At 38.7% G+C, this 131,948-nt stretch overlaps 4 protein-coding genes across 4 annotated transcripts in view; 3 read left to right on the top strand and 1 right to left on the bottom strand.

Annotated features, from left to right (window-relative positions):
• The first annotated feature begins 12,585 nt into the window (after positions 1 to 12,585).
• On the top strand, positions 12,586 to 72,606 carry myo3a (myosin IIIA). The gene is made up of 36 exons (XM_079447606.1): positions 12,586 to 12,811; positions 16,045 to 16,228; positions 18,578 to 18,712; positions 31,103 to 31,207; positions 31,305 to 31,404; positions 38,380 to 38,456; positions 39,814 to 39,959; positions 44,646 to 44,711; positions 44,983 to 45,138; positions 46,067 to 46,105; positions 46,739 to 46,838; positions 49,172 to 49,288; positions 49,910 to 50,014; positions 50,417 to 50,500; positions 52,246 to 52,448; positions 52,988 to 53,086; positions 53,191 to 53,305; positions 55,619 to 55,745; positions 55,881 to 56,091; positions 56,187 to 56,334; positions 57,610 to 57,763; positions 57,865 to 57,953; positions 58,071 to 58,200; positions 58,995 to 59,080; positions 59,337 to 59,378; positions 60,868 to 60,945; positions 61,032 to 61,237; positions 61,657 to 61,768; positions 62,439 to 62,601; positions 62,765 to 62,888; positions 63,623 to 64,664; positions 65,477 to 65,615; positions 67,653 to 67,744; positions 67,846 to 67,886; positions 71,150 to 71,329; positions 71,554 to 72,606. Exons 2-36 carry the CDS (start codon positions 16,061 to 16,063, stop codon positions 71,666 to 71,668), a joined length of 5,094 nt encoding a protein of 1,697 aa, XP_079303732.1. The 5' UTR covers positions 12,586 to 12,811; positions 16,045 to 16,060; the 3' UTR covers positions 71,669 to 72,606.
• Positions 72,607 to 73,336: 730 nt separating this feature from the next.
• On the top strand, positions 73,337 to 93,697 carry gad2 (glutamate decarboxylase 2). The gene is made up of 16 exons (XM_079447633.1): positions 73,337 to 74,000; positions 74,254 to 74,316; positions 74,464 to 74,607; positions 75,107 to 75,340; positions 75,821 to 75,911; positions 76,456 to 76,568; positions 76,831 to 76,946; positions 77,881 to 77,960; positions 78,070 to 78,124; positions 78,246 to 78,362; positions 85,474 to 85,538; positions 85,721 to 85,799; positions 86,052 to 86,201; positions 86,732 to 86,839; positions 89,312 to 89,401; positions 92,915 to 93,697. Exons 1-16 carry the CDS (start codon positions 73,928 to 73,930, stop codon positions 93,086 to 93,088), a joined length of 1,752 nt encoding a protein of 583 aa, XP_079303759.1. The 5' UTR covers positions 73,337 to 73,927; the 3' UTR covers positions 93,089 to 93,697.
• Positions 93,698 to 111,072: 17,375 nt separating this feature from the next.
• nell3 (NELL (neural EGFL like) family member 3) lies at positions 111,073 to 117,595 on the bottom strand. Its single transcript, XM_079487684.1, has 5 exons — positions 117,523 to 117,595; positions 116,699 to 117,291; positions 113,508 to 114,061; positions 113,328 to 113,394; positions 111,073 to 113,241 (listed from the first exon to the last, which is right to left on the bottom strand). The coding sequence occupies exons 2-5, from the start codon at positions 117,270 to 117,272 to the stop codon at positions 111,716 to 111,718; spliced, it is 2,721 nt and encodes a 906-aa protein (XP_079343810.1). The 5' UTR covers positions 117,273 to 117,291; positions 117,523 to 117,595; the 3' UTR covers positions 111,073 to 111,715.
• Positions 117,596 to 122,798: 5,203 nt separating this feature from the next.
• apbb1ip (amyloid beta (A4) precursor protein-binding, family B, member 1 interacting protein) overlaps positions 122,799 to 131,948 on the top strand; it is a 14,152-nt gene continuing 5,002 nt past the window's right edge. Inside the window, exons 1-6 of the mRNA XM_079447547.1 lie at positions 122,799 to 123,083; positions 127,644 to 127,703; positions 128,039 to 128,138; positions 128,925 to 129,175; positions 129,848 to 129,925; positions 130,730 to 130,889. Coding sequence (XP_079303673.1) covers positions 127,644 to 127,703; positions 128,039 to 128,138; positions 128,925 to 129,175; positions 129,848 to 129,925; positions 130,730 to 130,889 — 649 coding nt within the window. The 5' untranslated portion in view covers positions 122,799 to 123,083. The remainder of the gene's footprint in view (positions 123,084 to 127,643; positions 127,704 to 128,038; positions 128,139 to 128,924; positions 129,176 to 129,847; positions 129,926 to 130,729; positions 130,890 to 131,948) is intronic.

Genomic DNA, 131,948 nt, shown 5'->3' with positions numbered 1-131,948 from the left:
CTAAGCAGATCTTTGCTTTCTATGTTCTTGGTTTGACCCTCAGTTTGATAACCCTGGTTAATGATGCATTTCTAAGCTCACCTGTTCAGCCACAACGGAAACGTTTCAGAACACGTTCAATGCGATGAGCGTCTGTGCTATTTGAACCAAGGTAGAGAAAGGTTGTGTGTGACACTTGCTTGTGGAAAACTCACCACCATGATGTTAGGATGTTAGGCTGTGTTTTGTGGTTGCTAAGGTTTCGTCGTGTATTTCTGTGTGGTAACTAGGGTGTTGCTAGGTGGTTGGTAGGATGTTCTGCGTGTAGTGTAGTGGGTGTAGTGAAATGTAGTAAAAACCAATCTGGCTGGCTGCTGGTGGTGCTCAGGCGAGGTGACGCAGGCTGAAGGCTGGATGAGACGACTGGAAAATCCTCCCTCGGGCCTGGTGGGGTGCGAGAAGCAACCGACCGCACGATACACACATTTATAACATCTGCTGCTTTTTTCATATACTTACATCAGTAGTAGACACATGACTGACGTGTCGTTGTCAATGTCCGGCTTATTAAAACTGCAATCGTAACTTTTGCTTCTCTATCGCCATTTCTATTTGAAATGAAATTGAAGGTCGATTTATGTATGTCTCTTTATGTGTGCTTAAGTCAAATGACGTCAAACTGACATTTGCTTATGTATATGTAGCCTACACACATTTGGTGTTTGTCATATTGCGGTATTCTGTATACCGATATGTACAGCGTTACGCAACTCTAAAGGCTGGAGGGGTCTTCATGCTCCCTGTCAAGGGCCACTTGGTGGCACATTACACACAACTCCAGCTATCTGCTAAGAGGTGTTGGAAATGCAAGGTTATGAAAGCAGACACAATGCGAAAAAGTACTTGTGGAGAATGAAATGTGTTGCATGGCTTTCCTTTAAGAGGTTCATTTTAGAATGTGTCATTGCGATTATACAGCAAAAGCAAAGCAGACGTAGGCATGGAAATTTTATTTTGTATCGCATAAGCTGTATATTTATTAACATAAAATATATTTATGGGTTATAAAGGTTTAATCAAGTCATTAAAGAAACGATGAACCGTTTCCGGTGGAAATTAAAGTTCGCTTCATATGCAGATGAAATGTGGAATTTAATTTGTTCATCAAAGACGTTTATAAATATAGATTGAATGAAGACGAAGAGTAATGACTTCAAACAAACCACATCAAATGCAGTAAATTCAGCACCTCATGTTAACCAGCCTCACAAATGAGGAGATCACATGTCACTGGTGGGGTTGGGATTCACATCAAAATGGGTTTGTTAGCTTCGGCAGAATTGTGCAGGGTTAGTTTTGTTGTCACATCACTAGTTTGAAGAAACATGGTGTTTTGAACAACACTACAGTAAGAAAAAGTCCTAACTGTAATTATTACAGTGCAGGTTGCGCCACTACATGAAATTTTATCCTATATTATTTCCTAATGAATCAGAGGATACCAAAAGCACATTTTATTTGCAGCCCACATCATGTACCTTCCAGAAGACTACAGTAGACTATAGACTATACAGAAGACGACAATATTGAGCTTGATTCTCACACTGTAAAAAACGTAAAAACAACGTGACAAAATGGAAATTTACCTTAAAATATATTTTTCATGTAAAATGACATTGAAAATACAAATTTACAAGAACAAAGTTTTTTTTCTGTATTTCAAAAATATATTAAAAGCTGTAAAAAACTGTAAAATTATTTTTGTACATTATATGTGGAAAAACGGTAGTTTTTTCTTTAAAATTTTACTGTAAAATTCTGTAAAACTACACCTTTTTACGGTGTGATAAATAAATTACATTTATGTATAAAGAAATGTCATCTTTTCACATAATTGTACAGCCAACATGTTGTCAGTTCCGACAGGGTAAATGTAATAAACACACGAGAATACAATACTAAACAGAGACAGGTCAACAATGGGGCAAACAGTGTGAGTTTTTACACCAGAAGCGACGCAAAGTGACGCAACAAAAGAAAATCAGACGCTTTAGAACCCATTATAATTTAAAATGGTAACATTTTTGTAAACACAGTGTTATAGTGTCCGGGTTATGAGGGGATCGCTGGCAGGTGCGGGGATTACACACGAGGGACAGGTGTGGTCGGTGAAGGATGATGGGTGACGTAATCCAATGGGAAAACCTGACGAACAAGCAGACAAACAGAAGAGACTGTGACATGAACATTTGTAGTCTTTTTTGTGTAATTTGGTTTCGGATTCGTATTATAGATATAATTGTCTATTTTTGCAAAGTCAATACAAATGATAAATGTAGCATCTATTTAGAAAAATGAGGTCAGTGAACCCTAAAATCTATTAGAAATGTCAACAAGAAATTTAAGGGAACACAGTAATCTGAAAGTAAGTGTGATATGGTGAGGTGGTGGTAAGATTGCGTGAGGATCTTTTAAAGCTGTGCATCTGCTATATCTCATGCAGTGGCAGCAGCCGGGGGGAGTCATGCTTCAGTTCCCCCTCACAATAGTGAAAAGCTTTAGTGGCGCTCCTGCAGGAACACATGCATCTCACGTCTCACCGTGTGACAATGGCAACATTTCTCTCACACACAATTGATAACCTATCGATCCACCCATCCACCCATTCATTGTATCTACAGTATATGTCATTCTAAAGCTTACAGTCCTGTATAGTTAAATCACAGTAAACAGGACGGTAAGATTATACCAGTTCTGGCTACCCAAGGGGCGACCATTCTCTTTACAGTAAACCCGCCGATCTGACATTTTATGATGGAGTTGATTTGAATGATGGTTATTATGATGATTATCTGGTCTAGTGTGTGGGCTAAGAAGCTTTCACCCACTGAAGCCACTTCACTTTCAATGAGATCATTGTAATAAAAACACAGCCTCACACATTACGATCGCACAGTACAGGAGTACCAGAACTTTCCGACCATGTCTGGAGACAGCTGCAATCCCTTGTGGTAGGACTTCAACTCTATTTCATTTGCAGGAATCCATCATTAAAACGTCAAACATTGTTTATTCAAGGAAGAGTGTTTCGATAACTGATACACGTTGGAACAGCAGGTGTGCGGGGGCGATGTATCTGTTAAAAATGTGTGTGTACATTTTATAGACAATAGTTGGCCTACAGTGAGAGATAAGAGCCATAAAATAATGGTGGATAGCTCAAATTAGGTCAAGGAAGAATGAAATATTTCGTTGAATCGATATCTTACTCCCTCAGCACATTCGTTTCTGGGGTCCCATTTGAGAAGTAGGAGAGAAAAGCAAACATTTCTTTTTTGTTATCATGTAATTATACAGTATGTTTCATTCATTCTGCTGTTTCTGCCATGTATTCTCCTCTGATGTGCATATTTATTTAAACAGTTGTCAACTGATTTTGCTATCGACATATCTGTTCTTTTCTAGTACATCTGTAACAGAACTGCACTCTCATTTGACATGAGTTTATATTTCTTTCCATCCACATTATGTGAACATTCCACATTTTGTGTGTTTTCAGGACGTCGAGAGGTTAATTATTAGACTTGAGAATGATTGAAATGGCTAGGGGGAATGAAATGCTAATTGTAGTGTTGTTTTCCATGTTTTTCCTTTTAAAAGACTGTTAGTGAGCCACGGACATCAGGCCAGCCTCTCTGCAGCTGTATTCAATGCAATAAGCAATTATCGTCATCATGCAAAATGTGCATTCCTCATGCACACACTGAAAGAACAGAGCATTTCGCTTTATACCTGACATAGACACTATGTTTAGAAGTTAAGGGGTTACTTGTTTGATGATCTTTAAAACCTGCACATTTCATGTTTCAAAATAGTTTTGTGGGGGAAGATTTCATTATGCCAGATTTCTTTCATTGCAGAGAAAAAAAGTCTCTGGTTGCATTTTGTCAGTATGTATACACAGGTGCTTAAAAGGTTCTGCACAGTGATGCCATAGAAGGACCAAAAAAAAGATCCTTTAAAAAACCTCTTTCAAACCATTTTATAATCTAAAGAACCATTTTCATCACAAAGAAAAACGAGACAGTAAGGTTCTTCAGGGAGAATTAGAAATGCTTTTCTCAAACAAAGTGAGTCAACACAAAATAACACCATCAACTGAACACTAAACATCAACACCAGCAATTGTTCAGTCCACTATACTGCAAAACTATAAACCAGCCTGTTTCTTTTCATCCTTTATTTGTTAAGACTTGGCCAGGTTATGTGGGCATTAGAAGCAATTGGCTGTGTGATGTCGTCAAAGTCAACTGTCAAAGCAGGTTTTAAAGATGAATCTGTTATTAGACTGAGGACTGATGATACGGGCATGTCTTTCATTCATAACATAATTTGCTCACACATTAAATATCACGCACGCACACACACAGTGAGAGACATAGACAGAAGAACCAGTTCTCCTCTGGCACTACTGCTGCACCTCTACAAGCTCAACAGTGCTTGCACAACTAGGCTAAATAAACAAACACAAAAAAGAAATAAAAGAGGTAGATGGTAGATTTTATATTATCTTAACATTGTAATAGCTAGTTTCAGTTGCAATTTTGTTGTGTATTGAGGATGTGTCAGGTCGCCGCCTCCCTCTTTCAGCTCCACCATCTAGTCTGGTTACAGACCTCGGAACGATGAGAAAAGACAACTGAGAGCAGAATACCGTTCTACAAGTGCATCAGTTGTTATAGGAAGTGTTCCTGGTCCCGGTTGATCTAAATAATGCAGGGATTTGTATTATAGAAGTGTTGTGTATGCAAGGTTGAAGAGTTTTGAGTACCTTTAGGGGCGGTTTGCCAGACAGAGATTAAGTCAGGACTATGCCTTAGTTACATTAGGATATGAAGGAGTTTTTACAAACATACCTTACAAAAAACATTACTGTGTGCATTTTGAGACAAAACAATGGCACTGATGTATTTTAAGACATGTCAGAGAAGACTGTTTTCAGTTTAGACAGCTCAAACATTTATTTTAGTCTTAATCCCTGTACAGGTGAAGGTTTGGTGTATTTACACAGGCGTCATGATTGTTTCCATACACACTTGAATCGGCGCTATACTGAGGCAGGGGTTGATTCAAATGGCTTTGTCAAATGGACAAGCATGCAAAATCGATCAAATCCCCCAGCACCGATGGGCCAGTTAAGGTTAATTTACTCGTCAAAACTCCATATTGTATTATTTTTTCCAATGTCAGATTTTAAACAGTTTTAAAGATTTTTTTTGATTTCTTTACGAAATAGATTCATTCGAGGGATAAAATAAAAAAAATGAAAGCCCTTCACTTATTGAGTGAAATCTTGTGAAGTCAATTGGGTGTTATTCATTAGAAGCCAAAAGACTTATCATTGAACACACCAAGCCTGTCGGCGCCAAAAGGGCGTAACTGTATTGCGGAGAAAAGCTTGTGGATAGAAAATGATTAAAAATGGCTGAAACATTGCTGCCAAAAAGGCACGTGTGACATTTTTTATTAAATGTTTTCTTCTGAACAAACGTTTAAATACTATTAAAAAAAGTATAGTGTCATCCATGTGTTTAACATCTTTATTATAAAAGATTGAAATCAATACACAAAGTCAGATGAAACTATGGTGTTGGTTTTGTTGTTGTATGTGTTTGTCTTGTTTTTGCTATTATGTACAATTGATGTAATGTCACTTACACATTTACATTTACATTTAGCAGACGCTTTTATCCAAAGCGACTTACAGCGACTTACACCCCTCTGGTTCTCACCCCTCACGTTGCACTTTCCTCAATATTCAATAAAAACTGAAAAATATAATTTTGCTCATATTTTTCATCTGTCCTGCAATTCATTGTTTGATATCACAGAAAATTAACAGCACTCTGTTCCTCAACAAGCTGTATAATTTCAAGCATCATTGAAATAAAAATATTCATTCCGAAGTGTAAAACTAAAGATTTCGATTTTTCATTGAATGATGGTCATGAAGCCAAAAGTTAAGGGGTGGCTTTGTTGTTAACACTGTTCTTTACTGAAATATGCATTTTCACTCTTTATTTATGGGTCTACAACAACAGTGTTATAAAAAAGCAAGGCTGTGACATACCGCTACATGTGGGGACATACAGTGGAACGAAATGTTGTGCATCACAGGACCACAGTGCTACATAAATATAGACATACAACAGTGGGGTCGAACAAGAATAAACCTATACATAACTAACCTACTCAAACTAACCTAGTAATTTACTGAGATACAAATATACAATATATGCTTATACTACAAATAACAAATGTACATAACTACAGTATGACGTACCATCCATACAGATGACATGTTTCACACCTGCTACTTTGTGTAAAAGAATGCATGTGTGCGCAAAGCAACCACAGCTATTTAAAAAAAGGCAGCGGCTATTTGCAAGTGTAAATTTCTTTCTAGCGATATGCTATTTACACTAACCAAAAATAGCTGTATTTTCTTTGTCTTAGGTGTGGTACTAAGAAATAGGGGCAGATAGCGTTTCTATTGGCACCTCACTTAATGCAAGAACCTCAGAGTGTAAATATCTATATTTAAATTTTTTATGGCAACTCATTGAGATTTTAAAGCAATACACCCACCCCTAACCTTACCCTTAACTTTATGAATAAAAGGAATTTTAAGTCTTATTTTTATTATTTTTATTTTAAGTCCAATTTTATTGAAACCAAATGCTTTTATGATCTACAAGTGACGGAAAAAGGTAAAAGAGCGTTTTCAGTAAGAGATGACAGACTTCATACCATAGACCACTGGAGTCACTGTTTCAAATGGCGTCGTTCTTACACATTCTCTATTCCAATCACATATTGTTGGGCGGAGCTAGCAAATAGTCTGTACTCAGTGTAAATAGACACTCCATTAAAAATTATCTTACAACACCTTATCAAATACATGAAATGCTCTGCCAATCACCCGCAAAACCCAAGAGTTGTACTGTGGCCAGCAGGACGGACATTTAAGAGGCTGTACCAGTATGTTTTGATTTGGAGCCCAGTTCAGGTAATCTGTCTGTCTGCTTCATTGTCTGCATTTGGGGGCAGATCTGGGGGAGAGTGAGAGAGACACAGTCCAAGTAGGTTGTGGGCTCAATGCCCACACTAATCATGGGGTCATTACAGACTCTGCTGTGTCCCCGCCCGAGGGATGGCCCGCACCATTTGTAATCCAACAGAGCAGCAAATGAGGCACTTTAGCTGTGGTAACCCAAGCCTGGGAGATCCAGTTGAGGGAACACCATTTAAGTAGGCCGATCAAATTGGACCCGTTTAGAAATGAAGGCCGTCAGAGGCCAGAGACAACCGGAGGGGGTGGAGAGGTGTCAGGGTGATGCATGACAAGGGGGTTCCTCATGGGCCGGGACGTGGACGACTTCATACACTGAGTTATTGATTGCCTATGGTCCTCCCATCAGCCGTAATTGATGGCCCTCTTTCTGGAGGCTGAAATATCAGTTCTGGCTTCTCCTCACTAATTCCAATGATGATGTTTGGCTGGACTAGACATACTATAGAAAACGCTAAAGAAAAAGAGGAAAAAGGGAAGAAAGACAAAAGAAGTGTTGAAAAAACGAAGGGAGTCTTTGGATGCATCGGGCAAGTTAGCAGCATGGCATCTGGCGACCAACCTGACAAAACAGAGAAGAGAGGCAGCTATGAATATTTCAGCTTTCTGCAGCTTTTCAGGTATAACATACCATCTCTGCAGGCCACACAGATAAACACATGGATAAAGTTTGGACAGCAGCCACCAGTCAACCGTGAAAGGCTGAAGTTGATTGACAGTACAAGACGGCTGTCTGACTTTAGCCATTAATTGCAGGATATAATAGGGGTTGAATGCTGTACCTTACTGGACATCCAGTCAAGCAAACAGAGAATGGAAGTTTATGAAGCAAAGTAAGTCGGTTTTGATCAATGTAGGGAAGAGCTGAAAGGATGAATTGCTCTTATGGCAAATCTATAGCATCGCAGCAAAGAACCCACTTCTTTTTTGGTATTGACTGTACCGTATAGATTGGCATGGTTCTTTGTCCCTTATTCAGTCGGCATTGTAACTACTGTTATTGTCTGCTACTGAATCTTATCATCTTTACATTCACCTACATATCTGTATGTGTGGATTGTCTGAATGCAACGGTCCTGACCTGCACTCGGAGTTTGGTCAAAAGCACTGTAAAGCGTGCAAAGGAACTAAATAAACTAAACTGAACACGGGTCATCAGCTGAAAGTCTGATGCACACGAAATTGAAATAAACATATGAAGTCATTCTGATTGATTTAATTCTTCAGGGAGAGTGTGTGTTCCATTGTTTCATGACTCACCTGGAAATGAAGTAAAAATTCGATTAGTTGTTTTCATGTCAGTCAGACAGGCTTTGGGTGGTCTTTGGTCAATGAATGGAGTTCAGACCTTGTCTGGCCATGTGAGACTAAACTAAACTCAATTTATTTTCTTATACCTTAATTGTAAAGGAAGTGAACCGCAACATTTTTATTTAAATGTATTTCTATGTAGTGTTTTTTTTACAGTTTATTAAAGCAGTTGCACAGAAAATGTTTAAACAAACATATAAATATATAAAGTTTATCTTATATATTAGTCAAACTTTAATCTTAAAGAAATAAATCACCAAAAAATGTCATTCTACGCTGTAAAAAAAGTACTGCAAGCAAATTAAATTTGCTGACTGAAATAAACTGTAAATGTTTCCTATAAAATCGTGTTTTCCCCGTTGTTCTTGTAATTTTGCTGTCTTTTTCTGTAATTTGACAGTTTTTGACCCTTTTTACTAAAATAAACTGGAACAAAAAAATACTGCGAAAAAGAAAAATATCCGGCAGCTGGTGCACCTGCAATAAACCCTAAAATAAAAATTTCCCTTATAAAACGACATGTTTTTTTTGTTTTTGTTTGACTATATTTAAAAAAATACATGACAAATCTGGGAATTACATTCAATAATGTAGTTCTTCTAAGCTTTGCCATTGAATGAGGTCCATGTTTATGAAGCTCTAAAAAGCACATACATCGTAAAAGTCCACAGGATTCCTAGTAAAACATAAAAGGTTTTGAGCTTATTTAGCGATCGTTATGTTGCACGTTATGTTGCACGTTTAAGAACTCCTCTCAACTCCCGTGTTCCTCCACTGTAGACAGAAACACTATCACACGAATGTGTCTGCAGTCATAACCTGTGACACCTATTACAGTAGCGGTGTCCAAACATTTGCCTGTTCTGCCATCTGTCATGAGCAGTGATATTCAATAACTCCTTTCACGCCTGACCTCCGCCCTGCAACAACATCGGGACAGCATTACAGAAACGGTCAGGAGCCAAGCATGCTGCCATATTGCCCAATATTGTGTTACTTTTTGTCGATGAATAATACATTAAACAGAGAGATGCAGTAATCCGACTGTAGGTAAGCAGCAGAGTTTCCTTCCTCTACAACAGGAGGATTCGACTGATTGATACCCGAGTATGCAGAGGAGTTTGCAATGTGTAAGTTCGCTTGCATGTTAGTCGCATGTGGTTTGACATGTTGGATCTTAAAACAGGTGTTCCTGGGGTTCTACTGGATACTTAGTACAGTTAATAACATTGTGCCTATAAGCAAATAGAAATAAATATGGTATGTTTTCCCAAAAGTGACAATTTAGAGAATTAGTGTTTTTTGGAAAAGTGGGTTTGTGATATTTGGAAGGTATGTGGAATTTATTTCTTGGATGGCAGTAAGTCAGTAAGGGCTGGGTAAGATAACCAAATTTGGTGATTTGCTTACTTCCAGGTGTGGTTTGGGTTGTGTGTGTGTGTGTCTGCGGTTTGATAGGGTATACATGGTGTGATACGTGTAGCCACAATGAAACATCATAGGGATGAGGTTTTAATTTGTATCTCCTGTAATACGTCAAGTCAAGTGACAGGTTAGTAAATTACATTTTCATGAGGGACTGGTTGTTGATAGGGGTTGGATGTTTTTGATGGTTAAATCAGGTGAAATATTCGACTACATTGTGAGAAACATGCAAAACCGATTTCCTTGGATATGTGATGTTGATTGTTCAAAAGGGTTTACAAATTCACAAAAGAATGATTTTCTTTTCAGATGGCACTGTTGAATTTAATGCCACAATCCTTGGGTGAAGTTACCCAAACATGAACATTTCTGTCATTTGAACATTCATACAATAAAAGTAAATGAGGACTAAAGTTGTAACCTCACCTCACGGGTGCCAGCAGGTTCCCACGGAGGGGCAGTTTGCCTGAAAATAAATGTGTTTCATCATTTACTCAACCTATGTCATCTCAAACCTGCATGAATTTCATTCTTCTGCAGAAACCAAAAGAAAATATTTTGAAAAACGTTGGAAACCAAAGAACACAAAACCACGGACATTTCTCAAAATATCTTCTTTTGTGTTCCTCAGAAGAAAGAGCCACATACAGGTTTTGAATGACATGAATAAATGATGACAGAATTTTCGTTAGATTGTTATAAGAATCGTTTGTTGTCATTGTAGCATTGTAGTTTTCTTTGCCCCACAAAGTTTAAGCTGAAACCCCAACCTGCTCGCAGCCTCTTAAATTATCTCAGGTCTCCTTTCCTTCCCCGGCGGTCTTGGCTCCTGTTTCTTTGTGCTCCTCAAGTTGCTTGCACTTTTGTTCTTTTAAAGGTGACATAAGGAGACAAGCCTCACCGTAGTGCAAAACGTGTTAACTCAAAATGTATGGGAACGCTGAGAACTTTGATGAAATTGCTTTCTGGACTTAAAGGCGGCCGAGATGACATCCGCCCAAAACAGGTAATGTGTGTACAGTATAATGTTGCAGTTATAGCAGCTATAATGTTCAGTTGAAAGGACTGAATCTATTCTTAAGCATCAGTAATGGCAACAGTTATTGAATATATAAATCTTCAAAGTGTGCGTCTGCTCTTTGCACACGACATACTGTAGGAAATAAGAGTGTTGTGTGCCCCTGCAACAGCCATGTGAAGTTGCCAGGGCATTGCCAAGAGGTCACGTACTGACCAATAACACACGTTTCTTCAGAAATATGATTTAAAGTATTTTCACGCATTTCAACAGCCTCATATGTTACGTCAGAACGTCTTTACAAGTTACTTGCATTTAAATGATATTAACTGACTTAGAAATCAAGTCACATAACAAGCTAAACTAATTTAAACTTCATAATATTCTGTAATTCAGTTTAAAGGAGTAGTACACCTTCAAAATTAAAAGTCTGTCATAATTTTCTTGCCCTCTTGTCATTTCAAACCTGTATGACTTTCTCCCACTGAACACAAAAGAAGTTATTTTAAAGAATTTTGTTAATAGGCACCCATTCACTTGCATTGGTTATGATAGAAGTGTATGGGGGGCTGTGCTGTTCTGTTACCAACATTTTGCAGAAGAAAGATGACAGAATTTTCATTTTCAAATTGAACTACTCCTTTAATGTTGTTTATATTCGAGATGATTTGAACTACAGTGTAGCATAGTTAACGTGGGGTGACGTACACACTAAAATAGTAATCATAACAAAGCCTTAAAGGGTAAATGCATACTCTAATGCATCTCATATCATCTACTGTAAGGACCACAGGTGGGGTTATGTTACCTGCTCTTGTATCCAGTGTCTTGCAGTTTTTGAGTGGTAATGTGGGCTAGATGGATTTTCAATTTCTCCCGTGTCTTTGTTTCAGAGACTTTCCTAATGTATGGAAGCTTAATTTATTATTAAACACATCTGGAGGTTTCTCGGGTCATTTATATTGGGCTAGACAAAAGTTCATTTAAGTGCCTTGTGGCCTCGCTGTTTAAAAGGCTAATCACTTAGCTTAACTTAAGTAATGATAATGTTCTTTAATGCTATTGTCAGATGGTATGTTTTATTTAGTCCAACATACTAAACACAAACCATACAAAAACAGATGCTGTATATTGTTCCCAGAGCTGCTTACGTTTCAAACAGTTTCAAATGGTAGGAGTGTTGTCCTTAAAAATGTCTTATTTTAGCTTAAATCTAAGTATTGCATACAGTACCTTCCAGAAAACACAATCCCAGTTTTTGCAACAACCTCGGTGAAAAGATGAGAATGGAGAAACGATGGTCTCCAAAACTGGTTACCATCTTTAATGTAGAACACTTACATGTTTCTTGGAAAACGATGTTAGAACACTGTTGGGTTTTGTCAGTGTGGCCTGTTGTGGTTTTAAAGGGATTTTCATGCATTTACCAGTTCGTCTGGATCTAGGCAGATTAGCAGATAACTTCAGACATTTCTGGGTTCCATGAAGTTGTGTCTGGTATAGATCCTCTAACATAGGATAAAGGTTTTTATCTCTAAGCTACTCTGTCTTGTTGCTGTATTTGAGTTAAGGAGGTAGTCCCCCAGCGTCACTTTCTTAGTTACTCTAACTAACTTTGGCATCCGTATCAATGAGCATCTAAATAAGGAAAGGCTCAGGGCGTAGCCTTGACTAATTCTTTTTAATCTCAACATATCTGCTACAGATTAGCATTGTTCCTGGTGCCAGGCATGGCTTGCTGAGATTAGCTTTAGCTGTGGTTGCTTCATCTACGTGTTCCCACACAACGACTGCCACAAAATGCTCAATGTGGACTGCAAACTACTCATCCGACATTTAAGAAAAGAATGTGAGTGAAATGTCGCACTAGTCAGTTTTCATCTTGGCTGAGGCTTTGTACACCAAGAAGGAGGAGGTTGAGCTTTCATTATGTAATGTCACATATGGTAAGTAGATCTGCAGATCGAAGAAGTCATTACTAATAGTAGGTACAAAGTGTTGGAATTGCTTAACCTCAGTTTATATGTAGTTAAAATATATTTTTAAACTATTCGTACCTTTTTTTCCCATATTGAGCCATTACTATTTGGTTTATTAAACCCAAGTGCTGGGCTTAAGCATTAATAACAGAATGCTTTAAGCAGACGTTTGTGACAAAACTACAGCAGAAACCTATGCCAGTCTTACTGAATGTACTGAATTTTTCAATTCTGGTGTATCCACAAACTTTACACCCTTTAAAGTACATCATTCTCAAAGGTAGATGGAACATCACTGTATATGCTAGCTCAAGTGGTATGCTGGCACAAATGGTTTGTCACATCCAGAGAACAAAGAGGAGATCATAAAAGCTACTTCAAGCAGGGCTTCTATAATTCACTCACATTAAAGACGCCTGCTTCTCGTTCTCCATCACAATAATATGAGACTCTTATGGAGCACTTTAACCGCAGGGTGCAGAGGTTTTGTGAGGACTGTTTAACTGCTGATCACATGAGAACAACTGTAGCTTACTCTTTTGGGCTTAATGGGTTATTATTGATTACTATGACAAAGAAAATCATTTAAAAGAAACACACCAACTGATGTTCCACAACTTGGGTTTGCTATTTCTTTGCTAAGTAATGGCACAATATTATCAATCGCAGCCATTACACATACAAAGAAATCCTGAGAGACTTCCATTAGAAGAGGGGCACAAGTTATATTTTGACATCAGAATGTGAAATTTGGTTGTAGACTAGTATGGAAGCAACTTTCTCCCATCAACGGCATACTAACTGCATAGCCTCACAGTAAAAATAATTCTAAATACCTTACATATGCTGTTGGGCTCTTTTGGCCATGGCAAGTTAGCAACCATGTAGCAACGTGTTGCTGTGAAAGAACATTTAGAAAACTTTGGCAACCTGGCATCGGGAGTTATGCACTGTACAAAATATCTGATATAAAATATCTAGGTTTTAGTTCTTACTATAGTGGATATTTCTGTTCTGATATTTCTGTTTGTACTTCACCAGCAATAGTTGTTTTTTGCACAAAGTCCAAAGGCTTTGGTAAATTGGGTATCCTAAGATATGTCGACCTTTCATCACATATTTTTTTGTTTATTTATGCCATTGTGTTTCTGAAAAGACATCCACATACTATGACTTAAGCCGTTCAAGACATGAAAGATTTTCTCAGTCAAAATCTGATCTGTCCTTGATTACAGAGAAAGGCCAAAAAACTTTGATAGAAAATCCAAAGGCTCCTCATTGTAAAAGACACATAATGCAATGGCACTGCCTCTTTAGTCAGGTAAGAATAGATATACACACTGTTGGTCCTGGAATCAATCAAATCAAACAAAAGGTATTCATATCAATCAAACATTGACTTTAACGTTGTACATAGGTCTACTCACTACTACACAGTACCAGCACTGCTATATTTTACATACCACTTGAAAATTATGCAGTATGCAAAAATCAGTATGAACTGTATATGAATAGTGGGCCATAAATGACCAGGATGTTGTAATGCTTCAGCTGAGATTTCTCAGTATGCTTCATATGGACAGTGTCGATCTTATGATACCATGGAAGCTTTGAGAACCCCTGAATTAAAAAAGTTAAGGGCAAAAAGCAGACGGCTCTTTTCAGGTCCGACTGATACAGTTTACCAAATGTAATTCTTGTTGTTAATATGTACTTGTTCACCAACAAGTGTTTGACATATTTTCATGAACAAACTGTAATGTACATACTTCACCCACACATACAATATAGAGCATGCAGTTTCACCGGTCAGTAACTATTGGAGAACTGGGATGATATTCAGGGGAGCACTCTAAAATTTTTCAATCACCCTTGGGTCACTTTTCAAAAAGAACGATATCTCCTTTCACTGTTATGCAGAATACCATAAACTTTACAACAAATGTATCTGCCACTGATATATGGGCTTGGATACTCTGCTGGCTCGTCTGGCAGACATTAAGGCATGATTGTGTCATAACTTCTCCACCTTCGGAAGGTTCTGCCCCTCCTGCATATACTTCGGCCATCTGTCTCCATATGTGAAACCTACAGTGAAGAATCTGGGCATACTTTTTGATTGTGATCTAAAATTTGATTTGAACAAGATAGCATAGTAGTCAAGAGTTCAGCTTCAAGTTCTACCCAAAGTAAAACCACTAGGCTTCTTACCGGCGTGCATAAGTGTGAGCATATTACTCCAGTTTTGAGATCGCTGCTCTTGCTTCCGATTCCTTATAGAATTGATTTCTGGTCTTCAAAGCTTTGAATTGTCTAGCCCCTCTATATATCCTTGACCTATTATCGGTTCATAGCCCTGGAAAGTTACTGAGGTCAGCCAACCAGGGGCTGTTAAACCTCCGTAGGGCTAGACTAAAATGAAGAGGAGACAGAGCCTTTGAGGCTGCTTCCACACTGCCGGATTTTAAAGAGTACATAACTAGGGATTTTTGGTTTCTTTGCTTTCCTGTAGCTCAGTGGTAAAAGCATGGTGCTAACAACGTCAAGGTCGTGGGTTTGATCCCATGGGATTGCACATACTTAGAAACACATGTATAGGATGAATCATTGTAAGTCGCTTTGGATAAAAGCGTCTGCCAAATGCGTAAATGTTCTTTGGTTTTTAGCTGTTTATGTTGTGTATTATGTACAGTATGTCTAGGTGCATGTCCTAGTTGGCAAAATCAGTTTTAAGTGAGCATGAAAAGGAAGTTAAGATGTTGAATTCTTCCATATTGGATGACTATCTGAGCATAAAAGCTTCGGTAATGAGGAGGTGATTGCTGTGCTGAGAAACCTTAATGTTTAACAGTGCTTCTTAATACTACGTGTTTCTCATCTGGTACACAGGTCAGAAAACTGAGCTATTTAATAACTAGATGATGATATGAATCACTAAAATGAATGAATGTATAGCGTGTGCGTCTCTAGCCTATGACACTGCACATCCATGTGTCATTTGATTCACATTTTTCATATATGGTAGTGTATGAAAGTAGTTAAATAAGTAACTGTAATATAAATACAAAAAAGGTAATCTTCTCATTAAACGTTTGTGTAAAAATATGATGGACTATGTTTAAAAGTGTAGAATGTAATAGGAAAGTAGCTTTAAAAACACTTTCAGCTATAAAAACACAATATGTGCTCTTTGTCCTCAGGAGATCCCTTGGGAAAATGTTTCCTCACTCTGGGAAATCCATCGTCTTCGACAGCTTTCCAGATCCATCTGCCACCTGGGAGATCGTTGAGACAATTGGCAAAGGGACGTATGGGAAGGTTTATAAAGTGCTTAACAAGGCCAATGGCAGCAAAGCCGCCGTCAAAATACTGGATCCAATCCATGTAAGTACACATCTCTCTCAAAAATCAATGCCACTTTTATTATACCTTTTTGCTTTTTGATAATATTTGTAAAACAAATCAATACAAATTGGAATAAGCATTTCCTCTGTCAAGTAATGGTTGTGGTATAGTAATATAGTAATATATACATAATAGGGTTGTAATACAGTGGTTTATAGTTTTAGACAATTCAATAATATAGAATCAATCTAATGTTTTGACAAAGCTGTGTATTTTTTATTGTTTCACAAAGGTTATGCTGTTTTGCAAGCCCATGGTCAGATTGTCACAAAAATGTAGGTTGAGCGTTGGGTCAGGATTTTCCCTACAGCTGCAGAAATTCACATTTGTGTACACCTGTGTGCATGTACCTGTGAGTGTGTTTGTGCCTTTGAGAGGCCTGCAGACAATGTACAGAAGACTGAGAACAGCCGCTCACCGCGGTCATAATGCAACAGAACATCTTTACTCTACAGGCTCTCTCTTTCTTTCTCTCATCCATACACTCCTCTGTTCTCTTTCTTTAAGTGATTGGGCAAATATAAAGCCCCCTCAGAGCACATAGCCAGACTAAACACCATAAAATGGCTTTTTGGAAAATGTGCAATTTGGGTTCATTTAGTCTCTCCAACTCACCCTTTCGATGTCTAAGAAGGAGGCTTGGAAGTATGTCAATGGCCTTTGGTTGCCAGTATATTTAAAATGAACAAACATTTATTTGCACTGCTTTCCAAACAGAGGAATACAGCATTCATGCAACTAATATAAATATGGAGCTCTTTTGAAAACACCACAGAAAGACTTTAATAGATATGTGCCCTGTTTATTGAAACTCTGCACTCAGAAGTTGCTTTTCCTTAATGTTTAATCTGCAAGCAACACATTTCCTGTTTACATTCTGCACAAATCAGAAGCCAAACGATATTTTATATCTATTCTAATGTGTTGTGCACTTAGTTGTTGTGCATTGCTAATGTTTACATCTTATGGTCTACTTACTCTATGCCGTTTGCACTGAATAAATGGAACTGGTATCCAGAGTTTTCTTTTTTTTTCTTTTTTTACTAAATTATTACAAAATGTTGTAAAGTTTTGCATCAATATGGCTGCAAAAGACCTGGGCCTGTATTTTAAAATCCACTCAGAGTAAATTTTTACTGTCAAGTGTGTCAATTTCTAAGAAAGACGCAATTTTACTCTAATTCTTGAATTCACGAATAAGAGTAATTCATAAAGGTTCATAAGTGTTAAGATTAGGTCTCGGCTCCTAAATTATTTAAGAACACTGAAGTGGTCTCCTAACCTTGTTAAGAGTAACACGATGGCAGTACAGAGGCAGATACCATGAACTTTACAACAAAGAAACATTGTGTTGGAATGATACGATGACAGGGAGTTAATACAATTATATAATAATAGTAAAAAAATGTAATCAATTATTTAAGGATTTGCAACTTTGGTCTTTTCTTCATATAGCCTTTATAACAGCTTTGTGTAATAGGATGTGATTCAGAATCAGCAGCTTAAATATTTAAGTTAACTGTTAAAAATCAATTAAAAGTATATGAACCCAAGCCAAAATGGATACATATTTGTAATATTTTTGCGCATAAATTGACACGGCAATTTTAAACTTTTGCATCTCAGTCGCCTCTGTTTGCAAAATGAAATTGCAGGTTGATTTACGTATTTATCTTCATATGGGTGGATGTCAACAGATGTTAAATTACCCACAGAACCTTACAGCTCACTATATCAATCAGTATTATAAGCTTATCGTTTTAAATCAGGGGAAGGTAGGCAGACAGTTTTCAACACTGATTTTAACAAAAGGTTAGTTTATTTGATCCAAATAGGTTTGGGATTGCAGCTGTATATATGAATCAATTTAAAATATAGTAATGTCTCAATTCAGTCATCGCTTAATGCTGCCATGCTAATCTGACCTCACCCTGCCAGGCTCCCTATTGGCTGATTTATGATTATTCAGCCCACACTTTATACAAAATATCCTTTTGGAAATTAGTTTTGGAAACAAAACTTAGCAAATGCTGAAAAAATATATTGTTCTTTTTTTGTTAACTAGTGCATTAACGGATGTTAGAATAGATCCTTCCATTTACATTTAGGCATTAGGCAGACGCTTTTATCCAAAGCGACTTACATTGCATTATCTTATACATTTTACATAGGTATCTGCAATCCCCTGGGATCGAACCAACAACCTTGCGTTGTTAACGCAATGATCCCTTGCTGTGAAGTGCTATGGATAAATTACAACCTTTACATTCACTCCTTATTTAGCATTATATATTACTCTAAAATATGTAATTCATGTGTTTCTTTCAGGACATTGATGAGGAGATTGAAGCCGAGTACAACATCCTCAAAGCTCTCTCGGACCACGCCAATGTTGTCAAGTTCTTTGGGATGTTCTTCAAAAAGGATCTAAAGAATGGCGATCAGCTGTGGCTTGTACTGGAGGTATTGCAATTTTACGTTCTGTGTCTGTGGGCTTTGCATACATGGGCTTTGTGACATCATTGGTAAAGCGCTTTAGATATGTTTACTCGGTCTGATAAAACATTAGCAGCAGGATAACATGCACATGTTAATGTGTTCATAAATCGGGCTGTTGTAAAATCAAATCCAATCAAAGTAATTTACATGTAGCTATGTACTGGGCAGATGTGTGTTCTCTGAAAATGAAATCCACAAACTTGGTCTATTGGTTGAGCTACAGGGACACTACATGCAATGTATGTTCCTTGGCTTGTTCTTCATGCAGGTGTTTCATAGCCTAAAGCTGTTCACTGTGAAAATGGGATGTGCATATGTATTACATAAGAGGCTTGGCTCAGCAGAAGGTGTGGACACCGTTTTTCAGGTAGAGGTGGGTTGAGACAGCTTCAGCATCTCATTGGCTAAATCTTTATGTATTAGGTGTTGAAACCAGTATGGAACTGTCTGTCTTCTGTTGTCGTGGTCAAGAGCGTCCAGTGCACTTATTGTTTGAAAAGCAGAGGCCACTTTGAGTTTTATACTATGAGTTAAGTGTCTGAGCAGTATTTACTGTAGTGAGCAATATGCATTCACAAACATTATGCTTAATTCACTGACGTACTGTGGTTAAAGCAGTAAAAACAATGTACCAGTACAGAAAAGCAGTTTATGTTGTACACCTCCTTAATTTTATCATCTGTTTAACTCTCTGTTGTTAGAAAACTACTAGGCTTCAAGGAATATCTATATTGGTAAAACATTGTTTCTTATTCACATATTACAAATAATAAAGCTGTATACTATACAGTTGTATTACTACTACTACTATTTTCATAAAACACTTAACAATAAGGTTATATTTGTACTATAACAATGTGATACTGATGAAAATTTCAATAAAATTGTTCATGTTGATTTTTTGTGCGATAACTCATGTTAACAGTTGATAACTTTGATGTTAAATATGTATTAGTAAACACTGAAATCAACACACTGTAGAAGTATTGTTTTCTAAAAGAAGAATTTGACATTTATGTTAGCAAACGCATCGTGTGCGTTTAGAATTAACGTAACGTTGTGTGGACGCAAATTTGGGTATAACTGTTGTTACAGTTTACTCAAATCCTGGATGCATCCCTCAAATGCATATTACAGATCTTTCTGTCTGATATCAGCGCGTTTCCCAGGGAGTGAACAAAGTTACACTGGGAGCGCATGGCTGATACCAAAAGCATGTCGGACATAGCAACAAGAACAAAGGGGGTGGGTTTTTGCGAAAGGTCAATTCCCTCAACATCCTATTTTGGGGTCAAAATGAAGCTCTGGACTCAAAACCATTCAAACTTGCTGAAAAAGCAGACGGTTCCGCCAAATATGACACACAAGCCCTCAGAAACACTCATACTACAACACAGTCTTAGACACTGGTGAGATCAATTCAAAACACTATTACTAAGACCTCTTATTGGGATTCAAGAATACAGTCATTTGGTAGCTCCGTGTCTACTGCAATATACAACCGTAAAGAATGGAGTCAGAGCAAAATGCAACAATGAGGTTCAGGAAAATAAAAACACACTAGTGTAAAGTAATCTTTGATGAAAGTAGATGAAGTACACAAGAGAAATTAAAAAACCAAAAAACAATATAATCTGCAACACAATACAGAATACAATTGAATTGCATAAATATATAAACAAGCGTGGCATCCTATACACATTTGGCCCAATTTTGTTACAGGATACTATAGCGAGGTCTTGGTCTTCTGACAAAATATTTTTTCATAAGTAGTCGTCTCTAAGTTCTGCAAAAATACAGAATATGTAAAAATGCTACAAATAATCTTGACAATCACACATTTGAGGGTGTACACGTTCTACAGTTTACTGGATACAGAATAGTAAATATTTGCAAAAAAATGCCAAATTGCCTTTAGATTTCAAATGTTAGAAGAATTCAGTGTTTAACCTTTATTTCTCATCCTTAAAATGCCCTTCCCGCTGTGGACTCAGATTACAAATGTTATGTTCAAAGAAGCAGTGGAGCTTAACTTGAGCTAAGCAGAATTATTGTTAGATCTAATGCTGTTCTGGGAGGTATAACAATGTGTCCTGAACATCTTTAATATTTATCATTATGGTGGTCTGCACAAATAGTCATTACTGAAAATGTTAAGCTGTCCTCAGAGAGCCTCAGAAATATCCCGATCAAATGTCAGTTTTTTCATTTAGTCTGTTAGTGTATTCTGTCTGCACAGTGTCAATAATGTTACTATGGGGATGTTGAGGGAGGCTTTTCTGCTTTGGCGAGGCTATGTTCCTTGTAGTAGACCTGGAGAGATGAGCTGATGTTCATTTGTTGGGATACTTTAACTCAATCTAAAAGTGTGGGGCTGAGAGAATGTTGTTTAACAAGTCACACATGGGTTTATATGGAAATCTGAGAAAACTAGCAGTACTTGTGCCAAGAGAAAAATCCCTGTTGATGATATTTAGAGTGTTTTTTTAAATTAGATAACACACAGTGAAGCACACTGGTCATAAATAAGAATACTGGTACTGAAACAATGAATAGAAGACTATTGGAAATCTGCAACAACATAAAAGGATACTTTTAAACTTTATGGTCACTTGAGTGTTTTTTGTAATCTAAAATGTAGATAAAAATATAATTGTTCAAACAGTTTCTTAGTATACAAAAGTAAAATTGTGTTTAGCTATTATATGCTTTATGAATACACTTATATATCCTCGTTCCTTAAACCTTTGGATGAAAAAATTTGGGCTTTGATGTCAAAGTCTTCCTTCTTATCGAAAAATATTTTTAGCCTCTGAAATTTACCAAAAGGGATATTATCTGTCAACCATGGGGTGATGAAATTTGTCTGCTCTTGAGAGAATAGTATTTCTGTTGGTTTCTTTTCTATAAATAGTTGTATGTAATTTTCCTTCATTGTCCTTATTTTTAGATCCAGAAAATGAATCAGATTAAAGGTAAATCCAAACTAAGCTTCAAATATACATAAGTGGTACTTAAATATGAATGGAAAGCCAACAAATCTACCTCTGTGCCAGACCATATCAAAAGTATGTCATCTATAAATCTACCCCACCATATAATATTTTCTAGATATGGGTTGGAATCAGAAAACACAAATCTTTTTTCCCCAAATCCCCAAAAGACATTTGCATAGTTAGGGCAAAAAAGATCATGTTGTTTTAGTCATGTTGGTTGGAAATCTCTTTACATTCTCATAGCAATTAAGAAGTATAGCGGCCAAATAATATTTCTATTATTATATATCATGTGTGAAAGGCGTAGGACCAAAAATGTCCGCCCAATTAAAACGTTCTGGCAGAACGCTGTGACTGGTCATGTGTACATTTTCAGCCAACGTATTTTGCATACCACTGCGCACCCTGTTCACGCAGACATGATTACAAGTAAATAGAAAAAATGAAAGTTAGTTTTGAAAAAGCAGTGACGAAAAAACATCTGGATCATTAAAGAGGAAAAACTCAGATTAACATCGGTTTATCTTTTACATGATGTAGACAGCTCCGGCAGGCAAAGGGTCTTAAAGACCATGGTTGCTCTTTTTCTTTTGGAAAAGTATGTACTGTACATGCTTCGAGAAGAATTTAATGGATTTAGTTTGTAATTCATTACATTGATTTATGAAATACGTTCATGTGTTTGGAGGAGGCTTGGCTTTGGACGGCAAATCGCATAGAGGGTGGGATTATAATTTCAGTGCTAGCAGGCTAAAATTAGCACCTTTCCAAATAACCCACCCCTTTACATTTTTTAAATGCATGACTTGAAGAAAATTAAGAAAAAGCAGCAAATAGAATTTTAAGATCTAAAAAGATTGAATGACTTTTTGAATGAAATTTTAAACAACATATGGACATCCCTAGATTGTCAAAATGATCTCGTAATAACTAATATTTTTTGAATTGAATTAACTAAAAGTCTTAAGGCATCCAGTCTATAGTAACTTATCAAAACCATAGTATTAAACAAAGACAGGCTAACTATTATTCAAAGAAATTCTCTTTTTTTTTAAATAGATTCATAAGTTATCCTAAACATTTGAACTGCATTTCTCTCTAGTATGTAAAAAATCTTAGGAATGTGATGGTTATAAGTATATGATTACTTACGCCTAGCATAATCTACAGTAAATGTATTTTCAGACTGTCATTGAGGTCCACACGTCCTTAATACTTTTGTGGCCACTGTACTGCACAACGTCTGGTAGGTTTACAAACGATTTGCATATTTCATTTGAAATGGAAATGTTTTTTTTGTTTAACATGTGAATGCATGGTTTCCATCTCTGCCTGAAACCTTGTTCAGTTTAAAACATAGACCATCAAATACATTGCCTTACATTACAACAGAGTTCATCCCACCGCATTTACGTGAACCATCGTTTTCTTGCTCTTTTTTTCCCTAAAGAGCTTTGCATGTCTGTATGCAAACTGCTGCATTCAAAATCTACACTCAGCAATCCAAATACGGAAGCTGATCCTCAGCCTGAATCACAGTGCAGCTTTCGAGCTGTCAGCAGGAAATGGGGGTTAAATTGCCATGGTTACAGTCCCCCCCACCTGAACTGTAATTTTCTGTATTTCAGTAACATCCAGAAAGATGGCGCCTCCACTTTGCTTGACCTCCTGATTACCGAGAAGGATTCGCACAAATTGCGTCCTCCTCTTCACTGACTGCTCATCAGGCCTTGCTGCTTATTCTGCTTCTCTTTTGTGTTGTGTCTTCTAATTATGGATATGAAGGGAACTGCAGTCTTTCATCTGCACTCGCCGGTTCCTCGCCATATTAGGGCCCCGACTCTGCTCTGTCATATTAAACTTCAAAGATATCGGAAATGATCTCTATTCAGTTTTGTGGAAGTCGGCTTGTAGAGTCCGGCTGATCTCTAATGGCTGGGAGAGGAGGGCTATGATGACAAGCCTTTATTATTATACTTCAGTATAAAACACTACATCCGTCATTCTGCTATTATTCAAGGGCTTCATTGATTTAAAATAGAACGCATGGCTTTTTGGATGTGCGGTTATGAGGACTTAGCTTTGAGAGACTGCATTGCTTTGATATCAATTTTTATATATGATCGTGGAGAATTGCAGATGAATGACATCAAACAATGCCTCTGTATTTGTTTTTTAAATCAGGTAATAGCTAGTATATTACATTTTAAGTAAATGGTTCAAGCCATGTCTGAAGTTTTATTAAAGCAGATTTTTAGCTTTGATCTCTGCTATTACAAACAGTCAAAGGCTATAAAGTTCTATTAGCACAAATAAATAGATCATCTTTTAGTAAAACGTTGCAGATGCATTGTAAAATAAACTTAAATTGCATTGCAAGGTTTACATTTTATTAGTGTGTTCCCTGGTGAACTGTGCACACTCGTGTGTAAGTGTCTGTGGAAAAAACGCCTGCTGCCGACAGAGCCGCTAATTTAACAAAACACTCTTATGGGTCATATTTAAAGGGTCAGTTCACCCAGAAATGAACATTCTGTCATCATTTATTCACCCTCGGATTGTTTTAAAACTGTTTACATTTCCTTTCCTAAACACAAATGAAAATATTTGGAAGAATGTCAGTAAACGAGCAAATCTCATCCCCCATTCACTCCCTTAGTATGTAATTTTGCTATGGCAGTAAATGGGGAACAAAGAAAAGTATACAGTTCTGGAACAATATAAGTTTGAGTAAATGATGACAGAATTCAAATTTTTGGGTGAACTGTTCCTTTAAGAGAAGTGATTCATATACAGTCATATGAGTTGGTGGATATGTTGGAGCAAGAGCTACTTAGATATTCTGCTATATGTTTACTTGCACAGAAAAAGATAAAGCGAAATCTTTGTGACAAAGAAAGACTAAATCCCCATTCAAACAGCCAGAGACCTTGTTGCTGTGTGTCTCTTGCTATGAGATGCAATTCTGCAATTCTCTACTTTTGTCACTTGACTTCCGTTGTTGGACACCCCCACTTTCTGTCATGAATGGTAACTGTCGCTCATGTCACCGGAAGTCGGCAGCTCTACATTGAAATTATATAAGATCACGTCGCTCTGGCGCTGAATGGGGCGTAATTAAATGCTGACAAAATAAACAAATGTTTTTCAGTTTAATAAACGGCTTTCAGTTTAGTAAACGGCTAAAAAGTTTTCTGAGAAGAAACATTAAGCATTTCGGAGGAAATGAATGGGTTAACACAGTTAATGGGTCATTCTTGTTGTGTAATATGGTTTTAACCTGGTCTTTACATGTGTCCTTTGTAACAGGTTAAAGAATTTACTTCGTCATGCTGTGTAATTGTACTCATTTAGCTTAATATAATCAGATTGCTAGCTTTGGGTTTTGCCCGTTACCTGCATTAAATGACATACCTGGTAGCTTTCCCTTTGAAACAAGGCCCTTTCCAACCACTTTTAATGTGTCCAGCCGGTGTCCATCATTAATTCACAATAAGGTTTAAAATGCCATTGTTTGTCTGGGCCTTTTCATTAGACTGTGACAGAAAACAGACACCTAAGACATTATTTCAGTGTAAATGATAAGGTTTCCAAGACAAATGAGCTTTCTAGAAGGAGATACAAAGGTGTGGACACACACACACACACTGTTGTTGATTTGATTTAATTGTCAGTTTAGTTTAATTTAACATCAGGTTTTATTCTGGGTTTGTTACATTACGTTGCAGTTGAACGTGTTAGCTTCAATTCAAAGTGTTGGAGCAGGTTTTTCATAGTCTGCTAAGACATTTACATTTATTCATTTGGCAGACGCTTTAAAGCGACTTACAAGTAGAAGAGCCTATTCACATTTTGTCAACACACTGAACAGTACTGTTAGTTTACAAGGCCATGCTACTAGCAGGATTCAAGCTGAAGTAGCAAAGGAGAGAATGAACAACAAGATTATTATAACAAAATTTTAGACACAAGACAGACAGTTATTGGTTAGTCAAATAAATGCAGAACAGGTATTTTTGAGTTTTTTTGAGCTGACAGTTCCTTCCACCACAGGGGATCCGAATGAGTAAAGTTTTTGCAAGTGATTTGGTGATGGACAATGATGGACACGAGTCACTCATTTTCAGCCTGAAGATGATGGGAGATCTGGTAGACCTGGAGCAGTGAGTTTGCCGTTATCATGTCAGGTTGCAACTGGCAGCCAGTGAAGTTAAATCTGGAGGGGTGTTACATGGGTTCTTTTAGGCTGATTGAAAACTAGATGTGCAGCTGCATTCTGGATAATTTGCAAGGGCTTGACTGCATTGGTAGAGAATTGACCGGCCAGTAGAGAATTGGAGTAGTCCAGTCTCGATTTGACCAGAGCTTGGACTAGCAGCTGAGAGGCATGCTCCGACAGGAACGGCCTGATTTTCCTGATGTTGTAGAGAACATACCATCAAGTTCGAGAGATTGCTGCAATGTGAATTTCAGCTGGTCGTCGAACATCACCCCTATGTACCTAGTGGGTGATTTAGTGGGTGTTAAAGTTGAGGATCCGAGCTGGATGGTAAGGTGGTGTTCAATTGATGGGTGGGCCGGTATTACCAGGAGTTCCGTCTAAGAGAGGTTGAGTTGTAGATCATGCTCTTTCATCCAAGAAGAGATGTCCAGAAGGCAGGCAGAGACACCTGCAGAGATGTTGGGGTCATCTGGCTGAAAAGAGAAATGAAGAAGCAGAATACGGACAGATGACAAGGATTTAGCCCTTGCCTGCCATAGGTTTTCAACAACAGACAGGAGAGCAGACTCCATAGAATTACCTTTCTTGAAGTCGGATTGCTGACTGTCCAGTAGTTTGTGCTGTGAGAGGTAGGCAGAGAGTTGGTTCAATAAAACCCTTTCAAGGGTAGGGGGGAAGACACCATGGACGAAAAGCAGGTGGGAGGGAACAAAGATTACGATGGAAAGAAATAGGTTAGGGTTGGGAGATTTGATTACAGGTAGTGTTACCGCAAGAACATAACATGCTAGCTACATAGCACATTTGCAGTCACCCAAACACAATGCATGGTCGTTTATGTGTTTAGTTACCAATGAAAATCATTTTCTGTAGTTATATTTTTGGAAACACACTCGCAACCAGGCGTTGTGTTTTGTGTAATAGGTGTAACCACTAACTTACTCTCAACTCGCTATGAGAATAGTGCCTAGTAACTATAGATACCAATAACATTAGTCTACATGCATGAACTTTGAAATGGTTTGGAGACTTGCTTTGAACTAGATTCTTATTGTTAGCTGTTGGTTAATTTCAACCATATGTATGCTGTAAAGCAGGTGATGAGCAGAACCTATATGTACACCAAAGTTACAAGTGTGATTTCAGCCGATAGAGGTGTCCACTTAAGAGTTGTCCTACCACTAAAATAATTTTAGATTCTAGATACGATTGTTTTCAGGTCGAAAAACTCCCTAGTGTTGCTTGAACACACACACTTATTCTATTCGTATAGACATTAGGCACACCCTTCACCTCTTTGAAGGAAAGTGTTCTCTCTCTGTAAATCTCACTCTCTCTGTCTGCCTGTGTCACAGTGAAATCTAATGATGGCAGGCTATCTAGGGCTCATGATGCTGTGACCTCATGAGGATGGCTTCACTCTCATCGTAAAAGATCTCTCTCAAACACACAAAGAGAGAGAAAGAGAGAGAGAGAGAGAGAGAGAGAGAGAGAGAGAGAGAGAGAGAGAGAGAGAGAGAGAGAGGGAGGCTTAAACACAACTTTTCACATGGTTACTAACTAACCATATTAACACCAAAAGACATGTAACAATATTATATGCATACAAATAAAAAACACACTGCTTAGTCTCGTATTTAAAACCAACATTTCATTTCCAAATATTTCACACAAAGCTCCTCCCACACACCAAATTTCTGAAAACATTAGTTATTTACCCTTTTTTAAATAGTCAAATTTTGGCAGCCACCATTGCCTTTAAAACACATCTTGCATCGAATGAACCTTTACCCAATATCTTGTTTTTCAGAGTCTTCCATATTGCCATTTTAGCTACACCCAACAAAAAGTTTTACAAACATTTTTTTTCCTTTCATCAAAAATGTATTTAGGACCACTAACAAAACCCCCAATGGAATTATCTAGAATCTCAAAACAATCATTCAATACAATAAACAAAGAGTTTGTACAGACTCCTCCAGGATGCTTTAATGTCTGGACCAAACATTTCTGTCCACCTCTTAGTTCGTACTTGTTTTAAATCATTCTGATGAGCAACTTTAACACAAAATATGTAATTAATTTCATGAAACTGTCCAAGCTCTGGAGTCCGAAAATGTAAAATTGTATCCTCATCTTCAAATGCTTTTACCAATATTAAAATCATGATTAGTTCCTGCACCACTATGCCATCCTTACTTATGTGACCTTCCATCTCCAAAACATCAGTTATTCCAGACACTTCAATACGGCTTTCAACCATACATCCATTCTACGTAGACATCTCATTTCTTATGCTCAATTGACAACTTGATCCCCTACACTCTCAATAGAATTTTCCTCACTGTTCCTTACATTTTCAGTGCTAACCTCAAATTGACCTCACCATTGACAGTTTTAAATGGTCTTTGAAAATGTGAACAGTGAGTATATATTGTGGTGCTTTCTTTTAAGGGTGAACTATCTAATATCTGTAATAGATGGTTGCCAGAACGTTGTTGTATGGTGAGTGTCTCCTAACACAATTCAAATAAAGTTCAAGTATGTAATTTTCATCACAGTCTTTGTGAATATATTTATAAAGTGTTGATCCTTTAATGCACGTCTAAGGCACATTTTTCTGTTTGACTTATTTTTTCTGCAGAACACAAAAGAAGATATTTTGAAGAATGTTGGTAACCAAACAAACATTTGACCCCATGAACTTCCATTGTATGAACACAAACCCACTAAGACGTTTCTCAAAATATCTTCATATACAGGTTATCAACCACATGACCGTGTATAGATGATGAAATGTCTTTAACCTTAACTAACCAACCAATAAGATATTGGATCGAGAAAAGTGGGTGTGTCATATCAGAATGAAGTCCATTTTGATTTCGTGTTGACTTGGGGCAGCACTTTTTACCATTATTAATAAATAAATCACAAATAAGTGGCTTAAGCCATACATCAACACTCATAAACTGATAAGAAACAGCAGTTAGCTTTATTAACTCTTATAAACGATGAAGGCGTTCTACAAATCCAAAGGCCCCTGTGGGCGCAATAATAATGAGATTTGAAGAAAGACCCGGAACCTGTGAGAATACATCAGTACCCCTTAAAACATACCTTTGATATATTGACATTTTACCTTTCCTGCTAAACCAATGACAAATAACCAGTGAAAGAAAAGATGGTTTACAGCACTTAATATCCATAATTTACATCCAGAATAATTTATATGAAATAGTATAAAATGAATATACAGTAACAAGAACAAACTGCATATAGTGACCTAAACTGAATGTAAGTGTTTATACTGTACATAGGTCTATGTTTCATGAAACTGAAAGATAGTTTGTGGCCCCTTAAAGGAATAAGTCACCTAAAAAGGAAACCCAAATTCACTTAAAGGGATAACTCATTCAAAAATAAAAAATCTGTCATCATCTATTCATCTTCATTTTGTTTAAAGATTCACATAGTATATTAATCTTTCTTCTTTCATCAATATCTTCTTTTGTTTTCTGCAGAAGAAAGAAAGTCATACAGGTTTGAAATGACATGAGGGTGAATCAATGATCAGTGAATTATGCTTTAAGTGATTTGTTGGTCGACTTGCTGACGTTTGTACAATCAATCGCTTCTCACATTTTCTGAGTGTAAGTAGTTTTAACTCAAGCTCAATGCAACCTTCCACTCAATGCAACTATGCGACGGGAAGCTTCTAGGAAATAAATGTGTTTTAAAATGTAAATGCACTCTCAGGACATGAAGTAAAGGGACTCATTGATGTTCTCTTTGAAGTTTCAGCGTTTTGCTGAGAAGCAGGATCAAGGATTTACAATTTGTTGCATTAGTAATGTTAGGGCCAGTGTGCTATTTTTTAGTTCGTTGGTTTGTCTTGAAATGTGAGGTACACAACTCGGTCTTTCTCTTGAACATAATGGATTATGGGATATTGTTTGTCAAAGCATTCATACAAACATACTGTCTCATTACAATAGGAGAGGGTCCAATACAGTCGTGTTTTCCTTAGGTCGTTTAAATGGTTCTAAATAAGAGGGTGTCGTTGTTGCCTTGGCAACAAGCAAGACAATTTTATGTAATTTCAGGAGGGTTTGCCTGCGATAATATAACTATTTTCACCTTCGTGTCCTTTGACTACACGCAAGCATTCAGAACACAGCATCAAGCCTCTGTTGGTTTTTCAGGATATTTTTGTTGTAGAGCTGGGATGTACAAAAGTGAGAATGAGGACAATAACTAACTGCTCTATGTACTTTCGCAGGTTACCATGCACTTCCTCTTGTTTTTAGGCACCCCATTTTGTTAATAATACTTCCTTTGTTCACTGAGATTTGTGTCCATGTTGAAATTCTAGAATCTACACACTAACAATACACATTTCACATTGCACCCTATCCTTTCACCATTTGTTGTTGATTATACAGCTCAAATAAGAATTTAATGTACGCACACTGCACTCATGCATACCAAATGGAACATGCTTATTTCATGGTAAACTAGTAAGTTCTTTATAATGCAGTACATACTGTCACAATATGTTTGATGCAAGGTTAAATCTCCAGAACACAAGTGTTCATGCATCACAGGTGAATAGGGCTTCCATCCCATCATGTGTCATTTTGTCCCGTTGTGTTGACTCTGTGTCCACTGAAGACTCGCCATCATGTTTTTAGCTGATTGGAGTGGCATCTGATGTGTTCTTCTGTTTTTATAGCCAATCTGCATTCAGAGATGCTCTTCTACACACCTCAGTTGCAGCTGGTGGTTATTTGAGTTACTGTTTCCTTTCCATCAAATTAATTTCGGTCATTTTCCTCTGACATCCACATGCACATTTCCTCTGACAGGGCATTTTTGCCCACATAACTTTACGTGCCATTTACTATGAACCCTAGATATAGTTGTGCATGAAAATCACAGTGGATCAGCAGTTTCTTAAATACTCACACCAGCCCGACTGGAACCAACAGCCACGTACAAAGTGACTAAAATGACACTCCCTTCCCATTCATATGATTGGTTTAAACATAAGCATGTCTATTGAATATTTATTTTTAAGCATGTCTATTGAAATATTTTATTTTTATTGAATAGGCTAATGTGTTTATGCATTTGCAGCTGTGCAACGGAGGGTCTGTAACAGATCTGGCCAAAGGCATGCTGAAGAGAGGAGATCGAATGGATGAGCCCATCATCGCCTACATCCTGCATGGAGCTCTCATGGTAAACCTCAGAAACCAGAAGCAGTGCTGTTCCTCTACATAAACAAATGTTTCTTTCAGCTAGGAGTCTTTAACGTGTGTGCTCTGATCTCTAAAAGGGTCTCCAGCATTTACACATCAATAAAACCATTCACCGAGATGTCAAAGGCAACAACATCCTACTCACCACAGGAGGAGCCATCAAGCTTGTCGACTTTGGTAAAGAAGTTGTTCTTTTATTGGTCTTGCTGGCATTGACAAAAAGCCTCGCTGATTAAATGTGTGTGTTTGTGTGCATGTCAGAGACCGACAGTGTGAGCTACACATGGGTCAAAGCCATTACATCAGAGTGTTTGGGTGTTAATTGAATAGCACTTATTTTTCATATCAAAAGTAGAATGGATTTATGCAGAATGATGATGGAGGCCTAACACACTTCCATTTAGCCCCTGTCTGCTTTTAGTCACTGATGATTTGCTTTTAGCCTTTCTTATACAAATGAAGCTAAACAGCATGTTCAAACAGAGCTTGTGGTCACCATTGTACCCGTTTGTGGTTACTATGGTTATACTGTTTTTTTTATATTGACATGGCTATTCATTGCCGCTGGTTGATGGGCAGGCTTTTCACCCAGGCTGTAAGTGGGACGTTTTTAAGACCCTCTGCCAAAATAGCTTATTATAGAGCCTAAAACCTTTAGAAATCCGATAAATGCTTTTCGCTGAGAGACGAGCCAGCAGCAAGCCTTTGTGACGCCGCACAGCATTCGCCATGCTTCATGTGTTCCCTACACCCCCTTCTCTATTAATTTCCAGCCTAAAATCCACTCTAAATGTAATCTCTTCCTCTGTTGTTCTCTGGGCCACGTTTAGCCCCAGATAGGAGATAGTTGCCCCCCCCCCCACCCACCAAATCCCCCCTCATGGAGGTATCAGCCCGGAACAGAGGCAAATAAAGCCCATAATTAGCCGTCTGCTTCGGAGGGACGCGCTAGATAACGGGACACCCTGCTCTTAGTTGGGAGGGGTGGGGTGTGGGGGTTGAGCATATGGAGGGAAAGGTGGGACGGACACCGTGGTGAGAAAAAAGAGGATGGAGTGATGAGTCATGCAAGAAACTCACGACTAGCAAACTTGCTGTCAGCAGAATATTATTTCTGTCAGAGTTCTGTCAAGGACTCTGAAGTGACATCACAGAAATCTGACCAATAGAATTTCAGCTTGTGATCAGAAGGTTGCCGGTTCTAATCTCAGTGCCAGCAGGTCATGACTGAAGGGCCCTTGAGGAAGACACCTTACCCCTGATTGCTCTGCTGTAATGTGCCACTGTATAAAACTACTTGTAAGTCGCTTTGGATAAAAGCGTCTGCCAAATGAATAAATGTAAATGTCACAGAGTGAATTGCAGAGCACCATTTTATTAAACAGAAAGTGTGTTATCAATTAATTTGGTCCGAATACAGTGACAGGAAGTCCTACCGGCCTGTCAGCCGACTGTATATTTGCATAAGGCAAAGTTCACGCATAATAAACAATCTAACATAACTGCTAACAATACAAACAAAGCAAACTTGCTATTCCTAGCCAATGTAAAACTGCCTGCCCAAGACAAACTGTTGCTCATTGCAACACTTAGATTGCTTGTGCATACGTTATGTAAATATGTTTTTCTTACCCATAGATTCATCTGATGGTTTGGTGTTTTAAAACTGACACTAACCCTTTGACACAGCATCTTAAAAACACTCCACATAAAAAGCGAGACACAGGAATGACCCAAATAGTCATAATGTGTAAAACAAGATGTAAAAAACAGAGCAGATAGCAAGTATGAAGACGTTTGTGTGAACAGGACCATACACTAGAGAACAGAGCATATATGAAGTGAGAACTTAAAAAGGTAAAGGGCATTAGTGTCATATATGTGCCCATACAGCCGTGACAAAGAAAAATCACAGATGGGATTCCTTCATTATTCCCATTATTTTTCCTAGATATCAAATAAGAGCAAATGGAAAATTTCACAAAGTCAGCTCAGATTTGCCAAGGCTACATGTAAATATAACAGATGATTTCAATATGAACTTAAACAAGTCACGATATGGAAGGACAGAACCTGAGCGCAGGCAGTAGGTAAGGGAGAAACAATGATTTAATAAATACAAAACAAGACCCACGAGGGGGTAAAACAACACAGCGATAATAGCACGCAACTCAACAGGAACAATAATCTTACAACACTTGACAAATACCAATAACTGAGGAAGCTAGAGGACCACGACAGGCATTATATTGGAGACTAACAAAGGATAATTAACAAGGGGCAGGTGTACGTAATGAAACACTGAAGGAGAGCTAAGGAGGAGATCAGAGGGGCAGGGCCAAAGACGAGACCGGAGAGAAAGCAAATTATGTCGTGACTGACAATAATGTGTTTCTTTCCACATAAAACACGTGGTACTGTCATGATCCCGCCCCAAGACTAGAAAAACCTGACAAGATGTGGCAGAACCATGACAAAACATTTCTCATCAGGAACAGTAACAAGCCTGTTTAAAATTCTGGAGAAAATGGTGTGAGTCGGCCCTCCTAAGAGTTGTTAACAATATCATGTTGACCATGGATTCTGGTCATTCTGCGGCTCTAGTTTTATTTGGCCTTAGCTCAGCCTTTGACTTGGTCAACCATGATATTCTTTTATCTCGACTAGAGGCATCTCTATACGCTGTCAATCTCTCCGAGATCTACGGATGCCAACTTGTTGCATATTCCAAGGACCAGGCTTAAAAAACTAGGCGATCGTTCCTTTTCTGTTGCGGGACCACGATTAAGGAATAACCTTCTCTATGATATCAGAACTCCCCAGACCCTATCTGTCTTTTTTGTTTTCAATGGCTTTCGATGTCCCATGATATTTGTGATATCTTTTTTCTTCTCTGGTTTCTTTGCCACACCATTTATAGCTTGGGTGTTTTTACTAATACTTTTTTACTAATATACGTTTTAATTAAGCATTTTCTCTGTACCTTTCATTCATTGTTGTAAAGCACTTTGGTCAACCCTGGTAGCTTTTAAATTGTGCTGTATAAATAAAGATATATTGTATTGTACATTCTACATTCATTTTACAACCCCCAAACTTGTCATGGATTTAAATAATAGTCTCATTTGTTTCTATTTTTGTTTTTCTGAAGCAATTAAAGGGAAACCTCTAATACAGCGTTCACACCAAACGCGGTAAATCGCGCATAGTTGGACGCTTAAACATTTTGAGATTACTTGTTTCATACGCGCGTGAAAATCAATTCACAACAGACAACAGACAATTTACATCATGGGAGGGGCTTCTGCCAGGCGGCTCCAGTCTCGTTGCGAAATGGCTGACATGGATTTTTTTGGGAGGGTAGCTGTGCTTTATGTGTTATGGAAGGCGTAGACTCTTTTGGTGATGGTCTGGGTCCATCAGATCCTCCTTTGTTGTTTCGGATTTCTGCCTCCGTTCGCTACGTCATAATCACGTAACCACTAGAACAAGCTCCTGGTCAACGTAGCAGGAATTTCCGCCAAAGTTCGAATTTTTCGATTCGCGAGTCAAACGCTCGAAACGCATAATTCGCGTGAATCGCGTCGCAGAATGTCTATTGCGTCTTTGCATTGACGTAACACGTAAATCACTCACGCTTAACGCTTCATTCGCATCTGGTGTGAACACACAGTAAGTTGACACTTGAATGAAACACAACTGATTACTCAACATCAGATTTCAGTGCCATCTACTTTATGAAACCTTTTCTTCGAACGATGGTTTAGAGAGCTGACAATTTCTTTGAATTTCTTGCTTTTTTCCAGCACAATCCGGAACGTTCTCGGTAATCCTGCACCTGCTAAATATATGTTTGTCAAATCTGCATAATTTAACCAGAAACATTTACATAAGCAGTGACGTTCACAATGTCAGATTAGTGTAGCCACACACATGGAAAATGGAAATGTGGCATTATACTGTAGCAGGAGATTTTCAAATTGTCATAGGGCTTTAAAGCCCCCTTGAAATAAGCATGTGACTTTTGTCACCTGCAGTTCATGTCAATTGCCTTTAAATACTAACTTAATGCGAAAATAGGTTAAAGATTTACATTTTTAATGAAATTTATTTATTTTTCTTTGGAAAGAAAGGACAAATTGAGGACATTTTCTGCTAGGACAGAGGATTGCTTTCATTCAAGACATGCCCTTTAGAAAGAGAATTTTCATATGACATCAGGTACATTTAAATGAAAGGATGAACCAGTTTTACAAAAACACAGGAGTCAAGGTTGAGCTTGTCAGATCATTTCAGAAAGTCTTTTATAATCCACATTCATAATAAATTATTAATTTAAGTAGAATACTGCATACCCATGATCACCAAAAAAAAGTCAACAAAAACTTTTTTGTTTATAAATCAACGTCGATGACTGGAACAATTTATTCTATTATATACAGTATAATCTATAAGGCTGTAAAAACATACTGTATGTTTAAATCAGTTTATTGTTATCGGATGTATTGCTTCTCCAGAATAGGGATATTGGTGTCAAATGCATTTCTTGGTTTGACCGTCAAACTAATTTTTCCCCAAAATAATCCAGATAATTCCTGTGTGTTTGGTCGGAGACGTCCTCAGGGCGATATCTGTCTCCTGCTATCAAGAACCGAGGCACGGTGAGTGGGTGGCTCCTCTGTACGCAGGGGCTCCACGTGCCCACTTTTGAGAACGCTCAAAGTCATATCCGTTTGAAGGGGCTCACGCTATACTGAGCAGATAAAACCCCCACACTGACTCATCTTTGCAAAAACAGCCTGCGTTATTAGACAAGACGAGCGGGAGAAGGAAAGAATGAAGGAGGGCGCTTTGCTGCTTTTGTCATGAATATTCTAATTGGCTGTGTTATCTCTGATGATGATTTCGGCTCGCCCCGGGGACCTGTGCAAATCTAATGTAGCAGAAAGTGAACAGCCGCAGGATGGTTGTAGTGTTGTGTCTGTATGGATCTATTGTCCTTCAGTACATTTATTGTCTGTGATCCATTAATAGCTCACAGCATACTGTATATCAATCCATGGTTGTTTGTTTATTCATTTCTGATGTAATGGTTATTTAGTGCGATTGTGAATAATTCAAACAAATCTGCTGTTCTTATTTCTACCATCACTCAAGAGCTTTAATCTGATCAGAAATGGAAGGAATGTTATTTTGCAAAGAATAAAAAGATGCTGGGTGTTGATCGTTTATCTCACAACTTATAACATCAATCTGCTTCCAACACAATGTGTGTAGTTGTTTTATCCAAGTCCAAAAGGAATAGATAATAAGTAAGTCAGTTGTACTGTAGGTTGATTTCCAACCGGTCTGGCATACTGTGGAAAACTGGGCCCAATCGACGAAAGTGTGTTTAGATCTGTTTTTGTCCAGCCAATGGATGACTGACAGGCGAGTTCATTTACCTCTCATGAACAACTTTAAAGGGATTTTCTAAATATTTTGATTTTTTTGTATTTACAAATAGTTGCATCTCAGCCAAATATTGACCTATACTAACAAAGCCATACATCAATAGAACATGTATTTATTTAAAAACTGATCCTTATGGTTGTGTGGTCCAGGGTTACATTTGATGTTTTATTAAATTCATGTTATTTTGGCATGTTTGAAAAGACTACTTAAGTCCCGGTTTCACAGACAAGGTTTATCTAGCCAGGACCATACCTTAGTTAAATTAGGATATTTAAAGTCCAAGCAAAGTGACATTAAAATTTGTGTTCTGAGTTTGTCACACAACAGAAATGTGTGTTATTAACCACCCAGCCAAATTTGCATGGAGAAAAAAACATCCGGGTATATAAAATAAATTATCAAAATCTTGGAAAAATAGGCAGGACTCTCTGCTCTCAAACCCTGGGGGTGTGTCTACTGTCGCCACTGAAACCACACCCACTCGCGGGAAAGCGGCTGTTGTCATGACACAGATTCTCAACTTTCAAATGATCTAGAAAGATTGTGCAAAGAAGAATGGTCAAAGATCACTCTCTCTGTGTTCGCAGATGTCTTTAAGTCGCTTTTATAAAAATGCATTAGTTAAAAACATTACTGGTATGCATCTTGAGACAAAAAGATATTTCAGGGTAGTTATTTTAACTTCAGAAAGCTCAATCATTTATTTTAGTCTGGGACTAGCCTTAAACCTCGTCTGTGAAACCTGGCATACATGTCCTCAATTATCTAAAACCTTGTTTAATATAATCCCAGTTGCCATGTTATGTTTAAAGTGGTATTTGCAATGAATTACACAAGGACGGCTGGATTTAAATGTGACCGTGTTTACTTGAATAATCAACAACAAAACACAGGAAACGGAACACAATGAAATGATCCACACAACGACAACACCAAACAACCAACCTAAGAATCACAGGTGTTTTTGTATAAACAGACAAATCAAAGAAAACAAGAGACAGGTGCAAATTATCAGGGCGGGGTTGCAAGGCAAGGCAAGGGCAGTTTTGTATAGCACATTTCATACACTGTGGTTATTTAACGTGTTTAACAATTTAGTTACCACTTTAACATGACTAGTGGAACTAAGATCGGACTCCAGAATCACACAAAGGTTCTTGACTTGATTTTTAGTTGTTTGACCCCTAGGGTCAATGTATACATTCACCTTGACAAGACTACAACTAGAGTAATCCACTGTCATGGCCAAAAGTATTGGCAGCAACATTAAAGTTTCAGCTTAATCTGGTGTGGTGTTCATTCACATTGTTTATAGATTATTATGCAAAGTGATCAGATGCAATTTAAATAATTGCTAATAAAAGCATCTCCCCAGATGTCAATCCCATATAGAGAACCCATGGCCATTCCTCAAAAAATTGCCATCATCTCAGAGCACTAATAAGGCAAGAATGGTTCGCCATCAGTCAGGATAAATATTATTTCTTGTATGTTGTTGCCAATAAATGCCTTTAATATTTTGTGGTTTGTTCGCTATTCAAATTGTGTTCCCATTGCCAATTGGCTACAAGCCAGTCCACAGTCGGTTTATTAAATGCCCGCAGACAATCCAAACATGCCGACAAACATCCACAGAAGCATCGTGAAGAACAGCCTGAAACTTTATTTTGTTTTGTGTGACTTTTTCTGTCTCTTTAGGGGTGTCAGCTCAGCTGACGAACACCCGTCTCAGGAGAAACACTTCGGTCGGGACGCCATTCTGGATGGCCCCTGAGGTGAGACCATTTGGGAAATTGTTCACAAAGCATTCTGGTGGTTTTGTGGACTGCAGAGGTTGTTCTTTGTTTTCCATAAGATTTACATGTGAGGCAAGGGATGAGGACTTAAGGCTCTGAATTAGTTTTGAGTTTCAATAGGCAACATTTTCATATGACTCATGGGTAGAGGCTTACTCTTCTCGATTTGTTCAAGGTGTCAAAACAATAAAAACTCAAGATGAGATTTAGCAATAGTGAGCTTTTTACCATCTTAAACATCTGATCGGAACATTTTGGCTTCATCGCTGTACTTCATCGCTAAAGACGCTGGATGGTTTATTTGTGTTTTTAAGCTTCAGGTAAGACTTTCAGATCTCGGCATGTTTTTCCATCTGCTTAAGGTTATATACTCTGTGTTCAAGATCAGTAAGGGCCTTCAAGACTGAAGGGCCATTATTTTGTTTTCAGTTCTGTACATTTCTTATGTTTTATTATTATTGTTAACGTCCCTGTCTAGTTTTATTCTTGCTATTTTATATTTTTGTTATTTCAATTATTTCTAAGAACATTAGAACAGTCTTACATATGGTATTATCTTGATTTTACAGTTTAATTGTCTTTTTCTGTGCAATGATAGTGTTTTTTAAATGAATGTTCCTGTAGATTGACTGGTAAATGAATGTGGTACACATATACCTATGAAATGTAGTGTAAATTGCTTTGGATTAAAGTGTCTGCCATACTGCATATATTGAAATGTGTTTTTTATTATTAATTATATTATTTTTATTTATTATTTTGTTTGTGATTTACAAAATACTGTTTATTTTTACATAATTTATTAATATGTATAGATTTTTTATTATACTTTTTAAACCTGTACTATATTTTTTATTTCTTGTAAGTATATTTGACGAGCAATATCTCTCGCGCGCACACACACACACACACACACACACACACACACACACACACACAAAATGGTTGGGTCCAATGACGGTTCCGGCCAAAATGGATAATAATTATTTTCTAGGTAATTTACAGCGCCAGTTTGTTTTGCCCATATTTGAACCAAACCATGGGTTAAAACAACACAACAATTTTACATTGAGTGTATGACTGCTTTTCTTGACAAAATTAACAGTTCTGTTGCCCACTCGGCTTATTACAAGTGATACAAATGAGTAATACAAAGACTGAAGACTGTAGACCTACCAGTGCTGTTACTAAATATTAAAATGCAATCTCAGTTAGAGAAACTAACTAGTAGATAACTTAATTGCTACAGAATTGTGGTGACAGTCATCAATATATTTATTGGGTTAACTAGTAATGTCAATAGTACTAAAGTAACTTTGTTTGTGTCTTTGAACAGGTGATCGCGTGTGAACAGCAGCTTGACTCCACGTATGATGAACGCTGTGATGTCTGGTCTCTGGGTATCACAGCTATAGAGCTGGGTGATGGAGACCCGCCCCTCGCTGACCTTCATCCAATGAGAGCTCTCTTCAAAATTCCAAGGTGACAGAGCCTCAGCAAAGCTTATTTAGGGAAGTCGTGCCACTCTGCAGCCATCTAACTGCCTCTGGTCAGTTAGGGCAGTTATTACGTAACTTAAGCAAGACGTGAATGGCATTACAGATATTTCTACAATCGGCGGCTAAAATTCCAAATAAACGAGATATTTACAAAAAACATTTAAAAATGGCGTGAAACATTATTTTTCATAGATAGCTATATATACTACACATGCGCAAAGCTTTGCTAGGGCGGCCGTATTGAGCGTTGCGTTCCTCCCCATTAATTTCAATGGCGGTGATTCATCTTCTAAATATTATCATCTTTGGCCTTAATCTCAAATTTTCTCATTTATGTAGTGCATTTCTCTCCCAGCCTGATAGCCAGACCTCAGATTGTTGTGTCAAAGCTGCTTCTTGAATTCAGTGTCAGCCAGTATATGAAGCCATTTGGGATTTTAGCATGAAGATGGATGACACTGCAATTTTGATCCTTGAAGCTGTCAGAAGCTAGCCTACTTACATAGAAGTCTTAAGTATGTACATCCCCTCTATGAAGTGCACGAAAAACTCATCTTTATCTGGATAAAAGAAAGTGTCCGGAACATTTTTCTTTCTATTATGCGCCAACCTGTCTGAAGGTGAAACTTGATTGTTTACAAGTCCACAATGCAATCTGCTATCACTACTGTCATCTTGATGGTGCAGTACTTTTGGGTTTGAATGCACACACACACATACTATGAGCGTTGTGCTGTGATAGCAATTCATTTGTGCAGTGTTGGGGGTGGACTGTCAGAAATCACTGAGTGGTGTAGTAATGTTCTTGACTGCTCATGTACACACTGCAGGCTGTCATTGGGTTTCTCATGGATTTCTTTCTTATTCGACACACCTTATTCCCCAGCTAACGCTGAGAGTGAGCAATTTTGGGACACACCCATTATAATCATCCATTTACATGTTCTTTAAATGTTCAGCTCAAGATTTACATGGAGATGGGATGTTTGGGTTTAGATCTGTATTGAGGATTTATATTTAGGACTTCAAATTAGACTGTGACTGTATGCGACTCTTTCTTCTGTGAAACACGAAAGATATTTTGAGAAATATTTTGAGATATTTTGAGAACAGGTTTTGTGTTCATATGATGGAAGACGATGAAGGGATATGTTGGTCGGTTGAGGGTGAATAAATAAATGATGCTTAATTATTTTTCCTTTTTTACCGTAACTATTAATTAAACTATCTTTAATAAATGTCTCTGGTTTGCTTGTCGTCTAGACCACACAGTTGCCCGCATCCCTGACTTTTGCATTGAATATTCAGTTTCAGTCAGTTATGTGTCACATTGTGCAGGTGTTTATTTATATTAAATTAAACATCTTAAAAATGAACCATACGTTTTCAGTGTATTTTGTTTTGAACGTTTGTCATAAATGTACTATATTTTCACAAATTTAGATACACTTAATATAATATTAGGGGGGAGATTAATTAAAAATATAGGTTAAAATTAATTCACATCTTAGATCCCCAATTTGTTGAATTCATTGTAGTTTTCTGGATTACATTGATGCAATTTGAACTGCATGGTGTCTGTAGAGAGAAAGAGAGGTCTGGATGAGAGCTGGTGCATGTCCAACAAACAGCACCGGGCCAGTGCCAGAAGAGTCTAGTGTTACATTTGTGTGACCCAGATTAAACCAGACGCAGCCTGAAGCCCTGGGCGGAGCATGTCTGTATCACCACACAAAACCACAAACAAGACAGGCATATACACATTTAGCCAGCGGAAAAGGGCGAGAGACAAAATTAAAACATAAGCACATCCAATGAGAAACCTATACAGTGTTTAAATGTCACTAATGTCGACGTTGAATTGAATTGAATACCATTTTAGTATTTCCATCAATTCACATCCATTTTATTTATATATCGCTTTTCACAATTTGCATTGTTCCAAAGCAGCTTTACAGGAAAAAAAAAACGGAAAACACAAAAAAGGTAAAACACAGAACATGAATAGTTTAACTTGTTATAAAAACACCTAGTAAATAATATCTAATGTCAGCAGTCTCCCGGTGGTTTATTTAGCATATTTTGCATTAATTGAATGCTTGGCTAAAAAGATGTGTCTTTAATCTAGATTTCAATTGGGCGAGTGTGTCTGATCCTCGAATAGTATCAGGAAGGCTATTCCAGAGTTTAGGTGCTGCTTAAAGAAAGAGAAAGCTCGACCCCCTTTGGTGGATTTAGTTATTCTAGGTATTATCAAAAGTCCTGCGTTTTGAGATCTTAGAGAGCGTGATGGGTTGTAGTGTGATAGAAGCTCTGTTAGGGGCTAAACCCTTTAAGGCTTTATAAGTGATTAAAAGAACTTTAAAGTCAATACGATACTTAATGTGTAGCCAGTGAAGGGTTGATAAAATTGGGGTTATGTGATCGTATTTTCTGGACCTGGCTCGAGCTCTGGCAGCTGCGTTCTGAACTAACTGTAGTTTGTTTATTGATGATGCAGGACAACCACTAAGTAGCGCATTACAGTAGTCAAGTCTTGAGGTCATAAATGCATGAATAAGCTTCTCCGCGTCAGCAACACACAGAATATTTCGTAATTTGTCAACATTTCTAAGGTGGAAGAAAGCTGTTTTTGTGACATTTGAGATGTGATTTCGAAATGACAGGTTGCTGTCTAATATAACGCCTAGATCTTTTACTGTATTTGTTGGAGTAACAGTACAGCCTTCAACTTGCAGTTTATAATCAGAAATATTCGGTTTGCGTGTCTTTGGTCCGATAAATAATATTTCTGTTTTATTAGAATTTAAAAGAAGGAAATTACAGGTCATCCAATGTTTTATATCTTCAATGCACTCTGCCAATTTGGATAGCTGGGAGGAATCATCTGGTCTTATTTTCGAGATATTTTTATTAAATAAACAATTTCATTGTTAGGGTATCGATGGGCATCAGTTTTAGCATGGCAACTGAGTGCAATGAAGATAAATCAAATGGCTTCAAAACAGTTTTTTAGATTGACTGGACTATATTGGTTAGAACAACGTATCCCTAGCCAAAATGTTTAATAATATGTTGTATTGATCTGTTAAGCCAATTGAATTGTAAAGAAAAAAATTGTCAGCAAATAAATAAATAGATGGATACAGAAATTCCCAACTGATAATATGTATGATGGTTGAGAAGCTCATTTAGCTTGGGCAAGAAACCAACCCCCCAGAAACCACTCAGCAACCGTTTAGAAGCACTGCGACCCCCGGACAACCACCCTAGCAACAGCATAGCAATATGATAAAAATCCCTACAAAGAAAAGCCAAATTGAATATTTTTTATTTCATAATCTTATTTATAGAATAACACAAATTGTTAATGTTTTTTTTCTGGTGATAGAGATGTGACCACAATAGATTCAGTATTACTAAGTTTTTCTGTGTTGTCACTCCCCCCTCTAGTTGTTCTCAGCTGCGATCTGTATTTTTTTTCTACTGTGTTTTTGTCCTTCTGATAAGGATGCATTTTAATAGTCCAAGCGTTTCTGCAAGCCGTTTCCTTTTCAGCACCTGACAGCCTCTGTTTGTGTGGGGCATAGCGTGAGATAAGCAGAGATGTATGCCCCCCCATTAGGGTAATTAATCGCTGTCAGAGGAGCAGAAAGAGGTTTGGTCCTGATGCGGTAGCCGTGGGGCTGGAGCACACCTCCTCAACCTCCCTGTTAATAGCCCCCTTCACTAGGACACCAAATGACGCCTAATTAGCTCTATTGTTCCCCAGCGGGAACGCTTGTCAGGTCCCTGGTGAGTCAGTAAAGTGTCTATATGCTTACTTGTCTACGTGTACAGGGGAACAAAGCTTTTAGAAAATGCCAAAATGCTGTTTTACTTGTGCAACCAGCCTATTACTGAAAAAAAGACATATTCTTTATTATGGGAGACTTGGGATTTTGGTTACACATTAATTTCCAGAAGATTTTAAAATGATTTAAAACTGAAACTAAAACCTCTCATCTTCATTTTTCATGGTTTTGTCATAAATCCTTGCTCTTGGTCACCCTTCGTGTTTGTGCGGGTTTTTCTAAAAAGTGTCAGTTATTGAGATATAAGCTTTCAGTCTGACAGCAAATTAGACAAAAATTTTATATTAGAAAATATTTTGCGCAAAGATGCAAATAGATGCAAACTTGCGGCAGGCGATACGAATAATGCAAATCGGGCGGTGCGAATGCGCCTCAATCTCCTTTTCCGTGCAAGTTGAAAATACTCGTCTGGTCATTCACTTGAAAATAATGAACTTTTCCCGCGAGTAATAAAGAGCATGGAACATGATTGTTCTCGTTTGGTGTGAAGCCAGCATTTCAGCTCAAATCAAGTTCAATCAACTTTTACCTTTGTGTTTTTGTCCACAATTATTGATATTTTTGATTTATTGATACATTTTTCTGAAAACTGAATTTGGAAAACATTCTTTGTTTACATTAAAATATTCCTCCGTTGAAGTGACAGTTAATTCACATCTAAACATCAGGCAGTTTAAGGCAGTAATCTAATAATCACATCAAGCTAGAAATGTGTTTCCTTATGAAATGAATGCCATCGATTCACGTTGAGCAGCTGACTTCATTTTTCATTTCACACAAATCTCTTTCTATTTATCTCTCTTTACCCTGTACAGAAACCCTCCACCCACCCTACATCAACCTGAGCTCTGGACTACTGAATTTAATGATTTTATATGCAAGTAAGTGAACCCTGTTTGTTTGTCTACAGTATGTGCATGTTTTCAACAAACACAAACAGTTTTTCTCTTAACAAAACTTTAACTTCTTCTTCTGCATAAGATTGCTCTGACAATTCGCTGCTCACGTGCGTCTCATAACTTTAATTAACCTCCCGCTGCTTTACCACAACAGTGTTTGTAATTGAATTAATCTTCACAACAGTTTTTTTCGTAAATCTAGTCCTCTGAACATTTGTTCCGCACTCTCATGTTTGCGATTGTGCCCCTCCAGGTGTCTTATAAAGGATTTTGAGCTAAGGCCCAATGTGTTTGACCTTCTTCAGCATGTCTTCATCAGACAGATTGTTGGACGAGAGAAGACGCTGCAGAAGCAGCTGATGGAACTGATCGACCTCAATCAACAAATAGGCGTTATCGAAAAAACAAGGTAGTCAGAGACTGTCGAATCAACCCTTGTGGTTTTGTGAGTCTGTATTTTACTTTGCACAAAAGCTGGAAGTTTTTACTTCGACCGTGACATTTGTTATTCTTGCAATTCAAATGTGCTCTTCGTCATTTGTTACAGGAACTGTTTTCACCCTAATGAAAGGAAAAGCGCTTTTGAGAAATATGCTTGAAATTATGTGAGATCATATGAGATCAAGTAGGGGTAAAATGTGCCTCTAATTGGTGTTTGATCAATAAAGGCGAAAAGAAAAACTTTACTGTTGGAAATTTGGAATATGATTGTGGTGGGAATTTGCATACAATTTGAAAAATTCCTCTAAGATGTGGCTCAAGAAAGAAATGACACAACCAGACGGGGTCCCTGGATTTGTACCCAATCAATGATAACTGATAACTATAGTTATATTAGTGTAATAAAAACTGATTTATTCTTAAAAGTGGAATAAAGCAGGAGATCACCTTGCAGGATACTCTGTTTGAAATAGTGACCTCCCTATTGTCGGACACCTTTCATTGCTAAAATCGAAAAGAAGCTCAACTAACAGGTGTCAGGGTCAAGTCTATATCGCTACCGATATGCCTCCATACAGTAGTGTCGCTTGTTAAAGACAAATTTGCAAGAGCATCACAAATTGTTCCGTTCACCTTCATTTCCTGGATTGTAAAAATAATAATTGTGTAAAATAATGTTTGTCTTGCAAAGTGAATTGCCAAAGTCTAGCAGAGAAGATACAAAACTGGTGAGAATCTGTAACATTTTAAGATGGCTTAATTTTTTTAGATGATGCTACATCAAACAAAAGTGTTTATGTGGTTATGAGTTGGGAGACCCAAGTGACACAGCATCCCATATTGGGTTTAGATTGTTTAGGTTTAGTTTTTATATATTTTATGTTTTGTCATTTAAGCCATCATGGAAAGACTGAATGGCAAGACAGTAATTCAAGGTATGAGATATTGGCTGTCATATGAAGCATCAAGATATACATGTAGCAGTAGCGGCTTTCTGTATTTGAACATGTGTAGAAACTTCCCTTCAAATTATACTAAATGTCTTCATTGTGTGACCTAATGGTGTGTTCCTGCATTTTTGGAAAACATGGCTTTATGGCAGTTTATTTACCGTAAGCCTGTTATCATATGATATTGTACATCACAATACAAACGATTACAAGAGTGACATCATTACATACATAGAATTTAGTATTGCTACAACAGCATATGCAAATAGTGAGAAAGTTGGTTACAAAAGTAACTAAATTAGAATATCAGGGATCATAAAATCACGAGATGGAATTATATTTCTTAACTGTTCATTTGAACTGTTCCCATGATGCCTTAAAATGTTTTCTATGTAGGCAGCTCTCTAGATTTTGGATCGGAGCTGTAGAATAGAATAACCTTGGATTGGGTCTTTTAAAATGAGTGAAGTATTTTTTTATTTACAGCAACTATTGATTTTTATATCCTCATTATATTTAATGGATTTATCAATAAAGCTACCAAAGTAGTTTGGGGTATTACGTATTGATGTAACTTTCATGGTTGTGTTTCAAGGTTGTTGTGTTTTTTTGTTACAGGCATGAGCGTATTCACACCAAAAAAGGCAGCTACATGACGTCTCAAAATCAAACGTGTGATGACGTGGAGGATCTCGCAACCCTAGAGGCTTTAGATGAAGTAAGAATACACACACTGGTTTTATTAGTTAATATGTGGCCAACATGTTCCACAAACAGAGTACAAAATGGGGCTGGAAATTCATATATTTATAGCAGGTGTGCAATGTTAAACAATTTTTATTGTGTATTGTATTACCTTATTATCAAAAAATTTGAATTGAATATACATAAAATATTAAAATGCAATTGCCTTCCACAATGGCTAACAGGGTTGAAGATTTAGTCTAAATGAAGCTATCACTCAGTAGTAGCTATAGTTTTGCTATAGTAACATTGCATTCTATTATACATTTGTTTCGGAGTATGTGCAATCCCTGGGACAGAAACCCATGACCTTGGCGTTGCTTGTGCCATGCTCTAACCACTGAGCTACAGGAAAGCAATATATATACATAACCAGAATTTATTAAAATTAATATCACATTAATCTATCGATCTGCAACATTTATAATTCAAAGTGTCAACAACAGCCACAAATCCATATAATAAATGTCACAATCAATCCAATGTCATCATTAAGTAGAAGGAATAACTTGATATGATGTTTCCATGCCATTCACTTGATAAGCATGAGCGCAGTCACTCCTACGCATGACTGCATGTTCATCTATCACATCCACAATATGTTTTAAATTAGTAATAAAAATACTGAACTCAGAACGATGAATACTGTGAAGTGCTTTCAATTTTATGGAGTTAATGTTAAACAACTAGTTAACAGTGTGACCACGGGTGCACGCAGACAAAACGTTTTACAGTGGATAGGAAAAGGTCTTGTATCGCTTCCACATCATATTATGTAAGACGCATTTATAAAGAATGGCAAAGATGCAGATGTCATGTTAATGCACACACATTGTACTATGCCTATGAAGTTCACTCCTCTCTGTGCCGCTGTGAACATCTGATGGATGCGCTAAATAACGTTTTCATAATAAGAGTTTTAAAGTGGACTAATGCGATCTCAAATTCCAGTACAGATTACAAAATTACCCAAATTCTTTAGGGGGGCTAAGCTAGAACTTTAGGGGGACTAAAGCCCACCTAAAGAGGGCCTAGCGACACCACTGGTAACAGGGTTGAATATTTAGCCTAAAGAAGCTATCACCCCCAAATGTCGGTTTGTATTTATCTATAAAGTATTTTGTTGATGATATACATTTAGTTTTTGATTTTCCTACAGTAAGAGGGTAGACGATTTATCCTAAATTAAGCTCTTGCTCTAGCTAATTATATATATGAAGTTTCTACTACTAAAATATATATACTGTATATATATTGCCTACCAGAATGGGTAACGGGGTTGGTGATTTAGCCTAAAAATGCTATCACTCAGTAGTAGCTAGTTTGGTAGCTGCAAATGTTGGCTTACCTGTATCTATAAAACATTTTGTTGATGATAAACATTTAATTTCCAGATTCATTTGAAGGTTTCTGTGGTGAATTTTTGATCATCCTTAATAACGGGGCTGAATAGTTGAGCTTGACAAATGCAATCTACACTAACATTTGTGAAGAAATTGAGAAAATTGACGCTGTCCACTTGCCTTGCTGTGGAAAGTTTCGAATTATGGTTCTTTCTGTGTTTGTACTAATATACACACGGATAATGATTTGAAGACCAGTTAAACAAATTATGTAAGAATTATGACAGCTGTCACTGTTTGAACAAGTAGGTCAATACAGGCAAAAATCTTTTTATGGAAGGAGTGTTTGTGTTCGAAATGTTTTATGTGGTTATTGTTTATCAACATGGAATATTTCTTTGTTTTGCTCTGGTTTGTAAAATGTGCCAACTGTGCACTTAGAAGTGCCAGGACATTTTCAAGCCCCTTTTCAGAGATTTTTCAGAGAAACTGTCAAGCGACCATAATTCATCCTAGCAGTTTCATTTTTCAGCTGTCAGATGAATACATAGACAGATTAGTGAACAATAAAACGGTTTGTATTGAACACACATTTAAGGTGATTTATCAATGCAGCAAGGGTCTCATTGACACTAGATGTATTTTCTTATCCATTAAGGTCGCATCGTCGACTGCATGTGCTTTTTATGCCTGTGTCCTTGGACAGATATCACCAGTAGACTTGTAAACTGTCTGGTATGGCCATATTGGGAACAAATCGCACAAATTTGTGTAGTATGCAATATCACAATGTATAGACCCATGAACGTAGTAGTCTATGTAATGACCCCTCTCCCCGTGTCTGGGGTTAGTCATGCATGAAAATGGAAGCTCCTGTGAGATATATAATGGTCATTTCATTGTATAGCATTATGCAGTGGTTTGATGGAAAGCCATATCTGATATGTAATTGTTTCTCTGTTAGAACACAGTCACTGAACAACTCCAGAGGCGTTATGCGAAGGACCAAATCTACACCTACGTTGGAGACATCCTTATAGGGGTTAATCCCTTCCACAAAACGGAGCTTTACACCCCTGAGGTGTGTTTACATGATTTCATTATAGCTGCCATCATGTCATAGTCTATTACATTACATTTACTGGCACATCTCTTATTTGATCTCTCTTTCATTTGCCTCTTGTGCGAGATTGTTTCTTAAATGTCCATCAGTTTTGTGTTGTTGTAGTTTATGCTGTGAGACTTTATGCATTTCAGTGCATTTTTCTGTCACTTAATCTCTTGGCCTAATCTAGATTAATAGAATGGTTTGCACAATACTGACGTTTCACATAAACAATCTCAATAAATGTTTATTCATTCCAAGCCTGTCCCAACTGTTAGTGATTTATCATTATGCAGTAACGTTAATAAGTACAGTTTGCTAAAGCATGCATCATTATTAAGTGGTAATATCTCTCTGGATACATTTGCATGCTGCGTCAAAATTGAAAGACTACTGTACTCAGAACATCTAAGCGGCCATATAGCAACACATTAACTACCATTTTGAACATATTACCAACCACAGAATAATGCACTGGCAACGAGCAGGAACACCCTAACAACCACAGAACAATTGCACAAAAGATTCTTTCATATCCTATTTTGTTCTAAACATTAAAAAATTCAGAACCTGACTCTTCTTTTTGTTCTGTGACAGCATTCAAATATTTACGTTGGAGCCAAAAGAGCGTCAAACCCTCCGCACATTTATGCGGTCGCAGACATCGCATATCAGTCTATGGTGTCTTATAATGCTGATCAGGTAAAGTACAGTATGTTCTTCTGAAATCTGCTGATGTGTGCCGGTCATGATTGTGTATAGAGGGTATGGATGTGTTGTCACTTTACCATGTGAACACCATGTGAGCACGCCTCTGTGAGGGGCAAAATGACAGCTTACAATATCAGGAAATGCAATTCCGTGCAACATTTTCGTGTCCAGGAACATCTGATTCCATGGGAAGTCGTAAGGATCACCGTCGAGCCCAGCTGCTAGTCCCGGTTTCTTTGTCTCTCCTATTCTCCTCAGTCATTTTGCTGCATGTTTTACCACTCAGGGGAACGTATCCTGGTGCTCAAGGGGGTCGTGTCCCGGCGGGAAAATGATGTCAATGCATACTATCTATTGTTGTGGCCTAAACCATGTTTGTTCCTCTGTGTTCAGTGTATTGTCATCAGCGGAGAAAGTGGATCTGGGAAAACAGAGAGTGCCCACTTGTTAGTCCAACAGCAGACCGTTCTTGGAAAGGTACATTCTTACTGTATGTTTCAGTATGACTGGAACACCAAACTATAACATTGAAAAACAAATGCACGGATTCTAAATATGCTATTATGGAGGGTGACGATAGTGCCCTACTGTCACGGATAGCGGTGGTGGACAGAACCGTGGTACATGTAGGGAAAGGGTTAACAAAATACTTTTATTAATAAACAATAAAACCCACAATGGGGTAAAACAAGAAACAATAAGGATAAACAAAAAAAACATCTTATGAAAAATAAACAAACTCCAAGATAAAAATAGTAAGTCCAAACACAAGACAGGGCGAAACAGGAAGAGGCTAAGACAGGGTGAAACAGGGTAAGACAAGGCAAAGGGAAACAGGAACAGGGTAAGACAGGGCAAAGCAAAACAGGAAAAGGGCAAGACAGGGCAAAGCACAACAGGAAAAGGACAAAGCAAACCGGAAAAGGGCAAGACAAAACAGGAACTGGGCAAGACACAGCTAAGCGGAACAGGAAAAGGGTCAGACAGGGCAAAGCACAACAGGAAAAGGGCAAAGCAAAACAGGAACAGGGCAAGACAGGGCAAAGCGGAACAGGAACAGGGTAAGACAGGGCAAAGCGAAACAGGAAAAGTGTAAGACAGGGCAAAGCACAACAGGAAAAGGGCAAAGCAAAACAGGAACAGGGCAAGACACAGCAAAGCGGAACAGGAACAGGGTAAGACAGGGCAAAGCACAACAGGAAAAGGGCAAAGCAAAACAGGAACAGGGCAAGACACAGCAAGGCGGAACAGGAACAGGGCAAGAAAGGGCAAAGCACAACAGGAAAAGGGCAAAGCAAAACAGGAACAGGGCAAGACAAAACAGGAACAGGGCAAGACAAAACAGGAACAGGGCATAGCAGAACAGGAACAGGGTAAGACAGGGCAAAGCGAAACAGGAAAAGTGTAAGACAGGGCAAAGCACAACAGGAAAAGGGCAAAGAAAAACAGGAACAGGGCAAGACAGGGCAAAGCGGAACAGGAACAGGGTAAGACAGGGCAAAGCGAAACAGGAAAAGTGTAAGACAGGGCAAAGCACAACAGGAAAAGGGCAAAGCACAACAGGAAAAGGGCAAAGCAAAACAGGAACAGGGCAAGACAAAACAGGAACAGGGCAAGACAAAACAGGAACAGGGCAAGACAGGGCAAAGCGGAACAGGAACAGGGTAAGACAGGGCAAAGCGAAACAGGAAAAGTGTAAGACAGGGCAAAGCACAACAGGAAAAGGGCAAAGCAAAACAGGAACAGGGCAAGACAAAACAGGAACAGGGCAAGACACGGCAAAGCGGAACAGGAACAGGGTAAGACAGGGCAAAGCGAAACAGGAAAAGGGTAAGACAAAACAGTAACAGGGCAAGACACAGCAAAGCGGAACAGGAACAGGGCAAGATGCAACAGGAACAGGGTAATCCAGATGTCCTTGGAGTACATAAATGGCAATGAACCGACACTAGACTAAGAATACAACCGGTATTTAAAAGAAAATACGTAGGGAAGGTGACTGGCAGGTGACGGTAATCAAACACGAGGGGAAGCTAGTGAGGGGTCAAGACGAGAACGGAGCGCATGGCATGCTTAAACGAACAATGTCATGTCTGTCTCCAAACAAAAGACATGGGTATGTCATGATCCTGTCACAAGACTAAGAAAAACAGGACTATGATCATGACACCTACACATAGATATCTGTGAACTGTAGACTAAATCATTTCATTCTTTCTCAGGCTAACAATCAGACTCTGCAGGAGAAGATTTTGTTGGTCAACAGTCTGGTGGAGGCTTTTGGAAATGCCTGCACTGTGATCAATGACAACTCCAGTCGCTTTGGGAAGTATTTGGAGATGAAGTTCACCTCTGGAGGGACAGTGGTGGGAGCTCAGATGTCTGAATACCTCCTGGAGAAGTCCAGAGTCACAAACCAAGCTGTGTAAGAGTCCACACAATTTCATCAACTAGTGTGGATGGCTTATGATAGTCTTTCTGTCTGTCATAAGACTTTGAGAGATGCGTTTGTGTTAGACCACAGAAGATAGTTCCCTGAGTATTATGGCCACAAAACTTTAGTAGATTGAAAAGTGAATGCATTTTAGTACTCCACAATAGGCTGAAATGAAAGCATTTGTTCTAGCATTTTGTTTACAATACATTTGAAAGCATGGTTGAGCCTGATAAAAAAACTCAAGGAATAGAATGAAAATATTCACTTTCATTTTAGGGTTCAGATATTTTAGCCATTAAATCTGCTTTTTAATTTTGTTAGACAATAAATTTACAGATATGGCTCTAAATACATGGAATTTGTGCTTTTATTACTAAGTGCATTAAATCAAAATTGTTATTTAGTTTTTAACAAAGATACTGTAATTAAAACCATTTATTGCATTTGTTGCACATGCATATAACAAAGTGAAATGAGAAAACAATCTTGTAACACATCTAATTGTATTTAATGTATTCCTTCTTTAGGGGGGAGCGTAACTTCCATATATTTTACTATATCTACGCTGGACTGGCAGAGAGAAAGAAACTTGCTCACTACAAACTGTCAGACGTCAAAACTCCAAAGTAAGTTCCTGATCTGATAACAGCCTGCTGTTTTTATCACCGTCCTGCCCTGGCAACCTTATTCCAGTCATTCTGTTTTCTCTGTTTGTTTTCCTCAATTCCAGGTATCTCCACAATGAGAATGTTAAATTAGTGCCTGACATTGTGGGGAACAGCTTCTATAAAGAGCAGTTTGAGACGGTGGAACAATGTTTCAAAGTCATCGGCTTTACTCTAGAGGTACACATCAGTCCCAAGTTACATACATATACATAGGTTGACATACATTAACAATACATATATTTTAATGTTACAAAAATAAATAGGAAAAAACTGATTGTTTATTTTGATCAGTTAATTTTCAGCCTCACATGTAAATTATATTAGCACTAAAGCACTTGTGGAATACTATTAAAGTAAAAAAGTCCTAAAATTTGGACGACACAGTCATTATTTTTAAGAATTCTGCAAGTTAGGAGCTACATTTAAGATACTACCACAGCTCGATTTGGTTCTGTCGCCAGAAATTCCTTTATAACAAACTGAGGTAACACAGTCACCATAAGGTAATTTATAGAATGGAAATGTTTACATGAATTAATGTTTAAATGTACATAAATGTTTACAAGAGATAGGAATTAAAGCACCTACATACCAATGTAACGTTAGACCGGCCAGACACATTGGGTTTCTTGGACACACTCCATGAAAGATATCATAGTTTTTATCAAAAAAGCTAAATGTTATATTGTATTATTTTAAGATTTAGATTACCATGTGGAGGTTTGTTATTCTTAGTAGAAACCAAAATACACATTGCAATATAAACCCTTCAATTCATTTAATATTTATAGATTTGGTAGATGACTTAATGCATGAAATATATTTTCACACACGAATAAACATACTTAGAAATGGAATATAAACATCAGTTTGTAAGGTTTAGGATATATTTATTTTGAAAATACGTTTTCAAAACATATTTCAATATATTCAGCAGTGTTTCACATATATGTAAATATATTGCATTTCCGTATGGGCCCATACGCCCATAAGATAAAAAAGATCTGCTGATTCAAATTGCAGTTAAAACATAAGCTCTGGTGGTATTTAGACAATCTACAGACATAATAGGGACTTTAAGCAACAGCTGTGGATGGAATGGGAACAGTGTTTTGCAAGCCAACAATTTTCGTTTGTTGATAAGTATGTCAACTGTTGGAGTCTCACTTCAGGAGAGCTGACATAGACATTTGATTTGCGCGTTCGTGGCTATGGCAGTTGAATCGCCTACTTCCAGTCAGCGTAGCCGATCTGTCCTCAGCTGCTGCTTAAAGTCCCTAATATGTATTGTGTGTTATTAATCCTTCAACCCATATGACCGTAAAGTCTGTTTTGCTGAGGTTGGCAATCCTAATGATAACACTGACTTACAAATGTCATTTGTTTTGGCAAACGGCCTCAAATGTTCTTAGATTTTACAAATAATGAAGCATGAAGAATGCTGATGCTCTCTGACCGGGAGAAAGCCCTGCCTGTCCATTCAGGTTGACTGCTCTGAGCATTGTCGATGGCCTGTGTGGACCCTTCATGTAGAAGCTCTGACCCACTGCTCTAATGCCATCAGTATCCACAATTAACATAAGACCAATCAATGATGCATGCTGGGATACATTATCAGTGCCTAGGAAGGTCACATCATACTTAATCATGAGCTCAAAGTAAAGGAAAATGTCCCACAGTCATGATACTATGAAGAGCAACATACAGCAGTGGATTCCATCTCTCAAAATAACGAAATCTGAGTGTCCTAAAGACATGCACACACTTAAAGGTCTGGTGTCTGAAGTTTCGTGGCATCTAGTGGTGAGGTTGTGGTGTATGACACAGAACTAAGATTTTGTCACGTTTTTGCTTCTATGCCGAAGGACATAATGTATTTCCGAAAGGGCCACTGTAGAAACAATAAGGCGAATTCCATTTAAGGGGACCCGCGGTGTATGTAGATAGAAATAGCTCATTCTAATGTAATAAAAACATAACACTTCATTATGTAAGGTCTTATGTTATAGTTATGTATTTATAAAGTCGTTCAAGTGCAACCTTTGAGTTGGAAACTCACATTCATTTGTGGGAATGTCAATAGCGTCACCTGTTCTAATATGGTTCACATTTAAAAGGTCACATGAAAATAAAAAAAATCTGTTTGAATGATAAATTGGGCACAAATGTAATTTCTGTTCGTCAAGAGAGACGGCAGTATTCAGACTCTTGTGAGTGCTTTGACTGCTGTGACATTACACAGCACCGGATTCTGCCATCATCAGCCATACAATCCAATATACACACGTGTACATGTGTCACTAGTTGTCATGTCGGATTATTAAGCACAGGTCATTACTGCAGGCTTGGACTCTGAAACAAATATTATCAGAAGTGATGTAATTAATCATGTTATTTATGCTTCACGTCTCTTCTGTGGCATTTGTAATTCAATCCATGTTATCGATGCATGGAACGCTTGTTTATTTGTCTGTGTCATGATTTCATTAGGAGCTCGGCAGCGTCTACAGTCTCTTAGCCGGGATCCTGAACACAGGTGATGTCGAGTTCACGTCAGTCGCCTCTGAGCATCAGATGGACAAGAGCAACATTTCCAACATGGCAGTACTAGATAGCGGTGAGTCAGCACCATACTAGCATGTTTAGTTTTTAATGACCGACATAAGAGATCAGATGCAACCCTATAAATATACAATGCGTTGTTGTTTGTTAGCATGTTTTTGTACTGATTTCTGTGTGTTTGTGTTCGCAGCTGCATCGCTGCTGTGTATCCGTGCGGATGAGCTACAGGAAGCCCTGACATCTCATTGTGTGGTTATGAGGGGTGAAACCATCGTCAGGTCAAATACGGTGGAGAAGGCCATCGAGGTGCGGGACGCCATGAGCAAAGCCCTCTACGGACGTCTGTTTAGCTGGATTGTCAACCGCATTAACTCACTGCTGAAACCAGATGACCCAATAGGGTAAGAGGAACAGAGAAACTGATGGCTTTTGAATGACAAAACGAATAATGACAAAAGACTATCTGACGTAATTCTGTCTATTAATTCTTATGCAGGGATGAAGAGAAGGGTCTTAACATTGGTATCCTGGACATCTTTGGCTTCGAGAATTTTAAAAGAAACTCCTTCGAGCAGCTCTGCATCAACATAGCCAATGAACAGATCCAGTTTTACTTCAACCAGCACATCTTCGCCTGGGAGCAGGTACATGCCGTCCCTGATAAAGTCGTCTCCTTTAAGAGCTTTTGTGTGCCTTTGGGAGCATTTCAAGATTTTATTATCGACTGCGCAGTGTAACCTTATTTCCATCTAAATGGTGATAACACCTCATCATTTATCATTTCACAGGGTTGTGAGTGTTGGGGGGGTGGAGGGGGTTTGAATAGTCACCGTTTTCGTTTTACCCAGACAAGCGTGGCAATTCCCCAGACTGACTGGGTTGACGGCAGCCTTGAGGGGGAAAGTGATTTGGTGTCTCTAAACGTTCCAGACTAACCCATATTAGTGGCTTCATAAATCATTGGAAACGAGGGTTACGCCAGGGCGAGCTGAATGAATATTCTGCTTGTGTGTGAGATGGCTACCTTTGAACATTATAATGTCTATAGAGGAGACAAAGCATATAGTAAAACAATTAAGAACTTTTGCATTGCGACAATTACTTCAAACCTGCGTGACTTTCTTTCTTCTGCTGAATACAAAAGAAGATATTTTGGAGTATGTTGGTAACCAAACAACATTGACCCTTTTCACTTGCATTGCATGAACGCAAATGAGACATTTGTAAAAATATATTATTTTGTGTTCAACAGAAGAAAGACTCACATGAGGCTTTATACAGTAAATCATGACAAAAAATATTTTGGATGAACTATCCCCTAAAGTGTGCTTTTCAAAGTATTATATCTGCACTCAGAAGTATGCAGCCTTTAGTAAACACTAGAGAGTATCTTCGCTCTGAAGTCCTATGTTGCTTTGAATGGCTCTTGTTTTTTCTTCCCCTGAGGCTCATACGGTATGTAAGCAGTGGTCCTACTGTCCCCAAAATGAGGTTGTTCGCTGGATGACTTTACCCTTGGCTAAATACTCCACCAGAGATGAGATTTCCTGCTCATCACAGTTAGTCGCTCTGAGTTAGGGGGTCAGAGAGCTCCGTGCATCAACTAGCAAAGTTGTTAGAGACTTTAGTCACCTCTTTCAATATATAGAGGTACATTATGCATTTGCCAGACACATTTATCCAAAGTTAGCATTCAAACTTTATATTTTATGTGTGCTACCTGTTAATCAAACCCATGACCTTTAGTGCCGCTATCAAGATGGTTTACCAGTTGAACTACAGAAACACAAGTAACAAAGAGGATACTTGATCATTAATATGCATTGAATGCATACAAATGATTATTCGTCAGTTTCCGTTTGACCCAAATGTAAATTTACAAGTCTGTTAGTTATCTAAAACTTTTAATGATTTTGCAGGACGAGTATCTAAATGAAGACGTGGATGCTCGAGTGATCGAGTATGAAGACAACCGGCCTCTGCTGGATCTGTTTCTTCAGAAGCCCATGGGCATGTTATCTCTACTGGATGAAGAGAGCCGCTTTCCTCAGGCAACCGATCAGACGCTTGTCGGCAAGTTCTGCAATTGATTTACAGCTTCAGTTTTACTCACCTGGTGTTCCAATAAAGTGGATGAACAGAAATGTATTGAATTCTAGTTCTGTTCATTTCAGAGAAATTCGAGGACAACTTGAAATCTAAGCACTTCTGGAGACCAAAGAGGGTTGATCTGGGCTTTGGAATCAATCACTATGCAGGCAAGGTAGACATATTACATATTTAGACGAAACGTACATCACAAATAGATTTATAAAAGATAAAAATGCAACGTTTACCGGAAAAAAAGATATAATGTATGTTGTGAATGTGTCATGATCAGGTGATCTATAATGCCAGTGGGTTTCTGGCTAAAAACAGAGATGCTCTGCCGGCAGATATTGTTCTGCTGCTGAGATCCTCAGAGAATGAACTGATCCGTAAATTGGTTACCCATCCGCTAACCAAAACAGGTATGGCAATTGAAAACCTATATGTGTATTTAAACTTATTTGTGTGAAAGTTTCCAAACATTACTTATTGTAGTTTTTAAGAACTTTGTTTCATTGTTCTGTGTGTAAGAAAGCATGAAGTGATCCATCATACTGTATTATTATAAAGTCATCTTGAACAAAAGCATGTGCCACATGCTGTGACGTGCTGCCTCTTACTACAGATACTGTAATAATATATTTTTTTCCAAATTTATTTGAGAAAATTGGAAATTGTGTATTCAGCAATGCACTTTAAATTGACATTTATGGGGCAAGTGTGCTGGCGTTACAAATTAATGCACAAAATTATTCATTTAAAATATGTTGCAGTGTGGACATCATACTGAAATGTTAAACTGTAACTGTATAAGTCTGAACAAATATTTGTATATTAGTAATTGGGAATCTTGCATCCGCATCTACATCCTCGTGATGAATGAAGGCCGTTTGAGTGACACAGCTGGTTATATCCACAGAGATCCACTGCTGATTGTTTCCAGGGTGTCCACTGCGATTTCTAACCAACACTTCATTCACAACAATAGTCTTTTGTCAGCAGTTGGTGTATTGCGAAGCTCATTTATGTGTCACAGTTTCACCTCTGTGTCAGTTTGAAGGAAACCATTTATCTCAATGTCCTTGACATAGTTCACCTTTAGATAAGCATAGGTTACCTTGAAGAACATGTGATTGTAGATTTTTCCGATGTCTGTTGTTATTGCTGTGATGTGTGTGATGATGTTGTTTTTTTACTCCTTGCTCTCTCTCTCCAGGTAACCTGGCCCACACCAAAGGCAAGGCTGCTGGAACTGCTCGTATGGGCGCACAATCATCACAGCCCACCATTAACTTTGCCAAGGTACCCCAACTTCCCTTTCTCACGTCTGCCTTTGAGACTGGCTATGATTGGCTTTGCTCCTAGATTATAAAATATTAAGTGTCGATTCTAAACGTCATGTGTTAATGTAATAAGTTAAGAGTAATAAAGAAAACCTGACCTGTTTTCTAAAAATGTTACGAACCCAGGCTATTCCCAGCGTACTAACCTTTCTTCCCACTATTTTTCTTCTTATTTCTCTTCAACTCTTTGTTATGAATGATACGTCTCTCTAAAGTTGGAGATTCTTACGTTGCTCAGTACTGTATCGTTCAGTGAGGTAATGAATAGGTGCCTGTAGTATTTGTGCTATACAGTAGAGGGGCCCTGTTAGAGAAAAACTGTCCCTCATGCCAACCAACTGTGTGCCTAAGGTTTTCTGTATAGATCAATTGAGGAAATGGTGCCATTTGTTTCTGAAGTTATTCAATGTCATGTCCTAATGTCATGTCTTATTTATTTAACTTGTAAAACATGAATATGCCTCTTTCATCAGTGGAACACGAAGGAAATGTTTTTTTTTTGTTCATACAATGGAAGTCAATGGGGGCCGGTGTTGTTTGGTTATCAACGTTCTTCAAAATATCTTCTGTTGTGTTCTAAAGATATTGGCATGAGAAAGATCTACTTATAGATTTACTGTGATATATATATATATATTCCAGTCAAATGTTTCTATTACTTTGTTTCTATTATTTCAAATATTTGAAGGAAAAAATAAACATGTGACTGTATCAGTTAATGGGAGTTCATGAAGACACACCGGACACAAATGGCACACAAATTTCCTCCTCAATGTGACATTACCCGTCCATCTGTCCTGTAGCTAATGCATTTATAGATTGACTGATTAAAAGCTTGATTAATTCATATCATTCACATGTCTGTGCAATTAAGATGAATTGCCTTCATGTGTTTGTGCACTTGTGCTCCAGATTTAATGTGTCTTGGCATTAAGTACAATATTCCTTAGAGAATTATTAAGAGAACGCATGATCCGCTTGAAGCGGGTGGTACCCTGAAATGAATGAGAGTCTACACATATTGAAATTATGTTTTTGATGAAGACCTGCATACATTAACATTCATTTGCATAGTAAAACACGTCGTCTGTAAAACACATTTTAGATGAAAGATTTCACCCATTTTACACACTGACATGTAAGCACCCGTGTGAGTGTGTCATTCTGCTCAATGTTTTATGTTGTTTAAAGAAATATTTCACCTAAAAATGTTATCATTTACTTAATCTAACGGCGTGTTTTACATGAAGGATTGGGGTTTATTAAAACACAATGCTGTAATATGAAAAATGCAAAGGTTACACAATCTGATGAGACCTCGAACTGAGTCGTTACATTTTAATCCTATAATAGCAGAAGTAAGAAGTAAAATAATTACCTTTATTATATTTTTCACTTTTGGCTTATATATATATATATTCCTTTTGGACAAAAAAGAGCATGCTTTGTCTGTGGACACTGTACCTTTCCAAACGGGGATTGTGCAGTCAAAATAGACACGACCCTCTATTCCGTCAGTGCACTGTAGAAAACCTGTAATTTTACAGAATTCAACTGTTACTTTTTTACCTATTTCCATGTTTAATGTAAAAAACTGTAGTTTAATATCTGTTTTCCTTTTTTTAAGGATTTTTCAAACATATTTTTGAAATACAGTAAAAAAAACATAAAATTACAAAAAAGACAAGAGAAACTTATGTTTAACTTCTGTGTTTTCTATATGCTAAATGTTGTGTGTTTTTAAAGGCAGAGAGCACAGAGACCTCACACCACCCCAGAGAATCCACCAACATGAAGACACAAACTGTAGCTTCATACTTCAGAGTAAGACTTTGACACAAAACCCCTCTTCAACACACAGAAGACATTGAGTTCATATCTGAATGCTGCTTTTTACTATTTTCTTGCAGTACTCACTTATGGATCTGTTGTCGAAGATGGTGGCAGGCCAGCCTCACTTTGTGCGTTGTATAAAACCCAATAATGATCGGCAAGCTCAAAAGTTTGACCGGGAGAAAGTTTTGATCCAGCTACGCTACTCTGGGATTCTAGAGATTGCCAAGATACGCAGACAGGGCTACTCCCATCGCGTTCCCTTCAACAACTTCATTGAGAGGTCAGAATATGTCAACTTTAAGGAAATGTCAAAGATGTGTCATTAGGTGTTAGATTCTCAAAACTTCTTTCTTAGAAACAGAACACAGACATTTGCACTGCCACATTTCATGGCGTCACAACACATCACATTTTTGCACTTTCACTGCAGATTGCTTTGTTGATTATAATGGCAGCTTTTTAGTTGTTGTCTCTGTCTAGCCAGTCCCATATAAAAATTACTTGGTTAAATACTTCAGGGGGCTGATGTGATGCCAGAATCACATTTAGAAAACATAGAACACATTTTCCTTAGTTGAAAAGGCCTACTTTAGGCTCTCTGGCACCAGAAATTATTATTCCTGTGTGTTACATTGTTGAAATCTATCCAAGGTGAAGGGTGCACGTTTATAGTAGTTATCATCATGTCTATTTTTTCAGGTATTCCATCTTAGCATTTAGAGCTAATGAAGAGCCAGTAGTCAGTCCAGAGACCTGTGCTGCCATTCTGCAGAAAGTTGAACTAGAGAACTGGGTTCTGGGCAAAACAAAGGTTTGTCAATGAGAATTATTAATTGTTGGGTGTTTCTACATTTACATTTACATTTAGTCATTTGGCAGACGCTTTTATCCAAAGCGATTACAGATGAGGAAACATTGGAAGCAATTATAACAACAATTTCTTTATTTATAAAAACAAAAAAACACTGACATTTCCCCTGAAAGTCATTTTCACATCTTAAATGATGTATTTTGAAGTATTTTGTGACAAAAATGAATTGTGTTAGAATATAATTCAACACTTCTTAAATACGATATATGATTTGCATAATTTCCAAAATTGAATCTTGTTTGGAAATTATTTGGTTGATTAGATTTACTGACACTGTTGTCTTCTTGGAATACAATTGCTAAGAAAACTATATTTGGGACAAATAGGTAATTGTGATGGTTCTACAGTAGTGTTACATCTGACGGAGAATCATAATTAAAATAATATTTTGATAATTTTGTCAGACTGTAAGTAAGGGTTTCATGTTTACAAATCTTTAACATGTAAACAATAATAGCATGCTTCCCAGATATTTCTTGAATATTCGAACAACAATCAAGCCTTGGGACCTGCCAAAATAAACATCCAACTCCAGCACTGATGTTTAATAAGGCTCGTAGCTATTCATTGGCTAGAGTTCTAAAACGTGTTTGTTTGTGTAAATGCTCAGGTATTTCTTAAATACTTTCATGTGGAGCAACTGAATCTGATGGTGAGACAAACCATGGATCGAATCATTCTGGTTCAGGCGTATGTACGTGGCCGGCTGGCATTCAGACGATACCAGCAGATCATGGAGAAACGAACACAAAGTGTTGTGTTATTGCAGTCAGGTGAGATTATGTCATAGACACAATATTATCCTTAAAGCTTTGCTTTTAACCAGAATAACTTATCTGGTGAAGCTGGTCATCCAGCAAGACCTTTCTGGCTGCCATAATAGATTAATGTATTTAAGTTTTGAAGAGCACAGATTCAGATGTGTTCTCCATGCAGTGTGCCGAGGATATTTGGCGAGGCAGAAATACAAGGCATTACGAGAAGAGAAGAACAAAGCTGCGGTGAAGATCCAGGCCCATTACAGAGGACACAAAGAAAGGAAAAGCTTCCAAAGAAAAAGGTAGGAACTATTCTTATTCCACAGACAAATATCTTTGCATGAGATGAAATACGTTTGGCTATTATTAAAGCGATCACCCAAAAATAAACTGTCATCATTTATTCACCTTCGTGTCATTCAAGACCTCTATGTCTCTTCTGAATGTATTTAGTGAATTGCCTCTGTGGTTTTGTGTTCATTCAAAAGAAGTCAATGGGGTAGTTTTATTATCAACATTCTTTAAAACTTCATCTTTTGTGTATTGATGAATTCGTGCAGGTTTGGCCTGACAGATGGCGAGTTAATGGTGATACAATTTGTATGTCTGGAGGAACTGTCAATTAAAGATCCATTGGTTTAAACACAAATGAAAGTCAAAGGGTTTACTCTTTATTTTCCAACGAATCACCTGAAGGAGATTTGAATGCTATGTGAAATAGGTTTATTATAATAAATGATACCATGGTCTGTTTGAATACTGGATTCTGATTGGCTGGAAGGTGTGCATTAAAACCCTTTAACGCACGGGTAGCTCCAGTCAGTTTGAATACATTTTAAATGAACTAACAAAATAACTGTAATTATTTTTACCTGTTTGATCTAAATTTACACTGTAAGCATCGATAAAGGCTTGAACTTTGCAAATGACCATGTTGTAAGTTGTATAATACACAGCTAGTCATGCATTAAAACCCTTTAACGCATGGCTAGCTGTGGATTATCCCTTATATGCACAACTGCTTTATTATACATAGGGAAGCCATGCAGAAAGAGAAAGCAGAGAATGAAGAGGAACCAGCGGAGGTCCCACCAGAGCCAGAGTCTGATCCAGTTTCAGAGGAGTCGCAGATAGAAGGAGTGGAAACAGATGATGCTGAGGGAAAAGCTGCTGTCGTCCTCCAGAGCAACTACCGAGGCTACAGAGAGAGAAAGAAATACAAAGAGCACCGAGAACAAAATAAGACCTTGTCTGAGGATGAGCTGGCCGCTTCCTCGTCCACCCCTGCAGAAGAAAATAATTCTGGAGAAGATCCAGATAAACAAGAGGAGGAGCCAAAAGAAACAGATCCAGATAAACAAGAGGAGGAGCAGAAGGATGAGAGAGAATCTGCTGGAGAAACAGCTAATGGAGACCCTGAACAGGAAACCAAAGCAGCCACAGTTATCCAGAGCAACTTCAGAGGTCACAAAGAGCGTAAACGGCTCCAAGAAGAGGGGAAGTTGCCTGTTAGAGGACAAAAGGAGAATCTGAGTCTTCCAGATGAGGAGGACCTGCCCATTCCAGATCCACCGACACCAGAGGAACTCATGCAGCTGACAGAGATATCAGGACATGGAGTCGAGGAATCCTCAGGAAATGAAGAGAACAAAGGCGCCGTGGACTTGGCCAAAGCAGAGACTTCAGAACATGATATTCCCATTGAGGAACTTCCACCTCCTTTAGAGGAACTCGAGTCGGGTGAGACTGTCGCCAATTCATCAGGTGCGGATGAGGAACACGCAGCCACTATTCTCCAGAGCAACTTTAGAGGTCAACAGGATAGAAAGAGACTTAAAGCAGAGAGAGAGGCAGCTAAAGGAGGAGAACAGAATGTAGCAGAAGAAGGGGGTGAGGAGGAAAACATTACAGATTATGATGTTGAACAGGTGGAGGTAGATGGTGTTCAGACTGGTCTGTATGATGAGGAGCAAGCAGCTATTAAAATCCAGAGCAACTTCAGGGGTTACAAAGACAGAAAGAACCTGAAGGCCTCAGCACAGCTACAGGAAGATGAAGCTGAGCAGTTCTTTAATCAGGTGATGATTCCAATTCATTTTCAAATAAATAAAAGGATTTTTTTTTCTGCCATCACTTGCCATTTTCACATTTTAAACCTGTTTGGCTTTCAGAATGTCCTCGTGATATTTTATGTAGATCATTCAAAGCACCGATCCAGCAGCACTTCCTGTTTTACATTTTGAACATCACACAAACGTTAAAACTAAAATAAAACAAACCGAAAACTTAGAACTGAATAAAAACAATGTAACAAACATCTTTGGTAAAAAAGAACTAAAACAGCAAGTGTTTCTGGACCATTGTTGTTTCTTCTTGCGTATTGTTCAACACCATCTCACTACAAAAATGTAACTCTTTTATGATGTGGCAAATTTCTCTCATTCAAATGAATTTGTACGATCTCATATATTTCAATCCGATTTGCTTTTTCACCAATGACATAAGGGGTGGGATTCAGTATTGTCTTTTCTAGTAATCATACATTTTTGTACGATTCACAACATGTGAATTCATACGCATAAGACACCTCGTAGAAAATCTGCCAACCAATGTCATTCTTGGTAAGCAGAGTGGTTGCCGAGCAACCATGTTTCTAGAGATATTTTCAACTTCAAATATGACTCGTAATCAAGGACCACAACTATCTATTTTAGAAATGATGATACATTTTGCATTACATAGAAAAAATGAAACCAATACAGGTTTGGGATGAGTAAATGGTGATGAACTTTTTCAGTATTGCGTTAAACATTAGATTCTTGATTTGTTAACATTTTTATAGAAACAAAATTCAGTTGTATAGTTCTGTTTATCTTTGTAACCCGTGCAGGTATCCAAGAGCTCGGAGGAATACCTTACTTTGCAGCAGAAGTTGAATGAAATTATCCTCGCCCACCAGCTCAACCCCAGCAAAAATGGGATGTTTGTGAAAGGAGAAGGCGTTAATGCTTTAATGGGATGTTATGGAGGTAAACCTCTACCATTTTTTACATTTACAACCAAACTAGAACAAAACCTTTTTTGCAATACTTGATTTTGATTGGTTCCAAGGTTTGTCATCTCCGCTTTGGGGTCCTGATCAACTTGTCAGGGTTTAGTTTGCAATAACAACCAGGTGTACATTATTACATGTCTCATGAGACAAGCACAAAAAAATTCAGACATGCGGTGAAGAGTGCTTTTCACAGAGCGTGCTTGAAAATGTTTACATACTGTATATGTATTCAGCGGGGGCTTTTATCCAAAGTTACTTGAAGAGAGAAGAAGGTCCTTCATGTTGCAGAAAAACTGAAGGTTTAAACTGGTGTTATTTGTGAAGGACAGGTACCTTAGACATTTGTGTTGTTTTTTGATGGTAGCTGATATTTTCTGCTCGCTTTAGTGCGGTGACTTTTAGACAGTTTTTACAGACTAGTCTGCTTCAGGATAATATAGAAAAAAACTCAGAAAAAAATTGTATGTTGAGTTCTAAAACAAGCAAATTAAAGTAAACTGCAAGCCTTGTTCTACATTTCATTCAATTTTTTTAAATGAATTTTCTAACAGCTTTGGGAGGAGAAAGCCCAGGAAACAGCAGGGAATGTTTGATCGTTTTATTTAATTCCTGTTTCTCTGCAGATTCTATTATTCCCCACGTGTGCTTTGTGTCCGAATGAAACAAGATTATCTGTCAGGTGTGATTATATTTTCTGTGTTGTTGGTTTGAGATGTGCTGCATGTGACAGCTAATCTTTTCTGACATGTTTTTTTTCTTCAAAAGCCAGGTCCGTGACTTTAGTGCATTGGTACCCTAAAGTATTTTTGTCTGACACGAAGGAGGAATATCAGAAATCAGAGAAGAACCAATGAGTGTAAAGCAATTAGTTTTCGGTCATCTGTCATAAATTTAATTATGATTTATTGTCATTATCATGTCTTTAAACTCAACACAGTTGTAATAAATAATGGTAAGCAGAATCAGTTCCTATTGTTTTAACACAGAAGTGCCCTTTGAATGGCAATCATATTTGTGTGTACATGAAAGGTCTTTAAATGCTAATCACATTGCATGTGAAAGTGCCCCAGCAATTACAGCCAGCATTAATATAAGAGCTGCAAATTGGCAATATTCCTCTGAGCAATCAAGAGTTACTGATGACCTTTAAAGAGACATGTTCAATAAATATGACAAACTCTCCAGCCTGTGTCTGCTACTAATGCTGGACATTGATGAATGGCTTTACACCTAACTCTTCTACAGACTGAATAGTGCTTAAGTAGCAGATGCTATTAACACAGCTCATTTTTGTACTTTTAGATCTTAATATTTAAGAAAGTCAAATTTGGTAATAAAGCTATTCAGTTTTAAGAGGTGTTGGGACCATATGGCAACATTGCATGTATCCTTTCCTGAAAAGGCAATCCAGAAACGCATTTGGAAAAAATAGGCTTAAAACTGAACAGTGATATAACGATCGAACGATTGTTTTTTTATCTAATTAAATTGCTCTATATGTGTTTATTTGAGTGATGTGTTGTGAGCATTGCAACATGCTAATCTAAATTATTATTGCAATGAATTAAGTGACCCCTGCTGTACTTTTTTCTACTTCTTATGTACGTTTATGGAACATACTGTGACTGATAATTACAAATAGAGAGGCCCCAGGGCTAAACCATGCTGTACGGTCTGTTCGATAGGAACAAAAGTCAGAGGTCAGCTGGATGTTTTGTCCTGCTGATCCTATTCAGAAATCCGGCCGTCTGTTTAAAGCAACGGTGCTCCCACGAGGGGATTATTTGTTATATTCTCTTTCTTTCTGCATCTACACAGGGGACCTTTGTGCTAAATCTAACACAATATCGCCAAAGGGTTTATAAGTGTTCAGTTCCAAGGTCAAAAATCACTTTCACACTTCGCAAAACAACATTTTGCTTCCCTGAAGGGTAATTTGAAGTGTTTTACGTAAGAATTCACCACTGATAGTTTTAGCCTTTAATATTTGTGGTGTGTTTTAAACCAACAGTAGATGCCAAACAACCACGGACGTCTCGCAGAAGCCAGGACCCCAAGACCCTGAACACACCAGAAGACTCCACATACTACACACTTCTTCACGTGAGTTCACATCACACATGCTCATCGGTGACACACACATTATCTGAATGTGATCCAAGAATCAGCACTAATGATCTTCTCTTATTCTGGCTCTTTTCTAGAGGTCTATTCAGGATGATAAGAGGAGATCAAGAAAACAGAGGTGAGCACACTTTGGCGACCAATATTGAGTTTGGAAATAATGCGTCTTTTTAACAAAACCTGCAGTGTTGCTCTATGACCAACTGTCTCTCTAAGGAAAGTCAAAGCAGTCAAGGTCATGTATGTCAAAATAAATGTTATTTAAATATATTTATATGAATATATATATATATATTCAATATTAAGAGTTTGGTTCCAAAATGTCATGTTTTTATTATTTTATCATGTTTTTATTGTGTAAGTAAGCTGTTTTTTTTAGTTGTTGTGGCTTAAATCATATGCATGCACAATAAAAAAATATATATTTTTGATAAATCGTAAAAACGAAAACTCATTTTGGAACCAAACTTGTCCTATATTTGCGACCAACAGCTAAGATATCAACTAAAATGTTGTTAAAATTGTGCAATAACATTTTATCGGGCATGTTGGCAAGATACCTGACAACACTTAATAGAAAGCCCCTCCCCCAGGTAATCATTAGTCCGATGATTGGCTCTTGTTACTAAGAGGTGGGACTTATCCATATCAAGATTATTTTAGTTTACGAAGATTAAAACTTTGAAAATGAAATTGAAATCAAATAAAATACTGACCCCAAAAATATTGGCAAAATTAAACTTATTTCAGTTTATTTTGAGAAAAAACATTTCAAAGCACTAAAATTATAGTAATACATTTTTTTTTACAAAACTACAATTAAAATGAATTAATCGTATATAGCAACATACAAAATCAACAAATAAATGAAATGTCAAAAGCATATACAAAAAGTAAAATTGATATAAAAAGTTAAAATCTTAAAATAAAAGCTCATTTAAAATATTAATAAAAATACAATCAAAACTATAATAACTTGACCCATATCATAATAACAGAACTAAGGCACATTGTTAATATTTAGTCTTTGTCTATGACAAATATAGAATAATAGCTTAAAGCATGCTGCATAGAAGACGATGTATACTGCTGGAGTATGCATAGCTTAATACACAGTAGTTTCTAACAGACCTCAACCTCAGTACAATATCTAATTCAGCAAGTGCTGTCACATTTTCAAACTATCATATTGTTAATAGAGATTTTTTTGAATGCTATTCCAAGTATGGTAAAAGCAGTACAGTATGGAAATCTGGAAGAAGAAACGATGTACAAATACACATCAACAATGCTGAACGTTATGAGGAATGAAGCATTGTATGCTGGAGTGACAACAAAATTACTTTTGAACACTAAACATTGCACATTTAAGTCAGCATTAAATGTTTTTCTCAACCATTAATTGTAAGATGTATTCCTGTAACAGAAACAACAAAATGTGAGACTTTAATTTCAGGCATCGGAAATTGATTGAAAAATAAGTGGTCGGTTCATTACAGGCAGTTTGAGGAAGAAAATAATAGGGTTGCGACTAAAAGGAAAACTCATTTCAGAGGCGAATAAAGTACTTGCACTTTGATGAAAGTTTCTGTAATTGTCCTCAAAGGCAAACAGTGCCAAATCTTTAAGTTTTATTTTCCACACTTACGACAAAAGTTTTAAAGATCATCAGACGGATCATAATTATGTGAGGTAGAAAAATGGCAATCTTATCTCCAGGCACAAGTTTAATGGCTTAATGTTAATTGAACTGCTACTATCAAATCCATCTAGCCAATAGCCAATGAAATTATATTTGTTGAATATTGTGTAGTCTGGAGCATAATATAGTGAAAGAACAAGATATTAGAATTATATTAATAAATTATATTAAAAGTTATGTGTATGCTGAAACTAGCATGCTATGAGCGATTACTGTAACATGAGTTTAGGGTTAGTATGAGAGATGAGCAGTGTCACAGTATGTGTGTGTTTGTGAACATGAATCTGGACCGCCGTGAGCACAGCTGATAGGGGATGACATCAGCACATCAGTGACAAACAGCTGGGAGACACTCCGAAGTGCAGCAATGCTTTATAACAGCTGAGGGAGAGAGAGAGAGAGAATCAATCAAACACTTCTGGTCTCACTGTGTGTGATATTTCAATGCACACTTTTCCAGGTAAAATAAATGTTTGTAACAATCACCGCCCAATAATGTTAAAATATATTCCTTTTACAAAAAGAAAAATAGTTGTTTAGTATTTTAGGCTACTGTTGCCAGGATTGCCTGAAATCGTGTCAAAAGTTATTCTGCACTTTAAAATAAACGACGGGTCGTTTCAACCCGGAAAAATAGACAAAACCAACTGACGCGATGCTATACATCCTAAATAGTATTTGAAAATAGAATTGGTATGTCCCGAATAGTAGTATGTTGAAAAGAGTATTCCAAGTATTCTCAGATTGTCGAAGTGCAGAATGATGCACACTCTAATATTAATATAATTATGAATGGCTAGTTTAGTAACGCTCAACTGCATTAATGAAATTAAATAACTGATGCATCACTAATAATAAAGGTACAGCGAATAAAATTTAGCGGCATCTAGCGGTGAGGTTGCGAATTGCAACCAATGGCTCATTCCACCCCTTCGTTTCGAAGCACTGCGGTGGCTGACACCGAACAAAGATGTCATCAGGTTTTCGCTTCTTGGACGAAGGAGATAACGTTTTACGAATTGCTCTGTAGAGCAGTTGATCCGTTCAGGGCTACTGTAGAAACATGATGAATTCCATGCAAGGGGAACCGCAGTGTATGTAGATAGAAATAGCTCATTTTAAGATATTAAAAACGTAACACTTCATTATGTAAGGTCTTCATACACCTACAATACAAATGTACAGACAGACAGACAGAGAGATAAACAGAGACATGACCTGCATCAGTAAGCCAGCGGAGTGGAGTGATACAATTGACAGACCGCAGGCCCTGTGAAATCATTGGTTTCATAGATCGCTGTTTTCATTAGTAACTCTGCCGATAGGCCCTGAGACTGTAAATAAAGTCCATTGAAAACAAATTTCCATTCGAGTCCATCACTGGAGAAGAGCCTGTGGGTCGACGCTTACATCACACAGAACAGCCATGCGTGTCACTTAACTCTCTATAATGGACTCATTCAATTGCAGCCTGTTGATAAAAAAACATTGATGTTTTTTATAAATAAACATTGGCTGAAGGCAAACAGGGTTTTCTAAAAAGAAAATTCTTACAACTAATTAGTTAAAGGAACAGTTCACTTCGTTCTTCTGTGTAATGGTGCCATTTTCATTTTTGGGTTCCTTTAAGTACTTATTTGGGAAGCTCAGTTACAAATTTCAGTTTTCTCTGTCACCATCAGCCCCAAAAGGCTGGACAATGATGACCAGTACTACCAGGATTTGTCCAGCAGCAAAGCACCAAGCTCCCTGCCCAGTGTCAGACGCCGGTCAAGCAAACAGAGAGCATCCATGCAAAGGAGTTCTTCTGAGATACAACTATCTGATGTGGCTGATATACCCAAGGATCCAAAAGAAAAGAGGTCAGACGGCGTTTAACATCAGATTCGACATGTTTATCAAATGTGCTTCTCAAGACACTGACTGCATATTGCCATTTGGCAGCCATGATAAATGTGACCACACGTGTTTTAGATCCAGATATGAAGAAATGAATAAAACTCCTCATTTCTTTTCTTCTGCACAATAGATGCTTGTCCTTGTGTTTTCATTTCCTTGTTATGTCATGCTTTATCTCTTTCTGCAGGCACTCGTTTTCTAGAATGCCCTCTACAGAGAGTCAAAGTGAAGACAACCCCTATGACTACAGGAAGATACTGAGGAAAACCTCCCAGAGACGAAAGCTCATAACCCAAGCTTAAACCACTGGACAGAGACGTGACATCCCCCGGTGTTTTTTAACTTATGTATTCTGTACATGCTTTACGGGTGGCCCAGCAAAACATGCCATGCCAGTTTGACATTTGTCTATCATTACCTCTAAGGACATATGAATGATTTCCAAAAAAACACTGACCTTTGTATGAATAAGTAAACGAATGAAAGCCTTTTTACCTCAACACTTAATAATCAAAGACTGAATGTTTGAATGGATAGATGCAAAGAGATATATTGTTTCCTATAACATGGCATATGTGTAGTCCTTAATTAAATCAGAGCTAATGAAAGTCTGTCTATGACTTTAAAGACCATTGGTGAATCTTAATTTTATGCTTTAACGTCTGTCTTGTTTGAGCTTTTTTAAATTGTACAATCCTGCATGCTTTGGGGTATCAAGTGTACACAAAAAAATGTCATAAAATATTCAACATAATAATTACCCAGACACTCTCAATTACATAAAAGAGCATGTTTATGGTGTACACGGATGTAAATTATTCTTAAATAAATATATATTTCAAGAGTTCGGTTCCAAAATAAGGAAATAAGTTTTTTTTACTGTGCTTTACAATTATTATCAATCAAACTGCAGTTGGTTGGTTTTATGCCATAATAAACAAAAAATACAGCTAACTAACACAATAAAACACAACAAAAAACATAATAAAAAACATGATTTTTTTAAATTCTTGAAAATGTTAACTCTTCATTTACTTGACTTTACTACCTGCACAGTTACACTTTAATTATGTGTATCATATGTTTTCTGTCTTTATTGTAAATATGATGATAAATGATGTCACTGGACAACTTGTGATACATTATTCTTGTACATAATGATGGTTGTTATACCCAAACTGCATTAAGGTTATGAAATATAATAATTTCTTATTATTAAATTTCACTTTTCTTAAACTCTATTAAATGTCTTGTTTTTGTATGTATTGCTTTATCAAGATTGTGTTGGGTGTGGATACAGACTAGTACATGGTATTTTTGTTCTAGATTTTAATGTGTCAGTGGCACTATAACATTTAAGTGTTACAAGAATTAGAATATGGAAATTGGACCAGAATGTCTATAATGTAAACACTGTCAGCTATTTCCCAAACTGCACGTTTTTCCCAACTGAATGATTATTTCAATTCATAAAATAAATTAGTGATTTATTATTATTATTTCCATTAGTTATTTTTTTTGGCTAACCATTTTTTTTGACCTGCAAATACGTCTCTACCAAAAACCATCTTTACGTTCAAGGAAAAAAGCTTTTTGTGTCAATAATTTCTGCCTCCTACGACAATGTTAAATATGTTCCCTGCGTTACTATGATAAGCCATTAACCAGCGTAAGTGTATGTGCCTTTGCGCGCGATTATAAAAATATATAAAAATATATTCAGATAAGGGAAAGTGTTTTTGTATTTATTCAGATTTTTCTGTTCAAGTTTTAAACCTGTGTCACAACGGGAGACATGTCCTCAACATTGAGAACTGGTTTAATGCATAATGGAGGAATAAATATGTACCACAGATCTGAACGCCATGGTCCATTGAGCATCCAGCCTGGACTGCTGCTCTCCTACTGAGGAGGGAGTCTGTTTCCTGCTGGAGGAAAGCAATTAGGAATCTTTAAAAAAAGACAGCAGGGAGATGCGGGTGGTGCGCCAGGAGGAGCAAAAACTAGTGTGTATAGTCACGATTAATGACGCAAAATAGTTCGTCATGACCTGAATCACGCCGGAATCTCAATAGTGACGTGAAACGGATTATCCTTACGCCAAATACTCTTTTATTACAATGCATGCTGTAAGTTTCCATGTTGGAGACGCCTGCGCAACGGATTGCTAAATGTGACTGCTTAGCAATGTGTTACGCACGCTCAACTTGCATGTGCGGCAGAGGTATGTGAACGGGAGAACCATTGGATGCCCGTGTCTCCATCAGTGCCAGTATTTCTCCATGAGGTCAGTGACAGACTCCGGCTTCTCCAAATCATTGCGCAGACGGCGCACAAACTGAAGACTCTCTGTGTCTGCTGTTGTCTATCTTTGGTGAACACCTTATTGGAAAAGGCGTTTGGAGCGGTGTGATTATATCGTCGTTTGCGCAGCTGGATTTTCGGTGCAGGGTGCCGAATTCAGCACCACGGCTGCGGACAGCTCCCGTTTCCCCCTGACGCGCGTCTGGATGGCTGCTGCTCGCGTCGCTCTGTCGCTCCTCTGATCCGCTCTCTTCGCAATGGCATCACACGGGTTTTGGTTTATGGGGGCTGAAAATGCGGGTGGAAGCCCTAGCCAAAGCCCCAACACCCGTAAGTGAAACAGTATTTTCAGATAAGAGTAAACCTGCGCTGTAAGATATGAGCACAGGTTGCTGTTTTTATACTAGTATATTAAATTACAAGACCTATGATGTTATATTATATTATCTAATGTGAGATGATAATTTAGGTCAGCATCTAAATGTCAACGCCAAGCGATAGAATATTGATCGTCTTAATGGTAGTTTTTTTATGGTGGATCGAGCAGTTCGTGGTGTTAAAATCACATGCACTATCCTTTCAGCCAGAGCATGGTGTCAGGCGGCGGCCCAGAAATTCTCCGGAGGCATCGGCACCAAATTATGTGGTACGTTTTTTACCATGCAACCTAAATGTTAGATGGTCACTTGTGCTTCTCCATATTGCAAGAATAAAATGCGGAACAAAACAATACACTCTTATAATGGACGGATTAAAACAAAAAATAAACTCTATTTAAAATTTCTTTCGGAAGCTTTGTTAAATGTCGGCGAGGCTGAAAAGGCAGCTCAAGCACCAGTTAAATCAGAAGATGGGTCTACAGCCGAGAGCTGTGGATGTAATAAACCATGCAACTGCTCCAAAGCCACAGCATGCTTCTCTGATCTCTATTCAACAGGTAAATCACCACAAACCATATCACCTATATCACTGCATCCATGCCAGAAATCACACTTAGAAAGAAGGCAAAAATGCATTAATATTACATGGTTAACAACAGTAAAAAACGTATGTCGATTCGATCATTCAGATGCGTCATACGTAAAGAAACATGTATAGATTTTTTGTTCACTTATATGACAATTGTAAATATATAAAAACATCATAAAATATATATAGGCTAATGAAATACAGATTGATTTGCCTCAAATAACACTATTATTTGTCGTACATTTTTTTATTTTAATTATATGTATTTTTGGAGCTATTTCTGGATAATATCGTATTGTTGATAATCCTTGTTGTTATTGCAACATATCCAATGTGATGTATTAAAGCGTAGTTTTCTAGAATTGAGATTGTCCTTAGTTGTTTTCAAGGTTAAATGACGCGTTCACTTGACGCCTTTTTAAATGATTGTTATTGTAATGCAATAACGATGTTGTTATTTTTTACAGATCTTTTACCTGCATTGGACGGAGACGCGAAGACTTTGAATTTTCTGCAGGAGGTTGTGGATATATTGCTGGCTTATGTAGTGGAATCTTTTGACAGGTCAACGAAAGTGATCGATTTTCACTATCCAAATGAATTGCTTCAAAGGAATAATTGGGAGCTTTCGGACGAACCCGAGTCTTTAGATGATATTCTCATCAGCTGTCGAGCTACATTAAAATACGCCATCAAAACCGGTAAAAGTCTCTTCTTTTTTAAATGATCACGAATGTGCGAACATGATGTTGTTATTCTGTAAAGCATTTATTTTGCTGTTTGAAATTGAAATAAATGTCTTATATCAAATAGCTTATATTTTTTGAAGCTAATATTTTGTACGTATTGAAGGACTATAGGACAGATGACTAAAACAGAAGCGTCAATGTTTATTTGTGCCTGAAGGCAAGTCAGATGAGAACATGATGTGATATGAAATTCATGCCTCCATTATTTTCTCTAAGGGATTTTTACCGGATAAACATTCTTTTTGATAAGCAATATATCAATGAATTCTCAGTTCTACTAATTATTATGATCATTACTGTAAAAAGCAGCGTTTATTGATTGATTTACGCGTGACCTTAACTGTTTTAGATATAAAGCAGTATGTGTATATTGTCTTTCCACATAAATGAATTAAATGTGTATTTAGATATATTTCTAATTTTTGTGTCTAGCGCACCCCAGGTATTTCAATCAGCTTTCCACTGGATTAGACATGGTTGGTCTGGCTGCAGACTGGCTAACGTCCACTGCCAACACCAACATGTGAGTGTCTGTCCCTTTATATGGAAACAAAAAGCAAATTGTGATCATTTTTGTAACTCCATTAATATTGTTGTGGCCTGATCTTTGCTATCGGGGCTTTACCGCATATGTCGAAAATAATTTAATTTAATTCAATCTATCCTTAGATAGCCTCTTTTATGGTGCTCGGGGCCATTAACAGAAAGAAAAAAGGAGAAATAATTTAAAATAACTTTATTCAAGCAAAAACAAAAAGTAATTTTATTTTCGGATCTCCTTTTGACTGTTTAATATTATAACATACTTATTACATGATAATAACAATGTTATATCTTTGTAATGCTTATTGTGGAAAAACAATATATAGAGTGTCTATAGAGCTGGTTTAATACATTCTAATCTATTATCTTAAAACAATAAGTCGATTATTTAAAAATGCAAACAATAAAAAATGGTAATGACAGATCATAGTAAATTCGGCAAACTGTTGGAAAATTCTCTGAAACATCACTTGTGACTTTGTTCTGGGTTGTGTAACTTGGCCATGTGACTGGCATGTAAACAGGTTCACATATGAGGTGGCTCCAGTCTTCGTTCTGTTGGAATATGTTACGTTGAAGAAGATGAGAGAGATCATTGGCTGGCAGGATGGCCGTGGTGATGGAATATTCTCACCAGGTATGCAGCTGTCAATCTCAATGACCTTCCTTATTCCGCAGTACTCTACGGGCTTGGGGTGTTATGTAGAAATGCAAGCACATGAACTGTGAGGTCTGATTGCTTGATCTATAATGTTTGGAATACCAGCTCAAATGGAGACAATCGCAATAACAGTGCACGTTTTACAAGTATAATCAGATATCGTATTGAATCATGGTAGATAAAGAAAATTCTGATTGGTGCACAGCTTGAATAAAAAGATTGCTTTATACTCCTCTAGGTGGTGCCATTTCCAACATGTATGCTATGTTACTGGCTCGCTACAAGATGTTTCCTGAGGTGAAGGAGAAAGGAATGTCATCTGTTCCCAGACTGGTGGCCTTCACATCTGAACATGTATGTTCATTTTTCTGTCTCACTTTGTATCTCAACTGATAGAGGGCAGTGCTAACAATGCCAAGGTCATGAGTTTGATTCCCAACACGAAAAGAAACTGATAACTCATTTTATAGCTCTATACCTGTACTGTATGACAACAATTGATTTTGTTTATTATGTTATTTCTCCAAACAAATTGATTTAAAAAAAATAAGACTTGACCTCCTTGAGTATTGAACCCCTAATGCTAATATTGTTGAAAATTACCACTGGGTATTGAGAAATTGAAAACAAGCACAATTTCAGATTTTAATGAAATCCTTCATTATTAATGATATAATCAGGAAAACAATTAGAATGAATTGAAATTACAGCATGGAAAAAACCAACAAGATTTTCTTTGAATTTTGTTTATCCACATTTGGCTGCATATACCTGAGCTGATGTGACCTCAGAAAATTTGTGCAAAATCTGATGATTTATCTCATGATTCAAGCATGATTCTTAAAAGTTTTCATAATGTTTCTTGACTGCTTTAATAAATAACAATAATACATCATGTTACTTTTTCAAAGAATTAAGAAATGCTTACATTTGATCATAACTTCTTACAGTTTAACATCTGTCCAAGAAATCCCTGATTTTTTCAATAGAAATATAGTATAGAAATATAAACTATACTGGAATGCTTACTGTTAAGTTTTGTGGGAGTAAGTTTAACGGCAGTGTATATTACAATGTCTGTGCAGCAATTCTGCCATTTCCGCTTATGTGTTGACATTCATTCAGTTAAAACACTCCACAGGGAAATTGTCTGTGATCAACAGTTAGAAAGAGCTTCATCCAAACGTTTCTTCTGAGAGAATTATCTGCCGTACTGTATATAAAAGTAATGTACAGTGGCAGAGATGTATTTAAGAGTTGATTTCACTGATGAGTCATTATATTTCAGAGTCATTTCTCAGTCAAGAAAGGAGCAGCCGCTCTTGGAATCGGTACAGAAAGTGTCATCTGTATTAAAGTTGATGAGAGGTGAGTCTGGATGATCACTACTGATGCAAGGCTTCATCAATGCAGCATTGAGTCATGTTATAATCACTAAACCATATGACTTCAGCTTTACTGCTCTCATTTCCGGCAGGGGTAAGATGATCCCGTCTGACCTTGAAAGGAGGATAGTTGAAGCCAAGCAGAAGGTAATGTCAATGACCGTATATCCAGGTGTTTCTCTTGAATCTGTTTGAATAATCTGAGCGTGTGATTTCTGGTCGCTGTGGTAACACGTGTCTGACTGACCGGCCGGTTTCTGTATCGCAGGGAGACGTGCCATTCTTTGTCAGCGCCACAGCCGGCACCACGGTTTATGGTGCCTTTGATCCTCTGATCGCCATAGCGGACATCTGTAAGAAATATGATATCTGGATGCATGTGGATGTGAGTAGATCTGTTCTTCTGGATTTAAACGACTTCATGGATGTGATCCAGTGAACCAAGGACAGAGAATGATCCAAGAGTGATGTTGGCAGAGAGTGTAGGGATTTTATATTAACCCCACACCGTTTATGTTACGGATGTGAATGATAAAAAGCAGCTTTTAGAAGAGATGTGTGGGATCAGATTTAGAGTTTCTATCCGTCTATCTGAACAAACAAACAGATGAACATGTGAATAGATTTATAAAGAAGGACTCACCCACGTCATATATGGACTTGTTATTATCTACTAAGACCATTGTCCGTTTTACGGAAGTCGTGTCACTCGGCAGTCATGTTTGTAGTTTAATGACTTCCTGCTTCATGGATGACAGTGACCAGAGCCGTTTAAAAAGTTACGACACTCGCAGAGACGTCCGTTGGTAGAATGCGGAAGTAACTTGTGTCATGGAGTGACCAATAGTTCCAAACACTGAAGCCCATTCATTTCAATGTCTCCAAAACGCATTTGCTGTACAGTTGGTGAAATAACGGCATGTTTATAAATTTTAAGAAGTTGGTGGATATGGATCTTATATTAAGATATTTATATATCTTAAATTCATATTACTAAGAGTACACAATGTGCTAATTTATTTAGAAAACTGTATTCAAATATAGTTGCTGTTGTATGTCCCGCTAAAATCCATTCAAATAGGTTTAACAGCACGGATTTGTTTGGCACTATTGAGCGCTCCATTGACCACATGACCACGCAGCAGTGAGATCAAAGCGAGTCGCAACGCTATTTTTCAACGGCTCTGATAGTGACCATTGACAACAGGAAGTGGGAGTGTCCAGAAAACTTACAAATGATACATGAAAGAAACGACTGACCGATATTGGTTGCTGCTTTAACAAACTTTTTTCACATTTTTAGAAAAGGTAGAAATCCATTAATTTGTAGTTTGGGATAAAACGAATAGTAAATTTAGCACCCACGTCATAAATGACCATCGTCATCTGAAATTCCTTCAGTCAGGCTGTGTATGTATTGTGTACATACAGAATGTGTATTCCTTCTCCCGACCCTCATAAGATGAACAGCGATATCTTATTGTCTCATTTTTCTGGATTCGCTGTGACTTACAGCCTGTGGCATTTCAACAGTCACAGACACACATTAAGTCTGAATGCTGGAGCTCAAACCAATGTATTGTGTTTGGATGCACTTCATCTGAACTAAATGCCTCCGTTAGACATTTTCCCTCCATCGCTGGTACAGATGAGATGACCTGCAGCTAGAGCTACATCATCTAAACTCTTGCACTCTGTTTCTGTGAAATAAGAAGTGTATTGAAAAATTGCCTGCAAAGAAAGCCATTTTTTTCCTGCACAAGACAAAATGTGTAGATACTGTAAGTATTATGCAGTGTTAAGTGCCTACAGAACGTCTTGGTTACGTATGTAACCTGCGTTCCCTGATGGAGGGAACGAGACGTTGTGTCGAACCGACAGACGGGGTTTGACTTGAGAACCTATCAACTTCTGACTATTTTGAAAAGACCAATGAAATTGGCGAATGAAATTTGCATGCCGGACTCCGCCCCCGGATATCCGGGTATAAAAGGGAGACAGCGTGCTGCATTCATTCACCTTTTGTGCTGAGGAGCCTGAGAGCATCTCTTGACTGCTGCAGCGGGCGGCAAGTGTTGTGGCATGAGGGACACAATGTCTCGTTCCCTCCATCAGGGAACATAGGTTACATACGTAACCGAGACGTTCCCTTTCTGTCGGTCTCTCGACGTTGTGTCGAACCGACAGATGGGGTTCCCATGGAAAACGGCACAGCACTATGCCGCGTCACAATCTCGAGTGAAGCGACGGTGACTGGCCTAGGCGTGTCAGACGCGAGCGCTAGCGTGAAATTGTAACCATCCAGTGGGTTTGGCAGGGCGTCCCAGAGCTTTGGCAAAGATGAGAGGCACTTGCCCTTCGGCCACCACAGACAGATGCCTTGTATCTCTAATGGCGAGAAGCCGTCCAGTACCGTAGGGCCACTGGGGAAGCGCTGTTCCCTGAAGGGGGATATGCGCTACGGAGACCACTTCCCACCGCAGGGAGGAGTATAGTGGAAACACCAACATGGTCTCGCCAACAGGGGAGAACTCATGGGAGGTAAGCGCGGACCAAGGTACCGCTAGGTGGATGTCCACCTGGAGGAGGTCATGGGTCACCACGAGGGGGACCATCTCATGAGGAAAACGTCAGACGGAACCACCCTGTTGGGGGGTTACTATGTGTGGGGCACTAGGTCCGGTTAGAGCTATCTGATAACTCAGCTGATACCCGGCCATAGGAGGCAGGGCTGCTCCGCACAGTCCGCCGCCATGGAGTGCTTAGTGATGGATGGAATGCCTGTTCTTCGCCCGAGGGGAAAGAAGTGAGGCTGAATTAGCGCACTGACCCACCCGGAAAGGGCACAGGACCTGTGCAATGAGGCTCACTGGGGGGAAGGCGTACTTCCGCTTGTCCCGCGGCCAGCTGTGCACTAGGGTATCCGTGCCGAGGAGGCAAACAAGTCCACCTGCGCCTGCCCGAACTGCACCCAAATGAGCTGAACTGCGCGGGGGTGGAGTCGCCACTCTCTCCGAGGCGTCGACTGACGAGAGAGCGCATCGGCTGTCTGGTTCAGGTCGCCCGGGATGTGTGTGGCACGCAGGGACTTCGTCACCTGTTGACTCCACAGGAGGAGGCGTCGGCGAGTTGCGTAGTTCTGTCTGACCTGTCATCACCTGCTGCCAGGGGTGCAAGTAAAACCGCTAACAAGTCTTGGCAATTGAATGCCAGCTCAGGCAGGGGCCCGTCCACAGACCCTATACTGCATGCCCGTTGCACACCCACCCCAACCCTACGAGGAGTCCCGTAAAAAAAGGTAATTGAATACCAGGGGGTTAGGATGCGACGGCAGAGAGGCGTGATGACGATACGCCTGCTTCCTGTGTGCCACGCTCTCCAGGGAACTCGTCTCTGTAGCCATTGCTGGAGCGGTCTCATGTGCATCAACCCGAGGGGGACCACCCCCGCCGAGGATGCCATGTGCCCCAGGAGCCTCTGAAATAATTTCAAGGGGACCGCTGGTTGCTGTCTGAGAAGGCTCAAACAGTTCAGCACTGACTGTGCGTGCACTAGGGTGAGTCGTGCCGTCATGGAGTCAGAGTCGAGTTCCATACCGAGAAAAAAGGGAGCTCTGCACCCGGGAGAGCTGGCTCTTCTCTCGGTTGACCCGTAATCCCAATCGGTCGAGGTGCCGGAGCACTAAGTCCCTGTGTGTACACAACAGATCTCACGAGTGTGCCAAGATAAGCCAGTCGTCGAGAAATTTGAGTACCCGCACACCGCTCTCCCTGAGGGGAGCGAGGGCGGCTTCCACGACCTTCGTAAAGGCCCGTGGAGACAGGCCGAATGGGAGGACCCTGTACTGATATGCCCGTCCCTCGAAAGCGAACCGTAGGAACGGCCGATGACAAGGGAGAATCGACGCAGCTCAACGCACCGTCGAGGTGAGAATGCTGAGGGCTGGCTATGCTTATACTCTGCACTGCGCGTCACCGTGACGCAATGTCGAGTCGCCGGACAGACTCCGGAACCGCCCCCCCAGGTGGCCGCCGTCTGCAGCACAAGTGCACCGCGACGTCACGCGCCACCTGGGGTACGTCGACGTAGCCCCTAGCTGCCCCCCCATCGAGGGAAGAGAAAGTGACAGAGTCAGTGTGACGGAAAACGCGCCGAAAAGGGGGCGTTCCCAATCTTACTGAGCTCTTCATGCACCTCGGGGACAAAAAGGCACAGGGGCTGGGGAAGGAGCAAGACAGCAAGGTGCCGTCTTTTAGGGAGTGGCGGGGTGCCGTCTTTTTCCGTCAGCCGGTCGCTCACGGAAATCTTCATCAACTTCTGACTATTTTGAAAAGACCAATGAAATTGGCGAATGAAATTTGCATGCCGGACTCCGCCCCCGGATATCCGGGTATAAAAGGGAGACAGCGTGCTGCATTCATTCACCTTTTGTGCTGAGGAGCCTGAGAGCATCTCTTGACTGCTGCAGCGGGCGGCAAGTGTTGTGGCATGAGGGACACAATGTCTCGTTCCCTCCATCAGGGAACATAGGTTACATACGTAACCGAGACGTTCCCTTTCTGTCGGTCTCTCGACGTTGTGTCGAACCGACAGATGGGGTTCCCATGGAAAACGGCACAGCACTATGCCGCGTCACAATCTCGAGTGAAGCGACGGTGACTGGCCTAGGCGTGTCAGACGCGAGCGCTAGCGTGAAATTGTAACCATCCAGTGGGTTTGGCAGGGCGTCCCAGAGCTTTGGCAAAGATGAGAGGCACTTGCCCTTCGGCCACCACAGACAGATGCCTTGTATCTCTAATGGCGAGAAGCCGTCCAGTACCGTAGGGCCACTGGGGAAGCGCTGTTCCCTGAAGGGGGATATGCGCTACGGAGACCACTTCCCACCGCAGGGAGGAGTATAGTGGAAACACCAACATGGTCTCGCCAACAGGGGAGAACTCATGGGAGGTAAGCGCGGACCAAGGTACCGCTAGGTGGATGTCCACCTGGAGGAGGTCATGGGTCACCACGAGGGGGACCATCTCATGAGGAAAACGTCAGACGGAACCACCCTGTTGGGGGGTTACTATGTGTGGGGCACTAGGTCCGGTTAGAGCTATCTGATAACTCAGCTGATACCCGGCCATAGGAGGCAGGGCTGCTCCGCACAGTCCGCCGCCATGGAGTGCTTAGTGATGGATGGAATGCCTGTTCTTCGCCCGAGGGGAAAGAAGTGAGGCTGAATTAGCGCACTGACCCACCCGGAAAGGGCACAGGACCTGTGCAATGAGGCTCACTGGGGGGAAGGCGTACTTCCGCTTGTCCCGCGGCCAGCTGTGCACTAGGGTATCCGTGCCGAGGAGGCAAACAAGTCCACCTGCGCCTGCCCGAACTGCACCCAAATGAGCTGAACTGCGCGGGGGTGGAGTCGCCACTCTCTCCGAGGCGTCGACTGACGAGAGAGCGCATCGGCTGTCTGGTTCAGGTCGCCCGGGATGTGTGTGGCACGCAGGGACTTCGTCACCTGTTGACTCCACAGGAGGAGGCGTCGGCGAGTTGCGTAGTTCTGTCTGACCTGTCATCACCTGCTGCCAGGGGTGCAAGTAAAACCGCTAACAAGTCTTGGCAATTGAATGCCAGCTCAGGCAGGGGCCCGTCCACAGACCCTATACTGCATGCCCGTTGCACACCCACCCCAACCCTACGAGGAGTCCCGTAAAAAAAGGTAATTGAATACCAGGGAGTTAGGATGCGACGGCAGAGAGGCGTGATGACGATACGCCTGCTTCCTGTGTGCCACGCTCTCCAGGGAACTCGTCTCTGTAGCCATTGCTGGAGCGGTCTCATGTGCATCAACCCGAGGGGGACCACCCCCGCCGAGGATGCCATGTGCCCCAGGAGCCTCTGAAATAATTTCAAGGGGACCGCTGGTTGCTGTCTGAGAAGGCTCAAACAGTTCAGCACTGACTGTGCGTGCACTAGGGTGAGTCGTGCCGTCATGGAGTCAGAGTCGAGTTCCATACCGAGAAAAAAGGGAGCTCTGCACCCGGGAGAGCTGGCTCTTCTCTCGGTTGACCCGTAATCCCAATCGGTCGAGGTGCCGGAGCACTAAGTCCCTGTGTGTACACAACAGATCTCACGAGTGTGCCAAGATAAGCCAGTCGTCGAGAAATTTGAGTACCCGCACACCGCTCTCCCTGAGGGGAGCGAGGGCGGCTTCCACGACCTTCGTAAAGGCCCGTGGAGACAGGCCGAATGGGAGGACCCTGTACTGATATGCCCGTCCCTCGAAAGCGAACCGTAGGAACGGCCGATGACAAGGGAGAATCGACGCAGCTCAACGCACCGTCGAGGTGAGAATGCTGAGGGCTGGCTATGCTTATACTCTGCACTGCGCGTCACCGTGACGCAATGTCGAGTCGCCGGACAGACTCCGGAACCGCCCCCCCAGGTGGCCGCCGTCTGCAGCACAAGTGCACCGCGACGTCACGCGCCACCTGGGGTACGTCGACGTAGCCCCTAGCTGCCCCCCCATCGAGGGAAGAGAAAGTGACAGAGTCAGTGTGACGGAAAACGCGCCGAAAAGGGGGCGTTCCCAATCTTACTGAGCTCTTCATGCACCTCGGGGACAAAAAGGCACAGGGGCTGGGGAAGGAGCAAGACAGCAAGGTGCCGTCTTTTAGGGAGTGGCGGGGTGCCGTCTTTTTCCGTCAGCCGGTCGCTCACGGAAATCCCCATGTCACCCGCGCTGCTAGCAAACGAGGTGGTGGCAGGCTCTTAAAAGAACACAGCCACCCGTGACTGCAACGTCTGAATAGCCATCCGCCCGCAGTGCGGGCAGGATTTTCCACAACGGCTGTGTCAGCGTGAGGCAGACATCATGTCCCTCCCCCTCCTCAATGAGTATGTTGCAACCGTGAGGACAGCGAGACATGCTGCGCTGTAGAAATGTGCTCTTTTAGAGAGAAAAACACCTCTGGAACCGCTGAGACGCCAGGGGAAGTCACTGATGAGGGACAGTCCGCTGCACCACGTCGAGAAATCAGCTCTTTTAGAAGTATTGTCATCAGATGCGAAGGCTCCGAAGAACAAAAGGTGGATGAATGCAGCACGCCGTCTCCCTTTCATACCCGGATATCCGGGGGTGGAGTCCGGCATGCAAATTTAATTCGCCAATTTCATTGGCCTTTTCAAAATAGTCAGAAGATGATAGGTTCTCAAGTCAAACCCCATCTGTCGGTTCGACACAACGTCGAGAGACCAACAGAAAAGGAACTGTAGATGGCATAGTTTCTGTGCTATGGAGTCACTAACAAATTGTTATTTAATTCAAATATATTTTAATGTAATAAATAAACCTGCTCAACTTTTACCACAATTCCCTTCATTAATATACATAAAGTAAGATCTGTTTAAAACTTCTGTGACAAGCAATGACCTTCACACAATGACAAACATTTTGCTTTTAAGATGAGATGTAAGTTTAGTGTTAAGTGAAGGCCTATGTGTTTGTATAGGGAGCGTGGGGTGGAAGTTTGCTGATGTCCCGTAAACACAGATGGAAGCTCAATGGAGTTGAGAGGTATGCATTTAGTATGAATCCACAGATTTAAGTATTTTAAAGGCAGCAGCTGGGTTTATGAATTTGCTATTAATAATTTTTTAGTATTTAGTTTTTTACAAAAGATAGAAATGCAAGTGTATTAAAAACCATTGCATGTTGATGAAATGTATCTGATTTGTTATCCATGTTGTCCCTTTAAGAGCAAACTCCATGACCTGGAACCCTCATAAAATGATGGCTGTGCCATTGCAATGCTCTGCTCTGCTGGTTCGAGAAGAGGTAAGACTCAATGTGTGTCCATTCATACAAGCCACAACAAACACAACGTTTTTTTTCAGAGCTCGTGTAACTTTACTGAACCCCTTTTGCAATGACTTCAGTGGGGGATTTAGTGGATGTATGAAGTCAATTCTCCAGGTGTCCGTGTCGACATACTCGTGCAATGTTTGATCATCCGAAAGTGCAGCAGTACTTGTTTAATAGAATGATTGTTTTGTAATCTTTGTTTGCTCTTGTTGTTTTTTATTCTAGGGTCTGATGCAGAGCTGTAACCAGATGCAGGCCTGTTATCTCTTCCAGCAGGACAAGCATTATGATCTCTCATATGACACAGGAGACAAGGCCCTGCAGTGTGGACGTCATGTGGACATCTTTAAACTCTGGCTGATGTGGAGAGCCAAGGTATGAGGAGAAATGTCTGAATTTAATTTGAATGTTTACTAAAAAGTATTTTACGTATTTCTTATGGCTGCGTTGGTTATATTGACATAAAATAAGCAACTTAAAGCTTTTGAATAGAAAATGTGCATTGGAAGGGAGACTTGTGATGTTTTTTAAATAACGTATACATTTTGAATATATGGATCCATGCTGTTATTTGTCGGTCAAAGGATGACTTTAAAAACCACAATGATAATAATATCACTTAAACAACATATCTACATATTTCTTGATTTTATAAAAAAAAATCTTGATAATTATGAGTCACACTCTTTATTTATTACTGCATTTCTGAAATATATAACCAAAAATTATTAAAAAGTGCTTGTTAACTTTGACAAAAGTACAGCGTTTTATCCATTAGCTGAAAAATTGCAAATTTGGACATCCGAGGTTTTGGAATTACAGTGACTGTATACTGTTTGTGATCTCTCTGGACACAAGCCCTTGTTTAAATAAACACAGCTTTTCTTTGACTTTCTTCTTTGAAGGGCACTATTGGTTTTGAAGCTCAGATTGACAAATGTCTGGAGCTGTCAGAATATCTCTACAACAAGATAAAGGACAGAGAAGGATATCAGATGATCTTCGATGGGAAGGCAAGTTTTTATATTTAAATAGGTTGTTGCAGCTTGTTTGCTATTTCAATTTATAATAAAAACGTATGTTTCTGTAAATATTTATTTCAGGGCTGGGCAAGTTAAAATGTTTTTGTCACGTTAACGCATTAATTAATTAATGCCGACAATTATTTTATCGTGCATTAACGCACTTTTTTAAGTATTATGTTATTTCGAAAGTCCGTTGCTCACTGGCTCTGAAACGTACAGACAAACCATGGGTCACAGAAGGGGTGGGATGTTGATCGGTACTGGCTTGGGATGGGCGTCAAAACGCGTCTCAACCAATGAGAGTATTTGCTGAAGCATGCATATAAACCAGGAACACCAGAACTGAATGGAAAGGTACCGAACTCTAATATGGATATTTCATTAACGGTGGAGTTGATAGAAAAAATCACTCCATTTGGTCTACCCTCCTTCGGCCAAGCACTTGTCTATCCGTGCCCTCGCCCCACAAAGATGTTGTATATGCAGGGGAAAGAGGTTTATTTAATGCAATTAATGATAAAGCGGAAGGAAATCAATAGCCTGCAGAATCCAAAAAATCCCCGGCTAAGGTACAAAAAAGCAACAATAAGGAATTGTGTTGTATTTAAAGGCGGGGTGTCCGATTTCCGAATTACGCTTGTTTATACAAAGTCAGGCCGAGCAATAAGGCAATAAGGTACACAGTGCACAGGACGGACATTAGTCGAGCCGAACACTGACAAAAGCAAAATATGGGGGTAAGGGTGTGTTTGTTTTGGTGATTTGAACATCAACAATGGCAAAGAGAAATTGGACACCCCGCCTTTAAACACGCGAGCCTAGTATAGAGTCAGAGTCCAAACTACTTAACTGAGTTCTCTTTCAAGTCTTACACTGAAATGGACAAATGAACACAAAATTACATAAAAATTTCCATATTAGCAAGGGTCAGTGTTAAAGTAGCCCGTTTTATGAACGTTTACAGCTGGAAAACAAAACGGATGCCTCACAGTATTAGATCCGTATATCTGTATAAAGCGCTGTTAAAGGGGCAGCAGCATAATAAAGATCTCTGTTTATGATGTTCATCAAACAACAAAGTACGGGCCCAAAACACTCACTCATATTAAAGGATTTGTGTCCTCCTTATATGAATTGTTAAGATAAAGAAGAAAGTAGCATACAATACTTTAGTTGTTAAATATGTACTTAAGACACAGTGCACTTTACACTTTGTGTTGAAAGAGAGTTTATGTAAAAGCAATAAAATCAATAATCATCATAACTTATTTTTCTATATCAAACTAGACAGTTAATGCCCTGGCAGTGGCAGATAGCTTTGTTTTTTTATTTAATTTGATTATATTAATGTTAAGGTTGAGATTTACAATAAATATTTTGTTATAAAAAGCACATTATTTGTTTAAAGTGTTTGCAAACCAAATCTTATTGCACTTTTGTTCAGATAGCAGTACTGTAAAATATAAGTGCCAAAGACACTACTTTTGAATTCATTATTGAATTTTATGCTTAACAATTCGATTAATTGCGATTAATCACAGAAAAGTCATGCGATTGATGCCATGTTTAACTCGTTGCCCTGCACTCATTTCTTTATTTCGTTTTTGAGGATTTATTCTAAATGTATCAATTATATATTTTTCATCATTTCAGAGTCATTTTCTCTGAGAACAAAGCAAACTTTTCCTTATACATCATAAACAAACATTCTTTCTGAATTTAAATGTTGTCAAGAAATCATTTTTAAAGTAATTTTTCCAACGTTTGACTAATCCACCTGACACAAAATGTTACACCCTTGAAATGACTGAGCAGTCGTCTGAGGCTCATTTAAATGTAAATTTTTTTTGGTGCCAACGTGACAAAATTATTTGGCTGGAGGCTCCACTGTCAATGTACCCTTGTGCAGCTCGAGCCACATAAGCCTGGAACATTTCAGTCCGATCGAATAACATTTAACATTTCAGGACCCGATGTTATGTACAGCAATCTCTTTTTGAATTTCACGTTGAACACGGTGAGGTACGATCTCTGTATTTCATCTGCTCGTACCACCGGCTGAATGAGTAATGAGCCTCTTTGGCAGCTGGGGGGGCGGGCTGGCGTGCGGAGGCATTCTTCTCCAGCGTGGTTCCCGGAGTCAAACAATGACCATGAGAGCTTCTAATGGACTGTAGTGTGTGTGGATGAACCTCTCGCTCAGCCTCTGGAACCCCTTCACAGCAATGCCTTTTCAGTGAATAGATTACATGCCTGCTTCACAACTGACAGCAACAAAAATTCCCATTATTGCCCCAGACGGCCCCTAATCACATATCCCGTCACGCATCTTTAATGGACTCCCTAGAGTGTTTTATTTATGCTAGTGTGCGTCGTACGTTAAAGTGAGTGATAGATGTGTGTATTGTGCGGACATGCAGCGATTCTTCATTTATTCTGAGCTTCTGTTCGTCTCCGCAGCCTCAGCACACCAACGTGTGTTTCTGGTACCTTCCACCGGGCGTACGCTACCTGGAGGATCAAGTGGAGAAAATGAAACGTCTGCACAAGGTGAGAACCAAACTCACACATTTTGGTCTCAATGCTATAGTTAAACGAGAAATTATAAGTGAAAAAAGGGAAATTGTTTGAATTTGATCAGGTCACATGGTTATTTTAATGTTTAAATTTTTTTAATATATTTTTTAGGCGGTTGATTCCATAATTATTACAGACGCAATGATACCGATAGCCGAAAGTGATATCTGCCCATACCAATAGTGAAGGTTCAATTCATATTTCTTCACTTTCTGAATGTTATAAATTAGTTATAAGCATCAGACTCACGGTGTTTCTTTACATTTAAAGAGCTTTTTTTGATTGATAGTGTGAAAAATGGAAAAATATATTGGTCGATATATCGGTACATCTCTAATTATGATTTAATCATTTAATCAATCAACGTAATTTATAATAAAGCATTTATAAACAACCAAAGTTAAAGAGAATAAAAAGTGCAACCAGGTACGGTAACACTTTATAATAACTGCACGCTATGAATCATTAGTTAAGCATCAGTAAATAGTTAATTGATCGTTTATGAAGCATTTGCACCATATTAATAGACATTAGTAAGCAGTTTATAAATACAGCTATAAATGCGTTATTCTTGATTTATAAGCATGTATATAATATACTTAATAATCAAATGTTCATACTTTATTAAGGATAAATTCATTATTTCTAAATTAAGGATTAAATTACTTACAAACCAGTTAGTTTGGAGTTGTCAGTGGTTCATGAGATCATGAAAAATTTAGTAAATGATTAATAAACTCTTTGAATGCACATTGATATATCTTATTATTCAGACATATAGTAACAGTTACTCAATGTTACTCACATTCCAGCTGTAATTCATGATTAGTTAAGGTAGTTATACAACTATTTTTTGTGAGCTCATCTAAAGTGAGGACTATTTATGCCTTGAGAGTTAAAGGCTCAGTTATCTTCTAAACAGAAAAAGGAAAAACACAACACAGAGGGATACAGAACATAGAAATATTTATTTCAAGAGGCAAAAGAAATTAAACTGTACATATTAAGGATTATAAAACGATTTAATATAAAATGACAAATAATTTTAACACAGCCATGAAGCTTGATGACATTTAAAAAAATGATTTTTATTTATTTGTACTTTTTTATTTTAAGTGCCAAAAATTCCACACAAAATCTTAATAAAAACAGAAATGCATAAAATAAATTCTACTTTTCACTACTTATACTTTCTTGAAATGTCATAAATCAGTAAATAGAGAGCAAACTCTCTGTCCGATTACCCATAAGCCTCCAGATCTGCTCCTTATAGGATCTCCAGGCCCTCTCAATATGCTGGGTATGGGCACCAGTGTGGGGATCTACATACCACCTGCTATTGTTGACAGTGTGATGGTTGTAACTTGGTATGGGGAGTATGCGATCACTGATAATTGATGACCCTGGCCTTACATGATGCTCAATCAAGGCACTAGAGGCACTTGCTTCTGTGTTGTGTTTTTCCCTTTTCTGTTTAGAAGATAACTGAGCCTTTAACTCTCATTTGTAAATGCTTTACAAGGCATAGTCCTTACTTTAGATGAGCTCACAAAAAATAGTTATCTAACAACTAGTAAATGTTTTATAACTACCTTAACTAATCATGAATTACAGCAGGAATGTGTGTTAATAAACCATTTATTAACACATTGAATAACTGTTATTATATGTCCGAATAATAAGATATATCGATGTGCATTCAAAGAGTTTATTAATCATTTACTAAAACATTCTAAATGATCTCATGAACCACTGACAACTCCCAACTGACTGGTTTGTAAGTAATTTAATCCTTAATTTAGAAATAATGAATTTATCCTTAATAAAGCATGAACATTTTATTATTAGGCATATTATATACATGCTTATAAATCAGTAATAATGCATTTATAACTGTATTTATAAACTGCTTACTAATGTCTATTAATATGGGGCAAATGCTTCATAAATTATCAATTAACTGATGCTTAACTAATGATTCATAGCGTGCAGTTATTATAAAGTGTTACCAAAAAAACATTGACGTCCCCTGTCAGAGTTGTGGGAGGGTCTGTCAATGTCAGGTGTCCATTCATTGGCTGGCAGTTATTCAGTCATGCCAACAAAGCTCTAATCTGCGATTAGGCCAGACAGATGGCATTATTCACCCGCCCTTCTCTCCTCACCTACCTGAAATTAGAGGGGTCATTCTTTACCTGGTACTAAAGATGCATACCATGTTTATCTCTCCTTTCCGATGTTTGATGGTGTTTTCCAAAGGCTCTTAGCAAAGTCACGCATGCTTTCAGCGATTATGGTGCAGTTCAGTCGGGCAAAAAAGCATCGCAGCTGTTTTTCTTGTCTTTGTGTACATGAATGAACACTGAACGGGTTCCAGTTTATCAAGGCTTGTTGAATAAAGATGGGATGGATTATGGAGGTGCTGGATACAGTCCACTGCTGATAATAGCTGGACACCTGCAATAGATTTCGGGGGGAAGTGAATGTAATTGTCCCATGATGAGAGGCTGTATGGCTTTTATTTGGATTACAGTCTCACATGCTGTCCAAAAACTACTACTTACCACGAACTAATCAGTTTACTTCTGCTTAAATGTAATCCAAGGTCAGAGTCTGGGGTTTTAGGACTTCAGTGCACATTTGGTACTGTTATTAAGAAAGAGAAGTTGAATTAATCTTTCATAAACTTTCTTCCTGGAGGTTTTTGGTAGTAATCATCTGCAGATATTTCAGCACCTAACATAGGTCAACAAAAAGATTTGTACTTTATTACATATTATTCAATATTTCGATTACTTTAAAGCATGCTTTCTGTTTCATTTTTAGTTAGCATAAAACTGTATTTTTAAAGAAATTTAGGAGCAAAGTTCTCAAAGACCTACAGAAAGTACACTGGGCGATTTACTTAATTTTTTGTATTTATTTGTTATTAAGATTGGAACCCAGTTTTTTTAAGTAAATTTTACACAAATAACACAAAATATTAAGTAATTCTACTAGTTGTTTGTACAGTATTATCTGATGGCTTGTCATGGTTGTCTAATGCCTGTGGCATACTACTTTTTTTTACGTGTACGCAAGTGTACGTGTACGGCTGAATGCACAGCCTTGCAAAGTATAATGCTTTTGACTCATATGCATACACACGTGTATTGATGCATGCGCATTGCGACATATTGCAATACCTCTCTGGGCCTACAGGGTTCAGGTTTTCTTTCACTACCTGTTGCTACATGGTGGTTAAACTACTGCAAGAAAGCTACCTGTGCTTCAAGCTTGTTAACAAAATTCCTGTGGTGTACGTGCGTACTATTCTGATGACGAAATTTGCGTCACTTTTACGCTGTCCATCACGCACACATGGAAAGAAACTATACTTCAGCCTTAAGAAAACTATTTCCCTATATAAATTGTATAAATAATCGAATGATTCCTTAAATGATCGCTCATTATTTTTTATTGATGACTTTTTTTTTGTTGTTGCAGGTTGCCCCCGTCATCAAAGCCAGAATGATGGAGTACGGAACGACCATGGTGAGCTATCAGCCGCAAGGAGACAAAGTCAACTTCTTCCGCATGGTCATCTCCAACCCAGCTGCGACATTTCAAGATATTGACTTCCTCATCGAAGAGATTGAGCGACTGGGCCAGGACCTTTAAAAACTCACGGAACCCAAACCCCTTATTTTCATGTCCCTGGACGGATCTTGATTTGTTGTGAATGTAACGGTAACTATTTGATTCCTCTCCTCCTAAGTCACTCAAAGATAGTATGATAAAAAAACGACACGTTGAAAAGATTTGTAATGTAGTGTTGTTGTGGGCTTCACGGTCCAAAGCCCTGTTCAAGTGTTATGTCAGCTTTTACTGTATATTTTATTGTCTTTGAAATGAATTTGTTTATATGTGTTTAGTGAGTATATGAAGAGTATTTGCATCTATTCAGTGCCGGTCGTAAGATTCTAGTTATTCAAAGTGCCAGATGACATTGATATATATAAGAATATTCAAATAGTATTTAAGAAAAAAATCATCTTATCTTGAGCACTTTTACTTTTGCAGCTGCAGACAATGCATGGATTATTTTTATGAACTGGACAACATTCAAAATCATGAAAATAGTTTTTTTATGAAATTCATATTGTTTAAAAACAAATTAAACAAATTATTTAAATATAAAAGTACTGCCAACACTTTTAGTGAAGACTAATGTTATATAAACATGTCTATAGCACAAATCCAATTTAAGAATATATTTAACCCTATGTGAAAAAAACTATTATCAAATTTAGAAAATATATTAAAGACCCCATAGAAAATTGGTCCCCTGCAATCCTGTCTGAAGCGTGGCAGAGGTGATCGTCAGTGTGACAACAGCCAATCACAATGTTTTCTCTGATGTTGCTTAAACGCAATTGGCTGGCGCCTGCGCTAGGTTATTTTATGGGGTCTTTAATTGTCCAGATGGTTTTTATATCCATGTTGGTGCTTACAGCTTGCTGATAATCACTTCAAATGCCAAAAATAAATGAACCCTCAAACTTTACCATTGAAACAACAGCAAATGTACATTATATATACACCAAAATTTGCAATAGGACTGTAGTAAAAAGCTTTCCTACATAAATAGTTGTATTGAATATATAAATGCATCTATTTATCAATGTATTTATTTAGCTTTGTTATACAGATCATAGACTATCCAGGTTATCTAATATCTTAATACGTCATGTACAAATTCAAAGAAGAAATACATATATTTAGCTTAGTTAGGGTTCTGCCCTGTGATCGTGTGTAAATAGACTTTTGATGTTCTTGAAGTACATTTCTATGTGAATACGTGTATGTACTGTATATAAGGCAGAGTCTATTTGTGTGGTAAATTATATTATTTTCTATATTCAAAAAAGGAATATTGAATCATAAAAGCTAGATACATTTAGCTTGTGTGTCAGTGTGTGTCAGATACATGATGTAGGTGTTAAATGTGATGACTATGTTAACTGCAATGACACACGTACGAAGGATCTGGCTTTAAATGCATTTTAAAATAGAAATGATTATTATTATCACAGTTTCAGTGGTTAACTTAACCAATGCTGGTTGTATTTGTGCCCAAGTGAAAAACTTCACATCCTGTGCCAGTTTGTATTTTTATGTGTTTGTAACTGTATTGCCTTAGATTAATTGCCAGTATTGTCTAGTTCTCCGAAAGAGGAGTCTGTGCACTTTAGCTTCTATGTATGATAATCTGTCCAATGGATGTTCTTACTTTGATGTTTTATGAAACTGAGTGTTGTGCGAATGTGTCCCGGCTTTGACATCCGTTCAGGATGAAAGTCGAAATGTAATTTCTTTGTAGACGTGCTGACGTTACGTTACTACCTGTATCCGTACATAACGGAAAAGCAATGCAGATTTGGTCACTTTGAGATTTATTTCTGTCACACTTCAGAATCGGCAAGCTCCGTCACTTAATTTTTGTATTTTAATATGTTATAATCCTGCCAAACGTATTTGCATCCACCTGGTATTCTTGAAACGCCCATCGTGTCATCTTTTTCACCGCTGCTTCCAATCCTCTCTCTTTGCACGTGCATGCACGCCTTGCCTTCCGAGCTTGTGAAATACAATCCCATATATATTTAGTGTAACCAGATGTTAGTCTAGTGGCGATATGGATAGCATAGCTTCAAATATAGTACTCTGTTGCTAGCTTGCTCTCTCTGTATTAGCATAACCGATGTATTTATCCGCTAAGCATGTTCTGTGTTGCTAGAAGCTTTTGCGACTATCTCTCTATCTTTCTCTCTGTCTTTCGCTTTCGTTGTTATCTGCAGCTTTCTAATATTATCTCAAACTGTGGCATGCCCCTTTATACGCATATATTTAAAGTCTTGACGTTTCTCTATCGCGCTGTTTTCTCTCTGTGTCTCTCTGAAGCTTTTGCCTGTAGCAGCTCTCAGACGTTTAAAGGCTGTGTGCTCCCGCTGTTTCACGACTACCAACTACATTCATCGGTCTGTCAAATGAGCACTTCACGTGTTTTCATGAACCCAATTTAACAGGGTAACACCACAACTGGGTGGATTTATTTTAGATGTTTTATCGCCCAATTTTGCTTGTAAGAAATGTGATCTCAGAGAAACTGAGTTTCAGATTAAATGTATTTAAACAAGTGTGTTAAAATTATACATATATACAATATATATAGAGAGAAAGAGAGAGGCAGATAGACCCTCTTTAAAAATCATGTTCTCTTGAAATGTGTTTTACTTTCATGGGAAAATAACAATAAATGTTACTGCCAAACACTTCTGTCTGGATTCTGTAGAATCGTTCACCTAAACATTTCTCAGAATTGACTTGCCTCACTGCATCCTCTAGGTATTATGTCTTGCTTTCTTCAGCTGATCACAATTAAGTTTAATGTCCATTTCTATATGTTCATAGGTTATAAAAGTACATTCATACATAATTAAAGCAATCGGAATTATTTAAGTGAGTTAATAAATGTCTTCTGAGGCAAAACATATAGGTTTGTGTGGGAAACTATTAAAGGGATAGTTCAATCAAAAATGTAAAGTCTGTCATCATTTACTCACCCTCTTGCCATTTCAAAACTGTTTAACCTTCTTTCTTCTGCAGAAGAAACTGAAAAACACAAAAAAGGTTAAACACAGCACAGTGCATGGTGTTTATAGAACAAGAAAGATCATTCTAGTAAATAATATCTAATAAATGCAATCTCCCGATGGTTTATTTAGCATATTTTCCATTAAGTGAATACTTGGCTGAAGAGATGCGTCTTTAATCTAGATTTAAATTGGGAGATAGTGTCTGACCCTCGAATAGTATCAGGAAGGTTATTCCAGAGTTTAGGTGCTACGTATGAGAAAGCTCGACTGTTGGAGTAACAGTACAGCCTTCAACTTGCATGTTGTAATACGAAATATTCGGCCGATAAGTAATATTTCTGTTTTATTAGAATTTAAAAGAAGGAAATTACAGGTCATCCAATGTTTTATATCTTCAATGCACTCTGCCAATTTTGGATAGCTGGGAGGATTCATCTGGTCTTGATGAGATATATAGCAGAGTATCATCTGCATAGCAATGGAAGCTAATTCCATGTTTTCTAATAATGTTTCCAATGGGCAGCATGTATATGGTGAATAGCAAGGGTCCTAAAAGTAAGTAAGTAAGTAAGTAAGTAAATTTTATTTCTATAGCACATTTCACAGATAAAAATCACAAAGTGCTTCACAACAAAAGGAAGAATACGCAACATTTATGAAAAACATTACAGTACAGAGCCTAATCAAAAGGACAGAAGTACACATTAGACCGGCCTAGCCACCCTACAGTCTAGTTAAAAGCCTCTTTAAAAAGAAGGGTTTTTAACTGGTTTTTAAAATTTTCCACACAGTCCAAACAGCGTGTGGAAGGAGGCAAGGCGTTCCACAACCTGGGTGCCACAGCTTGAAACGAACGGTCCCCTCTTGTTTTAAAATGAGTACGGGGGGCAACTAAAAGTCTCTGACCTGTTGATCTCAAACTACACGAGGATGTATGCAGCTGTATCAGGTCAGAGATGTATGCGGGCGCCTGTCCTTGCAGGGCTCTAAAAGTTAGAACCAATATTTTAAAGTGTATTCTAAATTTCACTGGTAGCCAATGGAGTGAAGCTAAGACAGGAGTGATATGTGCCCTTTTACTTGTGTGCGTTAAAAGCCTAGCGGCGGAGTTCTGTACAGTCTGGAGACGGCCAAGATCCTTCTTATTAAGGCAAATAAAGAGACTATTACAATAGTCTAATCGAGACGAAATAAAAGCATGAATTATCATCTCCAGTTCTGCCTTTGACACTAAAGGTCTTATCTTAGAAATGTTTCTTAATTGAAAGAAACAATTTCTAATGAGTTGCTTCGAGTGTTTCTCCAACGACATGGCCGCATCAAAAACAACACCTAAGCTCCTGAGACTCGGCTGAACAGATCCCTGAGGTCATCCATAATTTTCTTGCGTTAGATTTGACGATTCTTCATTTTAGTTGTCAAGGTAAGTGTTCAACCCTGTCGATAACAAGTTAAACGGCTGATTCCTGCAGTGCCCAGTGTACATGTTACTGCTGATTGGCTACAAGGTCGATTTTGTCTAAAAAGCTGCAATTCGCAAATCGAACACCCTGCCTTTAACGTAAAATCTGAAAAGATGAAGTACTTCTTGATACGTCATAAAGATGTTCAATTAACATTTAGAATGAATTGAGTTCCCTTGAATGTATTTTGTTTTAAGGTTTGTTTTGTGTTAAAGAATAGAAATGGAAAAATTTGTTTCTCTCAACACATTATAGATAAAACTAAAATAAATTAGGCAAAACATTAATAGTTTTATCAGACTGAAAGTTAAAACATATCTCACAGCAAAAACGTAACTATTTTACGATGTGGCTAATTTAGGCCAATTTTCAAATAATTTTTGAACGACCTCATTCATACATTTGACAATTTGCTTTTGCACCAGTGATGATAGTGTTAGGGGCGGGAATTCAGTATGGCATTTGTCTATGAATTTGTTTTTGTATGATTCACAATGTATGAATTACTTTAAGCCACCTTGTAAAATAGTTACAAATTCCCATTAGACCAGGTTGTAAAGTTACTTAACGTCATATAAAGAGAAGTGGCAGAACTAAGTTCAGCACTGTCAGTTTCAAAAGCACTTCAAACATGCCTTCACAGAAACACTTTTGTGCTATAATTATATTCAGTATTTTAACTGCTCCATGTTCTGTTATTATTATAAAATCCATCCTATCTACTTCCGAGATCTATCTGCTTGTCTGTCTCAAATTAGATTTCATTAGAGAAATTAGTCATTAGAGATGTAATTGTGTATTTCATTACAGTGTAAGACTTTTCGGAGTATGACTTTCTAATGAAGTCTCAATGAAGTGACAGAAATAACCTCCATCCATCCATCCATCCATCCATCCATTTTCTTCCGCTTATCCGGGACCGGGTCGCGGGGGCAGCAGTCTAAGCAGAGATGCCCAGACATCCCTCACCCTAGACACTTCCTCCAGCTCTTCCGGGGGGACACCGAGGCGTTCCCAGGCCAGCCGGGAGACATAGTCCCACCAGCGTGTCCTAGGTCTTCCCCGGGGTCTCCTCCCGGTCGGACGGGCCCGGAACACCTTCCGAGGAAGGCGTCCAGTAGGCATCCGTAACAGATGCCCAAGCCACCTCAGCTGACCCCTCTCGATGTGGAGGAGCAGCGGCTCTACTCCGAGCTCCTCGCGGGTGACCGAGCTTCTCACCCTATCTCTAAGGGATCGCCCAGCCACCCTGCGGAGGAAGCTCATTTCAGCCGCCTGTATCCGGGATCTTGTCCTTTCGGTCATGACCCAAAGCTCATGACCATAGGTGAGAGTAGGAACGTAGATTGACCGGTAAATTGAGAGCTTCGCCTTGCGGCTCAGCTCTTTCTTCACCACGACGGACCGGTACATCGACCGCATTACTGCAGAAGCTGCACCGATCCGTCTGTCAATCTCCCGTTCCCTCCTCCCCTCACTCGTGAACAAGACCCCGAGATACTTAAACTCCTCCACTTGAGGAAGGAACTCTCCACCAACCTGAAGTGGGCAAGCCACCCTTTTCCGACTGAGGACCATGGCCTCGGATTTGGAGGTACTGATTTTCATTCCAGCCGCTTCACACTCTGCTGTAAACCGTCCCAGTGCATGCTGAAGGTCCTGGTTTGAAGGGGCCAACACGACGACATCATCCGCAAATAGCAGAGACGAGATCGTGTGGTCCCCAAACCTGACACCCTCCGGCCCTTGGCTGCGCCTAGAAATTCTGTCCATAAAAATTACGAACAGAACCGGTGACAAAGGGCAGCCCTGCCGGAGTCCGACATGCACTGGGAACAGGTCCGACTTACTGCCGGCAATGCGAACCAAGCTCCTGCTTCGGTCGTACAGGGACCTGACAGCCCTTAGCAAAGGACCACAGACCCCATACTCCCGAAGCACCCTCCACAGGATGCCGCGAGGGACACAGTCGAATGCTTTCTCCAAATCCACAAAACACATGTGGATTGGTTGAGCAAACTCCCATGCACCCTCCAGCACCCTGTAGAGGGTGTAGAGCTGGTCCAGCGTTCCACGGCCTGGACGAAAACCACACTGTTCCTCCTGAATCCGAGGTTCTACTATCGGCCGTATTCTCCTCTCCAGTACCCTGGCATAGACTTTCCCGGGAAGGCTGAGAAGTGTGATCCCCCTGTAGTTGGAACACACCCTCCGGTCCCCCTTCTTAAAAAGAGGGACCACCACCCCGGTCTGCCATCCCAGAGGCACTGTCCCCGACCGCCACGCGATGCTGCAGAGGCGTGTCAGCCAAGACAGCCCCACAACATCCAGAGACTTGAGGTACTCAGGGCGAATCTCATCCACCCCCGGTGCCCTGCCACTGAGGAGTTTCTTGACTACCTCAGTGACTTCGGCTTGGGTGATGGACGAGTCCACCTCTGAGCCCTCAGCCTCTGCTTCCTCAATGGAGGACGTGACGGTGGGATTGAGGAGATCCTCGAAGTACTCCTTCCACCGACCGACGACATCCCCAGTTGAGGTCAACAGCCTCCCACCTCCACTGTAAACAGCGTTGGTAGGGCACTGTTTCCCTCTCCTGAGGCGCCGGACGGTTTGCCAGAATCTCTTCGAGGCCAGTCGATAGTCCTTCTCCATGGCCTCACCAAACTCCTCCCAGGCCCGAGTTTTTGCCTCCACAACCACCCGGGCAGCAGTCCGCTTGGCCTGCCGGTACCTGTCAGCTGCCTCAGGAGTCCCACAAGCCAACCAGGCCCGATAAGACTCCTTCTTCAGCTTGACGGTTTCCCTTACTTCCGGTGTCCACCACCGGGTTCGGGGATTCCCGCCTCGACAGGCACCGGAGACCTTACGGCCACAGCTCCGAGTGGCCGCTTCGACAATGGAGGCGGAGAACATGGTCCACTCGGACTCAATGTCTCCAGCCTCCCTCGGGATCTGGTTGAAGCTCTGCCGGAGGTGGGAGTTAAAGATCTCTCTGACAGGAGACTCGGCAAGGCGTTCCCAGCAGACCCTTACAGTACGTTTGGGTCTGCCGAGTCTGTCCAGCTTCCTCTCCTGCCATCGGATCCAACTCACCACCAGGTGGTGATCAGTTGACAGCTCCGCCCCTCTCTTAACCCGAGTGTCCAAAACATATGGTCGCAGGTCAGATGAAACGACCACAAAGTCGATCATCGACCTGCGGCCTAGGGTGTCCTGGTGCCACGTGCACTGATGGACACCCTTATGCTTGAACATGGTGTTCGTTATAGACAAACTGTGACTAGCACAGAAGTCCAATAACTGAACACCGCTCGGGTTCAGATCAGGGGGGCCGTTCCTCCCAATCACGCCCCTCCAGGTGTCACTGTCGTTGCCGACATGGGCGTTGAAGTCCCCCAGTAGGACGACGGAGTCCCCAGTCGGAGCACTTTCCAGCACCCCTCCCAGAGACTCCAAGAAGGTCGGGTACTCTGCACTGCCGTTCGGCCCGTAGGCACAAACAACAGTGAGAGACCTAACCCCGACCCGTAGGCGCAGGGAAACGACCCTCTCGTTCACCGGGGTAAACTCCAACACATGGCGGGAGAGCTGGGGGGCTATAAGCAGACCCACACCAGCCCGCCGCCTCTCACCATGGGCAACTCCAGAGTGATGAAGTGTCCATCCTCTCTCGAGGAGTGTGGTTCCAGAGCCCAAGCCATGCGTAGAGGTGATCCCGACTATCTCTAGTCGGAACCTCTCAACCTCCCGCACCATCTCAGGCTCCTTCCCCGCCAGCGAGGTGACATTCCACGCCCCTAGAGCTAGCTTCCGTGTCCAGGGATCGGGCTGTCGAGGCACTCTCCTCCGACTGCCGCCCGATCCACAATGCACCGACCCCCTATGGTCCCTCCCGCACGTGGTGAGCCCACGGGAAGAGAAATAACCTATGGATGAGAAAAAAATTACTATTGTAAGCCTACAGGGGGCACTGGACCCTTAAAAGTGCACACAAAACACACTGGGAAGTTTTCACAATGACAGTAAAAAATTACATTTTGTAGATTCACAATGTTTTGCTTAATAATATGTACATAATAGGAATATCAACAATATAAACAAACAGATCTCTTCTAGCTTTGAACATAACAAATATTTAATATGCAAATGTAGCCAACTTTGAAAGCTAAGCCAAACTCAGTATTTTAAACACATCTACCGTGGATTAAATGTAAATATACCCCTTCGTACATTAGGTTTAATGAAGCTTGACAGCATAAACATATATCCTGGCTTTGCACTATTGTCATTAAACCTGCATAGAAATACTCCTTTGTCAGTTAAAAACAATGAGATAATTCCAGCCTGTGTCTGCATACATAGAATTAATATCCCAAGCAGTCTTTCTTGCTCTTCTTTGTTACAAATTGTATTTGACAGTCAGCCACAATGTTTACATATAAAAGACTCCAGTAGCCTACTTCTCAGTATGTTCTGTGTTTTTACAACAGGCACGAATGCTCCCTATATAGCCATGACATATCTGTCTCCCAGCTATACATAGAAAACCACATTTTTTTTTATAGACCCATTTCTTATCGTCGCTGCGGATGAAACCCTTCTGACTGAGCCTTCTGTCTGTAGCATGCTTCACAATTATGTATTACTGTAATTCTGTAAATACTAGTTTCAATGTTTTACAAAACTACAAAGTATGTTTGTTTGTTTGACCAGTAGAGGAAGCATTATATGTGGTATTATTAAAGTTAGAACTTGCTTAGAAACTAATGTACTTTATGTAATATAATGTCAGATGCAATGTAAGTCGCTTTGGAAAAAAGCATCTGCCAAATGCGTAAATGTAAAGTTCACAAGCATCCAAACAGCAACAATTCGCTCTGCTTTTTAAGACTTTCTAAAAAACTAAACAAATGCAGATAAGGGTAAACAATTGGCTAATATAGATTGCTGACTTTGTTTTAGAGCTTCTGTCACACACCAGATTTGTTGTGCTGTACAAGACAGTTAATTTAGACCAGATGTACTGTGCAAGACAAGATTCAACCCCATGGACTACTGCACCCTTCAAGTTGGTCTTCACTGCATAACACAAGATCCAGGGGCGATCCAACTCCTCCCACTTAATATACTTTGCCACAATTGAGAGTAAATTGCAATTCGTGACCTCCAACGTTTGCTCTTATCAATCACATAATTTAGTGTACGCCCGTTGAAGTACTTCGGGACTGAAAGACGATGCCAAACATGGGGTAAAGTGAACTGGTGATTATATTAAGGTGATTCAGATGAACAAACGACGGGTAACAATCCACAGCTCATCCACAAATTACATCCACGGGTAAATCCATAATAAACGATAGGTGACATTCACAGGTAAACACTCATAACATCCACGTAAAAAGGTAATGATGATCAGTTGCGGGTGGAATCATGGCGTGTAAAGGATTATGGGGAGGGTTTTCCTTGAGTTCAAAATTCAGGTGAAAGGGAACAGGAATGGGCGGGAGAAGGTGCTTGGAGGTCAGGTCTTCTGTAACACTTCGGGACTGAAGGATGATGCCCCGCATGGGGTCAACTGAACTGGGGATTTAATGTTGGTGAAACAGATGAACAAACAGGTAACAATCCACAGGAAATCCACAAATAATATCCACAGTTAAATACACAATAAATGACAGGTAACAATGAAAGGTAACATTCACAGGTAACATCCACAGGCAAAAGGTACTAGAGGATCAGAACTGGCAAAACATAAACTACAAATTTACAACTAGACCTGACAATGCACAAGACAAAACACAAGGGTATACATAGAGTCCAGGGGAATGAGGATCAGTTGCGGGTGCAATCATGACGTGCAAAGGATTATGGGGAGAGTAGTCAGTGAGTTCAAAAGTCAGGCGAAAGGTAACGGGAATGGCCGGGAGAAGGTGTTGATGCGGGGGCCATGGCAGATAGTGATGGAGTTGCTACGTAAGTAATGATCACAGTGAAATATTTGTTAACCCTTACCCAAAACCTAAATATAATAAAATAAGTTAAAAAAGTTTGTCATCGGCAAGTTTGATTTTCATCAAAATAATTACTTAAGTTGCGACTCAATGCAGAAATGAAAGAGCAAAAACACGAGTATGACATGAAATCTGTCGACCAATCACAATGCAATGGGAGGAGACTGGATCTGGATCCAACGTCGCCCCCTGGATTTCGTGTTCTGCAGTGTGGAGCTACTGCACACTTCAGCCGTATATCTGATGTGCTGTCGCTCCTGGAGTTCTTCTGACGTGTAAAAACTCCGGCCATGTGTTTAAGAGGTCAGATTTCGGATACATGTAAATTATAGGAACTGACGTCAAACTAGAGAACAGAGATTATGAGAGAAAGACACCAGGGATATATTAAAATCTTATGTTTGCCATAGAATCAGTGGCGGTTCTACATTGAATTGCACCCCGGGCGAGAACATCTTTGAGCGCCCCCCCCCTCGAAAAAACTAAATTATGTCATATTTTTCTTGACCTAAACTACAGTGGTACAAATTGAATTTGTCATTAAAATGTAATTGTACCACTGTAGTTGAGGTCAAGAAAAGTAAACATGACATTGTTATAGAACAATTTGACAGAGTATTAACACTTAATGATATTTTACTGACATTCAATTTGTACCACTGGAAAAAAAAGTGGTCAGAAAAAGATTCATGACAGTTATAATGGCCTCATGACAGCCAATGTCAAAACCAATATGACGGTTAACCCAGCTGTAGTGGCCTTAATTCATTTATCTTCTTATTGGTTATTTGTAATCACGTGTTTTGTTGTGTTCACTTCCGTTTCCTTTATATCCGGTGTGTTATATTGTTTGTCGTGGTTGGTAGGGGGTGAGCGATGGGATGGCCAACTTTCTGTTGACCGTACAAGTAAAATGTTTGTTCTGTCAAATAAAACAACTGTGACGCGTACAGAAGTGTCTCTAAGGCAATATGGTTAGATGTCGAAACACCAGCTAAGTAGTGTCTTACATTCAATTATTAATCTGCTATGTCATGTTTTTATGACAATTATGACAGGTTAAGATGTATTGGTTAATGTAAAGTTGTCAACAAAGACCTCAAACAAACAATATTTGCATTAAAAATGTCATAATTGAGCGAATGACACTTAATGACAGTTGTCATAAACATGCATAAAACCTTCATATTCATGACATGTGTGATGTAGCAAATAAATAGCAAAGGTCTTAGAAACTAGCTACAGATTGGAAAATTCTGTTTGCTCATTACGGGACCTTACGTTAACCCAACTGATGGAAATAAATAATAATAACTGAACTTGTAACAGTTTTGTTGCAAAGCACAATATTATGGTGAAATTAGATCTCGTGTTTGTTGACTTAAAACTAAATTTGTGTTGTCGGTTACCTGCCCTGCGCGGACCTCGAACCGGCGTCCGTCCGAATGAAAGTCGGGCGCTCTAACGACTAGGCTTAACAGATGACAACATGGATACAGTAATCATAACACTGAGAGAACATTATAGTTGCATGCCTTTATCTTTTCAGCATGCAGGGGCGCCAATTTGCCAATTCCCCACACAAAGAATGATAGATAATAGATAACCGATTTGCGGCGGCCCAGAGTTTTTTTTAATGCTCGTGCCGGTGCCGCCCCCCACGTGACATGAAAAAATGCCCCCCCGGACGACTGCCCGGTTCGCCCGTGCCTAAAACCGCCACTGCATAGAATAGTGCATAGTGCATAGTGCATAGTATTAGCCGTTTTGAAGACACCAATACAAATCTGGCTCTGGCGTATCAAACGTATTAAATTTAGACTAATTTAACTTCAGTTTACTTCATAGGAAACATGGTAAGTTTATTTTTGTGAGTTTATTAGAAAATGCTGCCAGACGGGTAGAAGAAGAGCTTTCTGGCTGGTGAGACTGAAAGGCTTTCAGGAGCTACAGACCATGAATTTCTTTCTGTTTGTGTGTGTTGACCTGCTGGCCTTCATTACCATGCCTCAGTAAACAGCCTAATGAACAAACAGATGAAGAGAGAAAGAGAGAGAGAGATAGAGAGAGAGAGAGAGAGAGAGAGAGAGAGAGAGAGAGAGAACTGTGACATTATATTTGTGTTTCTTTCTCACTGTCTCTATCTAGGGTTCATTACAAAAGCATTCATCTTTGCTTTTTATTGACATTGACGTATTTTAAAACTTTGTATAAAACTTTTGTATACATGTTGCACAGTTGGACTTGAAGTGAAAAGTGAAGCTCAGATTTGAGAAGAATTTAAGTAGGCTTGGCAAACATGTGTAAAGCTTATTGAGTCACAGCCCAGTGGTCTGTTGCACAAAGCCAGTTTCAGTGACTACCCAGTTTAGACTGAACAAACTCTGTCTGCTCACAGGGACAATATAGACAAAAATAATTACTTTTTATTTAAATTAAATTTTACATTTTATTTAAATATTATGTCAGGACCTTTTGGAGTATTGGGTTAATATCTAAGTATTAGAAAATAAGTAATGTGTTTCTGTATTTAATTTGATCTTTGACATTTAAGTGAATTTGATGCCTTTATTCCTGGAAAAAGACTGTATATTACTGTGAACTCTTATATGTAAAACAAATTTATTTAAATGTAAAACTCTAGGGCTTTGACTCTTCAAAGTTATTGTGAGTCTGTAATAATGGGTTACATTTATACGTCAACAATTGCTGTGTTGCTACTTTGCAATTCAAATGGTTTAGAATTCGTATTAATAGCTTGTTTTTGTTGGTTACTCATTTTGATGTTTAACACTGTTCACTGCGAACATCAGCTCTTTAATGTGTCATAATCATTGTTCAGTGTTAAACTTGAGTTAAGAGAGAAAGTAATAAACATGAAATAGATTGACACCGTGTCCACACCAGGGGCCTGTACCATGAATGTAGCTGAACAAACTCATGGTAGTTGGATTAGTTTTGAGTTGACAAAACCAAACCAACGTGATCAAGCTTTGTTGGTACCATGAAGCAGCTCATGGAGTTTCTTTGTCAACTCAAGCTTTGATCCTGAAGCTAAGATTAGTTTGCGCGCGCGTGCACATGAACGAGTGACGTCAGCATGGTTAAACCAATCGCATTATAAATGGATAAAGCGATTTCCACAATATGAACACAAACATGAATTTCAGCCATGGACTGATATGTTTCTGCTGTCTACGCAAGAGAGAAGTGTTTCAGAAACACTGCTGATTGCGTTAATGCGCAAGTTAAAAGACTATATAGTACACATATTTACTGTAGTGCTGTAGGCAAACAGGATCCGCGGGGTCCTCGGTGGAAGGTCCGTGTCCTTGCGGGCAACTTTTTATGTAAGGCATGGGTACAGAAATATTACAACAAATGTTCATTGAAGCTCCCGCATATTGCAATTTTAACCTTCGCGCGGACAAAAAACATCCATTCAGGCAGCAGAAGCAAGAAAGTTAACCTTACATCTGCTTCATCATTTCCCTTCCGAGTACACATGAGAGGAGTCGCGTGCAAATAAAGTTCATTCTCATATATTTCTGAACTTCTGTACAAATTTGTTAAAGCTGTAAACGGCTAATTTCACAGGCAAATGACACCACACCGCTTCTGCATTGTAAACTCTGACATCTTACGTGTTTAAAATCAATAAATGCACCGTGTACTGATGGTTCATGTCAAACAAGTTGCACAAAAAATAATGCGGACTGGTTGCATGTTGGTCTCCTTTTAGTCTGATATGATAAAAACTAGGTTTTTTTTGCAGAAAGAAGACGGAGCTCAGAATTATAAAATAGCGGTGTGTTCTGCAACACAGAGAAGCGGAAGAAAATATAAGAATTACACTTAATAAAACGGCCTGCTTTTACAACAGAATGCATAAGCCTCTACCTTTAATAGACTAGTCTTTGCGCCATTAACCAGGTCAGTCATTTCATTGAAGCCTTAATAAAAACTACGGTTCAGGACAAAGAAAAATGTCCTAATACAGTGAAACTGAAAGTGTTCCTAGATGTTCTGCACCACAGACAAGAATGTAAAAAATGCAATGCAAATACACGTGATACAATAAAGGTGGAATATAAGTAAGTAAATTGAATTTCATGTGAGTGTAAGGGAAAGCCAGCAAATCTGTGATTTTACCTATATAGTAACCAATATTTGATTTTATATTTGTAATATATATTTTTATATTTGTATATTAATATTTTTATTTTATTAAACAGTATAAAAAATAACTAGCCATTCTAACACGCACTGTCAGTCAGTTACGTAATCTATATGTTTCTTTGCTCACAGCTGATTGGTCAAACTTCAGTCTGAGATCTTGAATCCAGAACATAACCTGCCCCGGAGCAGGTTAGCCGTGCAGCGCAAGATACCATGGCGACGAACACCGAATAAAGCCGAGCTACTTTCATGGTACCTAAAACCCATGGTTGGCACAAACTAAACTGAAACATAGCTGGCTAGCCACCTAAACCAGCTTCATGGTACAGGCCCCAGAAGGTGTGCTGCGCCACATCCAGTGTGGACAAAACTATAAATGATGTTTAGTTCTTATGTGTTTCTAATGTTCTTTGTCGCGTCGCCGTCGCATCCGGTGCTGACACGGTGTAACCCAAATTAACTTGGGTTGGATTTGACAGGTTTTCTCAACTCAAAGTTTACTCTTCAACTCTGAGTTTGTTCAACAGGCCTCAGAAAGATGAGGGGGCATTTAAAGCAAATCGTGCCAAATAACTGTAGGAGAATCTCACTCATGATCATGAATCGTTGGCTGTGTCTGCGTGAACAGGGTGCGCAGTGGGATGCAAAATACGTTGACTGAAAATGTACACACACCCTATCGTTGCGTTGGGATCGAATCCAATGATTGGGCAAACATCCTATCCCTTTCACAGACGATATACAGTATAATTATAAAAAAATATATTATTGGACCACTTTACTAACAGAATGTAAAGAGCATAACAAAAAATGTTTCTTGAAAGGATCACCTATTCTGCCTTTAAGTGTAGTTAAAGTTGTTTTTATACCAGTTGTTTACTTGAATCCTTATGAATTTAAATTAAATCACACAGCAGGTTTGTTTCTGATCTCATCCAAACAAACTGTACCGTGTGTTTGAAGTTTAATATGATGTTTTCATGTGCCAAACACTTATGACTGTGGGTTTATGTTGGAGCTATAGCCTACTGTCGTGCTTCTGTCAGCTTTCATTTATTTCTTGTAAAATAAATGATTTGTTTGAAGGGTTCGTTTGTTCTGGTTTATGTGAATTGTTGAGAAAATTAGCTGACTCGCACGGAGAGGATAACACAGTGTAAACATGAAAAATCTCAAAATCATCGTGCCGTCAAAAGAGATTTGTGTTCTGGGAAGCTCCTCTACGGCTTGCATCTTTAATCCACAGCCTTTTATACAGAAATCCTGCTCTTCAACATCTGTTTTTTATAATTCCTTTTAAAAGTCTGTTTGCATGGATTTGATATTTTACTAAAAACAATATGATACAAAATGATCGTAATAAATTTCACTATAAATCATATTTGTGTTTATTTTTGCTTTCAGTCATAGATATTTTCTTACACGCAGAGATGATCATTTGATCTTCTTTACATGAAACATCTGGACTAGAGCTCCCCACACAACAGTTTTCCATTTCCAGAGCAGACCGAAAAATTATATTATTTCTCACAATCCATCAAGTGTTATTTAAGCACGATCAGTCATGTTTGGACAGACACATAGTTGTGTTCACTATCAATAACTTTCCAGAATGTTGAAACTTTTTTAAGAAAACACTGTACCGTAAATGTCAGACTTTTGATAAAAAGGGAAAAATAATCTTGAGTGAAAGTTGTCAAGTGCTGTTGGTCATCTGTCAAAGAAGTGATCAAAAGATGATTGGTCGTCAATAATTTGGATTTCATGTATATTAGGATGTCATTTTACACATACAGGGATCACCAAAACGCGATTTCGTAAAATATTACTTATCTGGCAAAATAGATAACTTTTATTTGCTTCATAAAGAATTACATAATTTTTACAGTACTTGGGTAAGTACATTACCAGTCAATGCATCAAAATACATGAGTACAAAGCAGAAGATTCTGAGTAACATTAATGTTGCCAAATGTTTGTCTAGTTCTGACACATAGAAAAACAATTACACATGGTATGCAAAGGCAGCATTTTTACATGGCGACTGTACTGAGAGTAATAGAAGACATATGCTACTTACAGTTAATAGATAGGAAGGCAACTTAGCATGAATGGGCAAATATTGTGGCTTTTGTGATCTATCCCAGAAGAAAACTTTAATTCTAAGTGGATGATCTTTCATCGCTCAGAAGTTCTCATTTGTTTCAGTCAATAGTTCAAATCCCAGAAGAGAAAATGATTGTAGAGGCAAAATAATCTGGATTTGGGTACATTTAATAAGAAATGTTTTGTATCTTCAATAATATTGACTCTATCTTCTGGATCTAATGGAGACATTTGTGACTTTTTGGCTCTTTTTCACAGTAGAAACTGACATACAGGAGACAAAAGCATGATTTTCATTATCAAGTTTTCATTTGCTCTCCATTTTATTTCATTGGTGTCTAGAAGAAATAAATGAGACATTAAAGAGATCTGATCTGTGATTTTCTTTCTTTTGGATATGTAATATCCTTATAAATGACTATAAGAAAATTACTAAGTAAGAGGATATTACAGTCAGCAGTATTCATTCATAATTGTTCTTAATGTAAAGATTAACAGAAGGATTTCATTATTTAATTTCCTGTAATAAGACAAGCACCCTTGTGTATTTCACATAGATCATTCAAATAGTTTAGAGATAAACACATTTGATTTACTGTACAACACTGCACTTTAGTAAAGTGCAAAAACAAAAATCACAAAGTCACCCTAATACATACAGAAAAACTTGCATTCTTTTATCTAACACTAGTGTTGTAGTACTTGAGACCGGTCTAAAGAAAATGTTTTCATGGTCTAGGTCTTGTCTCGGTCTCGACTGTCTTTGGTCTCGGTCTTGTCTTGGTCTCAGACTTAGTTTATTTCAAGACCAGTCAAGACCACAACAGTGGGAATTACACTAAATCACTGTTGCATTGTCTGATTTATGTGTTAACATCATTCAGGGGATTGATAGAAATCTGTCAGCAAAATGAATACACACAAAGGCCCACAATATCCGAGATGCAATTGCGAAAAAGGTTGGCATTTGTATGAGAAAAACTTATTTTTGCATAATTATTCAATAAACATTGAGTTAATAAGTGATTTAAGTTTTAGATTTTTAAGTTTTTTATTTTGGCTAGTCTCAAAAAAATCTAGAAACAAATCCGAACTTTTGTGCATCCATGAGCAACACACAACTATTTTGCAATTTAATAAGATTAAAAATGTTTTGTTGAAAATCACAGAAGGTTTTTTATGTTTAGTTATTGGAATTTTTTTACCTGCACAAAAATTGTAACATGTTACAGTAGGTGGGTGATAAAACATGGACCAATAAACATCCTATGCATACATATCTGTACAACAATTCACCTAAGTTACTTTTTTATTTTTTTATTATGCCTTTTTAGTGTTTTGTTTATCTTTTTGGTGAATTTTGGGAGTGCTGGTCTTGGTCTCTGCCTGCCTTGCTCTTTGTCCTGTCTTGGTCTCGACACCCTCTGGTCTCGATCTTGTCTTTGTGGTTTCGACTACAACACTGTCTAACACACACACTTACACAGACAAATGTAAATACAGGTTTACAGTAATTTAGATTGATTTAAAAGCATACAGATATGTAAAACATCCCCTCTTTTGGGAAATATTGGTCACTGCTCAACCAGCCAAAGTACTTAAGAAGTACTTGTATTAAATTGCTATAGTTTCATTGTTCCAGCCAAGAAGTTAAGTTATATTTTTTATCGTAACTGGATCATTACAAAACATTACACACCCATCCCCATTAATTCATACAGTATAACAATAAACACAATCTAAAAAGAAGAAGATAATTAATAGCACCTGTGCATCTCATGAACTGAATCTGTCTTCTGTTTTCTTTGTATGATCATTCTTCTAACACATTCAGTTTCTTCTCATTACAGAGTTAGATGTTAGATTGTTTTAAAGACATATTTGATATCACGATGCCACCCAAAGAATAGATATTTTGGTGTCGCCCTCATGGGTGATTTGATTGATTCGTCCACGAACACAGTCCACCGAGACATAGACAGCAGTACCATTTTGAACGTCAAAGGAAGTTCTCAGTCCCACGCTGGCCCACTCACTTCCTTCAGGCATTTGTCCCCCCACTTGCTGGGCTAATAATATAGCTTGAGCTCCATTATCTTGTCTGTGAAGGGTCAGCTTCACCACACTACAGGAGTGGATCAGCTTTAGATTGAGAGACACACTAGCCACCCCCGCCTCAGAAAACACAAAGTTTCTTTGAGCATATGGCTCACTTGAACCAGCAAGCCGGATCTGGTCTGTGTTTATACTTATCTGTCTGAAGAAAATATGTTTATTTCTTACTGCCCCCAAGGGAAGGCCTGTCCTGGAGACCGTGGCCATTAGGCTAGAGGAGACAGCAGTAGGTATCCACATCAAGCTCAGCATACTAATCCCAGAGCTATCGCCAAAGTAGCGGACATTACACTGAGATGGAACCAAGATCTCAAAATTGAGCCAGTCTCCATTGCTTACACTTGTTGATCCAGAAAGCGTGATGGAGGTGTCTCTGTAGTTCACACCCGACTTGAAAGAGCGTATAACCTCCTGGTTGGTTCCATTTTGGTTGATGTAAGCGATCAATGAGAACCCCTCTCGAACACAGGATTGACCCATGGAATATATGGCCTGTTGAAGCACAAATTTTACCACCCCGCTCTCCATGAAACGCACCCCCTGATTGTCAGGGGTTAGTGCCACTATATAGGGGTCAGAGATGGTGGCTATACGAAAGGTTGGCCGATAGTTACTGTGATAGTGGGCTGCTGTGGACATCTGAGCAGTCATGGCCACAGCGCCTGTATCATGGGATAGCCAGAGCAGACTGAATGATGATCCTCCAAGCTCATACACTTGCAGATCTTTACTCTGGTTGCAGAACTGGTTGGGACTCTTCAAGACAAGTGCCAGGGTATGATTGGGCTCCACTTCAATGGCAGCACTTACAGCCACACCTTGGAAGAACTTCCTCTCTAGTTGCTCTATTCGAACCCCACTCAGATCATGGCCTTCCTCTTCACTGCCGTTCATCCGCATGCCAACCTGGAGAAAGTTCCTGCAACTGTGCTTCAGAGCAAAGTTGTAGTCTGTCCAGACAAGTCCATGTTGTTGGAAGTTGAGATAACCATTATTGCTGTATAGTAAGTTGTTTCCTTCTTTGCCATGGAAAATAAGTTGTAACCCTGGGTAGATGGACGTAGTCTTTGATTTTGTTGGTGGAATTGCAATGGAAGCAGCCCAAGACCGTGAGAGCGTGTTTTCGGACACGGTTCCACAAACCGCATCCCTGATGGAAGTGCAGGGACTCGCAATAGGCTCACCATCACAGTCCGAGCAAGCCTGGCACTCCTGAAGTTCCTGATTGTAGAAGTAGTCGTGACCACACAACCCTGCTGAAATCTCCCTCTCAGACACACCCAAACAACGAAACCCTCCTGAGCAACAAAAGAAAGAGAAACCTGGTAAATCCCTAAAGAAGCAAGCATTTGGAGTGCCATCAAATCTCTTTTACTTTTCTTACCTGGGGTATTGAGACATTTTACCCGCTCTCCACACAGGCTTGGTAATTCCAAGCATTCATCCCTGTCCTGTTGATAGAAATGTGTTACTCAATTGATTGCAAAAACAGAACATACATAATGTTGCCTGATCTGTAAATGTATCACATTTTTCATGCGTAATGCGATTGAAGCCCCGTCACCTGGCACATCTGGTCAGCAGTGGGGGAGCACTGCGACACTAAGAAGAACCCGGGGGGACACATGGTGCACCTTTCACACTGGGGTGGATCCTTCTGAAAGTCGCAATATTCTTCAGGTTGACAAGGACTTGGGCAGCCTAGAAATGGGTTTCCTGCATCTCCAGTCACATCCACCACTTTAGCGTCCACATTCATTTTCTGCACAGCGTAGGATTTTTGCAGGTGGCTCCGAGCCTGGTTCTGAAGCCCAGCCAGGTGGCTTTCGAAATAGCTCTGCACTTCTCCCTGAAGTGCTTGGAAAGAAACTTGTTTTACGGTTTCAGAAAGCAAACCGTACTGAACCTTCACCACATCCATCTGTTCGTACATGCGCCGCTGCTGGTCAAGAATCTCACGCTGTTGAGAGAGGAGCGTCCCCTGCTGTTCCACCAGTCTCTGCTGCAGATCGCGGATCACCACCTGCTGAGCTCTTAACGTCTCCACAAGCTTTTCTTGACCCTTTGTCAGCTGTAGATGTAAGATAAGTGCATCCTCTGCAGGAACCTCATTTTCTCCTGTAAAAAAAATAGGTTGAAGAAAGACGCACATTTAAGCTTTAGATTTCACATTTAGAATGTCTGAGCATACAAGGAATTGGTTGCCGGTCCAAAAGTGTGCATCAAATTATACAGACACTACACAGCAGTGCAGTACTGAAACAAGATGAAGAATGTAAGACCTGACAGATAATACTGAATATGACTGTTGCGATTGTTTAATCGAATTATCAAGTTGATAAGATAGCTGAGCGATTGTGCCTGATGTGTGGAAAATGTTCAGTATTCAGAAAGAAATGTGAAACGTGTGTTGGTTGTATAATTTTTAGCTTTGGAATCAATTTTAATATAATTTATTATTGATTTTACTGTCACAATTGGTTTTGGAAGAACCCAATAGCAGGCAGCAACGAAGGGGTTAACAAGAAAACTTTAATAATAAAAGACAAAATAAACACCCACGTGGGGGTTACAAAACACGAAATACTGAACAGAAAATACTAAACACTTGAATAGAACTTCAACTACAAAAAATACCTAGACTAAACCGAACACTCACAATGACTAGACTATATTAACAGCAAGGCATGAAACAAGTACAACAAACAAGCACAAGACAATAGACATGAGGGCATTAAATAGAGAGACTAACAAAGGAGATAACGATGGGCAGGTGTGGGTAATGAGACACAGAAGGAAAGCTATACTAGAAACGAGAGGGGCCGGGCCAAATGACGAGACTGGAGAGAATGCATATTAAGTCCAGATTGACAATAACATAGTTCTCTCCACATAAAACACGTGGGTCTGTCATGATTCTGCCACTAGACTAGAAAATCAAGACAAGAGAAGGCAGAATCATGACATTTTACAGATTTAAAGTATTATCGTATGGCATATTGTTTAAAAAAATTCAAAGTACATCAAAGCAACTTTTAATATGCAAAACTGTAGCCAATCATAAGAGTGGGTGTTAACATTCAGGTCCTAATTGTGACACATCACATCTTTCAAAAAGAGAATCCAAAGACTAGATAGAAAAAAGATTTCACTTCTAGATTAGGATATTTTTGACATAAAAATCTTGTTAACATTATAACACTAAAACATTAAAAGGGGATGTGCAACGGAGTTTCAGGCATTCTGACTTCTTTACAATGTTAAACGTGTTGTCTTCTCATGCTTGACATTGTCAACTTTACGTATTGATATATTACAGAGTATTTCCGTGCTCGATACACTCCCCCAGCGTTCGTATAGGTTTCCGAAAGTTATTTTCCAACATAATAAGTTTTGAACCACTTTTCTGGGTCCCTTATTGGAAAAGAACGCCCACGGCAAGGCAAAAGAAATAGCGTGCCCACGTGTCAACCGAAGAGCCATAGGAAGACCCGCTTACCATCTAGCTGCGCCATCTTGCATCGTGAGAGAAGTACAGCTGTGTTTGTCTGTGATGTTATATAAACAGTGGACGTAACGCTGGATTTGGAGATCGTTTGAAACTGATTGATGGAGCGGTCCCAGCTCTAAAAGATGCCGGACATAAACCTTACGCGGCAAGTGAAACTGAGTCATATGTCTGTTTTGGTTGGCAATGTGTGCGCATGTGCATTAGTTCTGCCAACCCCATCCAACCTCCCCCCAGCCCCCCGCACGTGTTATATGTTTTCGGATATAATCGTACAGCTGCATCTGTCTTTTATAAATGTGATCAAACTAAAGACTCTATGGATATTTTAAGGGTGCGGGACTATTCTATAAATGCTATAGATGAGATATGCAGAAACTGTCTGAGTTATGGCCTCTTTAAAAATAATTTTCTGTATTTCTGTAAATCCTTTGAATGAACATAACTGAGTATCTTTTTCTCTCATGCATGTGTTGTGTAAGCTTTGAAAATGATTATCTATTCTAAATCATTAATGCTTTGAAGTTGTACATTCAAAACAGCAGTCAAATATGTGAGGCACAAAGTGATTTTATCTCATCTTCTGTAAAACCGAGTGTTATTTTCTTCAGTTCCTATGGTAGAACTGTTTCAGTGGTATGGAAATGGATCAAAGTAAACTGAAATTTCAAGATAGTTGACTGCCAGCGGTTCTCTTCAACCCTAGCCAAAGCAGATGTGCATGGTTGCAATAATAGTTCTCGTGCCAGCTGTCAAGTTTCTCTATTATTTGATGTATGGAAATTCCAGAACTGATGTGAAAATTAGGTAGGCTTGTGAGTTTTATGAAGCATGATAGTTTGTGTACACACCCCGCGCTGCGGTGTGCATCTTGGAGTGTTAAAGGACTGTGGAAAGAATTTGCCTGTGATGTCTGCAATGTTTCACGCAAGCAATTTCACTTGTTCATGAGAGGGAAAATTATACATTGTTCATAATACAAATATGAAAAAAATTATAATGCACATAAAATACTGTGGTGATGTCATACACCAGGTTACTTGGAATTATTGTTGAATCATTAATAGTTGTACTTGTAAAGGCAACACGCTGTATTCTTTGTAGGGTTTTGTATTTTAAAATTTTAAATAAATACTATTGGTAATACTATATCCTACTCTAAAGTGGTTGCTGAAGTGTGACAGCAGTTTTGTAACCAGATACTCTTATTCAAGTTGAGAACAGCTGGAACCAATGTGGTTATTCACCTGGTTTGATGTCACAAGTGAGCTGCACTCCCAGAGGAGCTCCAAACTCTGAAGCAGGATATCCAATGTCCGGAAATTCCCCCAGAAACTGTGCTGCTCTGTCCGCCACATGGACGAGAGGAGGCTGGCTGGTCCCGGACACGCAGTCTTCTCCCGAACACGGTCGCGAGCGTGGCTTCGGTCGCACCCTCGGAGGTAGACGGCACTCAATCCCTTTACAATCTCTGGTGTCGTTAATAACTTGCTGTCTTTGGGTGGTGACGCAATCGGCGCACACAGAACCAACAACTCCAGCGACGCGCGTCTGGATGTTTTCCCTCATCTGCTCTCCAGACCGCCCGCGGTGCGATGAAAGCGGTGCGTGCCGTTCAGAATGAGAGCTCGATTGGGAATGATGTTGATTTATTGATCTGCTCTGTGTCGTGGGATTGTATTGCCGCACCGGTCTAGACGATCTGCCCCCAGGACAGTGCGATCCAGAGCAGGGTCTGGCGTCTCCAGTGTCTCCCGAGCGCGCAGAGCTGAACGCGCATAAAACATAAACCAGCAACAGCGTCCCTTTTGGTGCTGGCATCGTTTATTCATTTATCCACCTACATAGAGGGGAAACAGTTACGCGGCGTATACTAACAAAGGCAACACAAAATGTAAAAAATCGTTACAGCTTCTACAAATGAAAAAGTGAATAAAGTTGTCTACACTTATTAAAGCGCGCGCTCGTTTTTTGTAATAGAAAGACCGTCAGCAATTGGTCCTCATCACTCAAATCATGAAACATGAAAACATTTAGATTTTGATATACATAATTCGCGAAATTGTTTTACCTGCAGCTGTCTTCTGGAATGTCAATGAAAATATAAACAGCAGGAGGTGAGCATCTCTACTCCACTGGAGTGTGAGTTGTTGTGAGACCCACTGAACACTTCTAAAGGAGGATGTCATTGGCGATGTCTCAAAACCCATTGAGCACCCTACATAGATGTTTTCAAGTTGTGGGGATCATTACACACATTACTTAGAAGTACGCAATTTTAATGCCCAAGAAAAGCTTGTGCGTCTCTGACGCCAAAAATGTGCACATGCACAGATGATGGCCTCAAATTGCAAAATAATATCCATATGCCCCAATGATGTCCGAAAACGAAAGATACTCAAATAGGCTACCCCAAAATAATGAATGAACATGCGAGGTCCAAAATGTGTGCTCATGATGTAATCATGTGCTCATGTGTGCAAATGTGTGAAATGCCACAACTCATACAATTTCATTTTAACATGATGTTTATGAGCATTAAAAAGGATGCAAATGGCCTTGATGTCCAGAACTGCGGAGGGCACCTATAATGCCCGAAAACGTTGTCTAAAACTGTCTAAAATGGTTGCATTCACCTATGACCTCCGAAAAGTACTTAACATGTTTTGATCCCTAAAAATATAGTCTAGTTAGGCAGCTCACTACGTCTTAGAGCACAGCCAGTATGTGGCATTCCAAAGACTTAATTAGCATCAGGTTTCTCCAGTCTGAGATTAACCCCTCACATTCCCCCTTCTCTCATCTGTTTTCCACCTTTCATGTTTATTTTCCCCTCTTCTTATGGTATGCAGTTTTGTACCAGTCTAGACACTTCTAATAGCTTGTTTTGCATATTCATAACACATTTTCCAACATACTAGGTTACACATAAGGAGCTATACTTAGAAGTGAAGTCTGGACAAAAAAGGGCATTTTGTCTGGGAATCTTGCCAATCCAATACTCTCAAATTAAACGTATCATGCATGTAGCGAATCATATGCAGACGCGAATTCTGTGGTTGCAGTACATAAGAGTCTTTATGAGTACATAGAGGCACCCCTATGGGAAGGTGGTGTTGTGACTAATGTCACTATTGTTTGTGACTGCGTGACATTTTTTTTAAGATGGACAGGATTTTGATTGTTTAAACAGCTGTTGTCAGAAGCTCTCACACAGAAGAAGAAATCTTAAAGGGTCAAAGTTTATTTGCTAGAGGTTAGCCGGCTGCAGATTTGGGTCGGAGACCTTTGGACACACAGGAATCCAGGGCTGTCAGTGGATAGTAATTAAAGATATTTGATGTATGTGTACATGACTTTACAATCAACTTCGGAAAAACATCTGTGTTTGTTTATCAAAAATATTGACCGTAATGATGGTAAATGAAATGCAAAGTTTATAAATCATGCAATTTAAAGAATACAGAAAACGAATGAAATCAATATAAAATCTCAATGTTCAAAAAGAATAAATTACTGAATATTATTTATTGGATTTCATTTTATTTTTGTATTTATTGCTCATGTCAAGCTACACACTACATATTTATTCATATTATTATTATTATTAATCCAATGGCTGCCCGAAATTTTAAGTAAAATCCGATTGGCATTACAAGTCAACTGGATTGAATTGATACCACATTTATAAAATGAATTTAAAATAGTTTAAAATATATTCTAAGTGCAACTCCATTTTTAAGTTTTAAGCCAATCGGTTTTTCATTTGACATTTTTACAGTGTATTCTTGCAGTTATTTAATCAGATTTCTGTATTTTATTCACATATGTTTACAATACACTAACACATATTGTGCATCTTAATTGTTAATCATTAAGTTTTAAAAGTGTGTAACACCTTATATGATGCACCATGATCGATTGGTTCCAACTAATAAGGACTGTCAAGCGTACTACAGAACACAGTCAGGTCTCAACAGAAGTGCACGGATGAAGAACGTAGAAGAGATATTAATGCATTCGGGCCTAATTGAAAACATTGTGTGTTTGATTTTGTAAATGTTTATGTCATGGGTTTGTTTCAAGTCAAATTGCATTTTGTCTGAATTCCGTGCTTGTTGGAAAAGCTGTCACTGATACTATTTATATAGTTCATAAATATCTTGTATTGTTATGTTTTCTAAACATAGCTGGTTGTTGACAAAATATTGTTGCTTGGTCTGTACGCCCACAAGAATGTTTCCATTTGGCACACTTAAGGAAGTTGAATAGTCGTGTCCTACAATATTCATAACTTTAAAAGTTCTCTCATTTCAGCAGGTGGTGCTATTGTATCGCTGGACACACGTGGCGTAATATACAGTGATTTAACATTTGAAGTTTGACTTGCTCAGACACTTTAATAAGGCTAAAACGATAGATTTAATGTTGTGAAAGGGAGTCTTTCTCATTAGAGTACATTGACTGCTGTGAATGACCACCGTGTTTGGCAGTATTGTAAAGCAGCAAACTATTTGAAAGCAGAATAATGAGTCACCTGTGGACTAATGGGTTTTAAAGACCCCTCACACCTCACCATATGCACTTTTGGTGTTATTTGACACCGAGTGTACTTTCTTTGCAAAGTATTGAAGAACATCTGTTCATTGTCAGACCGAGCAGTGACCCTGTTATGAGCTCAGCTATCACTTTATGCCAAAAGTTTTCACCTCTAAAGCTCCACGTTTCTTCACTGCTAATAAAGGTATTATCTGACCGTAACAGAGGAGACATTGTAGTTAGATGAACACATGTGTCTTTGCAACGGGGTCAGACTGATATTAAACAGTTATTGTAATGGAAACCACAGATCTAAGCCAAGATTTTCTTGGCTGATATCTCATGGGCCTTGTGGGCTGTCCCACATGTTAACCAAAAGTTTATTACTGTAACTGGATAGTCATTTCTTAAAAATACGGTTGTGCATAATGCAGTATTTGTTTTTATCATGATGATGATGATAACAACTAACGAAAGATCAAGTGTTACCCTTCAGATACTTCGACAAGAGCTCTCAAGGATGAGCTTGACAGTGATGTTCAGCTTCCACGCCACTGTTTCCTTCCTCAATTTGTATCAACATACGTGTGATGGTTTAATAGAAATGTTTATGAGGTTGTTTAGTGTTCATGAAGCGTACACAGTATGCATATTAATGTAGATCTGTAATTCATAAATGTTTAGCATCTAAACCATGGTGTTATTCTGTCCTGCAGGATTACCAGTGTTAAACACCTCATCTTGAGCGGGTGGTCTGTTTTTCTTACAGGAGCTGTGGGGGCTTGTGAGGAAAACTTAAAGGATGAATTGGACCACATAAAGCAGTCTTGGTTAAAGCAGTTAATTGGAAGCAAATGGGGGGATTTCCTGCCCTTGCATTAAAGTGAGAGTATAATGTTTGGGTGGGTTAGTAATAACTATTATATATATGAACTTGACTTGAACAAAGTGAGCTTTTAAAGTTACAATACGCTTGAACTATATGCACAAATAAATAAAAAGGCTTGTTTATTGACAGCGCCGCCGCTCCCACCACGCGCATCACGCGCTGTGCGTAGGGCACCAAGTGCTGAGGGGGCACATTTTAGCCATGTATATGTGAAAAAATAAACGGCCGAACATTCCCATTTTATGACCAAACTATGTTGCTGTAACTTTAATTTTGGTGCAACTTGCAATCTGAATTGAAATTTTACTGTTAAACATTACCTATGCATTTAACAAATAACTGACACCAGTTAGCTGTTTCTTTCTTTACTATCTTTCTTTAGATATTGAGCAGTAGTTTATGGTTTATTTTGACGTACTTTCTCAGAAACAGTTACTGTTAGCAGTCAGGGCAGTGCACACATGGTAGGCTCACAATTCCTGTTAAATATTTGAAGAGTTCTGATTTTTTTTCTTTCACCAGCATTAATGGTGAAGTGAAGTGGCTCAGAAGCTGTCATATGATTACTGAATTAGTGATTTTGCAGCAAGGAAATGCAGACGTGTGGCTCTAGAGCCTCCCAAAACTTGTGGAAGTGCTTGATCCATACAGATTATGGCTCTCACAAAATGTATGTCTCTTTGGTTTATTTGGACAACATTTTGTATAAGAAGATTTTTGCACTTCCCTTGAATGTGTGTTTTAGCTGTTCTACATAGCCTAGTGTATAAGAAAGTAAATGTATGACTTTTCGTCCTCTTGTTTTATTTAAGAAGATTGACTATTCTTGTTTGTACTTGTTGATGATTATTTCATGTAATTTATTCAAAGTGACATTGAAATTGGGAAAAAATGTCTGGATAATTTTGATAGTTTTTTTTGTTTTGCTATTCTGTTTACTGAAGAAAAGTTTGCACTTTCAAATGTGTGTGGGTGTGTTGGCTATTCTACATATGTTTACAAAGTCAGCAAAGCTGTGAAGATTTTACGTTCTCTATGTAGTGTTCTTAAGTTTTTTACTGTGATGCTGCTATTGTGTTATTGGTGTTGAGTTATATGTTTGGTAATAAAAAGTTAAACTGGCAAACATTTTTTATTTCAGGGTGGGGGGGCATCATAATGGAATTATGCCTAGGGCACCAAAATGGCTAGCAGCAGCCCTGTTTATAGAGTTATGTTCAAAAGTATTCCAGTCTAAGTCATTGTAAGTGCTTTGAAAGATCTTAAGAGATATGTTGATCTTTCTTTGTAGTTGTTTTTTGGCATTTGTTGACTTGTATATGTTTGTTTTGGCTTTTCTGATCATTGCTTATTTGTTTGTTTAATCTGTGACGAAAAACAACCTAAATAAAACAAAACCATAGAGTTAGTGGGTGAGTGAGTGAGTGAGTGAGTGAGTGAGTGAGTGAGTGAGTGAGTGAGTGAGTGAGAGAGTGAGAGAGAGTGAGAGAGAGAGAGAGAGAGAGAGAGACCCACCCATCTGCCACCTCTTTGCTCGCCATACTACACTGAAAAGCTTTACATCCGTATTGTATCCATACAAAAAAAAAACGTTTTATCAATTTTCATATATTTTTGTAGGTTATAAATGTCGCATTATATAAATAAACAGCACATTTACAAATTAACAATGTAAAATAACATGAAAAATGTTTTACTTCACAAACATTTTTACTTTACATTATTTTCATGCACCCCTGCTGCATTACTGCGTGATTGTTTGCTCACTTACTAAAACAAAATAAATCACACTTGACGTTGTGTCGGAAGACCAGGGACAAATGTTTCGTTTTAGGTTGAAGTGAAACATTATGACTTAAAAGCAGATATGCAGAAGAATGCGATTATTCATTAACAGAGACAAAGGTTGATTAATCATTGACCAATATATCATCAAAGGAGACAGGAACAGTAGACAAGCTCAGCTTTGCACTTGAGCTGCACTTGTTTTCAGCGTCTGCTGGAATGTAGAGAACAGGTCGAGACCTGAACTTCCGCGTCAGGCAGGAAGTAAAAGAGGTGTCACAGACTAACATTATTCAGCTCTCCCGCCTGGCACACTGCTGCATGTGGGTTGGGTGGTGTCCACCGTTTCACAGGAAAGAGACGCTTTTTACAGTAAACCTATTTATGACCTTTTAACTAAGCCTGCCAGATAGATCAAGGTAAGTTATATTTTTACTCAGATGGACAGTTTACTTGAGATGTTTGGTAGGATGCAGTTCAACGTGTCATTAAATGGTTTTAGGTATATTTGATATTGTTTAAATACACCAAAAACCATTTGACATGAAACTGTACAAGTAACAGAACTACTGTAGTAGTTTATAATGATGCTACTACTATATTGTAGTAGTAGTAGTATCATTATATGCTATCATACATATGCCAGGGGGTTGTATTTATCTGTACCAGTGTTGTTTCAGTTCAGCAGTTGTTTATATGTTATTTATTAGCTAAGATTAAGAAATATGAAGATGAGATCAAAATACTTGGTTGTGATGAATCATTTAAATGATTTGTACGTGAATGGCACATGGATATGTCCGAGGATCATTTCTTTCTTAATGTTGAAATGATTGCATGTTTCTGACCGGATGCAATAGTGTGTCATATGGTTTAGCATTAAATGAGCACAGCAAACACAACATAGACAAACACCACACCCAGCTCATATCAGACTGATAGTATGTTCACTACACTCTGACACTCCACTAGTTTATGTTTCATTTATTCAAGATGAAAGTATTAGATTAAACGTTTCACATTATATTGTGAACGATTCACCGGTGCATGTTTTATCAAACTGTTTTGCTTTTTTGTTTTGGCCGATGTCAACAATGGATAATGTGAATTTGTGAACCAATCGTATACCACGACCCAATGCAACCTTGCATCCAGGGATGGCTCCATTTAGATCAACTACTTTTCACAATCCAATAAGTGATTGGATATCAAGTTCTATTCAGAAATGCCTTACATCACAGATATAAATGGGTTGCGATTGATTTCATGTAAACTTAAAAAATTGTTAACTGCTTTAATAAATCTATTAAAACCATGTTTTGACGTTAACGCCAAGAGCAATGGCTATAATGATAACTGTAAAGTTTAAACTATAAAAATGCTTCTTCGTTTAAGAGAATATCAGTATTCACATTTAAAACAAAACAGATGAGTGATATCAAAGCCACTCGAAGGCAAGCCTGCAACCTTGAGCCAAAAAAGCTTAACGGCTAATGCAAGCGCCGTGGCTTCAGCAGATATACACTATATAGCAGGAAAGGAAACCAGAGGCTAGTTTTTTGAATGGATGTCAATGGTTTTTGTTAGCTGTTACGTGTTCTCCAATTCGAAGTATTAAAGACCCTCCCATCTCCCTGTAATAAGAGTATCTCTCATGATATTTCCAGTTGATTGACAAGAAAACATTGACAACCAATCAAAATCCATTCAAATTTAAAGGGCCCATGCATTTAAAATGTGAAACTGCAGGTGTGAGCTCAGAATAAACTGAAAAGCATCGTCCATGCTATATTTATTTATACTTAGTTATAGTTATTGTTCTTGGTGTAAACAGGCCCAAAACAAAATAAATCTAGTGTCCAAACTACTCTACCAGTAACTACTCATTTGTAAATGACAGGTGTGCTCATAACAAAACAGTCATTTGTGCTTAAGTAAATGGTTTCTAGGTAGGCTGAGGTATCTTGATAAGACTAAATGTTCAGTGTAAGTGAAGGTTTCCAAGGAGTTAGACCAGCAATCTCTTCTACAGAAAGAAACCCCTAGTCCACAAGCGTGTCCAAAGTTTCAGCCTGAATAAATCCAAGCAGGAGGCATTTTTGTCTTGCATATGATTTGAAAGTTTAATATTTCAAACATAACATCTCATAGGTTGAAGTATACCAGAACTGTGACAGAAATCATGGAAAGACACACCAGCAGCTAAAGTAACGGAAACGGCGTTTAGGGGACTGAAAACGCAAACTTTAAAAACAGGTCTCAAAGTGCAAATTTTTGAAAACGCTGCAGTTTTCGTTTCCATGTAAACTGGAAGACCGAACTTTCTGAAAACGATGACGTCACGCACATGCGTATTACGTGCTCAGTAGCGCGAGTATAGACAAAACAATATGGCGGCTTCCCGTACTGTGAGCTCTCGCTGCTCGACTATGTGTTAACGTTTCCCCTGCAAAATGTGGATTTGCTGCACCAACAAGATCAGAGGTCTTATACCTACAGTACAGTAGACCCACAGATTGGACATTTTAAATAAAGGTTAAAATACTATTTTAAATACTGTGGTAAGTGTTAGCATCTAAACTGAACCTCACATGACACCAAAACTAAAAATGAGTACAAAATACTTGGAAACTATGCTTTGCCAATATCAAATACAAAAATGATTTTCTGTGGTTTATATGAAGGACATATAATACAAATCTTTTCACTTTCTGTACACACAATCTTTTGCAATGATAGATATTTAGTCATTTTCAGCTTGCAGAATGCTTTTGCTTTATTCTTGCAACTTTGTCTTTTGTAGAAGAAAACAGACACTTTAATTAACAAATTAGTTTGAGAACAGAACACCGAGCTTTCTCACCGAGCTAACATCTTCCCCATATCAACACCCCAAACTTGACATAGAAATAAAGATAGCATACACATCATCTGCTTCCTGTTGGAAACTTTGATGCTTTCAACATCGAGTCAAGGGAAGTCGCTGTAACCACTTCCCCATGTTTAGAGCTACACAAACTCTTCTCTGATTGGCTCTGTGGTTGTGTTTCTGTGCTTCATTTTAAGAACTCAGCATTGTTTGTCCTCACAGGTGCTTCTGGTACAGAGCCAGATGGTTTGACAATATATGATCTAAATGTATGGAGATTGAAAGCTGTGGAACAGACACCAAAACTAGATTTCTTTAATTCTCAGGAAAATGTGACTTGTTTAAAATAACAGTCCTTATGTATTGTGGTGTCTTGGGCCCCTTGTCTGATGTTATGAATAGTAAAAGTAATGTCATATGTCCAGTTCATTTGCTTAGTATTGCTTAAATATTTATTAAAAATAAAAAATACAATAAAACATGTAATATTAAGTGAACATATAAACAAATAAATGGAGGTAAAACATTTGCTTAACTCAAGCTGTTTAATTTAATGATTACAAATAAATGCTGAATATGAGGGAATAAGAAGGAAGTGGGTGAGACTTGGGTTTTTTTGGATCAGATTTAGCGATTGTGTGTCTGACTTTGGCAAATCTGTAGACATTTTGGAAATCCCTGCTGTGACAAAGTGAACAGATCTCTAATGAATTTTAAGACACTGTCATTTAATATTAAAGAATGGTTTAGACTAAACATCCTTGAAAATACTTTAATATGTTCACAATATCGTTCTAAATGTGATGGTGTATTTAATGTTTTCTGCTCCTGGGCGTGATTCTGCATGTCTTGGCAAAGAACAAATGTGTGAAAGAGTTATGCAAGTCATGTCTTTATCTCTATATTCTGAATGGATATTGTGCAATCTGTAGCCTTGGGTTATGAATTACATATTTACACACATATTGCATACTCTGCTGTTTTTCCAGGTTGTGTATTACCAGCCATTGTATTCATGTAACCAATGACACTACCCAGTTTATTATGGCAGATTTCAGTGGAAATAAACTGGAAAATAAACAAAAGTGTTTAGTTTTTTACATCTGAAAGTCTAAATATATTATTCGATTTATAATAATAATAAATAGTTCACCCAAAATACCCCCTTCCCCTTCAAAAAGCACACGTACAAACAATGATCACAAGTACACTGAAAAAATGACTTTTATAGATTTTTCATGTCTTTTTTAGATATGGTAAAAATGTTTTAATAAAGGAAAATACTTGACATTTTCAAGAAAAACTGGAAAAACATGTTATTTTACGTATTTTATTGCTGGAAAATTAAATTTTTACAGGATTTGTTAGAAAATGTAATGTTTAAAAAACATTGAATTACAGAAAAATAATTTACAAGAAAAAGTAATCCATTGAATTTGTGTTCTTATAACTTGTATTTATTCTTGTCTAAAACATAAACATAAAGAACATTCACACTGGCATTTCCCCAAAATGAAAATGATAGTCAATGGTGACCAGAAACAGCTCTAAAAATGAAAACTTTTATCGTCATTCACTCATCCTCGTCTTGTACAATGTTTCAAAACAACACATTATGAAGCTTGAGAAGAGAAGGGTTTTGTTCACTGCTCTTGCAAGGACAAAAAAGAGGAAACATTTTCGTTTTTCTTCCAAAGTACAAAGTAAAGCACAGGGGGTTTGAACGACATGAGAGCGAGTAATAATGACTAACATTGTTTTGGGGGTGAACTGTCCCTTTAACCTTTAAGTTGGTCCATGCATCTCATGTGTTACACACATATATATATATAGTCCAAATCATCTGAAGTTATGTGGTAGCTTTGTGTGAGGATCAGACTGAAAGTGAGGTCCAAGTTAAGCTTAAACTAATGAATATCCATCTTCCTTAGCACTGCACCTCAAGTCCCGTTCATGCATTTTGAGTACTCGCAAATTCAGCTGAAGCTGAGAAAAAGTGGATATCAACTTAAATGTTCTTCTGTTTTTAAGTTCTGTGCGATTCTGCAAAGGCATTTCTATGTTAAACCTGTTTTAAAGACAACAATTTGTCTTCTTTTCCCCTTTGTAGATGGATGACATTGACGCCATGTTCAGTGATATGCTGCAGGAGATGGATCTCCTAACGCAGGTATTATGTGTTTACCAATAAAAATAACTCATAACAAAAACAGGCCTACATTTTCATTAGGTCAAAAATTAATAAGATGGTTTTCATTTGTGAATTTTTCTTTGCGCGCTTATTACGTTCGAGTTAGTGGTGAGTCAAGAAATCGTTTGTGAGATAAGTAACTGGAAACAACAGCGGAAGGAAAACAGGAATAAAAAATAAAACAGTGATACTTGCTATATTTACATAGTAAACATATAAAGATAGTTCCTTTTAGTGCTATTGGTATTGCTGAAATTTCAGTCTTCGGTTGTGTCTTCTTTCATTTGCCTCGTTCCTCATTTGTGTTATTACAGAGTTTGGGGACAGAAGCAGAGTCTTTACCTCAGCATAAACCTCCCACCATTCCCGCCCCTCAGGAAATGAACTTTTCCATTGGTTTCACAGATTTTAATGGTAAACATTATTTCAACCTAACATTCTTTTACCAGGGTCTGTCATTTCTTCTCCTCTGTGAGGCTCCATTCATCTATCACTTTGCTTTTTAAAGAAATAAAACAAACACAAATTGAGATAAATTAGCCATAAAATTGCTTGAAATTAAGACTCAGGGCGGCCCAAAGGATGCACAGACAGAGTTGTTTGAAATGGAGAATGTCTGGCTACTGTTCAGAATGCAATTTAAGCTTGAATAACACACTTATATTGGCCTCATTGAGCTCAATCATTCAACTCTGTTATTGGAAAAACAAAGCGATCAAAATATTTTCCTTGGCACTACGTAGGCCTAAGTAAAATAATGTTGACTCCAAACAAAGTCATGTGGTACAAGTATTTGCTAGTTAAGTCCATCATTAGACATTTTTGCACTGATCTTCAGAATATTCTTCAAACATCCTCAAAACATTCAACCCCAAAATATCATAAATTGAAGATTTGTTTGTTTTTATTTTCAGAAATCTGTTTTTGTATATGCAGAAATAAACTTGAATGTGTACTCCAAACTAGCTGTAACAGGATTGAACTACAGCCAAATTTAACACGTTGGAATTAATCTGTTTTTGCAAGGTTACATATTTGGGATTTTGGGTTAATAGCTTCAGAATTGACCACCTGGTACTTTGTAAGAAAAATGTTTATGAAGTATGAAATTAAAGTGGTACCCTTTTCAGATTAAATTATAAAACAGCATAGCAAAAAGGCCGCATTTTACGTGTCATGTTGGTGTTTCTGGCTCTAAAGCGTCCCTGCATGATCTGGAGGACAATGATCTGGATGCTCTGATGGCTGATCTGGTGGCAGATATTAGTGCCACAGAAGAGAAGTTTGTCACAGAGAGAGAGGGCCCAAAGGGCACAGGACCGGATCCCCCTCCGCCTGTGCAACCTCAGTGTAACTTCAGCCTCCTCACGTCCGCTGACACTCTGAAACCTACAACTTCCTCCACCGCCATCACAGCTCCGCCCCCTCCTCCCTCCATCAAACCATCAAAAGTAAGTGCTATTTTCAGTGCTTCCAACACCCGTATGGGCCTCTTGTAGTTAACACATTTCAGCATGAGTTTATTACAAACTACAGATGCAGGTATAATGCAATTCTCAGTGCAGCCAACATTTAAAAATGCATTGCTACATTTCTTCCGTGAATGCAGTGTGAGCTCGGCCAGATATATTCAGTGAATGGTGTTTCATGTCCTGATGAGTACTTTGTATAACGTGTCATAGGACATGAGATGTCCAGAGTTCTGTCTGGTGAAAATAAGCTTTGATCCACAGAGGGATGCTGGCGAATGACCAAATTCTGAAGTAATTTGTCACAGAAAAGACAATCCTATAATGCACTGCAAAATGACCAGTAAACCATTGGGTGAACATTAAAACATTAAAAGCAAGTAGTCTAACTTACTTTAAGAGTAAATTAATCATTTTTGTGTACTTGTATGATGTTTATGCTTGTTTTACAGTCTTGCATACTGTACAAATACACCTGTAAAAACAGCTATACTCTGGCAGCGGAGTGCCAGAAATAAAAATCTGTATGCTTTCATGCTATTTTACGTTCAACACAACAGTATTTTTACAGGAATACATGACATTTGCTGTATATTTCTGGCATTTCAAAAGTAAGTGAAAATGATGTCTGTAAAAATTATTTTGTATCCTCAGGAGGATCTAGAGGAACAGATGAAAGCAGATAAAATCAAACTTGCCTTGGAGAAGCTAAAAGAGGCCAAAGTGAAAAAGGTGAGATTTGAATGATTCCACAATGGTTGTTTCGTGGGGTCATAGCATCATTATTCATCATGCAATGCTGTGGAAAGATCGGCGTGAGTTTAAAGTCAAGATAGGAAATTGGAAGTCTCTCAAATTCTCAATGGTTAATGGATGACTGTTTTTAAAGTGTGCATTTGAAGTATGATTGTTGTTTTACAGTAATCAGTGCAAAGTGCTTCAATATATTTCTTACTTAGATTTCATACTTTTAGTTTTGTTAGATTTTATATTTGTACATTGAGGCAATGCCTACTTGGTTGTATTTGTGTTGTCTACATTTTACTCAATTTTGCAAAACTAAATTTTCTCGTGTTACCTACACTTTGTGTCTTTCCATTTAAAATGTCTATATCTATCTATCTATCTATCTATCTATCTATCTATCTATCTATCTATCTATCTATCTATCTATCTATCTATCTATCTATCTATCTATCTATCTATCTATCTATCTATCTATCTATCTATCTATCTATCTATCCATCCATCCATCCATCCATCCATCCATCCATCCATCCATCCATCCATCCATCCATCCATCCATCCATCCATCCATCCATCCATCCATCCATCCATCCATCCATCCATCCATCCATCCATCCATCCATCCATCCATCCATCTATCTTCTGCTCGATGGCATCGAAGAACAATTTTTTTAAGAGTGTACACACCATTGTCACCCCCCTATGCATATACACAACACTAAAAACCATATGTGATGTTGTTATAGTAGTTGTACTCAAGACAACTGCTTGTTGTTTATGATTCATCAGTTGGTTGTGAAGGTGGAGCTTATGGACGGCAGCTCTAAAACTCTAATGGTTGATGAAAGACAAACGGTCAGAGACGTGACGGACAACATGTTTGAGAAAACACACTGTGACTGCAACATAGACTGGTGTGTGTGTGAGACCAACCCCGACTTGCAGACCGGTGAGTTTAACACACACGCACGCGCATCCATCCAGTCTTCATCAGGTTTTAAGCACGGGGCAATGATGAAGTGTGTTTTTACTGGCATAATAAAAATGACCGTACAGAACGGACGTAGCACCTTTGATACACATCACACGCTCATTCTCACATATGACAGGTGGATTTAATTTACTGCTCCAGACACTGTCAGTCAACTTTCCTTTTATGTGGAAATACAGTCCTTATGAACAAATCCCCCATTTCACTTTCTCCATTTGCTATGAAAACCATATGTTTGCTTTACGACTGCCAAATTTAAGAGAAGGCTTAAAACAAGTAGATTTTATGATGTGTTATTTCATTTCTTCTTTTGCAGTTGAAACACATTTGACAAAGAGACACTGAGCCAAACAACCAAACGGCTGATACAAATATGGACTTTCCGTCAGGGCTCATATAGACTATTTGCAAGATGTAAACACTGGTTCAGCGGCACTTCCGTTTTATTATTGTTTTACATCTTGCATATAACTTAATCTTAAAGACATTTGTTCTGGTTGTATTTATTCAAAAGTGGTCTGTTAGGTCATATACACCTTGAAGGAATAGTTCATCCCAAAAATAAAAATCCTGTCATTTACTCACCCTCAGATTGTTCCAAACATGTAGAAATGTCTTTGTTCTGTACAATAGCAGATATTTGGAAGGATGTCAGTAACCGAGCAGATAATGCAGATAAAGTAAATGATGACAGAATTTTCATTTTTTCATCACTTCAAAGGGAATGGAAGTCAAGGGGTTCAGTGTTGTTTGATTTCCAACATTCTTTAAAATATCATCTTTTATGTTCTGCAGAAGAAAAAAAGTCATGACATGAAATTGATGAAAGAATTTCTCTTTAACATATTCATTTAGTAAGCTGACACCCAAGTGTTACACCCAAGTTCATTTTAGAGTAGCATGCTGATGTTCCTCTAAATCATTCTCACATGAGGATGACTCTTACCGCGGGTGACGGTAAGATCATATGACATCCGAAGGAAAATTTCATAGATCAAGAGATTTGATGGAGTTCTT

This window comes from Barbatula barbatula (assembly GCF_947034865.1).
Source record: "Barbatula barbatula genome assembly, chromosome: 23".
NCBI classification, from domain to species: Eukaryota; Metazoa; Chordata; class Actinopteri; order Cypriniformes; family Nemacheilidae; genus Barbatula; species Barbatula barbatula.
This window is presented reverse-complemented; position numbering and strand designations above follow the sequence as displayed.

Excerpts from the sequence above, each read along its gene's own strand:
- gad2 (XM_079447633.1), top strand. The coding sequence starts at position 73,928 with ATGGCATCACACGGGTTTTGGTTTATGGGGGCTGAAAATGCGGGTGGA. Across the intron at positions 78,363-85,473 it reads ATATCTGGATGCATGTGGAT|GGAGCGTGGGGTGGAAGTTT; the intron begins GTGAGTAGATCT and ends GTGTTTGTATAG. Across the intron at positions 89,402-92,914 it reads AAATGAAACGTCTGCACAAG|GTTGCCCCCGTCATCAAAGC; the intron begins GTGAGAACCAAA and ends TTGTTGTTGCAG.
- myo3a (XM_079447606.1), top strand. The coding sequence starts at position 16,061 with ATGTTTCCTCACTCTGGGAAATCCATCGTCTTCGACAGCTTTCCAGAT. Across the intron at positions 31,405-38,379 it reads CATCAAGCTTGTCGACTTTG|GGGTGTCAGCTCAGCTGACG; the intron begins GTAAAGAAGTTG and ends CTGTCTCTTTAG. Across the intron at positions 61,769-62,438 it reads GGGTTCTGGGCAAAACAAAG|GTATTTCTTAAATACTTTCA; the intron begins GTTTGTCAATGA and ends GTAAATGCTCAG.
- nell3 (XM_079487684.1), bottom strand. The coding sequence starts at position 117,272 with ATGCCAGCACCAAAAGGGACGCTGTTGCTGGTTTATGTTTTATGCGCG. Across the intron at positions 114,062-116,698 it reads CACTTGTGACATCAAACCAG|GAGAAAATGAGGTTCCTGCA; the intron begins GTGAATAACCAC and ends TTTTTTTTACAG. Across the intron at positions 113,242-113,327 it reads AAAATGTCTCAATACCCCAG|GAGGGTTTCGTTGTTTGGGT; the intron begins GTAAGAAAAGTA and ends TTTGTTGCTCAG.